Below are 144,179 nucleotides of genomic sequence, written 5' to 3'. Positions count from 1 at the left end.
CGAAAATTGTTACGCAATCTTATATGGTCTGCTTCGCTTGCTACTAATTTAGATGCATTGCAAATGCACAAAATTCTAAGAATTCAAAACAATCATTCAAATCCATATAACATTTTTTTTTTTAAAATTACATCTTTTTATAACTACTAAGTCATTAAAATAAATTTGAATTCAAATAAATGACATGTAATTCGTTAACCCTATTAGAAATGTGCTATAGTATAAAATCTTAAAGCGTAACAGCATGACTGAGACTCATTTTTTAATGAATAACTAATAACAATAACAAAACAAATAAGTTCGTGATATAAATCAAAAATCGCCAAATGAATTCGTAATATATAAATTCGTGAAAAAAAGCGCTTTCGACAAAATACTAAAATAGAGATCTATCGACAAAGACTACTCCCTTCTGCCTAGCTTAATAGTATGAGATCGCTGCAACTGATGCTCTCTCAGGTTATTTCAGTTTCCGTTTTTAAAAGCGCTATATGTTGAGCCACCTCAGCTAGATTCGGCATGTGACATTTTTAGCGGCAATCATTGGTCGATTTTCTAGCGTTGCCATTCGGGGAGTTGTAATGAGTTATTTTCGTCACCGTGTAAGAGAAATATATATATATATATATATATATATATATATATATATATATATATATATATATATATATATATATATATATATATATATATATATATATATATATATATATATATATATATATATATATATATATATATATATATATATGGAAATGCGTAAATATGAAATATAAACATCATTCTAATTAAATAAACTTTTCTCTTAAACAGTTTGTTGCAAAATAATCATTGCCAAAAGTTTAGCTATAGAAAAAATTTGAAAAAAAAACTTCGAGACAAAATCTCAATCTAAGTGCTGATCTTATTGGTTTACGGGATTGATCACGAGCATTTTTTTCTGATGGTTGGCACAGAATTATAATCTTCTATGCCGGAAGTGTTGCTAATTTAACTTAGCCTGGTGGGCAGTTATGATCCTAAGTGACGGAGGCGAGCAACATTACCCAAGCCTCTCCACCACAGACACCCATTCATATGATGGGCTATATTCAAGCATCAGAGGACTAACACAGGAAAAGAGAGATATTTAATATTTTACGACACGAGAGAGATGGCACGAGAGAGACTCGAACCTGTGTCAATTTTGTTCACAGTCAGAATACCCAGCCTACCGTTCCGTCGGCTGACCACAAATATGCAAATCCGTTAGTACAAACTAATATTTAAATTGAGAAATCAGATACTAACACGTACTTCAAATTACTGCATCAACATAATTTCCTTATTGTTTTTCTTCTCCCTTTTTTTTTGGTTCACTCCATAAATTTTACTAAATAAAAATACTTAACGCATTTTTTGTTTTGTTTTCGTGCAAGCAAAAGAAATATATATAAAATACTGAAAAGAATTTTGATTTTGTGCTTTATGAAAGACTGATTTGACAAATCTGGGGGATAAGTAGAAACTCAAATGTGATATTTACTTTCACTTGAACTACTATAAAAATGAGAAAAAAAGTTAGTGATCCAAAATCGCTTGGTTGACAAAAAAAATGCAATTGTTTAACCTGAAAAATACTTGTTTCTGAAGAATTGCTAACAACAGAACTTAAGCTCCTTTAGTTACTTAATTTTACGATTCCAGCTAAGGTAATGCGTTTGCGCGTAGTTAAATTGTTTGGAATGAAATTTTCGACTACTCCTATATACTACACACTATGTACGCATACATATGACACCGGCATGATTAGAAATCTATTACACAATTAATTGCGTAAGTATTGTATACTATGCTAAATGACATACTAGTAAAGTAGGAAATATGATTTGTCCTAGTAAGGTAATAGTTTATTAGTATTAGTTTAAAATAATTTTTTGATGCAACCAAGTATGCTCTCATTTTATACGGCTTTCTTTACACGGAGAAAAAAAATTCCGATAAAATTACCTAACTGCATAGCAATGACATTTCTAACAAAGAATTTTAAAAAAAGCATAATTTTGATAATAGAAACCAAAATATGCGGTATTCAAACTATTCATAATGGGGTTTTGTAGAAATTAGGGTTTTTAAATTTATCGTCTTCATTACCAAAAATTTAGTAAAAAATACAAAACTGAAAATTAAATTTTATAGACTAAATATTTTTTTTTGCCCTACTCAAAGGTACCATGCTATATCATGATCTAAGGTATCATTCTGCTACAATTAACATCATATTTCATGTTTTGATTCAAATTGCTAGGCATTGTATACAATGCAGGCATTTCCCACAATAACGCGCATAAATAAAAAATATAACGAGTGAATGTGTTACAACTCATCGACAACTTTCTATAAGCTGGTATGATCAGCTTCAGCTTGCAAGCTTCGTCTGAAAATGCCAGTAATTGAGTACAGAAGAGGCATTTTTCGCATAACCGGTAACCAATCTACATAAATTTAAAATGTATCCTATAAATAAGTTACAGCTTCTCGACAGCTGACTTCCTGTTAATTAATAATATTAACTACATATTTCATGTTTTGCCTTAAGATTTTCGGCATTGTATACAATACAGTCACTTCCCACATAACCGGAAAGAAACTTAAATATATGGTAACTGCATCCCTTAGATATGTTACAAATAGTCGATAACGGACTTCCTATTAACTAAAACAATTAACTTCATATTTCGTAGTTTGAGGCATTGTATAAAATACAGGCATTACCCATACCACTGGTAACTGAATACATGAACTAAAAATGTACTCTTCAGATTCGCTACAACTCCTCGACAACTGATTTCCTATTAACCGGTACTATTAACTTAAACAACAGATTCTTTTTTTTTCCCTATATACTTTCATTACCAACTTTAGCAAGTGAAAGCTATCGTGTATTCTTACGTGTCTCATATATCAAACTCATTCATTAGTGTCAGGCATATGTCGCTTTCTTGATACTTAGAAAACGCCCACAATAGTTGGCGAGAAGTAAGGAGCAAAATATCTCATACTTTGGCTCTTAACAAATTATCTTTAATGTCAATGGAGGAATAATCCATTACAGGCGTGTAGTTACGGCGTCATTTCTACATGACATCTTGGCACGACAATCTTAGATACAACCTCGTCAGGCTAAGAACGATTTATGTAAGGACGAGAAATTTTTTAAATGTTTCTTTATATAATATAGAAAGATTAGTCTAAAGTAGTTCCTCAGTGTGAACGGTACATTCTTATTGGCCGAAAAAAATAATATGATTGGATCCTTGATTAGAAAAATGATCCAAAAATGGTATATATATATATGTCTTTGGCATTCTCCGTTATATTATTGCAGTTGTCTTAATATTAATTAGCATTCAAAATTAAAGACTGATTATGGTTCTGTCTCAAAAAATTATGTATCATTGCCTTATTACGCAACATTTACTCATTACCCATTTTAAACCTGGTACTCAATGGTGATCGATTTTCTTAAAAAAAAGATTCTAAACCCTTAAAATTTAAAATATTACAATATTAGAAATTTAAGTTATTTTCCGATTATTTCAGGTAATTTTTTAATACTAACTTATGATGTAAATTTTGATGGGTATTTGACAAGTGTTCAAAAAACATGATACAAAGATAAGCAATTCGAATGTCACATATAATTGTTTACTAATAAACTTAATACTTGACAACAAAAACATGGTTTTACATTATTTAGATGGTATTTCAAAATACCAATATGGAAAATATTTACTTAAAATATCAAATAAACTTTGATACAATCTTTATTTAAATTATGCTATATAAACTAAGAGTCTACAATGTGATGCAATTATATTTGCTAAAAATTCGATATTAAACAAAACAACAAAATTTCAAACACAATAACAAATTAACAAAATTTCCAAATCACGCATCAAAATTCAAATAAAATTAGTTTCCTTTCGTAACAAATATAAAGACACTGGAAAAATTATAAGAATCTTTCATGCTAAAATAATGAATTCTAAATCAGGGGTTTCCAACTTACATGAGGCCGGGGGCCACAATTAAACACACAAATCAAACAGCGGGCCGCAACTTCATCAAAATTTTTTGTAGGACTCTTTTATGTTTGAAGAAACATTAAATATTACTGTCAGAGTTTTACCAAGTTGTGCAAAGCAAAAGTATAGAATTACAAATTAAAATAAGAAGTAGATTTTTAAAAATATTTAATTGTTATTAATAATAATTTTCAAGACATAAATAAATAATAAAAATTCGGGTTACAATAACTTTAATGTGCACCTATGTATTAAACAATTAATGTGTAACAGGTATCTAATTGTTAAGGTATTAAAACTTATATAGTAGCACACAAAATATTCAATGAGAAAATTGAGGTTTGTCTGCTGCAACCACCAGAGAATCGATATTTACATTTTAAATTTTAAATTTACAAATGTGTGTGTAAATATTTTCGTCCAAAATGAGTGGTTTCAAAAAGTTAAATCGGAGAATTTCTTCGAGAAAATTTTTGATACAAGCATGCTAAATTATATTCACAAAATACAAAAAAAAATGAAATGAAAAAGAGCAACATACACGATTATTTTTGTATTTGAATAAATATTTTCTTGGATGCAAAACCTGAAAAATAAATTTCTTTGCACCGTTGGTATGTTAAATTTCACAGAAACGAAGAAATTAGGTTTTTATTAACGAGAAAAGTATTTTAAACCCGTATAGAATTTTTACGAAAATTGTCCGCAGAAAATGACAACTAATATATTTTAGTTCGCGGGCCACAAAAAAAGGCTTCGCGGGCCGGATGCGGCCCCCGGGCCGCCAGTTGGAAACCCCTGTTCTAAATGGAATATTAGTTTACCAGGCAAATAACTCGATGATAAAACCCTATACAAAGAATTAGTTTAACAGACAAATAATCAATGACTAATACTAAAAATAAGTTAATTGTGTTTACAGTTATTTTATGATTATTTATTTTTTATACTTGTTTATAATCAAGCTATCATTTTATGATATTTTGAATTTTTTAAACTGCCAATAATACATTACTTGCATTATTTTATTTGTTACCTATAAAAACTGCGCCAATATACTGCAGCTTTAATTACCTATATATATATATATATATATATATATATATATATATATATATATATATATATATATATATATATATATATATATATATATTATTTTGATTAATTCTAACTCAGGTGCGTAACTTTTATTTGTTAAAATGGATGTTATTGGTAAATACGTAAATACTAATTACCATCTATTAATGACAATAAATGACTTGATGCATATTTTTCGTTTGAAATGCAGTTCTTTTTTAAGTATAAGAGATAAATAATAATAATTAATAGGAGTAAATATTAAAAAAAATAATCAATGTTACGTAGATGACATTTAACTAAGGAATTAAATATTTTTTCTTAAAAACAATGCACGTTTAATGAGTTTTTTGTAATCAATGATATTGCAAGAGATAAATCATTACTAGAGGTTTTTTTTCTTTTCAAAATTCTATTTACAAATAAAAAGAGTTTATTAAAAAAGTAATTAAGCCTTTTCAGAATAGTAACCTTTATGAGAAAAGCAATTAATATTTTTGGTGAAAAAATAGCTTAATTATTAAGCAATAGAAACTCTTATTACTAAAGCCTTTGTTCAATTACTCCGAAATGTACACAAGTATAATTAATGAGTATGGAATAATTAATCAAAAAAAAATAATTAATTATTTCAGATTATATTCATATAATAAAATTAAAAACATGAAAGATTATATTTTCTGCTTTCTGAACAAGATAAATCCAATTCCTTTATGGAAATTCTAGAGTATTGGATCACATCTTTATTTCAATCAAATAATTGATTTCTAAATGTTGCGATTAATTCAGAAAATGAAAACTCATGTTTAAAAATGAAGCTATTTAATAAAAGATAATTTGATGATTTAAAATTTTGAAATTTAATTGTTGTATTTAATTTTGTATTTTAATTGTATTACGTTATTGACTAAACGATTGTTTACAAACCTAAAACCTAATATTTAATTCAATAATTGAAACCTTTAACCAATAGTATCCTATTTTATATAAAATACTGAAGTATCTGTGAGTAGTATTTTTCAGTGACTAGAATAAATAGGTTTTTGCACGTAGAGTTACTGCAAAATAAAGAATAAGGCATTTAGTCGTTGGCTGCGTACCAGATAAAGCTTGGGGAAAATAGTTCAGTTTCAAATTTACTGTATCAACAATACGTCGCAAATTCAAGGGTAAAATTGAAACATTTTATGGGTGTTAATTTATATATGCATCATATTTCATTCACATAAATAAAATGAAACATGCAGTAAAAGTATAGAAATAAAAAAATTTAAATGTATATACAGAATATATAAAATTTGCAAATTTCTTTTAAAATTTCTTAAAATAAATTACGATGTTCCTAGCAGGTTCAAAATAATTAACTAAATTCATCTGTTATTATTCTTATTCCTTATCTTATGACCATTTTGATGAAAGTAGACTTTTGTCTGATACACAGCGAACGAATAAAAATTAATATGAAAATGAAAAATATCAAACAAAAGAAATCCCAAATGTCTACAACGTCAATGGTAATAATACAAACACCATTTAAAAGAGAACCAAGATAATAGTACATAAGATATGAAGGGGCTGAGATAGCCTGATCGGTAGGGTGCTGGTCCTATGTCCGAGAGTTCGTGGGTTCGAACCCCGCCTAGTAAAGTGACTGATGCACCTTAAATCTGTCGAGTCGCAAAAGTCCTCCATGTTCCCATAACAAATCAATACCTCTGGGGGTACTGGATTGGAGATCAATCCTTCTCTGATTCAGGTCAAAATTACGATCTGTGGATGAATGAATGGACGTATGAATGGGTCCGCCCTATAAGCGGGTGCGACGCATGGTGTGGAATTCTTGACCATAGATGGCGCCACTGAAAAACAAGAAATACACACTCTGCCTAAAATTTGCTAGGTTTCATCAAGCAGGCTTGCCCGTGTGGCAAGTGGTATTAGAAACAACAACAACATCAACAGATATGAAGATAATAGCACATATTGGTACTTATTGGTTAGTTAGATACTAGATGAAGTTCGGAAAGAATCACCAAGCTTCATCCGCATTGCATCAGCTTTATTCAACGTGTCATACTTTCCTCTTTCATAAGAACCAAAAACAGTATGAAAAGTCCAAACATGCAAGAAGCTGAGATGAAGATTTTTGACGCCCGCACAACGTGATTCGATTCTGAAAGGTAGCGTTGAATTACGGTTACATAACTTTAAATTTCAAGATGCCTGAAATTATATGCATTAAAAGAGGTGACCCAACTGGCCACAGAGTTGGCTTGCAATGCATGGTTTTCGTATACTAAGGTCAAAAAAATATACTCAATTATTTGTCGCAAATTAATATTTAAGAGGGGAAAAAATTAAAACGTTATCTAAATCTTATGATTTTCTATTAAGGATGAAATTATTAAATTATCAAAACCAATTTGATTGACTGGTGCAACTTGACGGTTTATCTAATTACAGCCTTTTATTTAATCTCAGATTATTTCAGCAACTACACACCTTTTGATGTTTTTAATTTCGCCTACTCTGCTGATGATTTTTCAGGTCGAAGTGCCTGCCATCTCTTTTACTAAACTATAAAGTTTTGAATAAATTAATTTTTAACCCCTACGCTTTCAGAAATAAAACTCTCATTTTTGGCTATTCAGCAATCTTTGGGCAGTATTTCGTTAATTTTGAGAATTATTTCGCTACGTAATCATGTGATTTTTGACGAAACGTGAACACTCTACAAGACGATAATGTGTCCTCTACTGAAAACCTCATCGTAGTGCATTGAAGGAGATGTTGAATTCGTACCGGGATGATTCGGCTTCCGAATCCGCTTCAGTCATGGGTGTAATTTATCTCTTTGTTTGATTTGACTTTGTTGTGCAACTTATATGGTGTTCACGATAAAATTATTGGTGGAAAAATTAGATACATTAGGTACGGTACAATACTAGAGGATTTTTAATTTTAAAAAAAAGAATGGCGACATTTTTTTCTTTTTTTTGACTTTGACAAAAATCGTTTCCTCGAAGAAGTGACGATTAAATTTTTTTTTTCGTATGCCTGTTTAAGCAGTGGGGGAAGCGATTGTTCCTGTTTTTCAGTGGCGCCATCTATGGCCAGGAATTCGACTTCTGCCACGCCATTCACACAACCAGTTTATAGGACGGGTCACATTCGCACACATTCATACACAAAGGAGAAAGGACATAGAACACACAGAGATAGAAAGAAACATCCATTCCTTGCCCGGGATTCGAACCCAGGACCTTTCTGATGCAAGGACAGTTCCCTGCCCTCTACACAGGCCTGTCGGCGACGATTTAATTCTTTGGTCAATTTGGCCAAATGCTCGCTCAGTGCATATACCGTTAAACATTTCCATCAAAATTAAAGAAAGTTTCGTGATATTTGAGTATCCATTTCTTAAAGTTTATGTTTTATAATTTTTTTCTCTCTCATACATATACTTTAAGAGGTTCTTAATGTATATATAATAAGTGTAATGGATACAGGGAGTTCTTGAACACAAACTTTGCGTTTTTACAAGTAAAAGTTTACTAATCATTAACCATGTATTTAAATAAAAATATAAAGCATTTAAACTGTAAATAATCTAAGAATAATATCCAGTACATTTACAGAAAACAATATTTCTATTTACCTTTGACATTAAAATGCAATCGCAAAATATGTTTGATGTAGGAAGGAATTAAGGAGAAGGAAATTTGAAAGCATAATCTAAAATTGTATAAGAATTCCAATCTTTTCCAATTATCCTCAAATCCATCTACTATTCCTGTTGTTGAATATTTCATAAGATGTAATAGAGGTATTTCCAGCCATGCGTGTGATTGCACTGGTATTGTAAAGATATCCCTGATAACGTTTTATAGAGAAAAAAATCACAACCGACGTATTTTGCGTCGTAATATGCTCGAACCGCACATCTGATTGAATGCAAGAAAATTGAAAAGAATGTTGTTTCTTCTGAATTCCGAGTAATCCGAGTAACTATAGTACATATTGATCCAAAAATAACATCCAATTTGCGGAGCTTTGTTGTAAACTACTATTATATTAAATGCAATGAAATGGTTTTCCTCGGTTTGTTTGTTTTCATAATTTTATGCGAAATATTTTTCATCATAGTGTATTTAAAAGAACTGTTTTAATTATAACATTTATAATAGAATTTTTAATTATGTATTTTGTTACGAAACTTTGTATGTATGTGAGTTAATAATTTCCATGCAATTAAGTTTTTCTGAATGGAAAATATCAACTGCGTTTAACACACAGTTTTGATCATTTTCAATTTTATTTTTGAACAAAAAGCATATCAATATACATCTAAACAGCATAAATTAAGTCCGATCAACGTCACAAAAATGGCAACTATTGTTTCGGTTCTAGATTAAAGAACCTCCAAGAACTGAAACACAAAATTAGGAAACACATACGTTCAGTTTTTAAAAGTGTCTAAATTTGAATTTTCAGATGCATAGGAAAAAGATGAATATGGTTATTTTAGACACATTTGAAATGTTCGAGGCAATATAATGATAACCACATTTCGAAAATTCCTCAAACATTTAGATAGAAGTCTTTTTTTTTCAAGGAAAAATTCAAAGAAAAAATTTCTTTTATGTAGACAACAAGTACCTATTATATACAACTATCTAGAAACCACAGTAACAAACAGAGTGATATAAAATTTCATATTTGCAAAAAATTTATTTAAAACTATATCGGCTATAAAACTTTTAATTGTATCTCTAAAATACAAGCTCAACCTAATACAAAGAGAATTGATGCTACAATCAGTCAACTTTATAAAATCTCCAGCATAACATTTTATAAAGATTTCATAAATTTTAAGTTTTTTCTTCGTTACAAATTCTATTAATCCATTGAATCAATCAATCAAACTACTAAATTGCGTACATTTTTCTTTGCTAGCATTTTACGTCTTGTTTATAATGACTGAATTTAACAGATAAATTGAACTAAAATATTGCACGAAATCTTGCTATTCCTTAAAAAAGGTATTTCAATACAAAAATCTCGATCTTAAGTACTTTTATTTATGTTTTTCGCTCCCTTTAAAAAATGGCTAGCGATTTTTACGCCATTTCGCTTTGTAGAAACGTTCTGTTCTAAAAAAATAAATTGCCACACGTTATCCATGTTTTACACAAAAATAAAATACTTTGCACCCTACACATCCTTCATTTTTCAATTTCCTTTGAAGATTATAAGATTCTCCATTTTTGGAATTTCTCGAATTTCCTGATCATATTTTTTCTTCTAAAAAATGCCTTGCTTTGTATAGATTTTTAGAGGATGTGGATTAATTTCGCGTTTTTTTCTTCAATTATGTTTACAAATCGTTTTATTATTGTTAAATACACTTTATTTATCTCTTATGTATACTTTTTAATTGAAATCAATTTAAAAACAAAACATTTTACTCCATATGTAGTAAATGCTTCCCATTCTAAGATTAAAAAGTGATTTATTAATAATGTTTAGTGGTTGTTTATAAACAATATTTGAAAACGTGATATAAGCTCACCGGCCAAAAAGTTAGTCACCTCAGTGAGCAAGCACCGATGAGTCTTTAGGTTTCATAAGATGACCCGGTGGTCAAGTGACGTGCTCAACTGCTTGCGCACTGCCTCAACGTGATGAAACGCAAGTAGCCATCAGTGAGATATTTTTGTTTTAAGTGACAATTGTGTGTAAATACGGGTAAGTGTACGGATGTGACAGAGGGGCAAAAAAAGGGAAATGTGTTTGACCGCGGCCTTGGTCATACGGTGAATATAGTTGCTGAAATTGTTGGTGTTTTGATGCGGACTGTTAACGTGTCTACAAGCAGAGGGGTAATACACGTGGCACAAAAAAACAACGGCGGAATTGTGGTTGGAAAAAGATCCGGCATGAAAGGGACCAGAGAAGTGTTTCATGACTTGTCAATCAAAATCGCTTCCGAATCCGACAGGAATTGCTTCATTTAGTAATTAAAGGTCAATCCCAGCCTCTTAGAGTGAGAACATTCGACGGCAGCTGCATGCTATGAACATTTTGAGCCTAGTACCTCGTTAAAGGCCATTGCTCACACAGGCACATAAAACTGTGCCACTTCAGTGGGCTAGAAGTCACCGAGCGTGGACCATTTCTGACTGGTGCAATGTAATATGGTCTAATGAATCGCGTTTTTGCCTTTATTCAAATGATTCACGTCTTCGAGTGCACCGAAGAGAAGATGAAGCATTTCATCTTAACTGTGTGCAAGGTCAGGTTCAAGCCCGAGGGGGAACTGTCATGTTTTTTGGGGGGTTTCTTATTATAGATTGGGCCGCCTCACTGAGATGGCCACAAACATAAACCAACATGTTTATTTGAACATTCTGGATGATCACTGGTTTCACGAATCCTTAGACTATCAATTACATCTCGACTAGAATGAAAATCCCTGACATGCACCCCGTTGAAAATTTTTTGGTACTATGGGTAAAATGCCGAAATCAAAATCCTTGCTTTTTGGTGAATTTGCGAGACCAAATCCTCAGCGAGTGGCTTGGACTTACTTCCTGACCATATCCAGACGGTTATCAAATCCATAGTTGGTATTGCATGTAATTAAATGATGTTTTTCATGATTTCTCTAAGGGTAACTAACTTTTGTCTGGTTTGCTTGCAACTTAATACAAAAGAATTAATTTTCAGTACCAAGCAAAAGCCTAACCACCATACGTTGATTGCAATTTATCTTCGAAGATTAGTTTTTCAGACGCAAGAAAAAAATTTGTTCTTTTAAGGAAATAACATAAACAAACTTAATACTAATAATTTATTTAACTCTTTTATTAAATTTTTGTTCCAATGCTGGTTTATTGAATATTTCTTTGTTGTTTGTTTGCTTGCCTCTTAAAAATTATTATAACATGATACAAAAGAGTCAAAATTCAAATGAACGCGTCACGTATCAAAAATTCACATAAATCAAAATTCAAACTTTTGAAATCACGCGTCAAAATTCAAATAAAAATAGTTTCCTCTCATAACAAATATAAAGACACTGAAAAAATTATAAGAATCTTTTATGTTAAAATAATGCATTCTAATTGGAATATTAGTTTAACTGGCAAATAACTCGAATATGAAACCCTATGCAACGAATTAGCTTAGCAGACAAATAATCAATGATTAATACTAAAAATGAGCTAATTGTGTTTACAGTTATTTTATGATTATTTATTTTTTTATGCATGTTTATAATAAAACTGTCGTTTTATGATATCTTGAATTTTTTAAACAGCCAATAATACATTAACTACATTAGTTTATTTGTTACCAATAAAAACTGCACCAATATACTGCAGTTTAATTATATATATATATATATATATATATATATATATATATATATATATATATATATATATATATATATATATATATATATATATATATATATATATATATATATATATATATATATATATATATATATATATATATATATATATATATATATATATTTATATATATATATATTTATATATATATATATATATATATATATATATATATATATATATATATATATATATATATATATATATATATATATATATATATATATATATATATATATATATATATATATATATATATAAATAAATACAAGAAAACACTAAGAAAGTTAAGAAAAACAATAAGTTTCATTCTGCGGATATGCTCTGTTGCTCTGTTTTGCGGATATAATCGTGTGGGCTGAAGAAAAGATTATATCTTTTTTTTTCCGGCTTTTTTTCCGGTTTTTTAATTAACATTTCATTTTTTTTTTCAATAAAATGTTGTTTGTTATTTTTTTACTTATTATTTCCCACCCCCTTTTTCTCATATGTCTATAATTTTTCTCTGTTTTATTCTTCATTTTGAACTTATATATATATATATATATATATATATATATATATATATATATATATATATATATATATATATATATATATATATATATAGATGAACACGGATAAAATATATTCATTTCAATCATATTGCAGAAAGGACAAAAAGTATACGGGTCTATTTGTCTTTTTTATAAATGTTACATTCGAACAATACATTTTTTTTCTTTGCTTGAATTTAAAATAAATTTCTATTTACAGAAATGTCAATATCTGCAGTTAAATAACCTTCTACTTTTAGTAATAATTTTATGTCTTTGTTCAAATTTTCCTTGTTACTGTTTGAAAAATAATAATCTTCTAAATATAAAGAATAAAATCTTCCGGATTACCATTTATATAAGATAGTAGGACGTTGAACTATACTCAATTTGTTGGAATAAGATCTATAAGGAACACTCATACTTATGATACAAGAATATTTCAATCTTGATTAAGAGACTCCTGACAAAAACCTTAAATTTTTGAAAGAGAACTTTATTATTTAGAAAAAAGCTACTTCTAATTTATTTTCAAATAATAATGATTTAGATTTAAAAAGTAATTTAATCTGTATTAGTACACGAAACAAGACGTTTGGTTTTTCTCGTGTTGAACTTTTTGCTTTAATTATCTACCTTGGCCAAAGAAGAGTTCTTTGTTCGCCAAGTTATCTACGATACATTCTTTCATGTCGTTCGACTTTAAAACGAAATATCTCAAACAATGTAAAATTTACTGCATGAAATGTAAAATGAAGAATGAGAAATTTTATATATTTTTATGTATTTATTTTTTAAGAAATAGAAGACGATAGTGTAATTAAAACGAAGCATTAATTCAGGAAATTAATTTTGTTTAAATATTAATAGCGAAAAATTCTGAAATAAGCAATAAATGTTTTCATGATATCAAAAAGTAAATATTGTAAAAAAAATATTTCATTGCGAAGGCCTTTTATTTTCATCAAAATCATCAAAAATTAAACATTTCTATTTCTTTAGGGTTTTGAAATTTTGAAATTTTTTGAAATGAACCCGTAAAAGAGATTTTTGAACTCTTTTTTTATCTACTTATTAAATTGTATAATAGCGCAAAAAATTCAAAAATACTTTTTACAATCTAAAAATACTTTAAAATTTGAGAACAGATTCAGAAATTCAAGAAAGTCTGAGTGACCAAAAGTATATTTAATTAAAATTATTCACAGCAACCATTAATAATGACTTAACTGAAAATATCAAACTGTAATCACTGTTTTTCTGACTAAAAAAATATAGTGCTACATATTTGTACCTGTTTGTAATGGTGGTTCATATATAATGAGTTTATTCAGAGAAATAAAAAACTTAATCTTATCTAATTTAATTTAAAATTCAGGAAATCATAACAAAAATAATAAATACTAATCGCCTTTGGTGAAATTATCTTTTACAACATATAAACTTTAATGCTAACCAAGCCGGATGCACAGCACAACTGTATTTAAATTTTTTTAATTCTTCAATCCCTGTTCCAATCCTAGCTCCTTAATTTGTTTTAAAAACATATTAAGTAATTTTCCAGCTCTCTTGTTGTTGCCCGCCCGTAAGTATTTTGATTTCAATTTTAATTATTTTCTAGACAAGTAAATGTATTGAATTTCAGCCATAATTTGAAATATTCCCGGCAGACATTAAATCACAAAAACCAATGCATATATCACTTAGGAACATTTCCGAATAGTTAGCTGCAATTGGAAATACTACCATAATTTCCTTCCCTGTCGTAATTTACGGTAAAAAACTCATTCCATTTCTCCATTACGTGCTGTACTACTTCCTCACGCACCTCTTAAAACGTAACTTGAGTATCGTATGACAGAAGTATGTGACACTAGAGCACCATTTATTGTTTAAAATTTTTACACACACATTAAAAAAGGTATAAAAAATAAACATAAATAATTACTTTTTAACTAAGTTTTTAAGTTTTAAGTAAATACATAACCCATAACTAACTATCGAATGCATCTTAAATTATTCCCTAAAACAACCTAAAAAATAATACTTCACGTAATACTATTTTTTCAATTTAATTTAAACTATTGTAAGACAACTAAACAAAGTTTATAATCACTATAGTATTGCCGATCGATTGAGAAATAACCGAGTTTACAGTGCCACATAAGAAAAATATTTTATATGGATTAGGCCAAACAATCGTATTCGCTGGTGGACAGAATAGAACTGTCTCTTTTTAAAAAGAAGTAAAATACCTAAGAGAAGCGTGTTAGCAGTGCCATCTTTAGATTAAAATAAATACTAAAAAATAATACATTCTTATATCAAAATACCCCTCTGGACGTTCGCTTTCTTGGGGTTATTTCGTTTCCTGAGGTCCCAAGGAACCACAATACTCCCCTTTTTTTCAAATTTTATTTTTGCTCCTTACTGAGTTTCTATCACAATTTGATTTTTTAGCTTTTAGTAAATAACACCGTCAGTATTTTGAGCAGTATAATCACGTGCGATTATTAATTCATTAATATCTACGTTCAATCCCATCCGTGACTCGTTAGTTTTTTGTTAATCAATAAAACTGCTTTAATTATACATTATTTTGCAGACGTTAATGAAAAATCATTTAATTTGTAATCAAATAACAAACTAATAACTATAATATTCTTAGCAAATCAACGTTTGAAATTAACTAGAAATAAACTTTGTCCGAAAGTAAACTACTTGAAAAAGAAATTGTATACTAGATATAAATCACCAGATCTAAATTACTAGTGATTGAGGATTCAATGCTGAAAAAACGTTAACTCCAACCTATCCTTTTTTTTCTTCAGAAAAGAGACAGATTGCTTTTATTTTTCAGTCAACATTTTTCGCCAAACACTCAAGAATTTTCTCTTTGCAGACAGGTAATAAGATTTCCCCTACTTGTAATATACCTCTTACAATATACTGGCCATATTTTTTTATTGTCGTTCCTTGAACAATACTGCAAGATAAGAAAAAAAGTTCTGTATACCAATTTTGTAAAAACTAACTTGATTGCAGATGGCTGACCGTTGGCTTATTTGCCCAAAGGAATTTTCTCTAGTTCGTTTCTTTGATTGTTTGCCTTTATCCCAGTTCTTTGTTATTAGAACTTTGATTCTATCCATCAATAAAATCTTTTTTATCTCGAAATTACTTTTAGAAGTACTTATACCTTTACAATCAAATGCCCACTTCCCATAGACTTATAGTTTTATATATATATATTGTATGTTAAACAAATAATTATTGTTTCTTATTACACTTCAGTTAACTTGCACAATAATATATAGTGTTCATTCTGTATTATCAAGTTAATATTATTGCTTATTTTTAAGTTATTCTTTATGATAGTCAAATATATTAATAGAGTTGTTAATTTAACTGTTTTTAAACTTTAGTTGGAGAAACATTCGAAATTGTTGAAAATTAATGTATGTATGTATGTATATATATATATATATATATATATATATATATATATATATATATATATATATATATATATATATATACGAAACAAAATTAATAAAACAAGAAAACACGAAGAAAGTTACGAAAAACAATAAGTTTCATTTATTGCACATAAGCTTTAAGTAAACAGAACTCATTAGATAAGTTCAAAATGAAGATAAAACAAAGGAAAATCACAGACATATGAAAAAAAGGGGAAAATAATAATGAAAAAAATATCAAACAACTGATTTTAAAGAAAAAATTATGAAATTTTTTTAAAAAAGCCGGAAAATAAAAGATATAATCTTTCCATCAGCCCACACGATTATATCCGCAAAAAAGAGTGCTTTCTGATATCGTATCGATATAGCCATAGCAAAATATATTAATACAATAGTGTGAGAGCACACAAAAAAAAAATTTTCACAAAAATTACAACAAATAAAATAGAACACAATAAGTAAAAATAACAAGTAAAAACGGAAAAGAAAAAGAAAAAACAGTATGAAACGAAATCTCCAAAGCGAGTAGCGAATTCAGATGTACTTACATGAACGGGAAATTTTTCAAGAATGATTTAAAAATATTTTCGCAACAAGATTGCCAGATTACAAAATATGAAAACAAAAGCGCAAATTGAGTGTAACTAGAGGAATTTAAAGTGCCGTTCTTACTGCATTGCAGAAGTGATTTGTTATGCTGTGCATTGATTTGTTAGTTACCAAGGATGGGCCCGAAATGGATGTGCGCAAGGTAATATTGTACTGGATAATTTAAAAAGTTGACCATAAATAATTCTAGAAAATAAATAAATATTTATTTAAGAAAAAATATAAAATAGAAAAACGAAACATAAATTGCCTGATTTGCAAACAATTTGGCCACGGATTTGCCCGAAATGGATTTGCACATGGAAAAACGATATAAATTATCAAAGAAAAATAAATTAGTAGATAATTTTAACACGGATTTGCCTGAAATGGATTTACACATGGAAAAATTAATAAAGAAATTTTTAGTAAATAATTTTACCCTCGGATTTGCACACGGAAAAATTATAAAAATTAACAAAGAAAAATTATTTTAGTAGATAATTTTAGCCACTGATTTGTCCGAAATGGATTTGCACATGGAAAATTATATAAATCAGCAGAGGAAATTTTTTAGTAAAGGTATTTTTTAGTAAATAATTTTGACCATGGATTTGCCAAAATGGATTTGCACATGGAAAAATTATGCAAATTAACAAAGAAATTATTTAGTAAATAATTTTGGCAACGGATTTACCCGAAATGGATTTGCACATGGGAAAATTATATAAATTAACAAAGAAAATGTTTTGTAAATATATCCACAAAAATATACGATTAATTCAATGATTTTATACAAAATTTTATTACATTAGTTGGGTATCCATTGTTTTTTATCAAATTTTGAAAGAGTTTATCGATTTGCTTTTTGGATAAATAAATATATATATATATATATATATATATATATATATATATATATATATATATATATATATATATATATATATATATATATATATACATATTTAATGGAGAACTGTAGCTGCTCCTGAGGAGAAGCAATGTTAAATGCAGTCACATATATACGCCAACTCGCTATCGATTGTAAAGAACTGTATGCGAAAACTCTACACGCCCAGAAAGGAGTTTTCGGAAGCAAAAATATTTAACATATGGTGTAAAGCGAGTTATCTTAATGCAAATTCTTTGCATTTTCGGTGTTTATAGTTTTCATACACCCTTTAAATTTTTTTATGAAAGTTCGATTTGGTGATAACTTGAAAAAGTGTCCCTTGACACAACTTTCAAGATTTTTTCAACCCCAAGTTTGGAGAGATATTTCACCTCAGCTTTTACAGGATATGCGGAAAATTCAAAATTCAAAGGCATTTAATTTTCTGTTACTTATATTCAATCTTCTTTTGCTTTAATTTTTATTTGTATTTAATTTTTATTTGATTATAAAGCATAATGTATTTTTAAGAAGAAATCACAGCTCAAAATTTTTCAAAAATGTCAAAGATTTACACTCCGACCGTAGATTTATGTTAAAAGAAATAATAAAAATTCTTCAAAAGTCAGAATAGTGATTTCTTTAACGAGTAAAATATAACGATCTCTTGTGTGTAACTAATTTAAAAACAAAAACATATAATATGACAGATAGCAATGGGAACAAATTTTTTGCTGCATTTATATACATAATTGATCTTTTCTTAGTTCATGTAGGGATATTTCAAATTTAAAACGAGATTTGCTCCTAAAGCCACAAATTTTTTTTTTAAATGGCATTTTCAGACTATTTTTTTTTCAATATATAAAATTTAATAACATTATATAAAACATAGAGTCGGATAAATGTTGCGACAAGCCTCAAGAGGAGTCACATAAAAATTACATAGGAATAGAAACATCGTCATACGTAGCTAGAGGCGCTTTCCTATAATGACCTGTTCGAAAGCACACGAAGAAAAAATTTATAATGGGAAAAGGGCCTCCAGCAGCGTATGACGACATTTGATGATGACGATGCATGGGTTCCTATGCAATTTAAAATCCTGATGATGTGTTCTAACTCCTCTTGAAGTTTGTCGCAAAACTTGTGAGAACCTCTGCCTTATATAACACTTTTAAACTTGTATATTTCAATTAAAAAAACTGTAGCTTGAAGAGAGAAACCGGTTGCAGATTTGAAATCAAGAGAATCCAAGGGCGTAAAACATCCACTAAGGATATTTACGTCAGCACTGTGGTCGGTGTGAGTCGGGAGCAGAATTCATATCGACCAGCCACCACTGGGCTTCGAACCTGGGTCACCTCATTGGGAGATGAACTTTATATCTGAGTCAACTCGGCTCTCACTACTATATTTAAAATTAAATTTCGTTAACGTTTCATAAATTAAAGACAGTAAAATTTGCTTTTAGAAAGCACCTATAAATAACAGCAAGTATAGACTGTATGAAAACTATATTATTTTGAAATTAGATTTTATGAAACAAATTATAGAATGATACGAAGTCAATTATCCCGAAACATCTTGTACCAAAATACGTTAACACATAGAAAAGCATTGGGGAGCTGAGATAACTAAGCAGTATATTAAATAATATTAAGATAAAATCTAAAATTTTGATATAAGGTCTAAAAAATTCTAGAAAATTTTATAGATCTAATATATACCACATACTTTGACAAATATTTTAGAACGGAATCAGATTTTTTAATATTCCAAAAACATCTAAATTAAACACTTTCAAATTTAATAAACTACTCTTGAAAAATCTTTAAAATGACTAATATTTTATTTAAAAACGCTGAATACACAGCCAATTTAAATGAAAAGTGTATATAGCATATTGTATATAACAGTATTTTAAAAATAAAAACAACAAAATGTATTTACTTACCAAAAAGTAAAATAGTATCCTCTTCATAATTAACACTTCTATTAAACTGATCTTTTAATTCTTCTTTTATCAAAAAATATCAAAAATTTATCAATTAAGTCATAATCGAAAGTAAAATTTAAATAGCCACATTATGAAAAAACGTAAAATCGAAGCGAGAACGTCGTCTGTCTCTAAATATGAGTCCATCAGAAAATGTAAGATTCTATGGTTTTCTACTTAATCAAAATAAAAATTCTGACTCTATTTTGTAAAAGAAAACATAACACTTTTATTTACACAAAATGTTCCATCTTATCGTCATGGCAACCTGAAATCCACATCGTTTTCTTTTTAAAATAAAAGGAGACATATTCTAGCTTATAGCTCACACACAATTAAATAATAAATAAATGGAATCTACTTTTAGCAGTCTATATGAACTGGTTTGTTGCCACTCACCAAATCATGTTTGAGCAAATATAACTCAAATATCGCTTAAATATCTGCATCACAAGTTCGATATAAAGCAAAGCAAATATATGACTCAAACAGCTCTAGTTCCAAAAATTTCCCTCTTTTTTGTAGCAGGAAATTATATCATTCATTTTAAGTTATCAATGTGAAAATATCCAAGATTTATTGAAAAATCTCTTTCAAGTTGAAAAAATTGTTACCCAGTGATAAAGTCATGAAATTCTAAAAACTCATAAACATACTAAAACATTTAACATTATAAAATAAAAACGCTTAAAAAAGTTTTCTTTTTACTAAAGCTTTAAAAATACATTACACTTTAAAAAATTCTAAAGTAGTGTTTTTATTTATTTATTTATTTAAATTTTTTCAATATCTTTTACCCCAAGCTATTTAAATTTAAGCTTCTGAAAGGTAAAGAAACAATTTCATTGAACCCACTGATTTATAAGAGGAACAATCGGAAAGTAAGTTGTACTTCTGAAAAAAACAAAATAGATTTGAAGTTTCACAGTAGTTTTTATTTAGTCCCATAAGGAATATACTCTATGGCGTTATCCTCTTCGTTTTTGAAAAATTTCATGTTAAGATTTTAATGACTTTCACAAATAAATTCTCTTCAATATCCGTAAGCATTTGTTGGGTCACAAATTTTTAATTGACCCTCTAGATGATGGGATACCTACAAGTGACGTAGTTTGGGTATCTCGATCTTGATTGGTTGTTAAAACATGACATTTGGCTTACATTAGCAACGGTGCTTTTCACTCTATTTCATGTAAGCCAAGCCCGTCAAGTATCAATTCTCATAAGTTCAATTCTATATTCTTACATAAAGATTATTTAACAAAGATTTCAATTCTTTCACTATATATTTCCTTCTTAACACAAAGACAGGCATGAAGCCATGTACAACATAAACAAACTAATTATCCTTTGAAGTTGCTAAGTACACAAAACACAAATGTATCATGATTACAATAAAATACATAAACAAGTAATAAATAAAGTTACGTAAAAGACATAGACGTGAAAAAATTATATTTCAACAAATTCGATGAGCTACACGGAGCTGCATTTTATTAACTGCATGTTAATTAACATTCTAACTTATGTGGAAAAACTTTGCTCAACTTTCATACGGCATTTTGCTTATAAAGGATCGATTGGCGCTGTCGTCATTGCTCACAAGAATGGGTATCCGTGATATTCTTCTTTTTGAAATGCAAGTACCAAATTCTGGCACTTGGAAAGTTCCTTAGGGGGGGGGGAGTAAGAAATCAAAGAAGAAACGGGCCAGTTTTCAAAAATAAGTTCTTTGCACCAGAAATTTCATTCCACGACGTTGTTTCTCAATTCCGCGTAGCAAGCGTTATTATCAAAATATCGTTATTTTCCAGCAAATGTCGTATCAAAAAGCGTTATTTGCAAACATATTTTAATCACTAACGGTAATTTAATAAAAAAAATTTGCTTTAACGGAATACTTCATCTTTGTAACGCATACTTGTGTTACACGGAGAAAAAAAAACTCTGAAATTCCAAATTGCTAACCGGACGGCACTATTGGTTAACTTTGATCAGACTGGTTGGTTTTCGCTCCTCATTCCACGAAGTTGGTTTTCTATCCCAGGCAACAATGTGTAGCGCTGTTTTAAAACATAATTCAAACACTAACGGTAATTTGCTGAATTTTTTTTTTTTTGTGGAAATACTTTATCTATGCAATTTTACCATCGATGCATGTTTACGTTACACGATAAAAAAGAATCTCTTAAATCTTCCATAGTTAACCCGATGGTACCATGGTTCAACCTATACCAGAATAGTTGATTTTCATTCTTTATTTCGAGAAATTGTTTTCCAATTCTATAGCAGCAAGCTTTATCAAAACGTGTATCACCGATTTAAAACATATTTTAACAACTAACGGAATTTAATGAGATGTTACCTTATTATCATGTGCTTCATACAATTAATCATTAATTTCAGAGCAGATACACATTTTTGCTCAACAGAAGAGAATTTAAAAATAGGACTACAAATTTGAATCCCACATCGTTTCTGTGCTATCACCAAACGTTCTATAACTTTCTCGCTAAAACCTGTTTCGGCAAAGGGGGTGCGATTGTTCTTGTTTTCCAGTGGCGCCATCTATGGCCAAGAATTCGATTTATGCCACACCATACGTTGCACCCGTTTATGGGGCGGACCCATTCATATATCCATTCATTCATCCACAGATCGTAATTTTGACCTGAATCAGAGAATGATCGATCTCCAATCCAGTACCCCCAGAGGTTTTGATTTGTTACGGGAACATGGAGGACTTTTGCAACTCGATAAATTTAACATGCATCAGTCACTTTACTACACGGGGAGTCTTCGGCTGGCGGGGTTCGAACCCACGAACTCTCGGACATGGGCCCAGCGCCCTTTCGACTAGGCTATCCCGGCCTACGTCATAAGTTAATTCAAGATAAATATAATGTATATATCCTTAACAGTGAAACGCTGAAAATTAAAAAGCAAAAATAATAAAAGGAAAAAGAAGAAAAAAATTTCAGAAAACTTATGTAAATGGACATATTTTCTTTTTTCCTGGTGCTGCTGACTTCAGTTTAAAACTATTTCGACAAATGGCACTCCTGATAGTAAACGAGCAAATCAAAAATAAATAATTAAACATCAACCATCAAACAGGATCATAAACAGCGTAAACTGGTATGTTGTTTTTCTCTGTTTTATAAGTTTACTATCAGCAGAGCCATCTGTCGGAAAAAATTAACTAAAAAAGAGAAATTCCAGTGGGAAAAATTTATTCCTATAGAAAAAGTTTGGGGCAAAAATTGTGTTTTTTCTTCCTTAAAAGTTTCACAGTTATAATTTTTTTAGACCGTCAGTTTAATTTAGGATAATCGTAAATCCCTATAATATTGCCATAGAGTTTCAACAAAATATCCTTTTTACAAGAATTTTTTATGATGAGGAACAAAGTACTTTTTTATTAACCCGCATATAATTATTTAGAATTCACTTTTAAACGGAACTATTTTATCGAAACCTGAAAAAATAATTTATATGTTTAACAGAATAGTTAATGGAAGAATTTGACAGCATCATCCATTAAAAATAACTCAATCCTTCAAAAGAAGTAGTTAAAGAAAAAATTTATTTATCATGCATTTATTATCATAATCTTTATAATCATATTTAAAATTTAAATGATAGCGAACATTATCTTATTACCATATTTTTTTATTACCATAATGCTTAGGCTTTTAAAATTTTGTGAAAAAATAATAATTTCCATAAACAATTTCCTAATTACCAAACCATTCCAGTTTTTAAAATTTCACTAATTCCTAAGAAAAAATAAAGTTTTAATTTATCAATTCTTAAAACTGTTAAAAACATTTAATTACTCAAAATACATTAATAACGTTTTTCGGCGCATAGAATTTAATCACAATAAAAAATAACACTTAACTAAAAACATTGAATAAATTACTCGAAATATTATTAAATTTGAAGAATTAATTTAAAGTTTTATGTTTGCATTATTTAATTAAAGCTGTTTTTAGTATGTCCTCATATATTTGAAGTAAAAATGTACTTAAAGATAGAAGCTTAAATTACGCTCATAAAAATTCTCTGAAGAAATATTTTAAATTCATTCATTATTACATTATTAATTCAGTCGAGCGATTATGTTTCATTTATGAAACGCCAAATTTTATTATATACTTTTGTTCCTTTACGAAATCTAATAAATGTAAATGTGAGACATGTTTTTTATTGGAATTTGTATCTTCAATTATAGAAGAATCGAAACTTTATTCGTCAACTTTTACATTAAAAGTGTAGATCGACTTGTCAAATTAATATAACAACAAACGGGATTACTTCTGAAATTTACTTTTGAAGCACTTAGCAAAATATTTATTTCAGAAGTCGAAATATCCTATAGGGTTCTTATTACTCTTTGAAAAGGAAAGTGCCCATGCAGCATAAAACGTTCCGAAATCTTTTCAGAGAAGTTTAAGAATTATCAGATTGTCCCTATAAAGCTCAGAACTATTTCGAAATGGTAACATTGTAAAACATTTAATGGAATGACAATAAAAGAATTTCGGGCACTTCTTTAATTATATAATTCATCATTGAAATGTTTCAGAAACTTTATGAAACGTTTAAGCACTGTAAAAATGGGCACTTAATATTCTCGGAATTTTCATCTTCATTGATATCGCTGATAACAAACAGTTCGTCAAATTGTGTAATCTTCACTCTTTTAAGGATTCAAAACTTCGTACAAGCATTAGGCTTAATTCAACATATCAATTTAGCACAACTGATTAGGATGTATAATATAAAAATAATGAATGAATTTATAACCATTACTAGGATTCAAACCCAGGAAATCTATTTGAGGGAGTGCACTTTGATTACTCCTGGAATGCAGTGGAATAATACATGAGTGAGAAAGCAGTTTCGTCAAATGCTCACATTTCAGTAAAAATAACGTGATTTAGTGAGGAAATGGCTGTAAAATTTAACAAACTACTTCTCAAGGATTCGTCAGAAATGAGTATTATCTTTCAGAAAGTGTGTAAAACAAACGATACGAAAGTTATTGATAGAAAAAACAAAATTACTATTTCAATTAATATGGATACATAAAATTCGGAAAATTTCATCGTCATTGGACATCGCTAAAAGCAAACATCGTCAAAATGAGTTTCACTCGTTTGAGTATAAAAATTTCATCAAAAGCATTAGGCTTAATTCAACATATCGATTTGGCACAACTGATTAGGACGTATTAGATAAAAAGAATGAATAAGTTCATATTCCCCGGATTCGATCTTGAGAAATCTGTACACATGAGTACACGTTGATAACTTCTGAAATGCTGTGAGTAAGCATATGAGTATGAAAGCAGTTTTAACAAATGATTTAAAATCTACATTTTATTAAAAATCACGTTATTTCGTGAGGAAATGATCGAAAAAAAATACTGCTCTAAGATTCGTCAGAAATGACAATTATATTTTTGAAAGTTTGTGCAACAAAACATACAAAAGTTATTTAAGTGAAAAATAATATTGCTATTTTAAAAAAATATACATAGCTTCTTCAAATTTTCTTAAAAATGTATTTCGAATGAAAATGAATGAAATTTAATGAAAATGTGTATTTAAATCACATAATTAAAGCTAAACATGATATCAGGAAAGCGATGTGTAAAATATTTAACATTTATTTACTTAACATTTATATCTTATCTTACTTAACATTTATATCTTAAAACTAGTGAAATTATTTTAAATAATTACGTGCATTTACTTGTATCAAAATTTAAAAGATTAAAATTCCTTCGAACTATAATAACACCTTCTTTTAAAATAACACCTTCTTCAAACATGCAAATCGAAGAAAATAACATTTGTTTTAAAGAAACGCCATTTCTAAGGAGTATACTTGTCACAATTTAAAACTTTATCATTATTTCATTCTCAGTTTTTCCGTAAATAAAAACAAGTTTTCTAAGATAATGATGTGCAAAAAGTAATCATTAAAAGAGTTAATTCTCTGTTAGCTGATCGCTTGTATAAGAAAAAAAAATTCTATGTAAAATAAAATACCTTCCTTCGATTATTATCGGGACCATGTAATTTCACCTTTTCTAAGCTATTTTGCCAATTCCTCCGGGTATTAATAATAAATGAAACAGCATTCGCATTTTCTAATCAGGTAAATGATAACTTTACTCTTAAATATGTAATTAACTTCTTTCATAAAACTCTTGCAGTTTTAACATTGCTAGTTAATTAAAAAAAAAAAGGAAGGAAACAAAGATAGAGAGAACATTTCTGTAGCAAGAAATAAACAACCTTTATTTATATTCTTGTGAACGATAAATTAAAGAAAATATTCTTATTTGAAGTTGCAAAATAAAATTCTAGGAGAAGGAAAAACAAAAAAATCCATCAAAATCTGAAGAATCACAATTCTATTCTGTGAAGCAGAGTCTGGAGTAGAAACTTTCCTGCGCTATACAGGAAATTTCTAAAGATATACAACCGTAATCATGAACGATACGTTTCTGCCATTCTCAGAATTTCGAGCTCATACTTCGGAATAAACTCTATCTGAAATCCCATTTTGATCTGTAGTAGGGATGGGCCCTCTAACGATCGAAAGTTGGCTAAGTATTTTTATAACCACCCTGTACTTTATAACAATTTTCTTTAAGCTGATTTGAATGTGCTATAATAAAAGGATTTGTGCCGCGATAGCTCAGGTGATAGAGCGTTCGCCTTCCAATGAGGTGAACCGGGTTCGAGACCCGGTCGATACGAATTTCGCATCCGGCTTGCACCGACAACAGTGTGACGTGAAATATCCTCAGTAGTAGACGGATCATGAGTTAGAGTCCCCCTGCCGTCAGGCTAACCGAGGAAGGTTCTCGTGGTTTTTCTTTCCATGTAACGCTAAGCGGCTTAGTTCCATCAAAAAGTCCTCCACGAAGGAAAATTTCTCTCAATACCCGATCCAGGAGTTCTCTTGTCTTCTGGATTAGGTTTAAAATTACAAGGCTACGGAGTTAAGCATTAGTAGTCTTAAACCCATAAAATTGAGTCGGCTGTTCAACGACGGTTGCAAATAAAAAATTTAAAAAAAGAATTTCATGGTAAGTTTTTCTTTTAAAACTATTATTACAAGCAATAGCTTGAAAACATTACATCGAAAAAATTTTGCCTTAGAATTCAATTTTCTGCGGGGAAAAAATAAGATTTAATCTGATATTAAAAACATATACTTCCAGAAATTCTCCTTAAGCTGGCATAAAATTCTACAATCAAAAGATTTTACATTAAATTTTTATTTTAAAGCTATTGCTACAAGCATCTGTTTGGAAACAATGCATATCAATAAGGAGTTCCTCCTATTGCTGGGTTAAATAATGGGTTACTTATTGAATTAGTTTTGTCAACCAAGAAGCGGAATAATTCTAAAATGATCCCTCTGCAATTCCAGATGAAAAAAATGAGCCCGTTTAAAACCATTAAGAAACTATTGATTTAAGTTAAGGTATGATTTAAGGGAATGACCTACGAAACTATTTATTTAACTATTATGAAACAATTGAAAAAGAAACCATTGGTTTAAGCGATAAACATGAGGTAATAGAAAAAGTTTTCGCCTAAGATATCCAAGATCGAAAAAGAAGTAGGTGATATTTCTTGATATATTAAGAGTAAAAAGTTCTTTTAGTTTCTAGAGTAATGAATTACTATATATTGAGAATATTCTCAGAAACAAAACTTTCATAAGCATTTTGAGCTGTATATCTTTATTTTCGACAACAATCTCGTCACTCTTGACTTTTAATGAAAAGCTAGTTCTCAAATATTTGACAAAACTACTTCTTGAGTTCACTTATTTCAGCGATAGTCCAACATTTTTCCTATATGGAATTAAAACCATTTGTGAGTAACATCATAAGATACACTAGAAAACATTTCATAGTGTATAATTGCTCCCCTTTTTAAAGTGTAGAGGTAAACTACAAATTTTTGCACTGCATATAGTATTTTTTATTTACATTTTAACTGTGTTAGTTTTGTTTATTAGTTTATTCATTTTTGGGAAAAGTTGGAGAATCGAAGTCGCCTTGCCTTGGCGATAATTTTCGTTCAGTTTTGGTTAACCCCCATTTCTGGTAACTATGATATACCGTCATGTGGGGCTACTTTGTGCAGGATTTCGCAGTTTTTGAACTTCGACATGTAAAAAAACGATGTTAATTCAAACTTTAATAAAATTTATCGATATTATATTCATAACTGAACTCAGAATAGTGAATTTGATCAATATTGGAATTATTTGTATGTAATATTTACAAATAATAAGTCGAAACATACCTTGCACAAAGTAGCCCCCAAGTGGGGCTACTTGGTGCAGCGATGGGAATTCAGTTTAATAATCATGTTTTTAGTAAAATATTGATATAAAATTGTTAAAAAAGTTAATTGTTGACATTTTTAATAACAGAAACATCAAGATATGTAAAGATATTAGTTTGAAAATAATTTTCAGCGTTAAAAAACCATTTTTTATAAAGAATTTTCTCTTAAAAAGAATGTTTATTTCAAAACATTTGAGTTTAAACAAAAGGAAACCATATACATTTTTGAACATTGAAATGGATGAAATTTCAAAAATAATAATTATAACATATTCATTAACATTTATAATATTGATAAATTTGAACATAAGATGCTTGCATGAACACGACAGAACTTGCTCTTCAGTTTCTGACAAAATCACCTGATGCCCTATAAAATATATTTTTATGTGTTAAATCGTTTGATTAATTCATTAGAAAACCTTTGTGGAAGAAAAATAATAGTTACCAGCACGTTTCACGTGTTTCTTGTGAATTTTATTAGAGATAGTATTTCTGTGGATTTTGTACTTCCGAGAAGCTTCTGCAATCAACATACCACCAGCAACTGCTTGCAAACATTGTTGCAGCTTTTCTAAAGTGTAATCACGGTAATTTCTCGTTCGAGGTATTTTTTTTTTATAACGTCTGACAATTTTTCTGTCGAAAAAAAAAACGAATGAAACTTTGCACAAAGTAGCCCCACAGTGCATTTTTTTCATTTTCCGTTTATTTGTTATTAATTGCAAATTTTTTTTAACTCCAACATGATATAATTGTTTATTAATGCATAAATAAAAAATTTTGCACTTACGACAATTGTTTTATCAACGTCTTTGCATTTCACAGCTAAATTTTCCAAGCACACTTTTCAACGTCCGACGATCTCGGAAAATTGTTGACATTGGATAAACAAAACAGACTCTGAGATTGTTTTAAAATTCGAAAAAATGTTTGTAGTAATAGGGGAGACTTCTATCTTCAAATTCCATACATTTTTAATGTGAAAAAAACATAATACTGAATAACAGCACTTGAAAAGTGCCAAATTCGAATTTGCACAAAGTAGCCCAAGCTGCACAAAATAGCACCACATGACGGTATTTATTGCTGTCTTTGCTTTATCTTTGTCCTTCGGGTTACCACAACTTTCGTTTACCTTTGCAAGATTGGTTCTTAGTTAATTTTAATGTGTATTGGATAATTTACCAAATCGCCAAATTTAAGAAGGGCTCCGGATTGTAAACTATTGCCATTTTTTTGTTTGTATGTTTGTTTACTGACAGCACATATTTTCCAGCACATTAAAATAAGTTTAATGAATTAATTGCAAAAACATTTCGCTCAAGAAACAAGCACATTTTTAGTAATATATTAACACTAATTAGTAAGTTTGTGAATTTTATATAATTGTTTGTATAATAACTTTCTATACGTAAAAATGCATTTAGTTTACTACAAGACCAAACATGTGGCAACTATGCACCAATTTCATTTACAGTTTACGATTAACATCAATACCAAGAGATTTTGATAATCGGGTTTGATATTTTTGGTGTCAAAATTTTGATCTCTTGAACATAATTCCTTATATTTTTGGTGTAGATTTTTAACTCTTTGCTCTTAGAATATTTTCCATTAGCAGCAAAAAAAAATTTCTGGGCATTAAAGTTTGGTCTAGACAGGTTTATTACGTCACTTCTAGGCTAGATTAGTACCTAGTTTAAACATTTTATGTTTAACATTTTTAAATATATTTGCATCTTTAGTTTTTTTTATCAAGAATTATCAGATAAGATGTAATGAGATCAGATGAGAAATAAGCAAGCGAGATGTATTAAATTAATGTATTTTATAAATGCAAAGCAATATAAAGATATATAAAAAATAATTAGTAAGGATATTTTTCGTGGCGCTTTATTAATTATACAAAAAAAAAACTGAAATGTCTATAAACTTTTATTAAACAGTATAAACAACATGAGTTTAACATTTTATATCTGCAATATTCTGCAAAAACAGAAGAAGAAGAATTAATCATTTTTTAGATGAAAAATTCATATAATAATACTCACTTTATAATAGAAAAATAACACTCTAAAGCATTTTGCTGCAAAAGGCACTTTCACCCAAGACTGATGTAATAAAATTTTTAATTACGATACGATGTTGAAATACTAATTAAGCAATGACAGTTTTTTATCGAAGCATGTCATTATCAAAGTTTAAAAAAAATATTATAATTAGAAGATAAGAATAAAAAGGACAAAATGTCAAACTATTTGAACTTAAAGAACTCGAAATTAGAAGCTTCATAAACAAGAAAATCAATAAAAAGGTGAAAATTTTTATTTAAGTAATTTCACATATCCTTTGAAATTTCCCTTTGTTTTTCTTACTTTTATTTAAAAAAATGCTTACTTCCTTTCTTTTTCAGAATTATAAATAAAAAATAATTACATTAATTTAATGTATAAAAACATTCTTTAAATGCTTCATGTGTTTTTTCACTTTAAAAAGCTACATAATTTTAACTTAAAAACAGTGTATAATATTTATGTTTTCTTTCTATTTGAAACAAAAAAAAACTTAATTATAATTTTTATTAGCATTTTTCTTTCCATTTTATTGGCTGAAACACTTAACATTCATTTCATAAAATTTTTTTTAAGAAAGCTTTAATCTTTACGAAAATATTTTTCCTAGTAGTTTTAATTATATTTTTAAAAAAATTCCTCTAAAATATTTTTCAATCGAGATTTTTTTTAAATATATTTTACAAAAAATAAATTTGATATTTTTAAGCTAAAAATAAGCTATAATTTAATTGAAGAGCTATTGACACAATGACATTTTTTGTTACATGTTTGAAGAATCATACCATGAGCATGTTTTAAAAAATATTATTTTGATATAATTACAGAAAAACTGTATTTTAATGAAAAAATTTGATCAAATTTAATTTAATTAAATATTTTTAACTCGAAAAATTAAGAGTTATTTAAAATAAAGCATCCCCTTAATATTTAAATTTTATGAAGAACAATTCTTGTCTATTCTGCAATGCATATTAATTGGGGTTTATATGTATCCATTTCTTTTAAAGCTAGTTTCCTAGCTAATATAACTTGCTCAATACGGAAATAAAAGAGGAAATTTTCAAATTGGTTCAGTATGAATGTTTTAAATTTTCCCCTTTCTCCGAAATGATCTTCCTTTAACCACCATCTTGAATTTACTGAGGGGAAGGTGGTAATAAAAAGAAGTAAACTTAATATTTGCTCTCTAGACAAGTGAGGTATTGTTTTCTATGGTTGTTTCACGCTGAACTGAATGAAACCAGAACTGAGTCGATAAAATTGCTTGAAGGAGTAGCGGTTTTAGTATCTATATCATGCATTTTTAATCATTATTATACAAACGTCTGACATTTTATACAAGGCGAGTGAGATATTTTCCTCGGTTTCATTCTCGCTGAATGAAATGAAATCAAAACTCGTTGTCTAAATAATAAAATCGTTTAATGCATAAAAAGTGCGTTTTTTTTTATTGTATTTAAGCATATCTACGCATCAAGCATTGCCTGCTATCTGAACTAAAAAGTTATTGTTTCCAATGCACTTTACCATTTTCAATCTAATGTCACAAAAAGAAAGCCTATGAGGCTGATAGTTTAGAATTCGAAATTATAAAGACATTGCGTATAAAAAGAATCATTGAGTATAAAATCATATTTAACTTTCAGTTTTACACGTGTGAAAATGTTTAATAAAATAAATTTAAGAAATATCAAAAAATAACAAAAATATAGCGAGATATTTATATTTATTTATTTTGTATATAATAAGCACATAGTGTCTACATTTAGTGTATTAGGTGCTTTATACATTTTTAGAATTGTGAGTTTTGAAATGTTTCAGCCTACTCTTAAACAAATTCAGCCATGCATGAGATTGTTGTGGACTGTAAAGCAAACGATTCTATCAAAAACCCAGTTTAGCACGTCTAAAACATTTAGCTTTCATTTATTTTAAGAATTGATTAATATAAAAATTTTTAAAGTAAGTTAATTTTGTTCGTTCTGTTAATTCAATACAAATCCCATAATTCCTACTATATAAATGAATACCTGCGATGCAGTACGTTCAAACACTATTCCGTTATTTAAATATCATTTCATACCCCACCTGTATCAGAGATCTTAGCTAAATATAACCTCACGTTTATTCAAAAGGCATTATGATGATTATGAACTACAAAGGCACCAGATAACTGAATAACTACTGATTGATTGATTAGTGATGCAGTAATATTCCAATATTATCATACATTCCTCATCAAATTTCGTATCATAACCTTCGATGATATTATACAATAGATTTCCAGTTTAATTTATGATGAGATATTGTTCAATGCACGCAGTGACAATAAGGCTTAAGTTATACTGCATCGCATCTACAGTAAATTCCATAATTGAAACCATAACTTGAATGATTTAAAATGATCTTATTCATACCTGTTAATAATTAAAGGCCCAATACTATAATAATAATAATTGTAATTCGTAATTTTCGATTAATATTCCACGCATACACTCCAACTATCGAACTCACAGTGTGACTTTATTATGAACTTATTTAAATTTCATTATTTTTTCCATATCATAAAGATTTTATCATTTAATCATTTGGGTTTCCAACCCCCATGATTGATTCGCGATCATATTTAAATCTTAATAATAAACAGAATGTTACATTGAAATTCCAAATTATTTAATTGCATATCTCAACATTTTTTGTTGCACTAACCCAGATTTTTTTTTTATGGGTTTAGATTAGGATCAAAATTAAACCCAATATATCATGCAACATCATCATGTTTTAAATTCCTAATCTATTTTTGGTCACTAAAAAATCTCGTTAAATATTTTTATCCAAAGAAATCATTTAACAAAAGGGTGAACAATTAATTGTTATAGCTACATTATAATTTTAAATAATTATCTTACATTGATTGTTTTATTTGCATAAGTTGAATGGACGTAAAACATCATATAATAGTATATTATTAAAAAGCAATTATAATTTAGTTATTATTTTGTAACAGGTATAACGATAATCCCTGCATGACTGAACTTATTTAAATTTCATTATTTCTTCCATACTAGGAGGCTTCGCCCCCTGCTCGCTGGCGCTTGCCAACCCCCGGAACTGCTTTCGCAATTCATTTCGGATTGCTTCGCAATCCAATGCTCGCTTTGCTCGATCATTGGATAAATTCTTAACGTCTAGCTTTTGCATACTTTTTTGAATACTGAAGTTCCGAAAACTTTTCACTGTAGAATATTCTAAACCTGTACATTTCAATATTAATTTGAAAATGCAAGCAGTTCACATATTTTTCTTAATCACACTATTCTAAATTTCAGTTTTTGAGAAAAGTAACTGTTGTAAGTTTTGTTCCCACCAAAGGGCTAAAGCCATGTGTTGTAAAACAATATGAAATAGTAGTCTGCCACTGAACGCCGGATGTAAAGCATCGGCTTCGATGAAGATAATTTTGTATTTTTAATTCTCTGAATGGCGCCACCCTAATAATATGGAATTTGTAAAATAAATGTAGATATTTTTGATTGTTGATGAAGCCCATCATTTTGTGTTTTCATCAGTGTTCAGAAGCAGAACAACTATAAGTTTTTTATTTTATCACAAAAATATAAAATGTATAAAAAACAAAGACAAGAGTAAGAAAATGAGTATAGTCATAGAAAAAGTTAAAATTATAATATAGTATTTGTCAGTTAAAATAAAACTTTTTGTTTAAGTAATTTCTAACAATTTAAATTTCTCCGAGGCAATTCTAAAGTATAAATTAAGGTAGTATTGTTAAGTTGAAACACAATATTTTTAGTTTTGATGTCAACAATACAATTTAATTTTTCACAAAAACTATTGCTTCCATTGGTAAATTCAATGTCAACAATTCAAATTTTTCTGAGGCAACTCTTAACCTCTAAATATTACTTTTTTATGTACACATTTCTAAACGTCAGTATTCAACCACAAAACAACTTAAAGTCCTCAAATTTAGCATGAAGTTGTAAAATGTAATGAAAGAGGGTCATAGCAATAATAAAAGTAGAAGTAAAGTTAGTACTGTAAAATTAGAACAATATTTTTAATCAATGAGCCAAGCTCTTCAAGAAGCAGTTGTAGAAGTAGGTTGTTTATTTAAAACTTTTTATAGAATTTCTTTAAAAACACAATTGTTAATTTGGGCATTTGGCGATACAACACTTATAGAATTGAAGGATTTGTTACGTCAAGCGCTCAGGTATCATAATTTTGATCTAGTTGCTCTTCTATGTCATTTTGCTTTGTGTTGCTAATTTAACTTTCAAAAAATTCTATGGCTGGCAACAGCATTTTTATTTTTTAAGTTGATTATTTTTATTTCTTTTAGAATTCGTTATTTTTTTAGCGAAATGTTTTTTAACGTAACAGAATTCTTTGTAAAAATAAAGTAAATATTTAAGTGTTGTGAAAAGAATCTTACTTAGCTGCACAAAGTACTTCAGCCAAAATTTGGGAGTCACGTAAGAGACTTATATATATTAGATCAGAATCACATCATTAAAAGGCAGAATGCTTTGGTGTTTTCAAAACGTAAACAAAACAAAGCAAACGTTGCCACCGGCGGAAAAGAAATACAGCCAAAATTTGGGAGCCACGTAAGAGAATTATATATAATAGATTATAAGGATTTTTTTATTTAATAGAGTTCATTTTGCCCACCAACCCCCATTATTAATTCGCAATCATACTTCTTAATAACAAACAGATTGTTACATTAAAATTAAAAATTATTCAATAGTAGATGCCAACATTTTCTGTTGTATCAACGATGGGTTTAGATTAGGATTAAAGTTAAACCCAATATATTTGCACGATTACTATTGAAACTTTATGAAACTTTATTTACAAATCAGTGTTTTAAATCCTTAATCTATTTTTGGTTACTAAAAAATCTCGATACATGTTTTTAATCAAAGAAATCAATTGTCGAATGTGCAAAAACTTTTGGTTGTGTGTTAGGAGATTTCGACATTGTCAACTTAATCTATCAAAAAGAACCCCCAAGACTAAATTGAGTTAGCATATCTTATATACTAGTGAATTGTTGCTTAATAATCGCAGTGGTAGTTACGACACAACACTCCCGCACCTGAATTTTATGATGAATAGAATTCGATTAACGGATACCACTAGTTACCGTATTGTTGAAAGATGGAGAGAGCTGTATTAAGTTAACCGGAATTTAAGAGCTTGAGGTGAGAGTTGTATTAAGTTCACCGAGTTTTGAGCGTTTGTCGTGAAAGCTGTATTATGTACACGATAGTGTGTGCTCTCTCCTATGTTGCTATAATCAGTCGAGTGTGTGAAGGATCACGTTGTGTGTAAATGAGGCTGAGAAGCAGCAGCACGAGGAGGAAGCCGATGACGCAGTCACAATTAGCAAGTCAACTGATCAATGTGAACCATCCAACGAAAAGGGGTTATTTTTGATGTAGGATAGTTCATATCACGTCCAGGTCACCAATGTAGGGATAGGATCTTTCGACAATGTCAACCTTGTTCTATCAAAAGGTACCTCAAGATTGAATCGAGTTAGCATTTATTATATACTAATGAACTGATGTTTAATAATCGTAGTGATAGTTACGTCACATTGTTTAAATTGCATTAGATATAATTTTAAGTAATTATCTTACATTCATTATTGTTTGATTTTTACACAAGTTCATTAAACAAAAAATTTCGTATAGAAATAAATAAAACTTGTTTTAAAAAGTAATTATAATTTAATTAATATTTAATAATAATATAATAACTAAATATCTTTGTCATAATATATTGCATAATCAGATAATATCATGCACTTAACTTAATTTGTAATAATACAGAAAAATTTGTTGTAAGCTTTTTATTTTGAATAATAAACAAAATCAAAAACGTATTAATATAGTCTCATTTTAATAATTTTAAGTGAGAGTAATTATAAAAAGGATTTCGATGTTTGGAGTCTTATTTTGGGGGAACTAACTGAATGTAAATTTAGTAAGCTAAAAGTTATGCCCAACTGTTTTTTTTTTTTTTTTTAAGATATATTTAATACTAAATTATTTTATTTTGTAAATTATGAAAGAAGATACAATTTTCTTTTTATTGTGATTATAAAAATTTTAGTAATTTATCAAAACTACAACTGTATTTAAACGAAACCAGGTTCAAAAAACCAGCCGCTAATTTGAATATTTCTCCTCGGTAAATTTTAATTAAAAAGAAAAGAAAAAAAACTTTTTGAATTTATTGACAGCAAATAGATTAGATAATAAAAATTGCTTTTTAACATTTTCTTTTTTGGTGTTATTTTTGTATGCACGTATTATTTTGTTTCTATTGTAACAGTTTCTGATTTTTAATATCATTTGATGCACTAGTTTTTAGCATACAGAGTGCCCTAAATTTTGCTGATTGTTTTCAGCATTTTTTAACGGGAAAAAAGTTATGGTTAAAAAAATGAATTAGTACTTTTAAGTTAGCCGGGCGTAAATGTCACCAATTGTGAACCAAACAGCCAAGAGAAGCAAGTGACAAAACAGTCAACAGAATATAAGTCGAAAATGTTCAACTATTAACAAATATTTAATTATAGTAAGCAAAACAAGTTCAACTATAAACAAATATTCCCAAATTTTTCCAATGAAAATTCCAAATTTTCATAATTTTTTAAAACAAAAATTAAGATGAAAGAAAGAAAGGAAAACGTGCTTTGTTTTCAATGAATTCAGAGAATAGAGCACGTGCCCCCAAACTATCATTCCCCTTATGGTTGTAAGAAATTTGTCGGAATTCTACATTATTTGGCAATTTTTCGCTTGTGCCGGGCTAACAGAAAAGTACCAATGATTTTGAAGTTGCAGGCAAAAAGTTCATTCACCACAGAGGTTTTGGTTATATTTTAAAAATTTATTGACAAATGGGATTTCAGAATGCAAACGCATAATTCATACGCTTAGTTTCTTGATTTACGACAAATATGTAAATAAGGGAAGTAACTGAAATCGTGGAAAATGTTTTTGAAATTTTTAATAAATGATAACTATTGCATTACAAAATTAGAATTTTCAATACTAATGTTAAATCTGACTTACTAGATGGATCTAAGACATGGCCCTGCGATAAAAATAACATGGAAAAACTTAGAGCATTTATTAACAACTGTTTAAGAAGAATCTTGCGTATCAAGTGGTTCCATAAAGTTTGTAATGCAGAAATCCTTAGAAAAGCAAAACAGAAACCGAATAGAAATGGATTGGTAATGCTCCACGTAAAACTGAAAAAATTTAAAGTAAAACAGCTTTTTGATTGGAACCCTCAGAGCAAAAGAAGAAGATTAAAAGTGAGAATAATTGGCTCAGGACAATTGTAAACTAATTGAAAACAACAGGAAAGACATGTAGAGAAACAAAATATCTGGCCACAAATAGAGTGAGATGGAAAGCTATGATAGAAGCTCGACTCAGATTCTATGCTCAGACTATACTTTTAAGACAGATGATTTTGAAAGGGAAAAACCGGTTTTACATTATATTGATAGACATTAAAAATCTTTAATGGCAATAAAAATCTTTGTATTATACTTTACTAGATATTCCAATGGCAGGGCAATAATAAATGATCATGTGATACATTGAGATTGGGAGGTTTATTTTTTCCCCCCTCTCAATATACGGTGAAATGCCGGTGAGTGTCCTTTAAATAGTCTTTCGTCGGACGATAATTCGTCCCAGCGCTTGATTCATGAGTTCTCCTGTCTTTTGAATAAGGTTTAAAATTACAAGTTATGTTGTTATAATGCGGAATTACATATTTTCTAGCTTCTAAATTTCCTTTATCTCATAAATTTTTAATTATTTTTTTAATCATTCCTAATCCCGTTCTAATTAAACATAAATCCACTATTTAATTTCTTATCGCATTTCATAAAATCAAATATAAATATAGTCTTTTCTTTAAAAAAATAAATGTTAACGAGTAACTTTTCATTCAAGACAAATGTTAAGTCAAGACAAGACTAATCATAATTAAAAATGCTAAGAAGTTTTCCTTCATTTCTACCAAATAGTGAAATTTCTCTAATATAGCGTAATACGGTAATCAGTAATAATAATTTAAGTATTAAGTAATAATAATTACACGGTAGAAAATGTTTAAAATTGTGGAACACTTTCTAAGAACACTTTTATATCTCTAATGATAAATTTGTTTGAGTATTTATGCGGTAGAAAATGTTTAAAATCGCAGAACAGTCTTCTAGAACAAATATGAGAATTTCCCTCATAAAATGCCCTGATAGGCTTCAAGGAATATAAGTTGTTTTCATAAATATTTAATAAGACAAGATTTGGAAAATAAACTTAGATTTGCTTCAGATAATACACAAAAGAAACCGATTTATTTCATGTTGATGTAGTAAAGAATAATATATACGCGAAATACCTGTACAGAATAATCTCCAGCGTACAAACAATAATCAAATTACGTATGCTTCACTATAAGAGCAAAAACCAAGAAATCAGAAGAAGAAAATTTGCACTTGTTATTTATAAATTTGAGTGTGTATCTTAAAGCTTGAAGAATAAATACATATCGAAAAAAATAATCGTTTTCTCTATCTTATTATTGGCGAAACAGGAGAATATGTTCTTAAAACATCTCTATCTCATTTAGAATATAAATCTTCTTCGTCCCATAACGATTGTATTTTTAACTCCGTCCGAGCATTAATGATTCGAAACGAATAATGGGAAATCGTGAACTGAAGGAAGCTTTTGTTGGATATAAATATCTGAGCAATTGCTACAATTCTTAAAATTAGTTTTCAGAACATTTTTTGCTGAAAAATATATTAAAGAGACGAAACCGTATTGCATTTTGCATTATATTCTAAGAGTTAATGAGGAATTTTATGGAGCAGTTAATTTATTCAGCTTCCGAGTAAATTCAAATCTAAAATATTACATTATTTGAGAGCATTTTTAAGAGAGTATATAATCTGACGTCAAAAGGCTTTAAATAAAAAAAATATCTTAAACACTCTTTCTCGAATGCAGCGAATTTGGATAGAAATAGGTAATTTAAACTCCTCTATTGCTCTTCGTTTCTTTCATTACAAAACTTTGGAGAATTTGATTGCTCTGAATATTGGAATAAGTGCAAGGATTCCTCTTCCCTAACAGGACACGCACATTGCAGTTTACTGTTAATCATACTTCTCTCGGAACGAGTTTACCAAACTTATTCTTAGATAAAATTTGAGAAAAAAAATCATATAACATATTTTATAATTAGAATTCGCATTTTTTTTTTTTTTACTTCGCCATATCTACTAACATGATTTACACTAACAAGAAATACAATGCTTTGCCGTATAACCTTTTTGGCAATATTCCTTATAACAATTATCGTATAAAGAATAATTGTTTTATCAGAAAAATTATTATAACACAACAATAATAATTTTCCTCATAAATTTTTTTTATATTTCAGAAAAATAAAAACGAACAAACTAATTTGAAAATAATGAAAGTGCTCAGCGTTTTTAAACAAAAAACTGTTCATTTAAGTAACATTGCTTTCGCAAGTGCAACTACAGAGATAAATTTTGACATGCAGATAGGACAATTTTAAACTATAAATTTAATGAGATTTCAAAAAATCAAAAATGCGAGATGGCAGAGTATAACATTAAAAGTTGATAAATAGTACAGGTAAATACTGTTATATTAAACTTAATTATAAAATTAGAAATAATCGTTAAATAAATAACTTACAGGTAAATACCTCTATGACTTTTATTCGTTTGATGCTGATTGCGACCAAATATGTAGAGATCTTTTTTGCTTATTAATGATATGCAATTATTCTATCCAATGAAACTGCATGAAATGGTAAAAATAATGTTATTTTTTCATAGAATATTGTGAAATAGGACTCTTTCATAAAAATAATCCTTTTGAGACCAAATATCGGAGATATTTTAGAAGTTAAATAACCACATAAACTTTACCAAAATCAAGTATCAATTTGATTATGGTAAAAGTTGAACATATTTCTAAATCTTTTAATATTTTTAGCAGGCATTGAAAAGAGTTAAGAGAGTATTTATTTCATTTAAAGTATAAGTAAATACAAAATTTTAAAGAGAATTTATTAGGCCTTTCTTTTCCAGTAAAGAGCTCAAACAAAATTTTTTTTAAAAAAAGCACTTTTCTTCCAAAGATTTAGTAAATTAAAACTTACTTTTTTTCTGAAAGTTTGTTTTAAATTAAATGCCTTCAAAAAGTTAACATGCATTTTAAAACCAAGCAAAATTTATATTCCTGTTTTCTCTTAAAATGGACAGAGTAATTACCATTACGATCTTAAAAAATAAAAAAATCTACAAACATTCTATGAAAAAACTAAAGAAAAAATTAAATTACATTTCTAACACACCATGAAACAAAGACTTTTGCAGATGTAGGTGCATTTTCTAAGTATTTCGCCTCCATAAAATATAAGATCAAAATCAACATGATCCAAATTTTACTAACCAGACTAAGCGAATTTAGATTGGCACACTTATAAATTTTTTTAAAATTAAGTAATACAGAGCCGTGGTTGCAAAGCAGAGCGCTTGCCTTGACCCAAGTTTAAATCCCTGCAATGGCTGGTTGATAATAGCCATCGATTTTCCTAGTATAAGCTCATATTGACCACAACACTGATAATATACAGGGTATACAGTGTGATATACAGGGTTAGAATTCTCTTACAGTTAGACTAATGATGTGAGGTTTTCCTCTCCATGCAATTCAAATGCAGGTGAGTTCCATCAAAAAGTTCTTCATGAAGGCTAATTTGTTCCAACGCTTGAACTCCTTGCCTTCTAGGTTGCCACAATAAGCAACCGATATAATTTTCAGTTTCTCAGTTTGAAATATATATAACTTGGTTTGCTAAGCCTAGAAATTCTCATATTTAAAAAAAAAAAAAAAAAAAAAAAAAAAAAAAAGGGAACTCAATTCTACGATTAATTTTGTCTCGAGGCATTAAAAAATATAATTTCTATATCTGCATTTCAATCCATACAATAATATTTCCTTACTTTGTTACCATCTAGTTGCTTGAATTTTTTTCTCCCAGTACGCCAATTTTTAGCATATTATTGTAAGAAGCGTGTTTTTTTGCTGTTGATGTAATTGGTAAACGACTTCTTAGATAAGAAGAATCAGATGCATCAAAACGAATTTATTTTAATGATAAAAAAATATACATTATGCAAGTTTATGAATACACAATCAAAACACTTTTAACTCCCGATAAAATCTTTGTAACAGTACATACAATGGACGATTATTGGTAATTGTGTGATATTATGCACAGTTGAACAATGGAGCATGCCTGAAAAACATGTTAATAAATATTACGTAAAAAGATTCAAGCATTTTATTTTAAGTCATCAAAAGAAATAAATAGAAGGGAAATGGCACAAAGTGAAAGATCTCAAAATGGGAATATTTACAAATGCGAAGAAAAATATGTATACATCAACTGCATATTTACAAGCTTGATAATCATTGAATAATGTGCGGTTTGAGAAATATATAATTGCCTTTAATTATTTTTAATAATTTAATTACTGACACTGCTAATCAGCTTGTGTTATTGCATGGAATGCCTTTTCCACAATAAATTAATTTTTCTCCAGGTTTTTTGTTTAAAAAACACAACACAGTTGAAAACCTCTTACACAAAGTTGCGCAAGGAGCTAAAACAATCGTGTCTAGCCATATGCAGATGCATATCATGGTGCCTAGAGGTTGTTTTACATAAGCTGATTATGTAACGATGAAAAATTTTTAGTTCATTTAAAATACAGATTCAAATTAAAGAAATAAATAGTGCTCATAGTCTAATCAGTATTTTAGAATTTGCTCTTAGCCCATTCTAAGAGTAGGGGTAAATGTAGTGCAAAAGTTTCAAATATGTTTATTATGACTAGAAGAAATGCTTGCATTATTTTCAAAATGCATTATTTTAAAAAACAAATAAAATAATAAATAAAATTTTTGTAGTTAACTAACATAAATATGTAGAAGCTTTTAAATGTTAGTTTACAATAAATTTCCTGAAAACAAGATTAAAAAGTTTGTACCAAAAACTTGTAAAAAAATAAATCAAATAAATATTTATTTTGAAATATTACCATGAAAATTATCATTGTTGTTTTAAATTTATGCAGGAATTTCATATTCAATAGTCAGTCAAATAATCAAAACATTTACTTAATTTTTCACAAAATTTGAATTCTTTTTTAAATAGTGCACTACTTAAAATAAGGTCACAGATAATAAAATACCACAGATAAATGACATTAATGTAATAATACATCAAATTTAACAAACAGTTACATAAAGAAGTACCTTGAAAATAATAAATTTTACTTCAAAACGAACTGTGATTTCATATTCCACTAAAGATGAAATCATATTTCATTGAATATAAAAACATACTTAATTATACAATAGTGATCCAATGAATTATCAAAAAATTTGCTTCGTTTTTCACATAATTCGAAATCATTTATCTACATTGCATTAATTCCCAGCTAAAAATAAACTGCAGTTTTCCTAATTGCAAAAATACTTCAGTAATTTTAGAGATAATGTGAAGCAATTTCTCTGTAATTTATATCAAAATTTTTTTTAGCTATTGTCTACAAAATTACTTTAGTTAATGTGATGTTGCTTTGAAATCATAAATTTAAAAAAATGAAACTTTATATTTGTAGTTATACTGCAGTAAATTTGAAGTAAATATACAGTCACTGTTTCAAAAGTATTTTTTCTGATTAGCCCGTAGAAAAACTGCAGTTATTTTATATTCTGGTATTTTAAATAATTGTAACTATTTTATAATTTAGAAGAGTGGTAAATTATTAAATATGATACACAATGCACATTTAAAATCTGTTTAAAATTAGGTAATTAAATATTTTTGTATTTTAGTAATTTTATTTTCATTAATTTATGACTTATTTATTTATTTTGACTTAAAAAGTAGCTTTTACAGAAAGTTAAGGTGAAAACAATATTAGAGTAAAATTTACATAATTAATATTAGAGTAAAATGTAAGTAGTTAATATTAATTAGTTATTTTTATTCAAATTCACACTAAACTAGAGCTATTTCAGAATCAAAATTATACTTATCATTTGTCTAATCAAAATAAATAATCAGAAAGGAATTTAAGCAAATTTATATTTAAAGAGTTTACGAAATTGAATTTGAAAACAGATATTTAACTTCAGATTTTTTAGCTTCAAACCTCTCCTACAAAAATTTATTAATTTTAGTTTTGTTCTGAAATTTGTAAATTATCTAATAAATTTAGATAATTTAAAACAATATACCTTTCTTGTGAATGAAAAATAAACCTTTTTAAATTAAACAAACAACTTTGTTGGCAAAAATATAGAAACTGAACATAAATAAGTATAAGATTCATGGAACTGTTTTCCTTTTCTTTTTTTTTAAATTCATTCTAAAAATTTGAAAAATAAAAAGAATGACAATTCTGTTGAAAAAAGCAAGTCTATGTTGTAAGGAAGTTCTCATAAAAAATGGTTAAATAATAATTCATTTAATTGTTATCATATTGTTTTCAATCAAAACAATTAAATAACCATAAAAAAGATGGTACTCAAACTATTATTTCAGAGATAAATCTTTTTTTAACTGTTTTAATCTAGTATGATTAAACAAAGAACCATTTTATCTGCGCAAACTGGGCCTACCTCATGAAACCATTTAGTTCGTAGTAGAGTGGTTGTAACCGAGTTGTAGATGAGAGGGCTAATCAGTCAACTTCACGACTGAGAGAATGGGAAACCTAGTAAAGACATCTTAATATTTCTTATATTCTTTCAACATATAAATAGTGCCTCACACTCCTAAATTTATGCTCCTAATTATTTGAATAAGTACAAAAAAAAAGCTTTTTTTCTTTAAAAAAGAAAGTTTAGTATTTCCTATTGCTAACAACAGATGGCACCATCTAATAGCTCAACATATTTACTGTAAAATTTTTGAGGTTGATACTACTACAAAATTACTAGTTTACAAATTGCAGAAATTTTGCAGTATTTCAACCTCAAAAATTCTGTAGCGGAATTGGTTAAATCACCACAGTCTTCAAACTGAAATATTTTTATAAATTTTCTGCAGTTGATTTTTAGCTGGGTTAAAATGTGCATTATTAAAAATAATATAACTGAAGTAAAATAACATAAGTGAATTATCAGTATAATAAATTTGAAACCTGTAAAAAAATAGACTATATCTAAGGGATGCGCAACTAAAATATAGGCTTCTGCACAATGAAGATTCTGATATCACAATCGCTAATACAAATTGTAATAAGAGCACACAACTTTTCTCATAAAATAAACACAATAAAGTTTTTTTAAAAGAAAAAAATATCAACAAAATATGTATTCTATACAAATTAATACATTATTTACAAAAAAAATTACAATTACAAGAAACAATTATAGCGATAATATCAGAAATTTTTCTTTTTTAAGTACCAGTTATATAGGGCCTAAATCCAAAACATTGTTGACAGAGAAGTGCCTATAGCACATGGGTGATTTAAATTTAAATGTAGCAAAATAAAATGTAAGATGGTAAGGTTAAAAGGAATTTTATTTTCTGCAACAAATATATATAAAGAGATCTCTTAATAGTGCTGATTAACTGACAACATTTTACAATAATTATAAATGACAATACATAATTTTGAAAAGTGTAAAACAAAAGTTAAAGGAAGAAATTATATGAAGTTTGAAAACCATCCTTGCCATCCTAACCTTAAATCATACAATACTACTACTAAGAAAAATTGCTCTGAAAAACCATAAAAGTTGGGAGCTATGATATTGTCATTCTATTAAATGAAATGGGATAAAATCAGTTTCTTAACACAGCAAAAAAAAAAAAAAAAAAAAAAAAAATTAGTTTAAAATGTGACAAAAAGCATGGATAAAAACTCAGGAGGCAAAATTATTGTATCATATAATTTTGCCGCTTGAGTACTAATCCCTGCATCCTCAAGGAGAACCATTTTTAATAATTCATTAAGATATCTTGTAAAATTAGTTTTCTTATAATTATTTAAACAGAATTTTTATCATGATATCCTAAAAGTAAATAAGAATAATTTTAGTGATTATAACTATACAGCATAAAATTTTATAAATAATAAATACTCCAATGTAATTACACTTATAAACATTTTTAATGAAAACTCCATCAAAGCAGGCATTATTTTCAGCATAATATTGAAGAGATATAAAACAACATTATTTGAATTCAAGTAATGCATGCTTTTTAATGACTAAGTTACTTAGTTATATTTTTGAAATGCAATAACAGATAACTCTACAACTAACCATATGTGGAGCTTAGAAATGGGTGCAAGAGCTAGACCTTTCTTAAAATAAAAAAAACGTTGATTAAAAATATTATATCAGTTATTTCAAAATAATTGTTGTATAGTTATCAATTTTATTACTATTCCTGCAATATTAAATGACATACTTCAGCATACAAATTCCTAAATAAAACTAAAATATAAATGAAAATTTAAAAACAATACTCTATGGATTCCCCACTTAATTGCGATCTAGTTTTATTTTCAGAAAAAAATATTGTTCGTTTATCGATAAAACTTACATGAGGCTGTTCCTAGTGTATGGTCCAAAAACCTGGCCTCATTTAATAATGGAGAACACAAAATAACAGTTTTGAAAAGAATTAAAAGAAAAAAATGAACAGTTAAATTAAAAGAATGAACAGTGATGCTCATATTGCTAAAATAGATGGAAAAAAACAGTAACAAATTTTGTTTCAGAGCCTACTAGGCAGTAAAGAGAAAGTTCAAAACAACAATGGAACTCAAAAGAACAATGTTAATTAGACTTTAGAGTGGTTAAGTTAAAGAATTGGCAACTTATGTCAAAAAATAAATTGCCCTAAAGGAATCTTCAACAGAAAACCTCAACCTGCAGGAGGCTGTCGAACCATGTTCAGAAAAGTTTCAGCATGACAAACCAAATATGATGACCATGAAAAATGTTCTTGAATAAGAAAAATAATTTTGATTATTTGTACTGGCAGAACAATGAAGAGTGACAAATTCTATGATAAATAACTAAAGGATGTTTTTACGTAAATATCACTTTCACAAACATTTAACATGGGCTATTGATAGAAAATATCATTTTCACAATATTTAACATGGGCTAATCTGGCAATTATTCATTTTCTGTAGACATAACATTTAGTTCAACAGCATTTATTTCTCTATTTTCTGATAATGACCCTGGGCAATTATTTGTATAAAACTGTCTTGACTTTAATTCGTCATCAGTTTCAATAGGCTTAAAAAATGATTGAGTCACTGCATCAGTTTCTTCTACAACCTCAGTTTCATATGAATCCAGAATTTTATTTGCACAATATATAGTTTCAAGGGTATCATCAATGGCATCCTTGGAATATTTACAACTGGAAAATCCACAAGTACATAATATAGTTTGACATTTAGTTATCCAGAATTCTGGTCCATAGTCAAAACTAAAACAAAAAAAGTAAAAATTAGTATACATAATTAAAGTAACTGCTAAAATCACAATTATCCACTTTTTGTTTTGTTTATAAGACAAACAGTAACATGTAAGACTTTTTGTTTAATCTAACTTTAAACCCATGAGAGTACAATGCAGTTTTACTTTAAATGACCCAATTTCTGGTCCATGAAAATTTTTTTTCCTCAAAAAAATAGTGCACAAATTAATATGCATAATTAAAGTAAATGCCAAAAACAGTTTTCTAAGGGACTTTAAAATTGCAACAAAAAAAATTATTTTATTCCTTAAAAGGGTAACATGATTTACCAGATTATTTTCTACAACAGTAAAGTCTTGATTATTTGATTTCTGCTCTGTCTACAATCTGTTTATAGGACTAACAATAGCAAAATAAAGTTTTTGCATTTGTTAGAATATTTCGTTCAGCTGTGAATTTGTCTTATGTGGCTCTGCAATAATTTTTCAGTGTGAGATTTGATCACAAAATTTTTCTTTGTGGAATTTTGATTCGTAATTCACCTGCATGGAATTTAATTTCAAAATAATTTGCTGTCTTGCAATAAATAACAAAATAGTATAGATATAATTTATAAAATGACTTCTTTTATACCCGAGTAAAAGTGCTACATAATTTTTTATGATAAAAATTTCTAATCCAATTCCGTATGTACACTGAAAGTTGCACTTAAATGTCTTCTTTTTTCTCTCAACAAAGCAAAACCAATTTTTTTCCATCATTAACAAGGGAAATTGTGTATAGAGGAGAAACGTTCTCATAGATTTGCAACTATGACAGACAAATATATATTTCAAACTAAGTTTAGTCAAACACAGTTTGGAGGACCTTTGATTTCACAAGATTCCTGGTGCAACAAAGAATTGTTTAAAAAATTTTTGATTTATAATTAAACACGTAGATAATAAAGCTATTACAAGCATGTCAATCATCTGTTACTAGAAGCATAATATGAATTTAACATGAATTTTTTAATAAATTTCTTGACTACTATAAAGTTGAAGCTGTCACAAAAAAGTATATGACTGTTTATAAACTTTTAATTTCTTTTAAAATAGTTTATAAAAACTCTTTTTATTCCAAAATTTGTGCATAGAATTGCGAGGATCTTTATTGGTTCACAGTGACTCACACAAGTTAAAACATGGGACTGTAGCCTAGCAGTAGACAAATAAAAATCATGTAATTCCTTTTCCCTTTTTTTTTAAATATTATCAGCTGATACATTTATTTCTAAATAAAATTATCTGATAAATGCGCTAGCATACATTTAAAAATGGTAAGATAAATTTTTTATTTTTATTTTTTTTATTTAACACTGTTCAAAGTTTCAGCATACTCTTTTTTTTTATTATCAAAGCTGTAAGTTAAAATAATTTCAAATAAAAAAAAAAAAAATAGGTTGGGCAATTGATTTGTAGGTAACTACACCTGGCCCTGTTCTAGTTATAAACTAGTTCTACTGAAAGGTTTCTTACTTTAAAATAGAACAAAAAATAATGCATTGAAAAAGAAAGCATGTGAAAGGAAAAAGAAAATATCTAGTACTCCAATATGATAATTATTTATGTTTATTAAAGAAAAAAATTTATACCATAGTTCTTCAAAAGCAGGGATATCCCGCAAAGCATATAGTCCAATATGAGGGAAGTTTTGATCTTGGTGTTGCATGTAGACAGGCAGAGCTACTAAATTAGGCTCACAGCTGTGATTAAAAAATCTGGCAACATTTCCATAAAATCGACCATCAAGGCAGTAGTCGCCATTCTACAAAAATATAGGCATATTAAAATGAACAGAACTAACAAAATAAACATAATACTTATTACCCTTTAAATCTTACCTTACTGTTTAAATCAAAAATATAAGTATCTTCACGATCATAAACTTCATCCCCTCTAATTAACTCACCAACATATCTAAAAGAAAAAGCAGCAATTCAGTTTATTGAGCTGCTTAAAAATTCCAGAAACATTTTAACACTTTGTCGATTGCCAATTTTACCCATAAACAATATAATGATACAGTCGATTATTTTGCAATTGAATATGGAAGTAAAGCAAAGTATTTTAAATAAACTCCAATAAATTTCATTTATATTGAATGAAATGAAATAAACTTTGGAATATTCTATATTGTTGTGGGTTTCATCAAATTGAAATAAATAATGCAAGGGCAATGATAAATTAAATTGTCACTGGTCAACAATGAGTAAAAAATTATTGAAAAGTTTATTGGCTGTTCGGATCATAAACAGTAACAGATTTGCAAACATTCTCTCATGAAGCGATATCGTATGTTAGTGAAATCAATGATTAGCATTGAACACTTTTATTGAGCAGTGGTGGCTCAGGGGATAAAGCATTTGCCTCCTAATTAGGTGAACTTGGTTAAAAACCTAGTGACGGCTGGCTGATGCGAATCTGCACCAGACCACAGTGCTAATATAAAATATCCTCTGTAATAGATGGACCACAGGTTAGAAATCCCTTGCCATCAAAGTAACTGTAGAAGATTTTCTTTTTCATGTAATGCAAATGTGGGTTAGTTTCATCAAAAAGTGTTCCTCCAAGGCAAATATCTCTTAATACTTGATCCCCAAACATTTCAAATAAACTCCAATAAATTTCATTTATATTGAATGAAATGAAATAAACTTTGGAATATTCTATATTGTTGTGGGTTTCATCAAATTGAAATAAATAATGCAAGGGCAATGATAAATTAAATTGTCACTGGTCAACAATGAGTAAAAAATTATTGAAAAGTTTATTGGCTGTTCGGATCATAAACAGTAACAGATTTGCAAACATTCTCTCATGAAGCGATATCGTATGTTAGTGAAATCAATGATTAGCATTGAATACTTTTATTGAGCAGTGGTGGCTCAGGGGATAAAGCATTTGCCTCCTAATTAGGTGAACTTGGTTAAAAACCTAGTGACGGCTGGCTGATGCGAATCTGCAACAGACCACAGTGCTAATATAAAATATCCTCTGTAATAGATGGATCACAGGTTAGAAATCCCTTGCCATCAAAGTAACTGTAGAAGATTTTCTTTTTCATGTAATGCAAATGTGGGTTAGTTTCATCAAAAAGTGTTCCTCCAAGGCAAATATCTCTTAATACTTGATCCCCAAACATTTAAAATTACATGGCAACGGAGTTGAATATTGGTAATTGTATACTCAAAAATTGTGTCGGCTGTTTAATGACGGTTATAAAATAAAATTATATTATTTATTTTCTAGTTCACACCTGAATTGAGAAATTAAAAGAACAGGCAGTAATCATACTTATACAATTCAGGGGTGATTGTGAGCCCAAGTCAAAATTCCAGAAAATTTCTTGAGTAAAAAAAACACAAAAAACAGTTTAAATTGAAAAAAAATTTAAACAAGTTTTTTTTTCCTATATTTCTTAGTTTACTTAAAATATATTTAAAATTTTACACATACCTATACCATTTACACATAGCTATGATGACCTGGAGAAGTAATTAAAATTTACAAATATGTCTTTCTTTCTTGAGTTTATGATTATAACAACTATTTACTGATAAAAAATGAATATTAATCATGAATATAAGCTTAAAAAGTATCTCTCTGGCTCTCCCTTACAAACAAATAAAATAAACTGTGTTTTTAAGTTCCACCTCTGAAAATTTGATTTCCGGAAACTTCTGTGATAAATGATATTTTGAAACGTCTGGACCTTCGATCTCCGGAAACTTCCAGATCACTGTTAGCGAAAATTCCGGAAATCCGGATTTTTTCCGAAGCACAATCACCCCTGACAATTACAGCTTTAAATCACTTATCTATGCCTCCAACATATTTTCCAGTTTTTTTTTTAACCCTTATGTAAAAAAAATAATTGCTATCCAGAAATTTAGAAACACATCTGACAAGAGAGCATACTATAGTGTTTAGAGGAAATGAGTCTCTTCAGACCGATTGATATTGATTGAGGGGAGAAAAAAAGGAAAAATCCAAAATTCAAATCAATCAATTTTTTTTCCAATATTTAGCAAGAAAGATGAATTTAAAAGAATTTTCCCTGACTTCCTGACTACATTTTTTTAAGCACTGTTGAGTGTTTCCTTATTAATGCAGAAAAGAAAAGATAGCATATAATCAGTTTCTTAAAACTTTTTTAATAGGAAAAAAAATCCAGTTGTTTCACAAGTACACATGGTTCCTAAAAATATTATTAATTGCACAATTCTATTAAAATATTAATAATTCTCAAATTTTAGACAACTAATACTTCCATTTTGAAAAAAAAATTTTGCTTTATAATCATTACTATAAATTTGTGCATCAATTTACTTATATATATATCAATTAGAACATTTTTATGGTTAGTTATGAGAAAAATAAAAGAAAAACTCAAAAAATACTTATCACACATGGATACAATGTTGTAAAATGTATAAAAAAAACTTTAGGAATTCAAATAACATGTAAAGGTTAAAAAATCAAAAAACCAATTAAAAGATTCATTTTAGCTGGAAAGACCACTACTTTTTTTCCTATTAAGGTATCCGTACACGTTGAAAAAGTGAATTTTAGCCTAAAAAGACAATTTTTTTTATTCTATATTACGAATCTCCGTTTATTCTAGTTTTCAAAACAGTTTAAATTTTAACTGTGCGTCAATTAGAACAAAAGTTATGATTAAAACTATATTAGTTGATGACTAAAAAATGAAACAGGAAATAGCATTCCGAAACCGGAAGTGGGACAAAAACAGTTATATTTATCTTTATTTTGGGATAATTATCTTTCTTTGACTTAAATAATTATTATTTTAATGTTGCTAGAAATGAACCTCTCAATTTATCATTTATATTAGTAGCTTTAATGGCATTATTTGGAAATTTGTCCCTAAGGAGGTGTTCGTTGAATTGCAAACATTACAATTTGGTGTGTATTTGGCTGTTATTGAGTTTAATAAAGGTTTTCTGGGACTGAAAAGCATACTCGACATAGTTGGAGTCAGCCGTGGCAATAAAACTTTAAAAGGTTTTTCAGAACTTTATTTTGAGCGTGTGTATGAGTCTCAACGCCATTCATTAACTAATGTAAAAATTATCAGAAAAAAAATAGGGTTGCAAAAAAACAAAAAATTTGTAAAATTGAGAAAAAGAAAGGTATCACATACAAATCGGGAGAATTTTAGAAGTATTGAAGCATTCTTAAAATAATAGAAATGATATAATTTATACTTTAAATGCCTTTTTCTCAGAATGTAATTTCACGCAAAAATAGTAACTTTCAAAATTCATTATTAAAAAAGTTGTTGATATATTTCAATAAAAATTTGTATGTGTATTATGTATAATGTTTTCTAGTGCTTGTGCTACAATTGATTAAAAATACTTAATAGTTTTTTATTATTGGTCTAAAATGTGAAATACGACGTAAAAAATTTGACAAAAATCTCATAAAAAGTTTTCAATTCTCTATAAAAAATTTAATTTTCCAAATATTTTTATGATTGTAGTCAAATCACTAGACAAAATTCAGCTCTTTATTTTGATAATAACACTTTTTTGATACAATAATTTTGGTGAAGTATATCCTTTCACAAGTTTTATGAAAAAAACATCATTGTTTTCTTGTTATTTAGCTTTTAAAAACAAAATATAATATTAATGTCTAATTTCTCTTATTTAATATTAGTTTTTACATATAATAAATATAAAAACATAATTAAAGTGTTCTGAAACTTAATATTTTTAAAAAAATACTCCGAACGTGTTCGGATACCTTAAGGCAGATATCTTAGAAATTAATTTAGAGAAAGCGAGAGATATATGAATTTCTTCATTTTTTTAGAATAGTTTGAACTTTTAATGTAAGTAATAATTATTTTTTTTTATTGTTAAAGTCCTTTCTTGAGAAATGTGACCACTTAACAAAAAATAAGATTAGTAAATTTTAAACAAAAAACTTATTTAATCATTTAAAAGAATATATAGAATTAAAATTTACTAATTTATAAGAAATATCTTTATCTATTAATAAAGAAATATTTATAAAAATTTCTTGTTTTCACTATAAAATCAACTTTGTATAGTATCAAATTTCATTAAAAAAAATAATAATAACAGCCTCCTTACTCTTTTTATTGGTGGATATATTCAAAGAATTTAGGAATAGGAGTACAAGAAAAGCTTAAAAAACATTATTAGTTATACAGATTATTAAACAGTATGTACAACAGAGAAACAAACTTGTTCAAACAGTCTAATTCTAATATATTCCATGTAAAAAAAATTTTTTTTAATGATTAGCAAGGCATTTTAAATGGTAGAAGCAATTATAAACTTTAACAAACCCAGGACATCATAAAAATTGCACTTACTCACAAACAAATGCTCCTTTACTTAAATTCTTCAAAGAACGGACACCCCAACCTTGATTTAAAGTACGAAAAACTTGAAGAGGTGTTCTAAATTATATTAAAAAAACAATGTATTAATCAGCAAAATTTAATAATAAATAATAAAAATGTTTTAAAATTCTAGATAATTTGGTTAGACCAGTATTGAATAAATTACTTATTTTAAAGTCTCAGCATTATAAATAAATACAAAGAGTAGCGATTCAAAAATTCCAATAAAATTAGAAATATTGACTTTTAAAGTAATAATAATAACAACTGGAGAACTAAATGAAAATCAACACATAATATATCACCTGTACAACAAAACTCAGGGAAAATATTTATGCCCTGACTCATTTCTCTAACATGATCTAACCTGAATTGCTTTCATAATAATAATGTCAATATATATTTCATTTTTAATTTAGAGTTATACTTCAGACCAACTTCATTTAATATCAATTCAAGATTTGGTTTCAGAATCTAATATTTTTTTTAAATTAAATTTTGCAATTCAAACAATTTTGGCAGATTAATAGCATTATATTTTATTTATATCATTAGCTGGTTAAAAGGAAAAACTGTACTACACTTAACAAAATTAAAGATACAATAATAAGAAAATAAACATCTCTGGACTTAATAATAAAGCAATAGCTTTATGCAAGTCTCGATTTAGAGATATTTGGTGCTTAAAGACCCACAATTTATGCATTAGTTAAAAGTTCGAAATACAGTGCAAAGGTACACTTTTTGAACTTTCAAAAGAACCTCTATTAATAAGTTTATAATTACTATTCATTACAATATTAATTCGAGAAAACAATATGCTTATTTCACATTATTTTCAATTTATATAATTTTTTACTAACTAGAAACAAAATTTATTAGAATACAAAAATTCCCCTAAGCATTAATTTTTTTTAAATATTAGGAAAAAGTAAATCCGAACATTATTGGAAAAATAAAATCAAATGTACTTAATAACTAGCAGCTATCACGAATAGAACTATACAAATAAAATAAAAAGAATAAGGTTTCACCCTTTGTAAAATTCTCAAAATAAATAATGCAGTAAAATATTTTATCACAGTTATTTTAAAATTCTAACAGAAATAAAGTTTTAACAGACCTCAATCCTTTTTGAGCAACCCTATTGAGACATGAAATTGGGCAATGGCATAACTTATGACATTCAAATATTGTAGGAGGATCAGCTATATTAAAATCTGATACAAGACAACCATTCTGAAAAAAGAAATGTATTGCATTTTTAAATACATTTTATACTTAATTTATAAAAAATAAATTAATAAATGAATACTTACAGAGTCATACCAGCACTTAGGAGCACATGCACAATCACCTGTACCACAGTTGCTTTTACAAGGACACCACTAAAATGTAAAAGTTCAATTTTCTTTTAAATTAAAAGTACTTATGAAAAGTATATTAACAATAGGAATGGCGCAAAAAATATAATTTAACTTTGTTTATTACAGCTTAATTACTTTAATGTGAGATGAAAAGTAGTATTAAGTTGAAACATGATTAAACTAAAGTACTTCACGTATCTCACTATAGGATTTAAACAATAGGGTTTTAAAGTTAGGCCTAAATAAGTTTAAAGCAGAATAATTTTTATCAAAAATTAACAATAAAAACTATAGAATACAGTATTTTCCCATGTATAAGTCAAGTTTTTGAACTTTTAAATTGCATTGAAATTTGGCAGGAGTGACTAACACATTTTTAAAAACAAATTGTTTTTCAAAAATCTGACTCTTACTACAGGGATGAGAGTAGTCAGAAAGTAAAAAAGAGGAAATCCAAAAAACAAAAAAGAAAGAAAAGAAAAAAATATATATACATATATATATATAAACAAAAATTTGACAAAAAAGTGCGATTTTTAAACTTGTAAACCATGTGAATATAAATCCCGATATGAGACTTTTAAATCACGTAAATATGAAACTCCACATCGAATTTAAAATATGCGAAAATACAAATCATGATTTTTTAATTTTTTGATCACGATGCATAATTTTTAAATCGCGCGATATTACAACCACAAAAACGAATCACGATATTGGATTTTAAGCTCACGTGAATACGAATTGCTACATAGGGCTTTAAAAGCTCGTAAATACAAATCGCGATATTGATTTTTTAAATCTCGTAAGTAAGAATCGCACTGTACAATATTTAAATCGCCTGAATAAGAATCGCAACGTTCAACTTTTAAATCAGGTAAATACGAAAATCGAGATTTGATAATAAAATCGAGATTTTAAAAATGCATAAATACAAAACACGATATTGGATTTTTAAATGTCGTAAATAAGAATCATAATATACGATATTTAAATAGCGTAAATAAGAATCGCAATGTGCAACTTTTAAATCAGGTAAATACGAAAATCGATGATTGATATTAATTAAAATCGCGTGAATAAAAATCGAGATCTGAATTACGAAAATACGAGCTATCCAGCCGACGGATAAAAAATACGGAAAATCTTATTTTCTGTGCGTGAAATCGGAGAAAATAGCTAGAATAAGTAAAAATGCGGAAGGGTTAGCAGCTAGGGCGTAGATTGAATTTTCTGTTTATCTTTGAAAATCGTAAATAAACAAAATTATTTTACTTCAATGACTGAATTTAAAAAAAACGGGATATTTATTTAAAAAAACGAAACTTTTAGAGAATCGGAGTTTTTGATAAAAAGGCTGAAATTCGAGAGACAAAAAAAATCTCATCCCTGTATAAAGGTCAACCAGTTTTATCCCAAGGAAATGATTTTTAGAGAAACTTCAGAGGGAGGAAAAGGGACTTCAACAATTTCCCTCCGTGGAAAATTAAATTCCTCATAAAACATTTTAACTTGGGCAAAAAAAAAATTTCAGCGGAAATTAGCGGGAAAAATGGAAAAATCTGAAAAAAAGCGGAAATCCGCGAATCCGCGGAAGAATCTCATCCCTGTTACTACAAAAAATTAAAATGAACTATAAGATAAATACAACCATAATAGAAACATTTTAATACAATAAAAAAATTTATATAACAATAAATATAAATCTTGTATAATTGTGTAATTATTCCTTAGAAACCAACTTAAATTATAAATTGAGCTATGTACTCACAACTTAATAAAATAATGTTCTAAATATAATAAATAAACTTATAAATCCATAAAATATTGAAAAAAAATTTTGAAAGCAAATTTTAATGATAGAAAACTCGCAAACTTTTTTTCAAATATAATAGTATATATTATGAAGAATTAAATATAGTATTTTCAAGAATTTCTTTTAAAACTAACTAGTTTACAACAAATCTAATTTTTTTTTGTTTGTTAATTACAGACAACTCTGTATTGTTTGCTTTTAAGAAACATATGAGAGTAACAAACATTTTAATTTTAAAATTTATAGGAAAATATGAAGCAGTTTACACATTTTAAATCATATTTTTACGTGTTATGTAATTATTTAGTTTTATGATAATAATTAATTTAGACAAAACATACTTTCATGCTATCAATAGTCGTGACAATACTTATATCTGATGACTGGCAGTTTTTAACTACATAGCGGAAGTTCAGCACAAACTCTTCACTGTCAATTTCATTTACAACTTGGATTGCATACTTTTCTAAGCCTAGAGAGATATCTCTGCAAATATATAAGAACAAATAAGCCTTTGCAAAATCTTTGGCAAACCCTAAGTATAAAATGATTAACTCTTCAGTTTAATAAAAAATACATAATATACAAAATAAATAGTCTATTTAATGGACTCAGGTGCCTTAAAAATGAAATTCAGCCAATTTTAATAGCTATGTTAAAAGTGCGTTCTTTAAAGAAAAAAAAGCTAATGCAATTAGTAAGATTAGAATAACAAAGCTGTGCACACAAAAATTTTCAGTTAAGTGTTAATTTTAGATTTACATTTCTGTAAACTGTACAAGACAAAAAAATATATCCTAGATTCTTGATTCAGATTTAAACAAACATTCAATAAAATGTTCTTTTACAAAAGAAATTAAGAATTAACTTTTTTTAATAATAAAATACACACATCTGATGTTCAAAAAGGCTGAAAATAATATTCATAAAATCTAGAAAAAAACAGGAAAATAAAAGTAATAATAACATAATTTAAATTACAAATAAGTTCCCTAAATAATCATTATTAATTGTGAAATAAAAAATCTTACTTTTACAATAATATTATCTATCATGAACAAATTTTACTGATTAATGTTTAGACAAATACTAAATTGCCTACAGCAACGTAAAAAATATTTAATACAAATATTGCTTACACAAATAATATATAAAGTCTGCTAAAAAAAAAAAAAATTGAAAGTACATAACAAACTAAAATAAAACTGTAAACATGAGTTTCAAAAGAGATTAATTAAAAAAATTTAAAACTTACAAGATAAAAAAAACATAAGAATTATTATTATTTTTAAAATACAAAGATTTACATCTGATATTTAAAAAAAGCTGTAAATAATATTTATAAGACTTAGAAACAAATTGAAAATAAAAGTAATAATTACACAATTTCAATAACAATTTACTCAAATAATCATAATTATTTGTGCAATAAAAATAATTCCTTCTTTAAATATAACATTAGCATGAATAAAATTTATTGATTCATGTTTTGCACAAATACCAGATTGCTAAAAGCTATGCAAAAATATATTTAATGTCAATATTGTTGACATAAATAATAAGCAAAGTATGATAAAATAGACAAACTGAAAATACATGATAAACTAAAATAAAAAATGCAAATGAATTTTAAAGAGATTAATTCACACAAATTTAAAACTTACATGACAAATAAACCAATATATTACAAATTCTTTTAATACAATATAAATATACCTGAAGACTACATGTTCTAAAGGAGCTCGTTTTTTCTTAGATACAAGAGATTGATACTTTTTAATAATTCTATAGCTTTTAGTTCCAACATCACAACACTAAAAAAAAAAAAAAAAATTAAGTATCTATTATTACAAGATATCTAAAATAAGATTTAAAAAATGTAAATATGAAACTAACTACTAAAGATATAATTAATAGAATTCCATGGTTCATGGAAAAAAACTTACAATAAAATTAATAAAATTCTAAGTTAACAAATTAATATAAATCATAGAATTTTCTATTAGTCAAAACTTAATCAGTAGGTTTTAACACATTTAAAAAAAATACAGATAGAGCTGAAAAAAATAAAAATTGGCAGGCAGTTATTTAATTTAATCATCAAAGTAAGTGATACAATGAAACAAATTAACCAAAGCAACAGCCAAATAAAAAATAATTAACTACAGTACAGAACCCGTTATCCGGAAATCAGAAAACCGGAAAACCAAAAAACCGGAACGAAATTCGATACATTTTCCCGCCATTTCAAAAAAAAAAAATATTTTTTTCTCATAAGATTTTAGGATTTTTATTTCTTGTTTAAAAGATGTTTACCTTACCATCATTTTGGAAATAATCATTAGTGTATTAGTCCATTGTTTTTTCTTCTTTTAAAGATTATTTCCAAAAAAAATTTTTTTTTAGTTGGGTTTAACAATAAAAAAAACGGCTTTTTGTAGCGATTCAGAAAACCGGAAAAATCAGTTATCCGGAATAGCAATGGTATCGTTCCGGATAATCGGTTCCCTACTGTATCATGTTTACAAATTTATGTCATTTTTTGTGAGCAATTATTAATGAATTTATAAAGTATAATTGAATGAATATTTGTTAATATTAACTAAGTGACTGCTAATAACAAGGTTCAGATAAAATTATCAGACTTTTTTGGTACAGTAATTCAGTAAATAAAAGGCATATAGCAGGTACAGCAACTAAAATTATAATTAAAAATATTTTTAGTTACAATTAATAATCAAAGAATAACTAAAAATAAATATTAAGTATATGATAGTATAATTATGAAAAGCCATGAAGAGCTAAAAGGCAAGAAATAATTTGGTTGATATACAATCTATTGAATTTAATTATAGAATAGAACATAGTATTAGATCACAATGGTCAATAATGAACAATAAATATCATCTGAACAAAACATATAATTAAACAACAATGTATGTAACGATAAAACAATAAGCCCATTTATCATCATTGCATAGCTGCCAACTCTTCCGGTTTTTCCGGAAGATTTTATTTTCATATGTAAAGTGGTAGCGAAACTTGTGTTATTCCTTTTAACTTTTTGAATTATAATAATAATTATAAATGACTATGATCACCACTACACAAAAATAATTACAACAAATTTATAATCGCATAATAATCTTAACAATAGCGAATTTCAAGCTGGTTAAAACATAAAATTAATTTTGAGTAAGATTTTGTTTAGGTAAATTTAGTTTTGAGTAAGATTTTGTTTAGGTAAATTTAGTTTTGAGCAAGATTTTGTTTAGGTGATTGTTTTACCACCACTTGGAGAACCCATTCTCGAAAAGGGTGAAAGTTGGCAGGGATGTCATTGTACAAGAATAAAAAGGTGGAACATTTGTGGTACATTCACACAAACATTAAAATATAAAGAGAAACATAATTCCCTAAAATAAATCAATAATTAATAATCTTTCTAATTTATAATTACTTTCTAATTTAACTTGTGTTATTCCTTTTAACTTTTTGAATTACAATAATAATTATAAATGACTATGATCACCACTACATAAAAATAATTACAACAAATTTATAATAGCATAATAATCTTAACGATAGCGAATTTCAACCTGGTCAAAACATAAAATTAATTTTGAGTAAGATTTTGTTTAGGTAAATTTAGTTTTGAGTAAGATTTTGTTTAGGTAATTGTTTTACTACCACTTGGAAAACCCATTCTCGAAAAGGGTGAAAGTTGGCAGGGATGTCATTGTACAATTTTTTTAAATTCAGATTTTAATTTAGTCTTTAAGGTACTCAAAACACAAGATATAGAATAAAAAAACAATTTTTTGAATAATAGCAGCAGATAAAAGTAGCAGATAATCCAAGAGGACATTCAAAGAGCTTAAATTGAACATACATAAGGCAAAAAATGTTTATAGAAGGAGAATGCATATTAAAATGCAAGAATAACAGCATAAAACTTGATAGAAATAAATTATCCAAATAAAATAAATAAACTAAGTAGTAATCAAATTAAATTTAAACTGATTATTCAAATAAATAATCAAGATTATATGGAATAAATAAATAAAGTGCATAAATCATTTACACACAATTAATTAAAAAAAAACAGCCTAAAGGAATTAGTAATGAAATTAATGCCAATTATTTTAATCTTATTAAAACAGTTACAAAATTAAACTTTTAATAATACAACATAAATGCTGAAATTTAAAATGAAAGAAACATTGCAATGTATAATGCATAGTTGCCAACATGGATAGAAAAAAATCCAGTAGATTTTAGGAAATAATATAAATTTCATATTTGTTGCATGATGTACTAAATATTTTGCAGATAGGGAATTTTAAAAATTTTTATAGCAATATTTTCCAGTTATGATTGACATTAAAGGAACTTTCCTTCGTTACAATACTAACCTATGTTTTACTCGCCCAAAGAGTTATACCGAACATTTTTACACAATATTAGGAACAATAAGTGACTAAAGTTATAAAATATATTAAAATACACTATTTAATTTGATACATAGTTGCCAACTTGGATAGAAAAAAAATCCAGTAGATTTTAGGAAATAATATAAATTTCATGATAATTGATGCATGATGTACTAAATATTTTACACAAAGAGAATCTTAAGGATTATTATAGTCATCAAAATAGCAAAACTGTGATATTTTCCAGTCACGATTGACATTAAATGAGTTTGAAATGTTATGCTTTATATTTAATCATAATTTTGAGCAGTAATAGGCATTTAATTCATCAAAGATAGTTAAAAGATTTGTTAATTAATTGAAAAAGGGAGTTCTGAGTAAAAGTAAACGGAAAATTTTAGAAAAAAAAAGTTTTAAACAAATTTCTATAAATGAGGCTCGCTTCATTATGTATTAGTAATACTTATTTAAATATTCAAGCTAGCGATAATCTATGGAAAACCTCTATTTAAATGGGGATTTTTTTTAAGAAAACTTACTCAATTCTAGAGAATTTTCTAAAATATACAAAAACCAGGAGAATTTTTAATAAACCAGTAGACCAGAAAAAACTGACAAAATCCAGTAGCCTACTAGAAAATTCAGTAGAGTTGGCAGCTATGATAATAGACACAGGAATCAAAAAATACACTTAGGGAGCATACATACAAGGAAAATTATTTACCATTGATGGTGTTTCTCCATCTTCATTTTTTCTATCTGTAGGAGCTCCTCTTTCCAGTAAGAGCCTTTAAAAGAAATATATTTAAACAATAAATAAAAATAGTTCTTTAAAAAGCACATAAAATATTATTTTAAATAACAAAATGTTAATAATATCCAAAACACATAAGTCAGAAAGACTCACATAAGATGCAGAAGATTTATTTCTTTTTTTAGGATATAAGCATATTGGAATTACCTCAATCAATTATTTAAAAAAAAATAATAATAATAGTTGCATCTTTTTAAAGCAGATTTGAAACACATCTTTGTCACCCATTTCTCAAACATCTTATCTTTATATTAACGTAGTACCATATATTTTTGAAACTAAGCCTTCTCGTTTTAGTGGGAAATTTATCTAAAATTCAAAACTTCCATATAAGCCAAAGTAAAAGAAAAGAGATGCTACACCTGGAAATAAAATGTACCCCTTCTCTTGAAGCAATGGTAGACCTAGTAACAATTGCACTGGGTGCAAATGAAGCATGGATTTTCAAAATTCATAATTAGAAGATCAAAAAAATAGTATTTTTTTTCTTCAAATTATCCATTTTATGTGTTTCTTTTTTAACTTTTATATTTAGGGCATACAGTTTTTAACCTTTATTTTAGATTTTTAGGCCTTGTATGTAGGTTTCTCAATATTTACCGATTCTCACTAATGCTCAATAGAAGGAGAAATATTTAGAAGATCAAAAAAATAGTATTTTTTTTTCTTCAAATTATCCATTTTATGTGTTTCTTTTTTAACTTTTATATTTAGGGCATACAGTTTTTAACCTTTATTTTAGATTTTTAGGCCTTGTATGTAGGTTTCTCAATATTTACCGATTCTCACTAATGCTCAATAGAAGGAGAAATATTTAGAAGATCAAAAAAATAGTATTTTTTTTTCTTCAAATTATCCATTTTATGTGTTTCTTTTTTAACTTTTATATTTAGGGCATACAGTTTTTAACCTTTATTTTAGATTTTTAGGCCTTGTATGTAGGATTCTCGATATTTACCAATTCTCACTAATGCTCAATAGAAGGAGAAATATTTTGAGTATTTTTGTTGGCGATGTCGTCCTGGAATTTTCCAAAGTTCGCAGTATAAGCTGACTCCCCATTTTCGCTTTCAAAACTTTTCTACGGATACTTTGCTTATACAAGAAATATACCATAATTATTTTTAAAAAAATAGTATAAGCCTTTTTCCAGAGCAAATTTTGAAAATAATTTAATTTTTATCTGTAATTTACAATATCTATATATAATAATCATTGTATGTTCATCTAATTCCTTATGCCTATGATGAAAATTAACAAAAATTTCATACATACGGAATGTATTGATGCAAGAATTTGAAAATTAAAATAAATATTTACCGCTTATATTTATATATATTACAATCAGCTTATTTATTTTCACTTAAATGAGAAACATATAAGTACAAAGTTTATGGTTAACTGGCAGTTTTTACCTGTAGTTCAAAAACAAAATGGCAATCTTAGCATTTAATTTTTAAATTAAAATTTTTTGGAGATACTAAGTAAGAATATATCTTTCTAAAAAAAAAAAGAATCTAAATCAATAAATTTAAAAATAAGAATCAAAAAAGAAAAAATGCTTTAAAATGGTTAAGGTAAACTTCTAACCCAGATAAAGTTTAATGTATATAAGTCTGAAAAATTATAAATTTATATTAATTATTTACATTTAACATTGAAATACAGAAACATCACCAAAAAGGTAAATAAAAATTATGTATCATTTTAAACATAAAAAATAAATTTTAATTACACATTAAACATAAGTGAAACATCTTACCTGACACATGAATAGTGACCCTTTCGTGCTGCAATGTGACTGAAATTAGAAAAATTATGTAATTAATTTAATAAATATTTGTAGAAAAATTTAAATAATCTATATTCAATAATAAATTCCATTGGAAAAAGTAGTAAATAATGCAAAGCAAGGTGACTTTGGTAAGAAATTAAATTATATCATTGCAAAATCTACTGGAGCGAAAACAAAACAAGTAAATTCCTATTAAAAATTACTTAGCTTTGCTATAGAAACTAACACCATGAGGATCTGGTATCTGGCAACAGTAATTTTGCTATTGTTTATATTTTATGGTAATATACATGGCCCACTAACCAGAGTTAGCTGCTTTAAACCAATGTCGTTTAAACCACGATTTTTGGAAAGTAGCTTTTTTCTTTTCCTATTTTTTTTTTTTTTAAAAAAAGCGTTAAATAACTTAATTTTTATATTAATCAAATAAATACTCTCAGTTTAAATATATCTACATAAAAAAATTTCCTACTTCTATAAGATCTCCTATATAACAAACTTTCCTGTTAAGATGTTTATAATCTTAATTGCTAACATGAGTCTGTGTTACTTAAATAAATATAAGTGATTTATAATTTTTTAATGTTTACGTATTATTGCCCTGCTGCACAAATATATTTATAAAAAAATTTATGTGAGTAAATTTCAAGTTAGTTCAAATCAAGATGTCACTAAAAGTTCTAAAAATAATACAAGCCATCACCAACTTCGTGTTCTGATAGTTTTCAAAATTATTTAAAAAATGCAATCATAGAATAAGTTAACATCAAAAGTTCTCTGTTTCATAATCTTGTTAAATAATGCATTAGGCTTGATTAGATCAAAAGTGTAAATGGAAATGAGGTGCTATTCTGAATTTTATATTTAAGTTACCTTTAGAAATTTTTGTTTTTGGTCATCAGTGTAAATAAATTTTTAATTTATGTATTTAATATGTATATTATTTTACATAATGCTGTATTATTAGAAAACATTGTCTTAGTTAAGGCTTATTCATAAAATTAGTTTATTCATTATTTATGATTAAATTATTAGCATTAAAGCTTATCTTTATTTCATCATATTATAGTATTTATGTATGCATTATATTTTGTTATCATCATTTCATTAATTTCAAACATTTTTATAGGAAAAATATATTATCTCACATTTTTCATGCTGTTCTTGGTTAAAAGTTAAAATTTATATTAACTCAATTGAAAAAAGAAGACAGACATGATTATTTAAGTAAATTATTAATGCAAATGTTATAAATTGAGTAATGTTAATTACTTATATTAATTAATGAGAAGTATGACCTTTTCCTACATACTGGAAACAAAGAGGAACCTATTCCTTTACAAACATAACTAATATACTATTTCAACATTAACTTTCTATTTGTGTGCTAAATATCATTTTAAAGTAATGTTAAAGCATGATTAAAATCACCAGTTATACTTTTTTTTATCAAGTCAGCAGGTTGTTTATTGAAGAAAATTGGATATTTTAAAGGTTTATTAATATTAATTAATAGTTAAAAAAGTTTTCATGATAATACTTTATAATAGCTTAATTACTTTAATTTAAAATGTAAAATATTATTTAATCCTTTGATTTAAATAAACAAAAACAATAATAATAATTATAAAAAAACTGGATTTTGGAAGAGGTTGAGTTTTTTTCCCCAAACCTGCCACTAATTTTTTATTTCATCATTAGGCTGAATGGTACGGTTAATGCCAAGGATTATTTTCATTACATATTTGGTTAAAGAAAATATACTTCGTATTTTCAATCCCTTTAAAATTGACATTTGACATTACATAAATTTGTGTAGCAAATGAGAGAAAAATAACTTTAAAAAATAAAAGCAGTAGCTCAGAAAAATACTCACAGAGCTGTGTCACCTCTTCTGTTGACAAAACTTAAGCTACAGCCATTATCAAGTAAAACATTAAGTATTTCACTTTCTCCAGAACAAGCAGCCCAGTGAGATGCAATATTCAATTCCTAAAATTATATTAACAGAAATATTATTGTTATAAAATAAATAATGTGAAAAATAATCATAAAAAAATTACTTTTAAAAATAATAAGGAAATGGAAGATTCAAGTTTATTAATTACAAAATTTTCACACATAAACAATTAAAAATAAGCTATTTAATAACACCTGAATAATTAAACCTTCGAATTTATATATTTTTTGCCTTCTTTATATCAAAAATCATAATATTTAGTATTCTAACTTCTTCAATATGGAATCAGGGATATCAGATAAATTTAATACCATTAAAATCATAAAGGATTATTCCGAATGTAATTTTTTTTCAGATGCAATTTAAAAATTGAAAAGCTTGAACTGATGACAAGAAAAATTAATGATCCTAGTACCACTGTTTAAGATATGATGAATAATCTAAACCAGTTTTATAGTCTAATAATGGATAAAAACACATTAAAGTTGAAATTGTGTATGATCATTTTATAAAACACTAATATTTTTCAGAGATTAGCGTGATTTTCACTTAGAATTGCTGATTATCTTACAGAATATTTTCAAATTCCCTGATAATTTCAGGTTTTCCCTGTTTCCAGACAGGGTGGTTACCCTGATAAAATGAAAAATGTTGAGTATAAAATAAATAATAAATCATATTTTGATAGTGATAAATGATTTTGATAGTGATAAATGATTTTGATCAGTGATAAATAATTTGTAATAAGCAATGAAATTCTTTCTACTTTCTAGAAACTTTTCTCCTTATTTGCATAATGAAATAATAATAATAATAATAGACCTATAAGGAAATGCAACATATTTACTCCTTATTAATTTTTTTTTTACATTTTATTTTTCCTTAATTCTTTTATAAAATATTTGCTTTTTAAGATATGTTTAAAAAACTACACTAAATAATGTGAAAAATGCATCATACTTTTGAAATCTACCAACTATTAACTGCGGAAAAAATATTTTCATGGTGATGAGTAATATAAACAACAATAATAATAATAATAATTTTACATTAAGTTAATTTGTGAAATTAGAATACAATTACAGTAGAGTGCCGATTATCCGAACTGCTCGGGACCGAACGTGGTTCGGATAATGAAATGTTCGGATAATTGGAAAGTTGTTTAAAATCTAGTTTAAATGATTATTATTTATGCGCCAACCTCCCTTCACACTTTTTCTAGGCTTAGGACTGGCAGTACTATCTAAAATAGCTCTGGCGAGTTTAAAACTTTTTTTTTTCAATTTTTAAATATATTTTTTTAAACTTTTTTTTTCAATTTGAATCATTTTTATCATATTTCGGCTTTTTTATAATTTTTTTTGTCAATTACTGATTTTACCACATTTTTCTTTATTTTCCATTGCAAAAGATATCCAGCAAAGACTTTTGTTTCAAAGAACATGCTCTTTTTTGCGCAGCCATATCCCTTATTCTTTTTTAAAAAAATCAACTGAACTGGATCAACATCATTTTGACGTTCTAGGCAATTCATTGCAATATCTAATGAATTGCATCCTTCTTATGAGAAGGTCCACTATCTTGAACTTGATCACGTACTTCTTCCTCTTAATCTGAGGAGTTCCGATTTTCATTCAAAATTTCAGAAACAATTTCATGATCATTTAAAATTTGAAATCCTGAGTCGTTTTCAGTGTCTCGACACCAGTCTTCTATTTCGCCTGCTGTATAACCTGGCATATTTTCACCCGAAAGATCTACCTATTCACACACTGCAGTTTCATTTGTTTTTCTGATAAGAATTTTATTCCAAGATTTAAGATTCCAAGCACTGTAATCACTAATCATTAACCATGAGTGACAACTACCCATCCCCCAATTGTAGAATTTCAGCACTTATCTATTCATAAACACATTCCGCTTTCCAACAATTGTAGATTGTCAAAATGAAGCTCGCATTCTTTGATGATAATTTTCAGTTGAAGAGAGCTAAAGGGGTATGTAGGTTTAACTGTATAGCAATACATGTATGTATGGCTATTATAAGAAAACTGCTGAAAAAGGTTGTAAATTAAATATGGTCTTCAGATGTAGTGGGTATTATCTATTCCTCTAAATTTAGAAAAATTGTCGATAAGTTAAAAAAAATTCTAAACTTAAAAAAGAGAAGAAAAAAAAAGCGAATTTGGACATAGTTCGGATAATTGGACGTTCGGATAATAAGGGTTTGGATAATCGGCGCTCTACTGTATTTTAATAAATTCATCAAGTCCTGAATTATAAGACACAAAAAATTCCGTTAAGAAAAAATAAACAAAAGTAATCTCATACAAATATATTTAACTGAAAATTGGTTAAAAAAAAGTGAATTAAGACACTTTTACTAATAGAGAGAAAAAGAGCACTTGAAAAATACAATTTAAAGCTGATGGATGCTTTCCATTTTTATTAATAATTTTTCAAGTCTTTTCAAATGGTGAGAAAAACATTTGTAATTTATTTAGATGCAGTATAAATATTTCATTTAAATGGATAACTTATACTTTCAAAATTTATGTATGAAAAAAAAGCTTGAAAAGATTTGTGAGACTTAAGCATATTACAACTAATGGAGGACTGTAAAAAAATTTTCACAAAATATAAACACAAAGAAATTATTCATTAAATTTTAAAAATATCCTGCGTACACTATCTCGAATATTTGGATCAGCACCAAGTTCCAACAGCCATAAGACTGTATTCAAGTATTTGTATTCACAAGCCCATACAAGTGGTGTCCAGCCCCCGTCATCCTAGAAATTATATTTTGACTAAGTTATTCAAATTACAAAAACAAATTAATAATGAAACAAAAACAATAAAAATTAGAATTAATTATAGTAATCTAGATATTAACATATTGTATAAAATGTTGATACATTCAATACAAGAACTGAACTACACATAAAAAACATAAGGCTAAATTAAAACTGAAAAAAAAAAAATACAAAAACCACAATAGTTATAGGCTTTGCTAATGTGGGTATACCAATTGCCTCTGTCAATACCTAAATTGTAATTAGCAGATAGCTTTTTAACACTTTAGTAAATCTTGTTTAGAGAAAAACATTAACTAAGCTAATGCTCTTCAGCAAACAAAGCATTTATATTAAAAATTATTTTCATTAAAAATATAACATTTTAAATGAAGAAAATTTTTAATAAAAATGTCAACCAATGTAACTGTAACAAATGTAATGCAAAAACATAAACAAGGCATTTTTATTGAAAAAGTAAAGTGAACCAAAAGGTTTAATCTTTAAAAAAAAAAAATTTTAATTTTCAGAGAACATTTGCCAAGTGTTATAACAATTAAAGATCGTGCCAACTTCAACAATTGAGGCTACTACCGATAAAGCACTTTATTGGCATATTCAATAATAAAGTATTTTGTAGAATAAGATGCAAGGCATAAATGCAGACAAAATAAGGAACTATACTGCTAAGAAAATTTTAAAAAAACTTAAAAATTAATACAAATAAAATGCATGTAAACTAAGGAGAGTACATGTATACATATTTAATTTCTTCACTCATCAGATAATTAATAAATAAATTTTAAAATAGTTACTAAATTTAATCAGATTTTCTATAATGTGTACTTTAAATAAAGAGAAATATAACACATTTTACAGCATTGAGAAATGAAATTTAAAAAGTGCCAACAGCTGGGATAGAACTAGAACCACTGTTCTTTCAGTTATCAGTAAAATGTTTCAACCATTTAGAGAAGCATGCAACTATTCTACATGCTTTTTTAATTTTAATAATAAATGAACTAAAACTTCAGGGGTCAGATTTTGTCATAGATCCCAATTTTTACCATAACCTATGTGGTAGACCAGGTTCTTCAATTTAAGTTGAGTTTCATCCCAATAGCAATTTTACAGATGAATACTTCTCTTGTCAGTATCAGAAATACTGACCCATCATGGCTCATAATCATTTTTTTTAAATATTTAACATTTATTTTGATACTATATTTTATTGCTTAAGGTTGTGTTTGGGTAATAAAATACCAATAAAAATACAAATAATAAAGTTAAAAATAAATACCTGAATATTAATATCAAAGTTTCCCACATCATACAAAAGCTGAGCGATATCTTTGCAACCACTTTTACAGGACGCATGAAAAGCAGTCAAACCATTTTCAGTCTAAATAGAAACATTAAACAATTTTAGGGTTCTTATTGTTAAATTTTGCGTGTAAAAAGAAAAAGAAAAAAAAATTTTTTTACTAATAAATTAGTTTTATCATAAAATCAGGTTGATTTGACAAAAAAATTATTAAAAGATATCCAAAAAGCTTTCTATAAAATTAGTTTCGATCTTATTTTCAGCTATACTCAAAATTTGGCCACATCACTAAACAAAATTTATGGATTAAGCATGCATGTGCAGACTAAAATATGTAAGATACAAAATATATTATGAAGTTTGCCTTTTAAAAAAATGTATGTATGAATTCTTACTTATGCAAAATAAAGTATAACTAAAAAACAAAGAACTTAATATCAAAATAACTAAGATTAAAAGAGTAAGTTATAAAATACAAAAATAAAATAATTACCTTTGCATTTATATCAGCACCAGCCCATATCATGTAGCGAACTACAGCTATATGCTTTCTTTCAACAGCCAAAATAAGTGGAGTTTCTAAATCATCATTTACAGCATTTATCACACCACCATACTACATAAAAAATTAAAAAAAACACTGTTAATAAAATTAAAATGCTCTTACAAAATTAATGTACCTATAAAGAAATGGATTTATTTCAAATTAAAAAATAAGTTTTATTTTTTTTATTTGAATCATCAAATATATTGTCACTGCTTCTAAGAAGTAAATTTTTAAATAATTAAGAGGCAGTTGAGACACAAAGTAAAAACCCTGAAATTTTTATGTCAAAAAAATTGGTATCAAGATATCAAATTATATACCATACATGTTTCATATTTAACATAAAGTTTTGAACTAACATATATAATTAAATTAGTTACTAATGAAGAAAATCCCACCTTTATAGTAACTTATCCAAGAAAAAAACAACAATTCTTCTTACAAGAATTTCAATATTAGATTTTAAAATCATGTGAATATGAATTGCTATATTGGATTTTAAAATCGCTAGAATGTTATTAGCAATAAAGGATTTTAAAAATCCGGAATTCCGAGATACACCCCTACTACAATCACTCCTAAAAAGTGTATCTGTTAAAAGTTGACTAACACATGGGATCAAATTATTTCTTAATGTATGCATATTCTATCAAAGAAAACAAATAAATGAAAGCATTCTTATCTTAAACAACATTTAATTTTACTCAGCACCTAAATATGTGAGAGAATGTGAAGTGTTATAAACATATTTTTCAGCATAATTAATAAGTAAATTAATTTGTTTATTCAAGTATTGCAACTCCCTTCTAAGTAGCAATAATAATCAGAATAGAAAAAATTTATAAATTAATCTAGACATTACATTAAAAAGATTTAAAGCTGGTTTAGTAGAAACAAATATTTAAGAGGGACAACATAATATATCTCAAATCTGAAAAAGAATAAAGTTTCTACGGCCAATAAGTTCAATTACTTCGAATATGATAAAAAACATTCTACTGAGATATGGAATAATATGTTTGAAACTGCAATGCACATTTAATTCGCTTTAATAAAATGACTAGTCCTTTTTAGGGGCAACTCAAAAGTTTTGTCTACATTGCTCAATATCAGAAGCTCACAGGTTATTTTTTCAGCATGGCTCTAAATTTGAATTATGAGGTCACAGAGCATATTTTTTTAAAATAAATAATTTAATTATTCTTTTTTACAAAATGTTATCATTGATAATACATTATAAGACCAATAAATTTTTTTAATTGCAAATGATAAAATCTGACAACTTACAATAAAATTTTAATTGCATTCAGTAAATGTTTCAGTCAAGGCAATTAAAATAAATATTTATTAGACTATTTTTTTAAAAAAAAAATGATTAGTATTATTTAATACAAAATAATTATAAATTTTTCAATCAAATCAAAAATTTTTGAATAGGAGATGATTTTTTATTGTTGCTTTCACAGCAATTATATCAATATACAAAATATTGAAACAAAATATTGAGTCATATCTACTGTATGTTGACTTCTTTCATTACTATTTTTTAGTCTTTGATTTTCAGCATATTTAAACAAGACAAACTTAAATTACAATTGTCATAAATAAAAGTTTAGTGGGTGGATGTTAGCCTTTGCTAACTATAAAACACATTTTAAATGCCAATTAAAGTGAATCACTATAATGTATCCTGAATACTTAAACTGCAATCAGCATAGTTAATCATAGAAAATTATCAATAATTTCAATTTTCAAAAGGAATATTAAAGAAGTTGTTAGATTACAAATCAAAAAATTCTAAAAACACATTGATTTGTAATCACTCTAAAATCTATCATTGATTTCTACAATTTTGCATTTACAAAAAAATATTTTTTTAAATCTTTTTAATATATATAATATATACATTTTATGAGTATCAAAACTAACTTAAAAAATAAAGATACGAAATAACTTGCACATTCTGCTTAAAGTATGTCAATTGAAATTTGCATTTAAGCTAAATGAAAAAGTAGCTAAATAAACCAAAGTTAATGTTACCTTTTGTATCACATTTTTAAAGTAAAGTAAACATCATACATTTTTATTTTTATAGAAGAAAATATCAAAAAGAATTATAAATTGTTAAAGTATTAATATGATGAAAAAATAAACAATGGCTGAAAAGAAAAACAATTGAATCTTTTTAATGATAATACTTTATCAGAGAGCATAACTTAATAATAATTAAATGCATAAATAAAGTAATTCTAACTTTAACTGCACAAATAATGTCAATAATTTACAGGAAAGATTACCTGAAGTAAAACATGAACAATACCAATAAAGCCAAAATATGCAGCTATATGAAGAGGAGTATTATTCTTGTGCGTTTTAAATTTATGGTTCGGATTGACCCCATTCACTGTAAAGAAATATAAACTAAATGAGTGAAATAATGAAACAGATATACAGATAAATACTATTTATTTTATCATATTAATTATGTTATACTGCTGAAACAATAAACAAAAATTAAATTAAAAAAATTAGCTTCAGTAATTAAACAGATTATTATATATAGTTCTTACAAACTTATTTAAAATTATGAAAGAAAATTATTCTACTTAAATAAAGCTATTACCTACTTAAATGTGACTGTGATATTCATCAAATTATTCTTATGTGACAAAAAGAAACAAAACCTTTGCAACCAGACTATCGTTTTTGCATATTACACTTGCATATATATAAAGTCATTGACCAATAATCAATATGATGCTGGTGGCAACAGAATATCAGTCTTAGATATTTTTTTTAAAAAAAATAATAATAATTGAAACTATTTGAAAAGCAATACATTTAAAATTCGTCATTTCTCAATAAATATCAAATTAACTTTCCAATGTTGCAGTGCTCAAAACTCACACCACACTTTGACAAAAAGTATTTTGTTAAGTACCACCAAAAAAGATAAGGCACCAAGGTATTTTGACAAACATAAAAGTTCAAATAATCAAGGTTATACTGCAAAAACAATTTAACTCCCTTTCTGTTGATGCTTTAAAAACAGTAAAATGTACATTTATTTACAAACAAGAACCTAACTGGAAAGTTTCTTACAGTTAAATGCATTCTACCAATAAGGTTCTCATTTGCAAATGAAATTTTTTTATGTACATTGTAAATAGTCCCTTACAGTTTTGTGACTGACGAAAGTAAGATTGGTAATTTGCGATATTTGTCACCCAGGAAGTAATTTCGGCAAATTATCTGCACTAATGATTTTTGTGTTTTTTCTACATGTAATCTGTGGGCCAGATGCAAGAAATTACAATAACAAATAAAATTCATATATTAAATATTACAATTAAAATTCGCACCTAATAGTTGTAAAACTTTTTTCACATCTCCTACTTTTATAGGATTGTAGAGACATTTTCCAGTAGGTCTTAAGTGTAGGCACTTATCACTAATGGCCATCAGCATTGATTTAAGCTCCTCCTTTTCTGGAATATTATATTTCAAGGCTAAAAAATTAAATATTTTAAAATGATTTTCAACAAATAATTGTTTTAAAATTAATACACTACTTAGATTAAATAAATATAACTAAAGTCCTTCACTGCATGCACACATTACACATTCAGGAACTTATATGAAAATGTGATTTATTGGAAAAAATAGATTATAAAAACAAAAATATTTACTTTCTAATGGTTTTTCATTTTCTACATTCACAATTTTCATAGAGATACAGTAATCCTTCAAATGGCCAGTCAAGTTTCGAACAGTAGAATCTCTAAAATGAAATATAAATATTGAGTTCTATTATAATATATTCTCCGAATAATGAGTTGATTTGCAGAGTTCTATATTATCCCTTAAAGAATATTTGTTTAGTAATAAACAAGAAAAGAAACTGATATTTTATTTAAAGAAAATAGACTTTAAAATTCAGAGAAAAAAACAATAATAGGCACTAAAAGTCCAAAAATAGATGCAAATTTGAGAATTCAATTAAAGAAAAAGGGGAGGAGAAGGAAATGTACACTTAATAGCATTCAGTATAGGAAACCAGTTTATTTAGTTTCAAAGTTTGTAAAATATTTCATCCACAAATGTCACTGCTAACTATCATAAGCTATAGAAAAAAAAATGCTTTTAAAATAACAAACATTTGCAACTAAGTGGCAAAGCTGAATACAACATTAACAGATGCCCAGGATATAATTTTAGTTAGAATGATCAGACATGAAGTGAAAAACATTATTTTATAGTACTTCTAATCAACAATACTATATGTTGATGAAACTGGTAACTAATTTTTAAGCTTCTTAAATATATGATAGTTTCTTAAGCTTTTCACTCCATCTATTGCTCTAGATTTGATTATTCAATCAAGAAAACTGAGTAATTACTCAAATTGTCACATTAAAAAGGACATTTAATGTCTCATTAAAATCTCAAATACTTGGCACCAGTTCAAAAATTTTTTGTTAAAAAAAAAGGCTAAAATAAAAAGGTTTTCCTAATTTACTATTGAAAGCTTTTCAAATAAACAAATAGACTCATTGCAAGCTATGTCTGTATAATAAAAATAATCTGCATAAGATCATTTAAACTTATAAATTCATTTGCTTTTGAGTAATAGGTAACTGCCATCTTGTACAGTAAATCATGAAAATTGGCAAATCCCTACATTAGCATGAAAACTTTTCTTGCAGTTTTATGGAGAGTATTTTGAAAAGCTAAGATGCTAAATATTTTAACAATTTAAAAACATAATTTTATGTTTAAAGATTACAAGAATAAAGAATAAACAAAACATTAATCTCATGAGAATTCAATGCACATATATTTTAACTTTTGCAGCTGGAAATATTTTAATCAGTTTAATTTTTGCAAGTAAATAAACTGTTTAAGAAAATAAACGGCAATTCTGAGTCAATAATTACATAATTTGGGATAGCTAAATGTTTAGCACTAAGTTTGGCTAATTGATAAATAATTGATAGCATCTTTACATATTTCAATTCATAATAGCACAGAAAAAAGAAAAAAATGCACACATTTTACTAATTTCTTCGGGTAACGTTTTCAATGCTAATTGTACTTCATCAAAATTTGTAAATCTACAACAATGTGGACATCCAGGTGGCAATCCAGCACGAGGTACAAGATAACAATCAGTGTGGAATAAATGAATCTCTTCATTATGCTTTTCTACATTTTCACACTGGCACATCAGAAATTTACCCTAAAAAGAAAAAAACTTAATTATGGATTGCGTAAAAAATTTCAAATAAATATTATCAATTTGTTAATATATAAGTAAAAGCACATAATATAAGTAGGAAAATTACTAAAAAATACTAAATAATTAAGGAAACTGAAACAAATTTAGTAAAAAGACATGAAAGGAGAAAAAAAAAATATATAATAGAAATATAGTATAAAAATATATTGTGGATTGGAAAAACAATGTATTAAATTAATTTAGGTGAAGCTTTATACAATCAAGAAAAATAGATATGGCACCTAAGGAGTGCAGCAGGGTCATTAAATTTTAAAATGAAACTGATTGTCAAAATTATCATATCACGACAAAAAAAAAAAAATTAGGGGAGAAGAATGTCTAGATAACTTGTATTTTAAAATAGTTTATGACTTAAATTTTAAAGGCAAATTAATTATTTTCAAAAATTTCATTCCAGTGTCATTTAAAAAAACAAAATAAAAAAACAATAAAATATTGTTTGATTTCTACATTGTGATAAAAATGCTCAGAAATATTTAAATAAAACAATAATTTTAACATACCATACTTTTTTTTTTAAAATTATCAGACATAAGAGAATAAATAATTTTTTAGGTCAGTTCAGCAGAAAAACTTGGTATTCGAATTATAGTTTTTTCATTAAAACAATGTTTCTTTCATTTTCATTTTTTCAACTTATATTTTAATATTTTCAAAACCTTCAATTCTCTTTAAACCATACATAAAAAGAAAATAAAGTGTATCTGCTGAAGTAATAATCATATAAAACTTTTGTGAAACACACAACAAATTTCTCATTTTACAAAACCATTATTTGTATCCTTCTATCCTTTTTTTTTTTTCACACTCATTTAAGGAAATATTCATATAATAAAACAATCGAATAACAACACATTTACAATAAAAAAATCAATGCTTCTAAAATGTACAACATGCAATATAAGCTAAAAATTTTTTTCGATTTTTTAAATTTCTTTAGGGCTAAAACTTGTAGGAAACAAAATCACATTGTGGACAAAGAAATTGAAAAATAAAAAGCATCTCTTAGATTAAAAATATATAATTATTTGTATTTTCATAAGAAAAAAAAGTGCTTTGATTCAAAAATGTCTAAAACATTTACAACTATTCAAGTGCTTGAATAATTTATGCAACACGCAACTCAAGGCAATTTCAATTATCAAGTTTCCACTGTTTAGCGTTAATAGAAGTAGAGAAGTCTTATGCACAAGGTAAAAAACAGTGAATTAAGAAAAACTATTTCAAGACAAAACTTTAAATAAATAACTTTAAACAAAACGCTTGAATTTGTAGACGATTCTAATTTAGAGGATAGGTCTATAATTTTTTGTTTCCAGTGAATGGGTTTCAGCATTTTTGCTTTCTTTCTTTCTTTTTTCAAAAGACTCAAAAATTTTGTTAGGAAAACCCATATAGACCCCTTAATAATTTTTATACATGTTTCTTGATAAAAAAAAAAGTTTTATGCACAAAAATAAATATTATCTATTGTTAGCTACTTTACACAATTATAATTAACTATTATTACTTCTTCTAAAAAAATAACACGAAGATAAAGGGAAGTTTAACATCATTATGAATTCTTATGAACAGTTTAAATTTTGATTAATTTACAGCCATGTGTTAAGAAAACTGTTGGTGAAGCAATGAAGTTCAATATTTATTATTTCAACTTGCCTCTCACTTCTGATGCAGTTTATTAAAAAAAAAAAAAAGATGAGGTTGATCAAATGTTGCAATTATTATAACAAATCAAATGTATAAACAGTTAAAACATTATTTTCTTAAAATTACTATAGTTTCTTCAAGTAGTTAGGTTATGAATAAGTTCAATAAGATAATGTTACCTGAGTGCAGAAAATTCCACAACATGGGCAACAGTGGTGGTGTTTAAGTCTCCAAAGATGAATATCACAGAATATACGAAATTTAACCTTTTGTGAAGGTGAAAGCAAGGAGTGTGTATAAATTTGGCGAGAACATGGAACAATCTAAGACAAATTAATAACATAAAATTAGCCCTTATGAGCGAAAATCACAAAATGAAAAGGTTACCTCTTAAATAACTTTGGATTTATAAATCAGACTTTCTACATTTAGACACAATCATAATGGTTCAGGGGCTGACCTACTGTTTGTCTACGATAGGTACTCTGTCCGCCATTCGTCTGGAGGGGTGGCGGGGACTATGGTAACGAGGTATGATTATTTCAAGTCGGGGTGCGGGGACGCTCTTTAAGACTGGTTTCGGTGGGAGAAAAGGAGACTTCTTTCTTCGATCTATTGTATTAGCCCTAGAGTTAAGAGAAATTAGCATTCACGCCTGAAACATCGTTTAGAGCGTGTGATTCCTTTTTTTTAATCTTTTCTCTTTTTCAAAAGCTTCTGTTTTAGAAAAAAAATTTATATGTATGTATGGAATATGTATGGAAATTGTATAAAATTGTTTAAAGCAGCTCAATGTTTTATTAATAAATAACTCATCTATAAATTTATCATACATAGTAAATTGGTTATTAAGAAAAAAATAAATTTGCTAATAAAAACTGTTTTTAATAAATAGTGAAAAAAAACTGTACAGGTTACAATAAAATATGAATAAGAAAACGTAATTTAAGCAAAAAAAACTCAATTAATAATTTCAGATGGTTTGATGGGTGCTGATAAAAATCATCGTTGATAGTTTTAGATTTCATCCTAGTTGCGGTCACTTGCTTTCAGTTTCAAAAAAAAAATAAATAAATAAATAAAATATTTAAAAATTAATAATCAAAACAAAGATATTTATTATTTCTCCGGCACAGATAACGTGAACTATTTTTATTTTCAGCAAAAGTTTTATCTCCTTTTAAAATCAGAGTTATTAAGTTTAAGCTCTTCACTTTTTCCAGAAAATCCAAGTAATAAAAGAAATTAACTGCTTTAAAAAATGTGCAAGTTTAGAAATTAAACCATCTAACAATCAATGAACATTCATAATAAATATCGTAAAATTAAAAAGTAATATTAAAAAAACCTGTACTACCCTTAATGTCAGAATTTGTTCACTTTTTTTCCTTTGTATTTAAAAAATAACAACTGATTGAATCGAGAGAATTATTTTAAGTAAGAAAGAAATATTCATGCGAATCTTAAAAAAGTTCTTGAATCAGATTAAATAAGTCTCCTACTGGTGGCTGAGTCAGCCAATCTGGTATACTCCCCATACAAGCTATCATCGAAGGCGAAAGAAAAGGAGACCACTTCATCGAAGCCACCCTCCCTAAAATGCTCTCTTCTTGTTTCCATAGCACCAGACTGCCGCAGACTTTGTGGCGGACAGAGTACCTATCGTAGACAAACAGTATATGATATTTTAAATTACAAAACAAGGCACAAAGTGGAATTTTCTATGTATAAGCATTTACATTAAAATAAAATAAGAAAAAAAAACTTTATTAATGAGCCCTTTAAACCAATAAGATTTTATCTTAGAACATGAAAATCTATTTATTAGATTAAAAGTATTAAGGTAGTCTATTTCTTATTTTATGCACTGTGCATTAAAAGAGTAAATAATTTTTTTTCATATAAATAAGAAATTTAAAACAAACATTTCCATCTACTGTATCTTCTCCCTCACACGTTTGCTGCAAGGATTCTCCGTCAAACAGACAAGGTACGTCGTCTTTAATACATGTACAAAATGACTTTGAATGAATTAATTCCTGTAAACAAAAAAGAATAAATATTTTAATTAAGAGGGAATTTTTTGAGAAATGTTAATAAATTAAACACAAGCAAAGTCATTAAATTTGAATTAAAATCTGTCTCCAAAAAGTATGGGTGGATAGAAAGGAAAAAATTACTAATGCCACAAAAATAATAACAAGCTATGCGAGCAAATACATATATTATAATTGGTAGAAAATATTATGCTGTGAATATTGCTGATGAACATGAAGAGAACTTTCTAACAAGCACAGAACACTACTCTTAAATCCACCGATTAAATAAACTTAATAGCTAATTGAATAAGCGTAAATCAATGATTATACTAAGCTTTGAATAAATAAGCAGAATTCCTAACAAATTATTTATATTTATATTTTAAGCTATAAATTAGAAATTTGATATGTAGTAATTTACACGTTCTGTAAATTTTTTTAATCATAATACAAAGGAACCTCAATTTCATGTTTTTTTGTCAAACCAGTGGTAAAAAACACAGAAAGCTGGAAAAGGTTATTAAAAAGTAAAAAGTTTAAATTGAAGTAAAAAATATCTAAGAGAATTTTACAACTAGATGAACTTTTTTAAAAAAATGTGTAATTTTTTTTCTTAAATAACTGAACCAATAACAAGTTCAACACTAAAATTGTTTTGAAAATTTGCATCATGGTTTGCATTTCAATAAAGAATTGTTTCAAAGATTTTATGCTTTGGATCACTTGATTAGCTGCAGATAGCATCTTCTATCATCAGAGGAATTCGTGAAGTGATGAGATGCATGTCACAGTCGACTTCCCGAAAATCTTCAGCCACGTTATCCTCTTTTTCCGAAGGGCAAATATTATTGTTGAATACCTATTTCATTAAACCCATTGGTAATACATTTTTTATCAACACTGTCTCACACAGCAGAAATAAAATTCAGAACTTCTAGAACATTTATCTTTTCTTAAGAAGCATCTTGCGGGTCAACAGAATCAAGAAAAAGTGATTTTTGAATCAATTGTTTCCTTTAATTTTCTTAAAAGGTTGAAGTTCGCTGAAAAAAATTCACTCACACATATTCAACTTCAGCTCTATATAATCAAGAAACAAAATGATTTTTTGGTTATGTATATTTTATATCACATTTTTTTCATCTAGTTTTCAAAGAAAAATGTTCAAACAGGGATTGAAATAAAGGTGTTAAGTGGGATTTTCTATAAAAAGGATAGCATAATATCTGTGATATTTTTAATAAAAACTATATTGAGACATTATCGGTAAAGGTACTTTTCTCAAATCAGTAGAAAATGATGTAAGAAGCAAGATTAACATACAAAAAGAACAATGTGAAATCAAGTTTCTACTACTGTATCAATCTGGAAAAAAACTTTTCCATTAAGCTAATGATAAAAATTACAACAAATATAATAAACAGCATTCATTATTTATTATTGTTATACAGTAAGAAATCTCTACTTTCATATGTAATTACTCAAATAACAAATCATGTTTAAATACTATATTTGAGAGAAAGAAATAACAATATTACCTGTGAAGACCATTCACCAGGAACTTTTGTGTCATCATCAGATATTTCCTCACACGATGACCCTAAGTAAAATGGTCATTTAATATAAGGGCAAAATAATATGAAAAAGTAACAAATTTGTCTTAATCAGTCATTTTATTCATAACATTAGAGATTAGTCACTATATAAATTATTATTACAGTCTGATTTTCATATTGGCAATTGAAAAGTTCAAGTTTTATGCTCTGTACCTACACCCCAAGCTATTCCCATTTCTTTTTTTTTCCTTTTTCTCAGGACAAAACTATAAGAAAAAGAAATGCCTTCATTTCCCCCTCTATCTCTGTCAATTTTGGCTCTTGCCACCCCTACATATCTAACAATATTTTCTGTTTCGAGGAACAAGAGAACATCTGTCAATCGGGCAGCACTAGCAATGTGATTTTGGCTGAGGTTGTTTAGAACTGATAGCAAGTTAACATTTGTATGAAACTGCAGAAAGGATCCTTAATTAAATTGCCTGTTTCATATGTCAATATGCTATGAAAATAAAATTTGTCAAAATGCTTGTTTCTTATTTTAAATTGATCATCAATAATGTCAAAAATCAATGTCTTTTATTATTATAATAAAAATTAATAAAAAAATAAACATCAAAATCTAATTTTCTTGTTGAAAAGCTGGCAATTTTTCTAGTTTTTATGTATTTTATTTTTTTCTATCATCTTGAGTGTCTTTGTGAAAAGGATATAAGTCCCTACCTTGCCAACTAATTATTTGATGATGTTTAAATCTTAGAATAATCTTTTAATAATAAAAAGATGCTCAACTATTGTTACTTTTTTTAAGAACAGATTAAAAATAAAAAACAATTTTCTAATAATTAATTACAAACCAATTTTCACTTAAACAGCAATTTATTTTCGGATTTAGTGCGTATAAATTGTAAATATCTTCACAATTTAATAATTCTTATACTGTTTTGAATGATTAATTTTCAATAAAGTGAATTGCAATATAGCATGTTTGTTTTTTAAAATCAGGAAAGGTTACTTCCTGCTATATTAAAAACAGACATTATGATCATGTACAAATAACATGAAAGAGCAGGAAGATTTAATTTTTTAATGACTAAAATCTAATTAATTTTCATAAAATAATTAGTGATGCAACGAATAGTGATGGGGCCGAATAGCCGAATACCGAATATTCGGCCAAATTTTAGGCCGAATACTTACTTTTTAAAAAAAAATTTCTCTTTTGATTGTAATTAAAGTAATTTTGAAATTTTAAATTAAAAATGAAATAAATATTAACAAAATTGCTTTTTTAATCTTTGTATATTTAAAAAAATTTTGAAAACTTGATTTATTTTTTGTAATAATTAAAATATCTTGATGCCAATAACAAGGCAATATGGCTTTTATAAATCTAAATAATTAATAAAAGCATATTTTAGTTATAGTTATACTTGTAATTTATATGCCACTTTATTTAAGACTAGCCGCCTAAGGCGGCCAGCTGTCCGCCACGCTGAAGGTTTTCACAAATAAAGTTTTTTAAAACATAGCAGGAAATCTGAAGATTAGTGGACAATTAAAGTGTTCCTGTCCAGCAATTTTGTCTTCATATCAAGTTCTGCTGCAAATGTATTATAGCTCTTGAGGATGTTTGAAATTATATAGCTACAACGCTTAAGAAAAAAAAAAACTAAAATGCTAAATACATGAAAGAACACGAAAACGAATAAATTTTTTATGGTATCAATTTCTATTTCTATATAATTTTTTATGGTATCAAATTCTATTTCTATATCTGTTACGTCAAGCACTCAGGTATTATAATTTGATCTAGTTGTGCTTGTATAATTTTGATCTAGTTGCGCTTTCTACGTCATTTTGTTAACATAGTTTGGTTTGTTATTTAACATCGTTTGGTTTGTTATTTCTAAGTTAACTTTCAAAAAATTGGCTGGTATCAGCATTTTTATTCTTTAAGTTGTTTATTTTTTCTTTTGGAATTCCTTCCTTTTTAGCGAAATGTTTTTCAACCTAATCGAATTCTTTGCCGACTGTTCTCTGTATATATAAAGAAAATAAAGTAAATATTTTTAAAGTGTTGTGAAAAGAATTTTTAGTTGTACAAAGTACTACAATATCGCTATAAAAATTATCGTCTTCGCTTCAGAAAAAAAAAATAGAGCGTGGAAAGAAGAAGAAAAACTTATTATAACAATTGGGTATAATATGAAAAAAACACAACTACTTCGATTTAGTAGGAACAACATATGACGCAATGCTAAACGAATGGAATTTAGTTGTTGTTTATTTAGTTATTGTTATTAGTAGTTGTTGTTATTTGTTTTAGTTGTTGTTGTTTATTTAGTTGTATTTAGTTTCAATAACTTTTCTTTATAATGCAATAAAATCTGGCGAGCAGCTATTTAAACGATCGAACACTTCGTTTGTTTATTTGTGGCTTGAAGTTAGGCTCGCAGAAAATGCCGTTCATGGGTTAAATTTAGTAGGAACAACACAACCTGTGACGTAGGCTACATTATACCCAATTATGAACAGCGACAAATATATCAAAGCGAAGCGTTCTATTTACGTATCGAATATGTTGCCACATTTTTAATACGAAAGTTAAACTTTTCTCCACTTTAATAAATGTAAACTAATGCGAACTTTACAATTAAATTATTAATTCCTTCGTATATTATTGGTTTTAGTTGTCGAAAATTAATATTTCAATTGTGAGGTTCGCATTAGCATACATTTATAAGAGTGGGGAAAAGTATATGCATTTTTTAATAATTTATTGAATATGGCTCTTTGAAGACGAAAAAGCAGACGAAAAGCATAGACTTACAAAATGACTGATAACTAAATAACTAATCAAAATTTTTGAAAAAGAAAAAAAATACTTCTTCATTATGTGAAAACACAATTATGGGCCGAGTTTCGTGCCCGGGCGAGGCTTCTGGGGCGATATATTGTGATTACAGACACACACACACAGCCGCGTTTATTATTATGTATAGATAAGAACTCATTACTTACTACTGTTAAATGTATTCTTAACATTCTTTTTTGTCAGAAAAATTATTAAAACTCAGAAAATTAAGAACTTTTTAAAAAGTTTCACTTTTGAAATTTTAATTTTGTAATTAAATAATTTTCAAATTTTAAATTAAAAATGAAATAAATATTAACAAATTTTCTTTTTTAAACTTTCTATATTTAAAAAAAAATTTAACAACTTGATGTATTTTTTGTAATATTTTAATTATCTTGATGCCAACAATAAGGCTTTCACAAATCTAAATAATTAATAATAGCAGCATAATTAATAATAACATATACTTCATTATTCGGCTAGGCCGAATATTCGGCAAAAGGGCTGAATAGGCCGAATACCGAATAGTGGCCGAATATTCGTTACATCCCTAAAAATAATCCTACAAACAAAAAATATCTATTAAAAACATGAAATCATTGACATTATTAAAAATATTAATTTAAAGTAAGTAAACAATTAACAGCATAATAAATAATAGCACACATTCTTTCAATTTATTAAAGTATTTCGGTTAGTAAGTTCAGCAACTTGAGAAAAGACATCCTCAGAAATAAATATTTAGACAACCACCATATTAGAGATAAAACCAGTTAAACCACCCTCCACAGAAAGAAAGTAAAAAAATATTATTTGATGTTTTCCCACATTTTATTAAGAAAATAATAGGATACAATAAGAATTAAGAATACAATAAGAAAATAAGGATACAATAAGAAGTAAAAATTATAAACTAAATTTTAAAAAAATCTCTTTTGTACACATAATGTTTATTTGTCTGTGTTATTTTCTTAATTTCATTCTTATGTGATATTTAAATTACACAGATAAAATTAAATATTGTTGAAGTATACCTAAACTTTTTACAATTAAATTCCAATAAGTACAGTAGCTGAAATAGTCACTTAACAATTGAGTAGAGATTTTTAACATACAAATGACATAAATTTAAAAAAATAATAAAAATAAATAATATTCAATTATGAATTGAAAAGGTATTTAAAAATTTTTAAACCAAACTTACCATTTGCACTTGCATTTTTCATGATGTAAATTGCAGAGCCATCTTTGATAATATCTAACAGAATAGAAGTTGTTTCAAAATTTAAACAAATCAAAAGGAAATATATATATAAAAAGAAGAAGAAGAAGAGGGTAAGCATTTATTGATGACAAAACTTGCCAAAACAAACAATTTTCACAAGATGGCACCTCAAAGCAAAATTCAAACCTCAACAAAGGGCAGGTTTAGCAAAACTTAGAAATACAATAAAAGCCAATAATAAGGGATGAAAGTTTTCATTACCAAAATGTTTAGAACAAATGCTCAAATAAGCAAACACCAGTTACAGAACAGGGTTCACATCAACAATGAAGTAAATCATGCAAAAATGCAAGATTTCTGTCACTTCACTATCACCTTCAGTTGTGGTGCTAATATGGAAAAAAATATCCTCTTGGCATTTCATAACCGTTGTTGAACAGTGGACAGAATGCTCAGTTTATGACTATCAATGTTCAACTCTGTATCCTTGTAATTTTGATCCAAATCCAGAAGACAAGGAACTCCTGGATCAAGTATTGGGAGAAATTTGCCTTCATGGAAGACTTCTTGATGGTACTAACTCGCATTTTAGATACATGGAGAGGAAAACCACAAAAACCTTCCACAGTTAGCCTGACGGCAAAGGGACTCTAACCCATGATCCGTCTATCACTGAAGATATTTTATATTAGCACTGTGTGGTTGGTGCAAGTTTTTTGATGTCCCCAGAGAGAGAGAAAAGAAAATTAAAGAAGTCAGATCATGAGATATGGCAGGCCAAAAGATAGGATCGATAGGCCAAAAGATAGGATCAGTCACTCCCTTTTCTTGAAAAGGCAATGCCCAGGCATGGTACTTTCACATGACTATTTTTTTTTCTTCTCAGACTCAAATAATTTCCACACTATATGGTGAAAATTGCTTGTTTTGGCAAGTTATTTAACCTTTACAATTCTGACCACTAGTGTTGTTACATCCTATATAAACATTAACCCCAGAAGCAGAAAGTGCCTAAGACTGTGACGTACGTCGCAGAACAAACGAAGTCCTGCAGAACAATTTGTATCTTGAATAAGTGACAGTGTTTTCCTGCGAAAATAATTTATCAATAATTCATCGTCATCAACAAAATTTTACACTTCAAAAGTGATTGAAAAAGTAGCAAATCAAGAATGTTTGCCTTAGTTTAAAAAATAATGTAGAATATCTGTGTATGATCCTGTATTTTAATAAATGAAAATATAGTATTTTAACGTAAAGCTGACTTTTTTTCGCTGTGAAATGCTTGCAGAACATTTGTATAAATTAATAAGTCCTGTTGCAGAACATTTGAAAATATTCTGCTTCTAGGACATTAACTTAGACTTCACTAAAAATATAATACTCACATACAGGTAAAATATACATACCACTTGGGCTTGCATCATAGAGCCTTCGATTTAAATGTTTATTAGCAAATGTTTTTAGTGCAGTTTTCCCAGTACTTGATGAGTTCAGTAGCTTCTGACCACTAATAGATTTCATAGCAGCTGTGAATGGTTTTAAATAAGTTTTTTTTGCCGCATGGAGATTTGGAGTAGATTCCATTTCAGAGGGAAGTATTAAATTTGAATCAGTTACAGCTGTTGCAGTCTCCTCCTGACTAGTTGTACTATTTTCTTCTTCATGAAAAGAATTTTTACTATTCTCATTTGTGCTTAAATCACAATTTATATTGTCCTCAATCTGTAATTCTTGCTCACTTTGGCATGAATTATTCAACTCTAAATCTAACTGGATATCTTTACTAACTTTGTGGTTCTGAACCATATCAAATGATGTAGTAACATATTCATTCAAGATGTTTGGTACAGCTTGGGGTGAATGAATATCAGACGCATTCAAAGTCTCTAACAATGGTATTTTACTGAACTCTGTGTTTTTTATTTCATTATTAACTAAAGACCTATCAGATGCTTCATTTTTTAGGAGGACTTCGGAAACATTTACTTGAGAAACACTTTCAGTCATATTTAAGTCTAAATTGCAATCAATTGGATTAACAGCTGTTTCATTTTCGAGGACTGATATTGGTTCTTCACCTATTTTAAAATCTGTGTCCTCTGCAAATATTAAATTACATAACATCTGTAATTTATCATTAACTACTTCAGTTGGGTTATTCCCAATATCTATGTTGCCTTCTTGATTTTGTTCAGAAGTTACAGCAGGTGCATTTTCAGTGCTTTCCTTAGATAACCCGTCCTTGTCTTCCCTGCTTGTCTCATTAGAATGTAAAAGTACCATATTAATGTCTGGCATGTCAAGTTTATATTCCATAGACAACTCGTCTTTGTTATCCCCGTCCATCTGATTACAAAGTGGATGTACAATATTAATGTCCAGCATGTCACTGTTACCTTCCATAAACAAACTGCTTTTGTTAACACTAGACATCTCATTCGAATGTATATGTACCATATTAGAGTCTGGCATATCAATTTCACCTTCCATAGATAAATTCTCATTGTTATTCCTATTTGTCTGATTAGAATTCAAATGTACCACATTAATATCTGGCATGTCATGTTTTTCAGTTTGTTTAGAGCTCTCAGACTCTTCTTTTTTCAGTATTTTACTACTTTTTCTTGAAGACTGTGAACTATTTTCATCTGACGATAAAATGGAAAAAGTAGATTTCCGTTTCTTATTGATTAGAGGAAGATTGCGGGTGTTAGAAATTAAATCAGCTGCTGTAAATATACAAGATGAAGGAAAACTCTTCTTTGCTTTTGCCTTACCAACTGGAGGAAATGACTTTCTAGATTTTTGAGGTTTTGACACAGAACTTAAATTGTTAAAACTGTCACTTTCTTGAGATTTCAATTTAATGTCACTACTTTCAGAAGGAAACTGCTCATGTTTTTCAACACCACTTAAGTTAGAACAGCAAGATAAAACATTTTGAGAATTGTCTAAATCAGAAAGTATTTCATCAACTGCACTGTTATGATTGTCATTATTGTGATTAAGTGCGGAGGTATCTGAATCAGTTTTTTTTAATGAACCTGACAATTCCTTATCAACAGAATTGAAAAAAGAATGAAAATTAATGGAAGTACTAGGACTGCATTTTCTATCAAAATATTCACATGATGATTTGGTATTGATGTTTTTCGTAGTCCCAGACGGTTTCAGGTTAGCTCTACAATTTGCTTTCTGTAAATCATCAGTCACTTTCGTTATTTTGATCTGTTTTGAAACAGCAAGACTATTTTCAGGACTAAGAGAAGATATACTTAAAGATTTATGATTGGTATTTACAGATATACTCTTATTTGATACATTATCAATGAATTTAACATCATCACTTAAAATTTCTTCTTCTGCTTTAAAACTTGAAGTTTCACTAAATAAAGGAATATTCTGACTAACATTACTGTCATTAGCAAGACTGTCAATCTTGTTATCACTTAAAAAGCTATTACTCACAATGTCTTTGGACATAGTAGCATTAGAAACTTCAGAGACGTTTAGAGCTGAAGCAACATCAGTACATTTTAACTTCCTGATTTCCTTTGAAAAAGATAAAATTTTCTCAGCTTCAGTTTCATTAGGTTTAATGATATTTGTTTCCTCTAATATGGAACTGGAATCAGAAAAAGAACAATGAATATTATTTATCTCAAAGTTATTAAAATTAGTATGATGTGAAGTTAAATTTTCAAAAATAGTCAATTTTTTATCTGAATTAGCATTTACAAGAGTCAGGTTCGGTAACTCAACTTGCGACATAGAGTTTGAAGCAGTTACTTTATTGGAATTTAAAATATCAGAAACAATCGAAAAATTTAGCTGTTTTACATTAGGACTAACTGCTTTAATATCAGAGTCCAAACACACTTTATTTTCTTCAATGTGATGAGATTTTCCACCATTAAAAATAACAGAAGATTTTGAATCAGAATCAAAACTATGTTTCGATTCCGTAACAGGATAATGTGATGCTTTTGAGCATTCATCATCAGCTGATTCTTTTAAAATAGCATTATTAAACGAATTTGATTCAGATACATCAATAGACTGAAAACTAGAGTCATAATTAGTTTCAACAACATGAGCTGAAGATACTGAGTTGGAGAATTCTGCTGAGCAGGAAGTACTTATAACATTTGTTACTGAAGATTTAGAGTTAGCATTTATTTCATTATGTGTTTCAAATTCATCCAAAGATCTCAGTTTATTACTAATGAAAGAAGTGTTAATTGATGATAAATCTGCAGAGTCATTTAAATGATTAATAATGAGACTAATTTCTTTATTAGCTTTTAAAATTTCACCTGAAGCTATCTCACTTGGTATTACAGATAGCTGATTATTTAAACTATTTTTAGATGCTATTTCCTCAGATAAAGAATTTGAGACAAATTCAATTTCAGAATTAGCAAGAGTAAATTGATTAGCAATAACTGCTCCAGGATTATCATCGGAAATAAATTTTATTTCCCCAGAATCAGATATCCTTAAAGATTCATTTGAAACCATGTCTTCAGAGACATTTGCAACTTCTAAATTTGTTTTGAAATTACTGTTGTTAGAAGATGAGGATACAGAAACATAAGATTCCACATTAGATGGTGCAGATTTCAAATGACTTGAACATTTTTCACTAGAATTCACATTAGTGGGGACGATAGTATCAAGTACGGAAGAAGAAACTGGAAAACTAAAATTTTCAGCTGTTGAATTCATAACATTGGAACAATTAAAGTCTGGATTTAAGTTAATAGTAGCTGTGTTAGTTGTATCAACTGAGGAAGTACATACAGGGTAACTTAAACAAACACTATGAGTAAGTAAATTTACTTCTACATCAGTTGCCACATTGTTTTTATCATTTTTAAAGTTGGTGTTTGAATTCACATTTAATTTGTCTGATTCTTCAATAGTTACAATAGGTAATTCCACTTCTATAGCTGCAATAGGGGTCATCACACTCAAATGATTACCATCTAAATTTGTTCCATGAACAGTGGGTGCAGTTAAATCGGCAGAAGCGGTAGAAACTGGGAAACTTAATGATTGAGGAGATTTTTTTTCATGAGTAGGATGGACTAGTAATGAAGATAAATCAATATTGCAAAGTAAATCAGTAACTGAAACAGGTGCAGTATTAGATGAAATGACAGATGAAGCTCCAGAAATATCTTTAGTATAAGATTTTTCTTTTGAGTTTTTTGAAGTGATTAATTCTTCACTATTAATAAATAATGAAGTTCTTTCAGTTCTGTGTTTTTCCTCTTCTTTGAGCAAGTCATTATTTTTATAGTCAGTATCCTGAAATGCCCAAGCCTTATCAGTTTCACACTTATTGTCCACTAGAGAGTTTGGAGAGTAAGTCTCAGGGCAAAAAGTATCAGAATCGACTTTTTTTTGTTTGCTAGGCTTTAACTTTTGAGACTCTTTTTCAAATCTTCTTTTCCTTTTGGCAGCAATATATTCTACCCGCTCTTCATCAGTAACAAAAAATTTGTTAACAAAACCACCCGCTGTATAACTGAATTCAGATGATGATGTAGATGGTGGTCGCTTTGTAATTCTGGAAGGATAATAAAAATCCAAAGTTGAATTAGTTTCCTCCAAAAAGCCATCTTTGTTAGAAAGCAATTCCAGGGAACTTTTTGTAAGAGGTAAATCCTTAACATGTAAACCATTGAACTGAGAGGATTCAGGTGAATTTGGAGTTTTAGAAATGCTTTGCATGTTAAAAATATCACAAGTGCTTGCATTTTTATTCTTAGAAAACATTACCAGATTTCCTTCATGCATATTATCTTCAATTGATTTATTACACAATGCAACATCTTTCAGTTCAGTAACATTATGGTCCCCATCGTCTAATATATTATCACACTTTTCTTGCTGAGAATATTTAGAGGGGTTTATGTTTTGATTCATTGATGGAACACATATGTTTATATCCAAAAAGAAATGGTATTTTCTTTTAGAAAATCAAGCAATAAGTTCTCTTTTAACAAGAAGTGATAAAATAATTGATGGAACAAAAAGCATTTACAATTAACCAAGTGTTCACTTCAGCAATTGAGAGCGAACAACAAAAGGAAGGAGACACAAGTTTAACCTATAATAAAATGAAAAAGTAATAAATTAGTTTATTTATTGACAAAATATTATTAAAAAGTACATGCAAACTAAAAGATGACAGCAATTTGTGGAACAATACACTAATCCCATGATTCTTTTACCACATTTATCATCCCCATTTTTTCACAACTGCAGTTTTTAAAATAAATTTTCGGATAAAAATATAATTATTCTAAAAAGTATAATGAATTTATTAAAGACTATCTTCTACTATTGTAAACTACTTTTATATTACCTTTAAACTAGTCACATGACTTATGACACTATTAAAATGTTATTACTGGCAAAAAGTTTATCACTGTGACATAAAAAATTAACAAATTGTTCATGTTTTAAAAAACAAATTTTAAATGGACTTAGACTTGTCTTCTATATATATACACATTAATATTTTCATGACACTTAATGAAAAAAAAACATAATTTTTGTTTCATTTTTTTTAAAATAAAACAAATTACATAGTTTGAAATTTAAACCACTGGCAGTTCAGCAAATGGCATAATTTGAAGAATGTTTCCCCCCTACACACTATTTCTTTACCTAATAAAATAGAAAAACTGGTTTTGCTATGCGGAGAAAACTGCAGGTTAAAATGTGACTTTTTAACAAGCAGTACTGTCAGTGGGTTAAGGAAAAATGCAAATGAAATTTTTATCTGTTTCAAAGATGCTCAGATAGACATGAAACTTTTTTGTCTCTATGTCACAAATATTTGTCATAAGTTTTGTTTTTTAGATGAAGCTTTGTTTAGTTGAACTTTTAAGTTGAAACGTGTTTCAAAAAAAAAAAAAAAAAAAAAACATATCTATATTTATATACTATATTTAAAAAAAAAAAAATTTGATGTGCAAATTATTCAAAATTTTGCAAGCTTAAATCAGAGTTTAAAATCTTTTGTAAGAAAGATATAAAAATTTACACTTCTTACAAATCTTTCAAAAATCCGAATTTGTCAGCGAATCAGTCTGACGGAAATTATTATTATAAAAATTCCGCTTAATCTAACATACGTGCTACAAAATTTGCAAACATAAGGTCCTTCAATATTATACATAAAAACTTTATGTTGTTTAAAGTTTAACTGAATTTTATGCAATGATACCAAAAAAATTGAAAAAATCCTCACACAGTAAAGCTTGCATTTAAGTAACAGATTATTATTATTTACTATTGTTCGTTGCAACGTTCTATTAATTCAGCGTTTTTAATTTTTATCGGGAACAAGTGTAGAAAGTTTGAAAAAGGAGTCTCAGCAATTTCCAACATTCATCATGTTTTTTTCTTAAAATTAAAAAGGAAATTTAAATTAAAAATAATCAACAAATGCTGTAATAATCTGCAGCACATGCCGCCTTGTTGAAGGCTTCTGCTACAGGGTAAATAGATAAAAGCAAGGTGTTTCCAAGAAAAAGAAGATGACTTTTGCATTTAATATCTAATGCAACCATAAATGGGAAACCTTTTTCATAAAGTTTGTTCACCTTGAACCCCTGTAATGAATCCTTCTGTGACAAAATCCTTGTATTTAAGTAAGCCAAAACTAGCGTAAAGCACAAAATGCAAATTCTAGCTGTGGTGTTTTAACAGCAGAGATTTGATTGTCGCTATCAAACTCAGAGTTAATAATTTAGGATTTCACATTATGTAATTCTAATAAAATATTCATTCAAATAGACATGTGTCACATACAATTTAAATAGTGATAATTAATCAGAAATCACCCCTCAAATGGATTATGTCAGAATAGACTCTAATTACTAGTTACTTCTGGGGGTAAAGCTAGTTCTATTTCTATAGGCTATTTCTGCTAATTATTATGTTATTACAATTTATGAAATCAATTAGACTGTAACAATTCAGCAACCTCGATTCATGGATACATTTTTCTGGATTGCTGTGCTAATGCGAACTTAGCATAGCATTTGCTTATAAGTAGTTTACAAATTGTTTTAGCAAATTAACATGTTTTTTATTAATAATTTTGCGTAAACTATTAAAATAGAAAGAAAGCTTATATATTGCAAGGTAATGTAGGTTAAAACTGTAAGTAATATTCCTGATGTCTCTTATATGAACATGAACAATTCTTTCACAACAATAAACAACAGTCAACAAATGATCACATGCTAGCCATATAACAAGAGAGTAGACATGATACAATACATCCAAAGCTTTGCTGAAGGAAAGATTGCAATGCCCTTGACTTTAAAAATCACTATCCACTAAAATTAATCAGTTTTACAAAAACTGCACACAGTAACTTTTTGCATTAAATTTGCACACAGCTCTACTTTTGTATGATTTTCTCCTTAGCTACTTAAATTGTTAAGTTCCAAACTTTGCATTAAATCTGCGCATAGCTCTACTTTTGTATGATTTTCTCCTTAGCTACTTAAATTGTTAAGCTCCAAACTTTGCATTAAATTAGCACATAGCTCTACTTTTGTATGATTTCCTCCTTAGCTACTTACATTGTTAAGCTCCAAACTTTAAACTCATTTAATGCTGACCAGTTATTTACTTTTCCCAATTTTTTCATAAAATGTCAGAGGTGCATTTACAAAAGAAAATTCCAGATTGTACACTTTACCATGCATAAATAGTAAGATAATAAAACCTAAAGAAAACTAAAAATACACCAGAAGATATCTGATAATTTAAACTTTTGAAGTTCTAGTGGTTGTTCGATTATTAAATAAGATTTAGAATTAAAATATTCATAACATAGATATTGCGATTCTATTTATCGGTCCCAGCTGGTTCGAGATACAAAAATTGCTTAGTTGAACAAAATTGTTTGATATATGTTACAAACATTACGATGAGCAAATGAAATAATATCTTCCTATGTAAATAGAGCTAGCACCCAAAAATGGATACATAATCAGAATATAACGTCATGATTAAGAAGAAAAACGAATGATATTATTTTTATAGTATACCATGTACCTACTACATATTTAGATGATCCCAAATATGTTAGAAAATAACATGAAGTTACAAGATGCGAATTCTGTCAATATTTCAATACAGTAAAACATTAAATTTCAGCTATACTAGTAGATTTCACAAAGTATATGATTTCTCTTGACATTAAACTGTAAATATATAATGTCTGATCAAAAGGAAAGAAATGGATAAGCGTTTTTATGATGTAAACAAAGTCTAGTTGACTTTATATTTTGTTTTTAAATAAGTCGCCATTAGCCTTGAAAACTGATAATCGATGAAGATTAAATTATCATCATTCAAGTAATAATATTTAGATATTCTTCATCTTTACTTGTAGCTTTGTTTGCGTTAAATTAGAATGCTTAAAGCACTGTTTTCACTGAGAAGAATTTGCACACTTCCGATTACGGTCGAGAAGAAAAAATGAGAACCTGATTGGTGAAAAATATTTTCCCACAAATTCCATCAATCAGGTACAATTGATCCGAAGACATGCCTGTGGCATCAGCCAGATTAACTGTAACTGTGTACTAACTGTTTAGTTTTAGTTTCAGTTTGCATTTATGTTTAGTTTCTGTTTGTGTTTGTGTATCTCGTTAAGTTGTTATTAAATGTGTTTGCGAGATGCTAGATCCTGCTCATTTATTTAATATGTACTGAAATAATACATAACAACACATGGTGGCAGCGGTAAAAGAAAACAAATTAACGCAGTAAGTTTTGACTCTCCTTCGATATTCCAAAATTGCATCATGACATCAGCTCCTGCTTACCACATAACGCCGCCAGAATCATTTCCTTTTTCGATTCCCTCGGAATGGCCTAAATGGAAACAAAGATTTTTACGTTTCCGAACTGCTTCTGGACTAATAACAAAAACAGATGAGGAACAAGTGGATGCTCTCATATACGTCATGGGTGATAAAGCCGAGGACATATTTCTTTCGCTCAGTATATCGGAAGAGGATAAAAAGAAATTCCAGGAGGTTTTGAATAGTTTCGACACTCACTTTGTTGTTAAACGAAACATAATATTCGAACGAGCTCAGTTCAATCGGCGAATTCAAAAAGAAGGTGAGTCTGTCAACGATTTTATTACTGCTTTATATGCTCTTGCTGACAAGTGTGAATATGGTAATTTACATGACGAATTGCTTCGTGACCGTATAGTTGTTGGTATTAAAGATCAAACTTTAAGCGAAAAATTACAACTTGATTCTGAAGTTACCCTGCAAACTGCAATGGACAAAGTACGTCTTTCGGAATCCGTTAAGAAACAACAATCACTACTAGTTGAAAATTCTACAGTTAATGCTATTAGTCAAAAGAAGAAATATAATAAAACAACTAATGCAGACAAAAGTAATTTTCAAGATTCGAAAAGTAAATATCAAGATTCGAAAACTAATTATCAGCGAAAAAATTGCAAATGGTGCGGTAAACAGCCACATGAAAAAAGAAACTGCCCAGCAAAGGACTCAAATTGCAGAAAATGCAAGAAAAGAGGACATTGGGATAATGTTTGTTTATCTACTATTAAAAGAGTCAATGAACTTTGTGATGCTGGTTTTGTAGGACTAGTGGGAAGTACACAAAACACAGATGAGTGGGTTGTTCCTGTTAAAATACTAGGAAAATGCATCCAATTTAAAATTGATAGTGGTGCAGATCACTCTGTTATTCCAAGCAGTATTGCCTCCACAGTACTCAAACATGCAGAACTAAAAAGTGCAGATAAAGTGATTTTTGGCCCCGATAAAACACCCTTGAAGTTAATGGGAAAACTGCTTGAAAATGTTGAATATAATGGAAAAAAGTGCTTAGAAGAAATTTATGTTATAGAAGGACTCCAAACATGTTTATTAGGAAAACCTGCCATAAAATTTTTTGGTCTTGGTCCCAATATCCAATCTCAATCTGTGCTCAACATTACAAGTTTTGATCCTTTTCATGAATTTCCTTCGTTATTTCAAGGACTTGGCTTACTGAAAGGAAGTTACCATGTTGAACTTAATAGTGATGTTAAACCATATGCCCTAACTTCTCCACGTCGAATTCCAATACCTCTTCTGGAGAAAACTAAACTAGAAATACAGAGAATGCAAGAATTAAATGTTATTCAGAAGGTAGAAAAACCTACTGATTGGTGTTCTCCTGCAGTGGTAGTACGAAAAAAAGATGGAAGTGTGCGAATATGTGTTGACTTAACGACACTCAACAGAAGCATCAAAAGAGAATGGCACCCATTGCCAATAACAGAATACAATTTATCACTTTTGGCTGGGGCGAAAATCTTTTCGAAATTAGATGCAAACTCTGGGTTTTGGCAAATTCCTCTCGATGAAGAATCTTCATATCTCACAACATTCATCACACCCTTTGGCAGATTTCGTTTCTTACGTCTACCATTCGGAATATCATCTGCTCCAGAACATTTTCAACGTAGAATGTCACAAACTTTAGAAGGTCTTCCTGGTATTATATGTCACATGGATGATATACTCGTCTGGGGTTCAAATCAAAAAGAGCATGATGAACGTCTAACATCTACTTTAATCCGTCTGAAAGAAACAGGAATCACTCTTAATAAACAAAAATGCTGTTTCTCTGTTAAGTCTATAAAATATCTTGGTCATGTCATTGATGACTCAGGAATACACCCAGACCAGGACAAAGTAAAAGCCATACAAAATTTCAGAAGCCCAACAAACAAAACTGAACTGAAACAGCTACTTGGAATGGCAAATTATTTAGCAAGATTTATTCCACGATTTTCAGATATTATGGCGCCTTTGATTTCTATGTTATCCACAAAGAATAAATTTGTTTGGAACTCTCCTCAGGAAACCGCACTAAAAAAGTTAAAAGACATTTTGTTATCTGAACCTATACTTACCATCTATGACCCAAACAAACAATCAATTGTTACAGCCGATGCTTCTTCTTATGGATTAGGAGCCACACTGTGTCAGAAGCATGATTCTACAATCAAGGTGGTAGCTTATGCATCCAGAACTCTAACTCCTACTGAACAACGTTATGCTCAGATAGAAAAAGAAGCCCTTGCACTTACATGGGGATGCGAAAAATTTTCCAATTATCTAATGGGTACCAAGTTTCTTTTGGAGACAGATCATAAACCTCTTGTCCCAATACTTACTAGAAAACCTTTGGATGATTTAACACCTCGCCTACAACGTCTCAAAATGAGGCTCATGAGATATTCTTTTGATGTTTTCCACACTCCTGGGAAAAATCTTTGCGTAGCAGATGCACTATCTAGAGCACCACATCAACAAGAAACTCCAAATCTGGAATTGGAAGAGGAAGTTGAAGCTTTTATCAATCAAGCTTTAGAATCTGTTCCGATGTCTTCAGAGAGACTTTCCCAGATAAAACTAGAACAAGAGACTGACTCAGCATGCAATATGTTGATCAATTACGCTTCTCAAGGTTGGCCGGAGAAAAACCAGATAGTACCATCCTGTTTACCCTTTTGGCCTCTAAGATATGAAATCTCCATACAGAATGGCTTGTTAATGAGAGGAAACCGAATAATCGTGCCAAATAGGCTACGACAAGAAATATTGGGCAAAATCCATGAAGGACACATGGGAATTAATAAATGTCGAGCTTTAGCGAATTCAGCAGTATACTGGCCTGGCATCAGTAAACAAATAGAGGAATTAGTTCGGGACTGTCCTTCATGTATACAGGAAGCTCAAAACTGTTCTGAACCTTTGAAACCAACTAGTTTTCCTCAGAGACCATGGGAAATTGTAGCTTTGGACTTATTTAAACTCCATGCAGAATGGTATTTATTAGTTACAGATTTTTACTCACGTTATCCAGAAGTGGCAAAACTGGATAGTTTAACATCAAAAGAAGTAATTTTACACTGCAAATCAATTTTTGCCAGACATGGAATTCCAAATGTTGTAAGATCAGATAATGGACTACAGTTTGAAAATACTAGAACAGCAGAGTTTCAAAACTTTGCAAAAGTATACGGTTTTAAGCACATTACTTCAAGTCCAAGATATCCTCAAAGCAACGGTTTTGTTGAAGCAGCAGTGAAGATAATTAAATTAAGATTCAAAAAGTCTAAAGATCCTTACTTGGCTTTATTGAGTTATCGGACAACACCTTTAAAGAACGGCTACAGTCCTGCTGAATTGTTGATGGGGTGTCGACTACAATCAACCTTACCTTTAGCAATTTCACTACTTCAACCAAAGCTAATAGAGAAGGAGATATTGGAAGAAAAAGAAGAGAAAAGAATAGAAAGACAAAAAAAGGATTATGATCGGAGGCACAATGCTCATGAATTGAAACCAATACATCCGGGTGACAAGATATGGATAACTGATAGGAAGGCTGTTGGAACTGTACAGAGAAAAGCTGAATCACCAAGGTCATACTTTGTTAAAGAAGGCAAACAAGTGCTTCGACGGAATAGGAAACATTTGATTCCAGGATCTAAACTACAGATTCCACCGCTAAGCGATGATTTAGAGGAAGCTCTTTCAGAAAGAGATAACAGAAGGAGCTTACCAGAAATAACGGATCCAGATCCTACAGTGTTAACTCAGAAGAAGGATGTATCTCCAAAAACTGTTGTGACTCGCTCTGGAAGAATTGTGAAAGCTCCCAATAGACTAAATCTTTAAAGGGGGGAGATGTGGCATCAGCCAGATTAACTGTAACTGTGTACTAACTGTTTAGTTTTAGTTTCAGTTTGCATTTATGTTTAGTTTCTGTTTGTGTTTGTGTATCTCGTTAAGTTGTTATTAAATGTGTTTGCGAGATGCTAGATCCTGCTCATTTATTTAATATGTACTGAAATAATACATAACAACACAATGCCCTCACAATTTTGATCCTCTCTCTGTATACAGAGAGGATGATGTCGGGCTCGTTCTGGCAGCTCAACGGCCAAAGGCAGGGTTGTCAAACTCAAAAGCTAACTTGGGCCAACTAAACAATGCTTAACTTTAGGTGGGCCGCAAAAAAAATCAATGTTCATAGAAACAAAGATTTTTATTTTGAATAATACATTGTAATAAACATATATAAAGTTAAATTATTGTTTACGTCCTGATACTTGACATCTCTTCTCTGCTACTATCTTTACTATTTTGGGAAGGAATTTTATTGGCCGAGACTACTTTCAAAATTGACCCAACGTGAACGTTATTAATACAGTTTCGGACAGGAGATTTATTTCTATTCTTAACAGAAAATAATTGTTCTCACTGATAAGTACTTAATTAAAATAATTCTATAATACTAAATAATTTCATATGCGAATTTTCGAGTATTTTCAAACTTTGCGGTAAATATTCGTAAAACTCAAGCCCACCCACTTTAATGAATTTTGCCTTCAAATTTGAGTCGAACTGATTCTCAATCACTTCCATTTGCATATAACTGGGTACTGAGTCTATATTTATTGAAAAAAATCGAAGAAAACAAACAAAATTTGTCTTCCAAAGAATTAATGTCTTTAAACCTTGTTTCAAAATCTGTTCTAAGATTTTCTGCTTACTTTTGTTACAATGCAGTATCATCTAAACTAGATTTGTTCTTGTTGCACGTTGGGAAGTGCGTTAAATCTTCATTTTTCAGTTGCCTTTCCCAAAGAAATAGTTTATATTTGAGTACTTTAATTATGTCAAACATGTTTGTAATGATCTGATCCTTGTCTTGTAACAATAAATTTAAATCGGATAAGAGTTGGGTTATACCAACCGTAAAAGATAAGTCTTACAACCAATCGGAGAACAAGCTCGTATCTTGAAATTTAGTATGTAAAAACTTACATATTTCTTCTTTCGAATCCCAGAATTGTTTGAGAACCTTGGGGCAAGATAACCAACTTACCTCGCTGTAGTAGGATAAACTTGAATATGCACTGTCCCGCAGTGGACTGATCGTTAAGACACGGTTCCCAGAAGATCACCGAAGTCAAGCATCACTGGTTACGGTCAGTGTGCGGGTGGGTGACCACTTAGATCAGTCTGCGTAGGGACCGAGGGTGTGCGGTATTGGTCCTCGTTAAACTGTGCTACCGTAAAGTGCTGGACTTCACGCGCAGGTCGTCGGGCTACCGAAGCGGGGTGCCATCCCCTCCGCAGAGGACCAAAATTGCGATGGCAAGTCTTCGGATCATCCTCCAGGATGTTTCCCAGACCAATAGCCCATTGTGCAGCTCTAGTGCGACGCAAATTAACAACAGCAACAACAACAACAACGATATGTACTATCTAGTTGATAGCTTAATGTGAAACGGTCTCCATTTCAGCCAATTAGAATTTTACATTTTCGCTCGTACAATTTAAAATAATCCGTATAGTTTATAAATAAAGTATATTATAATTTTATATGCTGGTTTCACTTCTAATTCACATTTCCAAATTATTTTTACTTTGCCTCGGATATATTGACTGGGCCACAAAAGTATTCACCTCGTGCCACATGTGTCCCGCGGGCCGCGAGTTTGACACCCCTGGCCTAAGGCAACACCTTCTAGAAAAGAGAAGGCCTCGACGCGTGGAGCCCTTCTCAACGTAACGACATAATTTGGGCAGTGGGTGAAAATTAGAAAGATATCACTTTGGGCTACTTAGCTGCGCAGAGAGGGAAAATACGAAAGATATTAATACGTTTGGACTAATAAAGATTCAAATTTGGACTCGTTTAGACGTTTGGACTAATAAAGAATGAATAGTATAGACGTATGATTAAATAAAGAATCAATAAGTAGAAAAAATGAATCTACACTATTATAAGCAAAATATCCGTTATTTGCAGATGAGATACTCAAAAATGTTTCCTAGGAATCGTGAGATGTAGAGTACATTGATTTCTTTCATGAACGATGAACAATTAATGCGAATAGAAAGTCAAAACAGCCTATCAATTCAAGACATGGTAAAGTGATTAGCAAAATGATCTTGCTATAGAGCAATGCGACGCCTCCTCATAAAGCCACAGTAACACAACAAAAGTTACAGGTATTACACTGAAAGACAGTTGAACGTCCTCCATATAGCTTGGATTTGACACGTTCAGAATACTATTTGTTAAGGCCCCTTATAGATGCCTTAAAGGGAGAAAGATTTTCTTGCAATGATGAGATGGAAGATTTTGTGCGCAATTGGTTCACTAAGCGGTCTACACGAGGTAACACACGTAACAAAAAGTTACGCATGTTACTGCTACGTGTGTTAGAGGTACTTATGCACTTTATTTATTTATTATTTTTTTAAAATGAAAAAGTGAAATTATGTCCGCACATTTTTCAGAACCGCCACTCAACTTCAACGCCAAAATCACAAATAAAGAATTATAAGATTTAGGCTTTTTTGTAAAATTAGGTCCGTATAAGCATTAATCAGAATAATAAGAGGATAATTTTGAAACTTCTGGTTGTTGTTTTCCTAGATTTCTATTTGTCATATGTTCATGTTTAAGTAAAATATTTCAACTGCATATGTCAAATTATTCTAATATGCATAAGTCCAAAATAGTGTCATTATCTGGAGCTAAAAGAATAAAAAGTCGGCAGAAAAAGAAAAATGCATCGGATCCTGCATTTCAAAGGCAAGAAAATAAAAGAATTGAATTCTTACAGAAAAACAATTAAATAAAACGTGTGTTTTTTAGAAGAAGCAGCATAGGGTCAAAGCAGCAAAAAAGGTGCGAAAATGCAAACGCAGGATAAAAGAATAGAAGAGGAACATAAGTTGAATAATGATAACAGCATATTGAATTTTAAAACACTAATAAATAAGCTCTATTCAAGACCTCAATCATTAAGAAAAGTAGTTCGCAAATCGTTTAAAAGTTATCCTATTTTGCCGAGAAAGAAAATTGCTTTAGTATTTGTGTTAGCAAAAAGAGTTAGACTTGAACTTTCAAATCAGATTGATAATGATGCAAAACATTCATCACTAAGTATTTCATAGGAACTTAAATTACTAATAAATGAGCTTTTCTTCAGAATTGTGATTGTTCATACTATACTTCGATTGAAACAAGAGTTGGTTGTGTGGATCAGGAGAAAAAAAACTTTCAACAAAGCGAAAGAACTATCTAACAATGTTTCTAAGAGAAACTTATGCTGCCGAGAGGCTCGACCGAAAAATGCATTGCTACTGTAGGATACCACTTAGAATCAATGCAAATATCATGAAAATTTTATTCGTTTACTGAAAGGATAAAATCAAGTCTGTGACAATACATGGTGATGGTAAAAATATTTATGTAAATCAAATGAAAGAAATCTTGGATCTAATTGATGGAAGGGTGCATGTGATGTTTACAAAAATGCCTCATTGTTTGTTATAGGTTTCTAGCTGTCTTCTTTTGTATTTTGGTAATGTTGGGAACACGACGGCAATTGTATCATACAAAATATGATGGTAAATGTGCTGGAGGAACTTTTTGAAATTACTCTTGAAAATTGGACTAACACATTCAATAACACAGAAGAGTTAAAAGAATCCAAGCTGATGCTTTCCGAACGGACATATCTAGCAGTAAAATCCGGGTAGTTCAAGTTGACATTGCAATGGCATATTTGAGGGGAATTATAAATCGACTATGTCAACCTTCATCTATCAAAAGGTACCTCGTGATAGAATCAAGTTAACATGTCTTATATACTAGCGAATTGGTATTTAATAATTATAGTGGTAGTTACGCCACATTGCTCCCCTTCCAGAATTTTATCTATGATAGAATTCGATGAACAGATACCACTAGTTGATTCATGCTGTTTATTTAATTATATTAATTTCGTTCATTATATTTTTTCTTCATTTTTTTGTTTACAGCATTTTGCTCATTTTTTTCATTTTCGTTTTTTAACCGGGGGACTTTATTTACTTCACCTGATTTATTATTTTGTTTTTTTTTAAATAGCTTTTCGCTTATTATTTCTCTCTTTTTTTCCCTTAATTTTTTGTTTATTGACCGGGAGACTTTATTTACGTCACCGGATTTTTTTAACAGTATATTTTTAAGCAAATCAACCGTTTAATGTGGATTATCCATGAATGTTGGCAAGTTCATATCACGTCCGGCTGACCAATGAGGGGAATTATAAATCTACTATGTCAACCTTCATCTATCAAAAGGTACAGAATAGGTACAAAAGGTACAAAAGGTACGTGATAGAATCAAGTTAACATGTCTTAGATACTAGTGAATTGGTATTTAATATTTATAGTGGTAGTTACGCCACATATTCTTGAGTAAATATCAGAGCAAATTTCAATCAGCATTATATTATCGAGTCTCTGTTTAATTATTTACAGCAGCCGTTTCCTTATACGATACTTCTCCTTCATTCACAATATTCTCTGATACAAAGGACGAAAGCAAAAATTGTGTCTGTTCTTTTATTTCAAGATTAATTGAGAAGCTGTTTCAAAATGATTTTACTTCAGAAGATGAACTAACAGAAATCCTCTTTAGTGATGAGCGAAGCTCAAGATTTGAAAATAAATATATGGTTGGATTCTTAATGGATTAAAAAAGTAGGGGGGATTAAAAAAGGATTAAAAAAGTAGGGGGTTGGATTAAAAAAGTAGGGGAGACAGTGAAACGGGTTTTCAATTTGACAGCTTTGAATTATTACCCTCGCGGAGGGAGACTGGAGGTGCACTATATTTTTGTTTCCACACTTACTGTAGGCTAGAACGGAAAAGAGCGGGCCTCTATATTTTGGTGGTCAAGGTTGGATTATTTCGTCTTTCGTCAATCAAACTATAAAAAAGAAATTTATTTTTAAATACATTACTATATTACTTGACAAAAATGTTTTGTATGGGAGACGTGTGCAGTGCAAAATCCTAAGTGCGCAGCAAAAGGCAAAACCAATTTAACAACAGTGTTGTTATACAAAAAAAGTTAAGTTGTTATTCAGTGTTGTTTGCATAACTAACCAATCAACTCATGCCTGCTTAATACAATAGTATTACATATTGCCAAAATGAAATAAAGATATTAATTGAAAATATCAATCCATGGCAACGGTAATACGAAGCATAAAATCTATGCACAAGTATCACTAGATACTTGTATAACATGCAAAGTCAGTCCGTTTATGTCCCCTCCTGATGTATTGTAGTCAGTTGAACAGCTATAACTGAAATTAGAACGAGATGTGCTCGATCTCGGACACATTATTGACGCAAATGTACATACTTGTAAACTTGAACTACAATATTTGCAGAAAATAATTGGAAAAGATGCCTATTTTATGTTACCTGACAGAAATGATTTTGAAGAAATAGATGAGCCAACAATTTGCTATGTTTTGCTCACTAAACCAGTATAAAAAAGGGGAAAAATTTTCCTTCCAAACCATTAACTATATCATTTGTTAAAATAAAATTACTTTTTTTCTGTTAATTTAAAATAAATAAATGTCTTAGTGCAACATTTATGACTTTTTAGTCGAAATACTCACTTAGAGTTACTCACGTAACATACAGTTAACACACGTAACGCTTCAATTTCGCCTAATTAAGAAGTTTTTACTGCTGGACAAAACTTTTAAAAAATCAAAAAACTCTCCTTCGATATTGTATCTCTCTATAAAGGAAAATATCTTGATTTTACAAATTTATGCATCAGTATTAAATGAATATATTCAAACTTTCAAATATCTAACATTATAAAGAGTAACACACGTAGCAAATTTTCAGAATTATTTTTTTCAACATCAAATTAAATTTGTACCTTCAATCTTCTTTTTGCAAACTTAAAACACATGTAGATTTAACAACAAATTAAGAAACATATAAAAAACATCTAACAAGTTTCTTATAATGAGTATTAAAGTTGAAATATGTTGTGTAAAAATAACACACTTAACAAAAAATTATTTAAGTACAATATTGCTCTATCTTTAACGCTCATAGTGTCAGAAAGAAAGATTTTAAATATAAGCGTACCCCTTGTTCAAATTACTAAATAATATTTAAATTATTCTATTTTAATATTATCTATATTTGAAGAAATAATTTGAACGATTTTTTTCATTCAGTTTGTAAAATAGATGTAGTATTTAGTGACATTTATTTAAGATTCATGCTAAAATAATACAAAGTAAACAATGGAAGGGCCGGGATAGCCTGGTTGGTTGGGCGTTATATTCATGCTTGTGAGAACTGGAGTTCGAATCCAGCCGGCCGAAGAATCCCCGTGCATTAAATAGTGACTGGTGCACGTTAAATCCGCCGGGATCACAAAGTCCTCCAAGTTATCGTAACAAATTAATACCTCTAGGGGTACTGATCCAGAAGTTTTCTTGTCTTCTTTATTGGGTTCAAAATTACAAGGCAACGGAGGTGAACATAAGAAGTCGTAAACTCAAAATAATAAAAGTAAACAATGGGAGCTGTGGTGGCTCAATCATTCAGCCGCTTGCCTTCCAATGAGGGAAACCGGGTTCGAATCTAAGCAATGGCTGGTCGATATGAATTCCGCACTCGGCTAGCATCGACAACAGTACTGACGTAAAAATATCTTCAGTGGTAGACGGATCACGGGTTAGAGTCCCCTTGCCGTCAGGCTAACCGTGGAAGGGTCTCATGGTTTTCCTCTCTATGTAACGCAAATGCGGGTTAGTTCCATCAAAAAGTACTCCACGAAGCAAAGTTCTCCCAATATTTGACCCAGTAGCTCCCTTGTGCTCTACAATTAAGTTCGAAATTGCAAGGCTACGGAGCTGAGCATTAGTTGTAAACCCAAAAATTGGGTCGGCCGTTCATTGACTGTTTTAAAATAAAATAAAAGTAAACAATGGAAAGCGTTTTCAAATTTTTATGCATCAAACTTATAAAATAAGAAACTAAATATATTGTCCTTAGACAAGCAACAAAAAATCGGGATTAATAATGTATTGAAAGAAAGATCAATGTGTTTTCAAAGATCAGAAATGAAAGAGATTAACTGAGAACATAGTAAGGTCACAGTTTGTAACCGTCTTGATAAGATTTATTTTTATTCAAAAACATTATTGCAGAGTTAAAATATTATGAAGTTTTTGAATGAATAATCCTATAAACAAAGCATTGGAAAAACATAATCGACTCAGTGGAAGCATGTTGAATTTGAAGAAGAGCCTCAGAGCTCGTATAAATCTTGATAGGCTAAATTAAGCCTTACCTATTGAAACGCAGTGCTATAAGCGAAAGCAGAGAGCACGCCGCACTTTACTGTACTCAATACTCAATAAACAAAGCATTTTCGTAATCTTTAATTTTAAATTTAATGCTTTATTACGTGTACAATTTGACTAAAACTGATTATGTTTGCTCAAGAAAATTTTGTTTTTCAGAAAAAAGTGTTCAATCAAATTTTCAATAGAATTCGAAGCTCTTTGCATTGAAGTATGTATTGTGTTCAGACACTTTCACAGATTTCATTAATAATCCGTAATTTAAAATGCAAATAATAATTAGTGTAAGGTTTTAAATTTAATTTTACAACTTATAAAAAGGTAAAAGGAGATATTGCTGGTAGATGAAAATCGTTTAAAAGAATAAACATCTAATTGGTATTTGTTAGCAAATAGCAAACGATTTTAAAGGAAACCCAGCTGCCGTCATTTTTTTTAATCGTCAGCACATTTTTTTTCTTCCACGAGTGGTTCAAATTCAGAAAAACGTTGCTTCGTGGCTACTGTTTCCACTTAAAACTGAAATGACAGTCGTCCCTAAAAGATATGTTACAAGATTAAAATTCATTGATTTATGTTGAAAACGAATATTCTCGCTTGTGCTATATAAAAGTTTTGTTCTAATTCCATTATATGTTATTTGTTAAAAAATGGTGTTTTTTAAATATTGTTTTAAAAATTGGCGTTTGTTAAAGCCTGAGATTTTAAGAAGTTTTGTGCTTTCGTGGTATTTATTTCAAAAGCAGATAGAGATTTCTCAACATCCGCTTTGTTCGGAGAAGGAAAAAAAAAAGTATAAAATTAAAAGGGTAAGTCCTACTTATTTTGTTTTCCTGCAGATAAGCTCTTGAATTAGAGAATAAATTAGTATTCGTGATTTAAGGTTAATTAGAATGTGTTCGTAATTTAAGATTGATGATTAAAGAAAATCGATATGTTTTAAGTTCACTTTCGATTGTTTAAGTCTTTAATTTCCTTGCTAAGTCAATGGTATTTGATTGTGCTCATATTTATTTTCTCTTCATTTTTTTAATAATGGTCCCCAATCAACACTAATTTTATATGGTTCTTGATTTCTAATGTAGATTAATTGATAATGTAAAATAATGATTTTTTTGTACAATTTATTTAATACCTTATGCTTTTCTTTTCTTACTAAATAGGTAACTTTTTGAACTAATGAATGCTAGGTCTTTTGAAAATTATTTTAATGGTTTAATTTACAAATTTTGCTATACAAAATTACTTATTTAAAATTATTAAAAATAAATAAATTTTTAGCATTTATCATTCCTGATTTTTCAAAATGAACTATGCTTATTAGTAAGGTTTAGTTATTGAAATCTATATTTTATAGACATTTAAAAGGATTAAATATTATAATCCTCTCTTACGCGGTGAATACAAATAATTGTTCGAAATTTGCATCTTTTAACAAGCAGTTTTGAGAAATTAAATATGATAGTATGCTATAATACAAATTTCTTGTTAAAATTGATTAGTATTTGTGTTATTTCTAATTTGAATCATACGGTTTAATAATGCTCTGATAAACTACACAACAGTAAATATGTGTTGCAAGAATTAAAATATTAAATTCTAGAGTGAATTAAAAATAAAACTATATATTATTTCTTAAATGCTTTACAAAGTTAAATTTAAAAATTAGGCATGCAACAAATATTCAGTATGAAACTCAGATTCCGAATCTTTGGTTTGGTCTAGTAATAAAGTAAGACCGAATAGTTCAGCCGAAGATTATGAACATTATTTACATTTACAATAATTTCAATTGATATATTTTAAAATACTAGAGTTATAAATTACATGTGTGAATAACTTATTAAGAAAATTTAAATAATATTTAAATTTATGATTAAATATTATTTTCAATATTAAATATATTTTAATTTTTGATTTAAATAAATGATATTAGTTTTATAAAGTAACATAAATTAAAGACCTTTTGATTTTAATTAAGAAGCATACATGAAAAATATAAGAAATAGTGATATTTAAAATATGAAAAAATGTATAGCAAAATGTGATATAAGGGAAAGAGTAAACTTTTAAGTTGAATATTTGTTGAGATGAAAGATAATTTGACATATAATACTATAAATATACTTTGATTTTAATATTAAAATTAAAACAGCAATTATACTCTTTAATAAAAATTATGAGCACTATGTTCTAATTAACTAATAGAATAATAAAGCTAGTTTTAAAAATACAGTTTTTAAAACCAGTTTTAATAACTGAAGTATATTATAACCGAGAATCGTAAGTTTCTTTTAAAGTGGAAAAAATACTTGCAAAAAACCGACCCAGAAGAATTGGGGTTTCTTACTACCCAGGTATAAGTAATAGAAGAAACTCTTTTTTTTTTGAAAAAAAGGAAATTTAAACATCAAATGATAATTTTAAACATTTTTAATTACAATCTAGTTTAAATAATAGTATTATAATTCCCAAGTCTATCGAAATCAAGTCTATCTAATTAAATGAAAATAAGAAAGAGAAAATTAAAAAGAAAATAAATGTAATGGTTACTTTAAGAAATTAAAACAAATACTTTTTTTTTATAATTTTTTATATTACATGGAGGCTCGATTTTGATATTCAATCACATTAAAATTACTGTAAGATAAGATACATTTTAAAAGTAAAGTTAATTTTACAATGCTATGTAAAGTAAGAATCATTAATTTAAAATGCTTCTGTATCTGCACACTGATTCTGCACACTGAAAAATTTGTTTCTAAATCAAGCATCCGCGTAACACAGAGATAATCATGACGAATTTAAATTAGGTCTGATATGGAAGCGGATAAAAATTAGAGATTATAAAATTAGAGTTCTCAGAGATTTAAAAATTAAAATATAATTATACTTATTACACAATTAAAAACACACATACATATTTAAAGGCGAAATTTTGTTTCTGTTGATAAATATCATCGTTGGAAATGACAAAAAATTCTCGACAACTCATTCTAGATTGTAAACAAATTACTCACGATATTCTACTTGGCATTTCTAGATATTCAAAGAGATTTAACTAAGATAGTTCAATTTTAAGCGTTAATTTAAAACGCTAAATCGTATATGAACGCAAGATTTGATGTGTTAACCGGGAAAAAAGAGTTCACGCGAATTCTTGAGTTGTTCAACATCTTTATTTGGAGAGATATTACGTTAGAGTTTTTACAGTGCAACAGTGTTCATGATAGAAATATTACAAAAAACTACACGTATCTCTTGAAGAGTGAGAGATGAGAAGTCAGAGATGGGCAAACTTTTTTGATCGAGGGCAAAAAATCGAGAAAAAAAAGTTTGGTGGGCCGAGTAAAAACTTCTAAAATAAAAAAAAACCAATATACAAGTTTTCATTTAAAAATTTTATGAGATGAATGAAGTTGCGATTTCATTTTTAAAAGTTCCTTAGAATGAGGTTCGAAGTGAGATAAATGCTTGTCTGTTAGTCTATTTGAAAAAGGATTTTTTCTAAGGTTCATCGTTGAAAACATTTGTTCACATATATAAGATGAAGCAAACATAGCACTGATTTTCTGAGCATAAGACATTAAATTTTGGAAACTAGCTTTTGGTAATGATTTGCGAAACTCAAACTTTGGCATGTTTAGAAACAACAATAGTGTGCAATCTTTCCATACGCAATAAATGATGTTAGAACTCGCACCGGCAGAAAAACCTGCTCGTTGTAGCTAAAAATGCGCTGTCTGCCTCATGTGAAGCACGATTCATCTTATGTTAGATTCCATATGTCTGCTCCTCGAGAAAGACAAACGCTCGTTGGAGCTAATCTGCGGCTATTCTATAAAGTACTTCTGCTTTCAACATTTTACCAATTGAAGCTGTCTGTGTTAACTATTTCCATCAATTCCATCAATAGAGAAAGTAAGAAGGTCATCAGTACTTTGTTAAAAAAAAAAGCATAAAATTGCTTTAAACAAAGTACGCAAAATAATTGATGTATAATGTATCTTGTTTATATTCGCCCCGGATTGGAAAGTCAGAATTCTAACCGCGGGCCGGATAAAACCTTCCGGCGGGCCGTAGTTTGCCCATCCCTGGTATAAAGTATACGAAATCATTCATCACAAGTCTTTCGTCAGCACTTCACGCAAATATCTAAGCATCAATACAACGATTAAAATGGAAATAGAAATTTTAACTTCCATATCACAATGGTGAATCTCAAAAATAGACCAGTAATCACTAATTAATAACTTTATAATTTTGAGCTACTTATATGAAAAAATTCAAATTTCTTCTAACTGTATCTATTAGAGAGAAGCAATGTATCAATTTTATTCATAGCATGGAAAATTCTTATTTCCAATTAAGCACTAAACTTTGATTAATTAAGCTTTTGATTAAGTAATTGCGTTCGGAAAAAATATAGGCTTAAACTAAGATTTATGGGGAAAATGTCAAATGACTTCCTCATATCCCTGTTACTACTCAGAATATTCTGAATTACCAATTTATCAAGAAAGCATTCCATATTCTTGACAGTTCACAATTCGTAATTCGAACATTTAGAGCAAAGCCACATAAAAAGCATTACAGAACATTAAAAAGAGATTTATATTCAAATTCTTTTTGCATTACAAAAGCAGACTTTTTTTTCTAGAAAAATCTGCATCCCTTAAAAAAAACTGGCAATCCATAATTAATGTGAAGAAAAAGGCTCAAGCAACATTTTTATTCCTTTTATGGTGGTTATAGAACAACTTTTGCCGCCGTTTATATTCAAGTGGATAATTTCAAGGCTTTCTAAATACCTTTCGAAGAAGTAATTTAGAATGGGGTTTACTTGCATCTAAACACTATTTATCAAGATACGGGAATATGCATTCGGTATTTCTTTCTTCGTTGCTTGAAGATGTGGGTTTTTTAAAAATATTTTTATTATTCATAAAATAAATATCTAGGCAAAGAAGACTTAAAGTTATAAAACGCTTCGTGCTCAAGAATTTATTTGAAATAAATATGAAATACAACTGGCTTTTATTAAATAACACTTGCCTTACACGTTTTGCAAAAGCGATTAAAGGTATTTATATTTAGATAAAGTTTTTATCTAAGGGTGTACAGTAAAATGTACGACACTTATGAATAATTTATTCTTCTTATTGCATCTGATGTTCTATTTGTGTGGAATGTAAGAAATGTAATTTCAGTTTCTTTTCGAAATTATTGGTTACAAAAATAAATTTATACATCATACAAGCGGAATCTTAAGTTGATATACGATATGTTGTTCGCGTACAAACACTGCAAAAATTAAGTTAATTAAAAAAAAATAAATTATAATAATTATGCGTGTATCATTACTTTTTGCTAATTTTGCTGAAGATGATTTATGTAGTCTTGCATTTTCATTATTTCTATGTAGGTATTTTAAGTTCCACTGCTATTCTCTGAAGCCTTATTCATCAAGAAAAAAAGGAGTGTCATAGTTCGAGTGCTTTAACTTCGAAGCAAAGCTTTAATTTTAATATACTTATACTCTGAGTATCTCACTAAAAATGAATTGTTTTGGAAAAAAACAGGATATTTTTGGCAAATAAGATTAAATTGTCTTGGAAAAGGACAAATAGCTTGAATATTAAAAATATCATGAAACTTCTGGTTTAATGATATGGCGAGTGATAGTAATAATTTGGTTTAATAATTCTGTCGAGAATTTTCCACCCAGATGAACGTTCTTAAAAATAAGAATAATTCTAATTTATTTGCATATTTTTAGTAGCCCAAAATATGCAGCTTTTGGGTAACTTTACAATATAATAATAATATTCATAATAATATTAATATTATAAATAATAATAATATTAAGAATAATAATTATAATAGATCACAGAAGTTTTTTATTTTCTCAAAACTGTGCTTTTCTTCATATTAACCTTTTGCGCCATTTTTAATCCAAAAATGAGGGCTCTGGAAATAGAAGAAAGATGAATTAAGATCTAAAACCTGAATTTAACCTAATAATCATGAATAACTATTGCAAACTTAATAAGTTATTGAATTTGTTATGAAAATAGCACCTTCTAGTAATTTTATTTGACATCAGCGCACTCAATATAAAAATAATTCATTTATTCATTATTTTTTTTAACGTAAGATTGACCCTTATATAACCATTTGCTATATCTACATAAATTCTCCCTATTTGTAAGAACATCTAGCATTATCTTTGCTATTTCTACAAAAGTTCTCTCAAAATGTGTAAATACTGAAGATGTACCGAAGTTCCGGGTTAGACTTAGCCTGATGTGGTTACCCAGCACCCATTGAAAAGTAAATCTTATACTAGTTGTATATTATTTTTTGCTGGAAAGTATATCTTTTAACCGGTTGGTTCCGAGTACTTGGCGAACATTTTGTTATACAGGCGGCCTCGGTTACTCGGTAAAATTTTAATTCCTAACCAGTATTATACATTTTGTACCAGTATTATACACCGGATATTATACATTTTGTGCTATTTTATATAAAAATCGTATAATTTTATACCGAACAAATAATTAACAAAATATAGTTCTAATTGAATCTTATGCGAATCTGTATTTTTAAAGACACAAATGTTTATTTTAATATTTCATTAAACTAAATTTTAAAAAAAAAAGATTCTAAATACAATGATTCTATAACTGCGATGATCATTCTGAAGTAATGTAAAATTTTTCCATCTGTTCATAGTAAATTTTATAATTAATTATCATTAGATTTATTTACTTTTTTATTAATGTAGTTTAAATTAAATGCAAGATATTTTAAAAAAAAAACAGTTAAAAAAATGACAGTATATTTAATGAAAAATGCTTTAACTATCAGGGTTTAATTTTTAATCATATATTAACAACAAACATAATATACGTGTTACCTTAGTATTTCGTAAACTTTTCTGTACTTGGTGAGAATTTTTTCTTATAATCGATCTTTAACAATGTTAACAATGTAATCAATTATAATCAATGTCTTATAATGAGTCAGACAGCAGTTTCATTGTATTTAATGCTAAAATTTTTTCGTCTTACCATTGTAATTTTGAAATCCAGGAGAGATAAGTAACTCCTACATCAAGCAGCAAACAAGGAGTTAATATAATTCCATGAATTTTTTTTTCTGTGTAACTAACGCATGTTTGTGGAGAAAACTGTATTGCGTAACACGTATTTATGGAGCTATAATGCGTATTCATGGCGAAAAAACGCACAAAAACATTTCCTAATTAGTCCGAATGCAAAAGAACTTTTACCAGACTGGTTAAAAATGTAAATTGTTGAGCTAAAGAGTAAGACATATGTTCTTTAGTAAATGTTTAGTTCAAAGTTACCAATGTTTAATTTTATTCTTACATGCTTCATTTCGCAAAAAAAAAAAAAAACGTAAAATGTGAAAAAAATGTTTCCAAATGAGTTTTCAGTTACGCAAAAATAAAATGCTTTGTTTTTCAAATAAAATCCACCGACAAAAAAACTTTTTAATATTTTTTATTATAACAAATGTCTTTGGTTTTGACTTGTGTTTTTATTTACTAGGAAATATAATCATACTCATTTGTGAGAAAATATTTAATATGTTCTGCTTGCAACTATTGTGCGCATTGTTTTACAAATTGCTCTTCTTACGAATCTAAATTATGAAAACATGTTGTTACTTTTATTCATTTGCTGAAAATAAATTCAGTATGATAGTAAAACAAATATGTCGTATTTTTCAACAGTTTGTCTTTGAATTTTATTCATTGTGATTTTATTTACTTTAAATAAATATTAATGTAATTCTTTATTTCTAATTTTGAATATATTTCCGAAGGTGACCACTTTTCTATGGTTTTCCTGAAGTGAAATTCTGATCAAAAGTAAAATATGTCGACCTTAAACCAATTATTTTAGCTTTATTATTACGAAACTGATGGAATATGTGATTAAGCGTGGTAATTAGATACTGATGGAATGTTTCCAAAACTACATTGTTTTTAATATCCAAAACTACACATTAGACATTGATGGAATGTTTCCAAAACTACATTGTTTTTAATTTCCAAAACTACATTTTTATTAGATATTGATGGAATGTTTCCAAAACTAAATTGTTTTTAATTTCCAAAACTACATTTTTATTAGATATTGATGGAATGTTTCCAAAACTAAATTTTTTTTAATGAATAAGGTTGATTCTGAACTAGATTGATTCTGAACAAGATTGTTGCGAACATAAATGACAGTTACCCGGCCCTACGATACCTGGTAAAATTAGCAGGGTCCGAAAAAACTCGGTAACTGGACTTGGAGATTTAAAACCGTATCTGGTACCGGTTAGTGAAGTTTATTTTACAGGGTCCGGGTGATTACCGGTTAAGGAAAATCTGCCCGAGTTGGTCGGGTATCGGGTAAATGTCGGGTACTCGCTACATCTCTAGTAAATATCCATTATACAGACATTTGGAATCTATACATAAGTTGCACAGAGCTGCTGTGGTTCAGGAGATAGCACGCTTGCCTCTCCTCTCAACGGTGGTTGCTTGATACGAATTCTGCTTCCTGTTCGAAACGACCACAAAAAAAAAAAGAAGAAAAAAATTGCAACGACATCAAAAATCCTTCACGAAAGCTAGTTTGCCCCAATGCCTGATCCATGAGGTTTCTCGCTTTCTGGATTGAGTTCAAAGTTACAAGGATACGGAATTGCACATTGATAGTCGAAAACTCAGTATTTGGTCGAACTCCGGTTTGCCCTAAAGTGTAAACTCTTCATATAATTCATTGATATATTTATGAAAATCTCATATAGTCCTTTGCTATCTTTTTGTAAGTTTTCCTAAAAGTGCCAATGCCTCTCATACAGTCATTTGCTATCTTTGCTTAAGTTCATCTAATTAAAAAGAACATCCCATATTATCATATAATAAATTTTCTTTAAGTATGAATTCTTTCATATAATAATTTATAATATCTGCATGAATTCTAATACATCTGTCACTCAATATTTTCTTTTTAATGGCGGGCACTTGGGGGTTGTCTTATTGGCCACAGAAATGCCAGAACTGCTACTCTCTTTTCGTTACCCAGTGGGCACCTGTGGCGAAGTCACGGCGGTGGAGCAGCGTCGCCCACGTCATACAACCACAAACCCGTTTATAGGTCTGGTCTCATTCACACAATCACACACAAAGGAGAAAAGACATCCATGCCCTGAGCAGGATTCGAACCCGTGACCAGTGGCTCCGCATTCAGGCACGCTAATCACTCGGCCACCAGGTCGCTGGACTCACTCAATAATTCTGTAAGACTTTAGAACACATTATTATGAACATAAGACAAGTGTTTGAAGAATATAAATTAAAAAAAAAATAAAATTATTAATTTAATTAAAAATATTTTATATATGATAGCTAATATAATTTAAACAGTTATACATTATTTAAATGAATAACAACTCAAAGCAGATAAGATAAGACAAGAAACTTATTTGCAGAAGAGGATTTTCTTTGGTTCAAGTACTTTAACGCAAATCTGTTTGTGAATTAATAATAACAATTCACAGAGATATTTAATTCGAATTTCATTTTGCGAAACGGAGAAATGTTATTTTGCAACAGCTGCTGAATAATTTAAGATTTCTATCTCTCTTTCAATACCACTCTTTTCTGACTGATAAAAATAAAGGGAAAAAAAGGAGAGAAACTGAAGTAATATATTACTCGAACATTTTTAGAAGTTTTAGTTTAATTTGTTTCATTTCTTGGCAAAGAAATTTATTTATGAAAAGATTTTTTTCCCTTAAAATACATTTACCTGAATTAAAGAAATCACGAAGTGAACAAATCAAATTCTTCACCATAAAAAATTACTTCTTTGAGAATATTTATTAAAATTCCGTAAAATCTATTATTGTTTGAAAAGAAATAATTTTAAATAATTAATTCAAAGTTCTTGCATATAAATAAGTGTTAAGTTGTCAAACTTGTTATAGCCTAATTTTTTTTTTAAAAAAAAAAGAACACGAGTGATAAAGAATATATTTCCAATACTTTTTCGAAATTGTAATTTAAATGTTAATTAAGATTTTAATCTTGGTTTGTTTTTAATAAACTGCTTTTGTTTAATGAAAAATATTTGTCTCGGTCAACAGATTCGATTTCTAACAATTTGTTAAAAAAGTCTGAAATGAAAACTTTGCATAAATAGTTTGCCCCTATTATAATTTAGATTTATATTTTATGTAAGCAATTTTGACACGTAGTGATCAGTATCGATACGTTAAAAAATAAGATAGCTGATTTATGTTGCTAAAGCATATTATATCTGTAAGGACTTTTTCAAGCGTTATTTAATTTGCTTTTACATTTTCATGTGTTACGTTTTGTTTCATGGTTTTTCTTGCTTGTGGCTTGTTTATCATTCAGGGGTCTGTTTAGAAGAAATTTGGGTTCGTTACACACACCCTTCACAAAATATCTTCTCATAAAAACGGACCCTTCACAAAATATTTTAAGTTAAAAATGGACCCTTCACAAAATAATTTATCTTTTAATCGGACCCTTCACAAATTTGTTTATTTTCATTATTGTTTTGTTAATCAATAAACCCTTCCTAGGAAAGGGGGAGGGGAGAAACACAGATGTAAACGAACTAAATTTTGTCTTCCGCAGACGCTTCTACCTGAATATTCTGCATTCAGCAGTATAGGCTAAATACCAAACATCTGTATGTTGCATCGCTAATTTAGTAGCAGCAATTGCTGTTTATTTTTAAAAATTTAATTTTTTAAATTATGATTTTACAGTGTTTAGCATAATTTTGTATGTCTTTACAATTTAAAAACTCCTTGAAAAAGTTTTTTTGCAATAACGGACCCTATTTGCACAAACTCACAAAAGCGGACCCTGGTTGAAAGAATGTGGCTTAATATTTTATATTCACAAATTACGAGTAATTTTTTCACAATTTTACAAAAACGGACCTTTCACAAAATGTCTGGACAGATCCCTGTCATTTTTAGTTATTTCCTTTTATAACCAGCATTGAACAGTTGACCCAATTCTGGGTTTACGACTATCAATGTCCAACTCCGTACCCTTGCAATTTTGAATCCTACCCCCAAGACAAGGAAACTTTTGGATCAAGCATTGGAACAAATTAGCCTCCATGGAGGACTTTTTGATGGAACTAGCCCGCATTTGCGTTACCTAGAGAGAAAAATTACGAGAACCTCCCGACGGCAAGAGAATTCTGACCCATGGTCAACCACTGAGGATATTTTACGTCAGTACTGTGGTCTATGCTGGCCGGGAGCATAAATTGTAACAACCAGCCACTTCTTGTATTCAAAACTGGGTCATCTCATTAGGAGCCGAACTAGATATCCGTGATTCACCTCGATTTACCATTGTTTGTTACATGCAGTTGATATTTGTAGTCACAAGTAATACTTGCAATAGTGCTGGCCTAATAAATATTTTGTATTATCGGTTGCGTACAGGGATCTTAAACTGGTTAAAAAACAGTGAAAGGTTCCACTGGTTCACAGTAGTTTTAGTTAACCAACAAATCAGAGATGTAGTAAGCGTAGGCATCTGAATCGGAGGAATCACATGTTGAATCCGATGATTTGATTTATCCGATCTCTTTTTTTTTTTTTTAAAGGTAAAAAGCTGAATTGATAGTGCGGAATTGGGTAATGAATAATAGCTACTACCGGAATAAAAATAATTTGTCCTATTTCACACAATTTTAGTAATATAATGTTTAAATATCAGACTTAATTTTCTTACATAAATTAAATGATTGAAAAATTTTTTTAAAAAAATTTCGAATGCCCACCTGTGTGACCATTCCGTCAATTCAGGCATTTACAGGGTAGATTTGTTGGCCATTCTTTCAGGATCGCCAACCATATTAGGTGGGCAGCATTGCTCTCACAGAAAGGACAGATAGTATAGAGAATGAAGAACATCCATGCCCTGCTCGGGATTCGAACCCGGAACCTTTCTGATGCAAGGCCAGTTCCCCGACTCCTACACAGTACGGTCGACCATGATTGAAATATTCATTACTAAGGTTGACGTGCTGAGCTCCTGAAAGTAGTGTAGCTAAGTTATTTAGTTCGTACCTCATACTACAACTTGCACAAAGTCTTATTCTTACAGTTAGAAGCAAAACATAAAAATTAAAAGTTAGATAAATAAAATAACCCGCAACCATTCCAAACTACGAAAAACATGCACAAAAATACACGACAATGTTAATATAAATGAAGTAAAATCTGAAAAAAAATTCTTACAAATATATTAAGCAACATAATTTAGCTATCTCATTTTTTTACGTGTTACTGCGTGTCAAAGCTGGGTACAAAAATTCTCTATAAAACTGCAATACTCATTATACATTCAATAAACTCACTATACGTTCACTCTACTGTAAACAGGACTCTTAATAACAACAAAAAAAAATATTTGAGCTGACAATGAAAATAATAAAATATACTTAAAACAAAATCTGCTTACTTTGTCAAAATGTCATTTACATTCTTTTGAAACTATTACAAAAATAACACTTTTTTAAAAATACATCTGAGTTTGTCGAGTTGTAATTGTTTCAACCAAAGTTCTTACTTTTGACTTTCCCCGTCTAAAAGAGACAAATTGAAACGTTTTTTCTTTCTATTTCTTCCACATTTGTTTCAATATTTCCAAGATTCGGAGGACAAGTAATTAGTTACGGGAAATTTTAATTTTCCTCAGCGAGACAATTCATTAATATTAATTTATTTGCGTTGAAGTTTGAATTAATTTTTTCGGTCAATGTTTCAAGAGTAATTTTTGTAACACGGAATAAAATGAAAAAACTCGAGAAATGTTACAGAATTGCAAATTATTTAATAATATCTCTCTTTTAATTATTTTTTTTCTCTTTGAAACATGGTGGATATTAATCAAAGAGGTATTGCGATTGTTTTTGTGTATTCTTTTTCTAAAAATAAAAAAAAAAATCTTCCTACAGAAAATTAGTTTTGTAAACAGGCAAAGCAAAATTACTTTTAAAGAAGTGCAACAGTTTAATTATTATTATTTTTTTTAGTTATGGAAAAATATATTAATCTTATTTACATGAAATGTTTTTATGCTAAAGTAATAATACATATGAGTTTTTTTGTTTTCCTTTTTGGAGCAGTATTAAATAGCTTTAGATGGCAATTAGCGTGCGTATGTAATTTTCAATATAAACCGCAAAAATGAATATGAGAAACATATGACGTATGACGTTTTGACGTATGACGTATAACATATGACGTTTTGGCCAATAAGTTCAAATAAATTGTTTCTGGTGGATTTCCATGGTAATTTAAAAATGAACACGATATTTAATTTTACGTACTATCTCCAAAAATACCAAATAATTATGATGTAGGATTGATTTTTTCTAAAAACTCATTTTTTCTCAGATGGAAATTAAGGCTTAAAATGACTTTTGGTTCGCAGTGGATTTGATGTCATTTATTTTCATAGAAAAGCTCATTTAAATTTGCATTTTCAAATTGAAAGAAAATGAAGCGTTCTTGAAAGAACGTTAGAAAATATAGATGGCAGAAGATTATTTTACAGTTGATTACTTTTCTGCAGTTTATGATATTTTCGCAAAAATGAAAAAATTCTCATTATACAAATAAAAAAATATTTTAATCAACATAGTTGGAGAAATATATAAGTCAATTTGCACAGTAAGATTTAAAGTTAATTTACATAAATTTACTTGCCTTTCTCTTTTCTGATATAAAATTTTGAAATATTGAGAATTTTATGCATCTTTTGAGACAGTTGAAAATATGTTATGGCTATTGGAGACATATTTTGCTAAATCCCTCCTTTTTATCTAATTAAGTTAAATTTTCCAGTTTTTGTAATTTGTAGGCTTAATTTAACTTGCTCGTACGACAATGTGTTCCCAAAATTTTAGATATATTTTTGTAGAATATTATCTTAAGTTGCGTGTCAGCAGTTTTCAAATTATTGATTTTTAAGCACTCCATAGATTTGGTGTTTGTAGAATAATTGTACTTTTGCATTATGCTATTATTATATTTATTCATTTTTTATCCACTTATAACAAGTTAAGCACGAACTTATAAAATTAAGATCTCGAAGAAAATTTATCTATAACAACGTAAAAAATTATTTATAGAAAAAGGGGACATATATTCGAAAAAAAATATTTAAAATTGCGAATAACTATCGAACTAGTGTTAACTTCAGAATCAGGTGTCGAATCCAGTGTTAATCTCAAAAATAAAAACTACCCTTTCAATGCGTCAAATATTAACTTTAATTTTATTTCAGTGAACTTCACAGTAGTTCAATTGCTATTTTTTTTACCAGAAATTTGCCAAAATGGTCCGCAATTATCATTAAGTCGCCACAATGGTCCTCAAGTCTGCAAAAATGTCGCCAAACTGAGTCTTCTATAAGAAATGCAATAGATACAGATTTCTCTTTAAATTACGTTAGAATTACGAGACTTAGATTTTGCAATTAAACTGCTTATTTAGGGTCCGTCTGAGATATTTAGCCTTATAACAAAAGAATATTTACAACATTAAATATATACAAATTCGTAACTTTTCCAATGAGAAAGCTGACGTAAGACACCGCAATAAGTAATGTTGCATTTAAAGATCCCTTTTAAATTTTGTTTTATTGAACAAACCTTGCTTCCCAGTTCAGAAAATATTTCAATAATTATTCTTGTGCAGGGCCCCAAAGAACCTTCATAAGCGATGCGTAGGTAATTATACGATTGAAATAGAAAATTAAGTTTCCTAATTTTCAATGTGTGAAATGCTTTAAATGATTTTTATAAATGTCTTATAGCGCTAGCACATAGAACCCCATATTTCAGACTCAAAGGCTGAGTGAATATTTATAGAAATTGAAATCTAAGGAAACAAAAATTTTCTATAATTAGCCATTTTTCTATAATTGCCAGCTCATTAAAACATGATTGAGTAACTGGAAGCGATTAGGGGATAAGAGCTCATCTATCCTTAATATTTGTCCTTTCTGAATCAAGTGGTTCAACCTATTCTAAATCTTCTAAAAAGAAAACTTAGTTTTTTAATTTCTTGCTTAATGATAACTCAAGCAAAATCAAGCTTCGTCTGACTAAAAAATATCAATGCAAATAACCACTCAAGAGTCTAGTTTCCACGGAAATTATATTTACAAGAAATATATACTCCTCGGGAGATTTACGGAGTGGAAAGACCTTAGAATAAACTCTTTGCAGCCACTGATTTCTACTAAGTATCTACAAAATAAGACCGAAAAAAAAGTCTTTCATGTACTATTTCAAAGATAGTAAACTTAGTTCCAGAACACGACAAACTTATTTTCTGAAAGTCTTCGAGTATTTGAAAATTTGTGATTTCCCAAGTCATGACCAGCTGGTGTAGAGAAAAAGTTAATTTGCTTATTAAAGTTCTTGCCCAGGACCACACGTTCAAAGTTTATATTTACTTATAATAAAGAATCGTGCTGAGAAATAGTCCGCGTTGTCTTTGCTCGCTAGTCAGAAATGCTCGTAAAGTTGGCATTGACGGGTGAATCACGAGTGTGATCATAGTTCGTAAGAGCGGTTAAATTAGGCTTTAACAGAAAGGAGAAAATGTTTTTGGTTCAATGGAATTCATCGAAAAATCAGTTTAAATAATCTGAAGTTCGCTATGCACTTTGATAGGATAGATGTCATTGGAAGCAGTCTCACTTCCCGTGATTTCACTTTGATAGGATAGATGTCATTGGAAGCATTTTCACTTCCTGTGATTTCACTTTGATGGGATAGCTGTATTAGAAGCATTTTCACTTCCCGTAATTTCACTTTGATAGGATAGATGTCATTGGAAGCATTCTCACTTGCCGTGATTTTTTTAGTTTGTGAAGAAAGCAAAATGCTCCATAGGGTTTAAAAATAGGCTTCTATATAACAAGGATATAACAGACTTCTATATATTCTATATTATAACTTAGTTTCATTTAACATAATAGGTAGTGAGAAATTGTAAGATTAGTCACTTTTTACACTCAGTTACCATGATTGAGACTAATCTTGCGTGAACTTTTATAGACCTAATTTTAAGAATGCAAATTATTAAAAACTCAGTACTCTGAATATAGGTTTTCATATGGCAAATGCAATTTCACATTGAATAAAGCTCTAAAATAGACATCAGTTTTTAGAGTTTCTGATTTTGAGATTAAGTTTTAAAGTATTAAACATTTATAAACACAAGTTAGTTCACTAATTGAAGAATTATTAAATGAAAAAAAAACAGTTTAACACCAGATAATGTAATAATTGTTTCACAAGTGATGATATTTTATTACGAAACAAACATTTCACATAAATTACACATTTATTCTAAGTTCAACTTAACGCAAAAACATTTTACATCAGTTGCACAGTGGGCGGGGGTGCCCGCTGGACGGGGGTACCCGACACTTCCCTACATGATGCAAACATTAGTGGAACAGCAGTAATAGACTTAGTAAATGCTCCAGTTACCCAGATATGGAACAGATTGGACAAAAATTTGTATAATTTTACCACTCAATATTTAGTTATTTTGCTGTTTGTATACAGACACAAAGCAGTAATTTACGTAAAAAAATTAAATTTACTATTGCTGTTCGGTATATAATTGCAATGAAATATTTAGATAAAAAGGTATATATTCGATATAAGTAACCTTGGATGAGTTTTAAGGCATATAAATTTGAGTCTCGTGGATTGTTTAGTAGCCAAATGGAAGAAATATTAAAATTTTCGATAATATGTAAGAAAGGTAAATAAAATGTTAATTTTTTCAGTTTAATTTTTTTTAAAAATCATATTTTATAAGTTCTTTTTCTAAAATGCATATTTATAAATCATAAATAGCATTTTTGCCGGTGTTTAATGTTTATGGAAAAGTTATATGTACAATGTAAAATGACGTTTTAGAGTTTTCATATTTTTAATTTAAAAATAAATTTCAGAGTGAGAATGCTTCGATTCTTACATAAAGTTCATTTAACGACTTAAAATTTAGAATTTAAAATTTAGTACATTCAATATTATTTAATTCTATTCATTTACAAAATATTTACAAAAAGAAACCAACCAAAAGTTAGGTGCAATATTTTGGCAATTAAAGTATTTTTATTCTGAAAGTTAGTTTGGAACTAGCAGGTAAAACTAAACATATTTACAAATATTCAGGTTTGATTTGACACTAGTTTCTTACTTACAGTTCAAGTTACTTGTGCTAGAGGAATCGACAATATATAAATTTGTATTTTTAAACGTTGCGGGGAATTGTAAAGTTAAAATCTACGTTTATTTCACACGTCGTTGCGCTTTGATGAGACTCTTGCTTTTTAAAAAGTGCATTATGCGAATTAATTTAGCTATTGCTACTGTTTGTTATTTAACTGAAAGAAACTGAACTTTCATTTTTATTTGCCTTGAACACGTAAGTGAATATAAACTTTCTGAAACAATTTAAGAAATCTCTGGCACTGCATATTAAATTGTGATAGCGAATTATTCTATTTTAGTATGAATGAGTGCATATTAAAAAGAAATGAACAGTGGCATATTCTTTAAAGCGAATTGTATTGCAGGCATGCATAGATTTTTTCGCTGTAAGAGGACACTAATCCACTGAAAAAGCACTCCTGAGCAAATCGAGAAGTTTCAAAACGGCTAGACAACCGCAATATTATACCATTCTAAGAACTTAGCAATGCTGGCCGTCATCTTTTGCCTATCAATTTGAACTTATGCTACCAAGAACAAATTTAAATTTTGCTGACTGCACTACCAAAATCTGAACCAATTGATCTCGTTTTAGAGACTGATTGAGATACTAAGACGGCAGTTTAAGCAGTAGGAGACCAGCTCTTCTAAAACATTTATTCGATGATAAAAAGGTCAGAATTTTAAATAGATTACTATTTTATTTTTAAACTAAAATATAAAATTTATTAGAGTTTGTTTTATGGGGTATATATAATTTTGTAACAACTTTATGTATTTTTAGGTCATTAAAATTTAATGATTAATATTTTAGAATTTCACGGAGCATTTATTTTACAATGAAACAACATTTATACAAAAATAACTCATTCAGTGAGAAATAGACTAGCTCTTCTAAACTCAAATTTTTCTGTTTTATTTGTTAAATATAAATTTTATATTTAAAGTTATTGTAAATTTTAAACTTAGACATATTTTGTATAAGCCGTTTTGTTCTAACCACTACTTTTTGTAGAAAAACTTTACCATATAAAGATCTAATTTGTTTTAATTTATATTGTGTCTACAATTAGTCGACATTTAGAGAAGCCATTTGAAATCTCTTGAAAGTTTTTCCGATAAAAGAACTCCCGATCGATGGCAATGATGCATCGGTTACAAGAGCCGATTGGTAGAGCATTTTATTAGTTTGCCAATAAAATCATTTTTTAATGAACCATGGAGATTTCGAATTTATCTAAATAAAAGAGACTTTCTAAGCGAAAAAACGTTCCTTGTTTAAAATTGTTATTACACTTAATAACGATTTCGCTGCCTAGTTAAAAAGTTTCTCTACGTAACGGCACCTTCAATTAAACGATACTCTGTTAACTTCTTATTTAACTTCTGCTTCTTTCAAAGAGATTTGTAAATAGAACTTATTTAACCGCCAAAACAATAATTTAGTGTTACATTATTTGTGAAGTGATTAGTTTTAGGTTAATTATTAGAAAGATTTGCACAACGAAATTTAAATAAGCTAAAATTTTGCACCTGCTGATATTTTCTCAATAACATAGGGAATCTAAATAACTGTTTTACACATTTCTTACTATATTAAATGTGCCGATTTTCCTCAATTTTGATATTTTCAGTAAAACTTTTTTCAAAGCTTCAAAACTAAGCATCTTAAATGTATTTCATAACTTCATTATTCAGTGCACGTTTAACAGTACTTAACCTAATAGCATTTCAATGCTATCAGTGCGAAAATTTTGAGTTCCAACTCATGAACATGCACCATTAAATATTTCAAGGGGATACCGCACTCAAAGCTAAAAACAAGCTTATGAAACATAGTTATGCAGAATTATTGATTTGGCAGAAAAATACGATTAAAATTCAGACAAATTTGTAATAAAACTAAGATTATAAGAATGCCATGCTAAGTTTCATTCGAAACAAAATTTCAGCATAGCAAAAATAATAATTCATTGATATGGTGGTTAATTTAAAAATGATTTATAAGCAAACCAATTAACAGTTCTATTGACAATCAACTCATGTAACATAAGTCATAGGTACTAACCAGGACTTTATATAAAAATATTCGGTTGATTCCCTTTAATTTCTTAACTACAAACTTTATTGGTAAAAATGCCACTGTTTCATTGCCAAACTTCCATCATTATTCTCTTTAAATAGTGTCAACTATCAGGATAAACAATTTAATAAAACTAGAACCAGATTTTTCGGTACTTTGTTGTAATGAGCGTACACACCTGCATATGTGTATAACAATGAAATACAAATAGGAGGTAACAGTTTGACGGAAAATAAGCTTCTTATTCTGTTGCTTCAAGACACAAACCTGCAATCTATTTTTACTTTAGTTTGAAATTTTTGTCTCTGAACCACCCCAGTCTTTTATATATTCACGTACGTAAGTAAACTTGTTCGCTTATTTTTTATTTATTTGTTGTTTCTAATAAGTATACATTTCATAGCCATTTTTAGTAACAAGCTAGTTATTTTCATAAACAGTAGTCGGTTTAGAATACTGAAAAAACTAGGAAGCTTTGGTCACGAACCAATGCTTCTCACTCATCATTCTTTTTCTTTTCTTATGAGTCGATATTTTCCACAATAGATATTAGTCTGTAATAGATAATAGTGGATATTTTCCACACGTTTTAGAATAAAAAATACCCAGAAAGCTTAGCTCACCAATCCATGCAATTTATTCTCATTCGTGATTCTTTTTCCTTCCTTATGAGTCGAAATTTAGTCACTTGGTTGTGAATGCTTGGTTGTTGGCATTAAATACCAACAGTAAATAATTTTTTAAGTGAAATAAAAATTTTGACATTTTGAAGAAAGTTTAATAACAAAAAAATGTAACTCACATCTTATATGAGGCTTCAATCTTTTTTTCTTTTTTAAACTCTGTCACTTTCATTCAGTTTTATTCAAAAAGAGATAGATAATGACTTATATAACAAGGATGCTGTAAAGAAAAGAAATTGAATTAATCTTGATATGGATAAAGTTTATCAATATTTCTATTATAAATGAAAAATTACTCTTGAGATTACTTAAAGAAGCCTTTTCACGTCAAAAGATTTTGTGAAAGGACCTCTTTGAGAATTATTTTCTCTCTTTTTAAAAAAAAAAAAAATATCGGGAAATTCATCGGAAATTCAATACTCTTTCAGTTTGCTTTTAAAAGGGTTGAAAGGCTAATATACATTTTCTTCAGGTCGAAGGGCTGTTATTATCTACCGTCTATTGAATAAAACATGAAAATTATACATTTTTTTGCTACATTTAGATTGTCATTTGCGCATCAGGATAAGCATCGATCGCAATTCAAGTTTACTTTTCACCACTTTAATGTTAATAAATGACAGATTTTATACTTGTTTTTGAAATCATTGTTGACCGCTTCTGTGAAAGTTTAATTAAATTTTGATGGAAATCTTTAAGTTTGTATAGTGCTTTGTTCATTGTTTTTAATTCTCCGAGGTAAAATACTATATTTCAGGTAAAAGATAATTAGTATTTTAATGAAAGCTTAATTATAAAGGGCATTTTTATTGTTCGAAACTTTCGAGAAATAATTTTTTTTTCTGAAAAAGCTGCACTAATGAAAAGTTATATTCCTCTGTTCACTATCAATATTAAGAGGGCTTGAAACTTCATTAACGCTATTTAATTTAAGAAGCACATAATTAATACAATCTTGTTTTTAACATCTTAATGTTAACTCTGTGAAAAAAAAAATTAAACTACTTTAGCAGAAACTATTAGCTAATTTTGAAGCTAAATTTTATACGTTTCTTCTAGTAAATAAAACATGGTACTATATGCAAATTCTGCATTTTTATAAACTTTATGTTGTTATTTACTCATCATGATTAGCTCAAATCATTTGTTTTTAAAATCATTGACACATATTTTGTTTGTTTTATTAAATTTTGATGGAACTATGTAAGTCTATATTTTGCTTTAAATCATGCATGGTAAAATCCTATATTTTAGGGAGAAGATGATTCTTATTTTTATGGAAGCTTAATTATTAAGTACTGACTTAATAACTCCAAATATAAACAATTGGACATACATTTAGAAATTTTACACTTCTTTGAAATTGGAAATTGGAACTTTATTGGAAAAATTAAAGCAATCGGCTATATTACCTTGTTCGAAATGTTTACTTAATAGAACCTTTTCTTTCATAGCATTAAAGCACTGATCATAATGTAAAAAAAAGTATATTGCAGACAATTTCTGGCAGCAAAGTTGCCAGATATTGTCCGTATCCCTTTCGTTGACATAAATTTTTTGTTACAAAACATTACAGAAAATACCTGTTCACACCAAATATTTTCCGTAGGTCAGAGTCCAACAGAGAAATTCGGCATAAAGGTAGCTGCACATCCTCTGGTTTGCATAGTGAAACTGATTTCTAAAATTTTGACTAGCTTTTTATTTATTCCATTTTTTGCGTGATTTTCCGCACTTTTTGAGTTATTGAAAATCATCACGCTTGAAAGAATCGTTGTAGAATATTATTTTTTTTTCATCTTTAAGTTCAGACGTTCCGTAGCGGGATTCAAATCCGGTACCTTCATGGTATGAAGCTAACTTTTTGACCACCATACATGCCAGTTGGCTTTTATTTCAACATATAAAATTATTGTTGCCGCTTTGATACCAAAGATTTTCAGATTCAAAACTCGTGAAATCTGTATCCAATTGATACAATATTTTTCAATTTTTACAGATTTTATTTGTTAATAGAAAAAATATCTCTTTTGAAACAGATAACGATGTAGTTTAACAGTAAATTTTTGCAATTTTAGAAAGCAGAAAATTTCTGTCCAAAAATTTCAGAATCATGTTTTTAAATAGTAAATTTTTACAGTGAAATTCGGACTTTAGCTAGACATTTTATAGTTTCTTTGCATTAAAAAAACATAATGCATGAAATTGTTTTCAAGGATTTGTACTACAAAAGTTTCTATCATAGTGCTGTTTGATTTGTACAGTTTCATTAATTTTTTAAATTAACATAAAGAGCGAAAGTCTTCCAACAAAATGAAATAAGTGTGTTTGGACCAAAAGCTGAGACTAAATGTTTGTAGGAATGCAATAAAGGCAGAAAGTAAAAGTAATACTTTTTTTGTTCTTTTGCGTTATGATAACTGGAAAAATGGGCATCAGAACAGAAGGCAGTTACAATGTATTTACTAAAATTATTTTTATTAAGTATTATTCTGTTTTTAAAATATTTTTCCTTTGAGAATTTTGATCCTGCTAATTTACATGTTCCAGGGTGCGTAGCGCTTTTAAAAAAGCGCTTAAAGGTGCTGTTTTTATTCAGAGTTATTAAAAAGTGCTTAAATATCTGTCTTTTAAAAGGACATTTTCTCTTTACCGTATTAATTGTCTTTCTAAATTACAAAAAATGCATGATTTTCACCATTTTCTCTGCAATATTTATCAGAATCTAGTTATTTCATCATGTTTTTGAAAAAAAGTTTCTAAATTTTATTGATTTTATGTTTATAAATTAAGAATTTTAAGCGATAGAAAAAAAAATAATTTTTATTCCTGCACAGATCCTAGTTATGATTTTTTTTGGAAAGTGATCAAAAATATTTTTTGATTGCTTAAGTACTTAAAAGATGCTTATTTTTTGTTCAAAATTCTGGCTGCGCACCCTGTGTTCCTAATATCGTGGAAAAGACATTTTACCCATTGAAATGGTATATATGGATGTTTGTTGCCTGTATTATATCCATAATTTATCTTTTAATAAATTTTCTGGACTTAACGTTAAAGAAGTTGTGAGGTCAACTTTGAAACCGTTTTTAGGCATTTAATTAATATTTTGAGAGTATTACTCGAAGAGTTGTTTAAAAGTACTAAATTTATAAATACGTCTTGCTATTCAATATAGATTTAACTGTTTATTTTTGCTGTTAGTGTTATTTCCATATAAAATAATAGTACATTTTTAGCACTTTATTAATAATAAAGTGTGAACAAGTGTTGATAGGAATATTTGTACAAGATATTTCTAACGAATCTTATAATTTATTTAAATTATAAAGCATTTCATTCATGTAACCACCTAACAGAAGTTTAAATACCAAAAAAAAACAATGTTTAATTGGTACAATTGAAACTATTAAACCACTCAGTACAAGATTTTAATCCGTGATATTATGCAATAATAACAATCATAAAATACTGCAATGTTGGATCCCAGTTTTTCATATTTTAATTTTCCGGTTTTCACTATTCTAGAAATTTTCCTGAATTTATTTACAAAAAAATAAAGTTTTTAAAAGCTGAATAAAAATAATTAGTATCTCCAAGGACTACTTATCAAAACTTTTACGGAATAATTCATAGATGGCGCTGTAAGAATAGACATTGCACTGGAATGATATTTAAACACCAGTAAAAACATTCTCGCTTTACTTTCGCAGAAAATCCTACGAAAGGAACCAAATTAAATTTCCTTTTATACATGATTAAAGAAAAAAATGCTGTTTTTTTCTGTATAAACATTTTAAAATTTCTTAAATAAATTTTGGAATTACTCAGTAGAGAATTTTCTTATCTAATTTAGTTTCCTTGCACTTTATATTAAATGTAAATAGTTGAAAAGGACATTGGATCTTTCTTAAATAAAAATAATAAATCACCTTTTGAATCTCATTTAAAAGTTAAAAAACTTTTTTTTAATATACAAGATAAGTAAAAAATAAAATTATAAATAAAAATAAAATAAAATGAAAAATAAAAAATAAATGCTGTAAAATAAAAAATTTTACGCTGAAGAATGTCTGACAACTTGCCGCAAAATTTAAATTGTTCAGGATGTATTAAGAAAATTATAGAAAGTCAAACTCAATTAAGTTCAAAACCAATTTTTGAAATTTATAATTATATTTAAAATGGTTTGTTTTCAATGTAAATAAACATTTACAACTTTTGTTATCTAGATAACAACAGTTGTAATTGTTTATTAATGTGTGATAATTAAGATCAAAATGTTTTTCAAGACATGCTAAGGAAAAGTGTTTCTCAAAATTGAGCAAAAATGTGTCAAAATAACTACAAAAGCAAATAATCGAATTTGAAAACCCCATGTATTTAAAATTGCAACAGCGTATACTCATTTTTAAGTAAAACGTTTTCAGATGGAGAATTTCACGAGAAAGGTGCTCGTTGGCTTCCAGCAGGATTTGAACCAAGGATCTGCGATATCGTAGCAGGATACTCTAACCACCATTGTTGTACTGTGCGCCAACAAAAGGACAGCTCTGAATATCTTTTGATCTAATGATCGGTTTTTCACGTTCTAGGACTCATTCTTAATGATTCGAGAGGGCGACATCAAATGTGCTAATTGAGTAGTGCAGACGATATTTGACGAATCACAGTTACGAAATCTAACACAAAAACATACTTTCTCTGAACAAACATGCCTTTTTTTTCAACGTATTCGAATTTCTGACTTCCAAAATGTAAGGAGTAGCAGCAAAATGGGAAGTATGGTCCCCATAGTTTGGTCATTAGAGCGATTCAAAGTTTGGACAGCTTAATGTTAATTTTCATTTTTGCGTATTTCGTCATATCTTGACTTCTCAAGAGAACGAAAAAGTTTTTCACAATTATAAAGTTCGTTTATCACAAAATAATTCCATGCAAAAAATTAATTTTTGTAAATATTTATTATTTTTTTATTATTTGATTAAATAATAGTCTAAAAATTTTTGAATTGCAAGATATACAATTTTTACAATATTTTAAAATATGTAATTTTACATATTTTTAAAAAAAAAACGAAATTTGAGCGAAGTTAGTTAAAATAGTTTGTGAGAAATTGCAGTTAAAAAAAGTAGTATATTAAATATACTACTTTAGTATATTTAATATACTACTATAGTAGCATATAGTAGCATATTAAATGTAAAAAGTAGTATATTACTCGATTTCTCAGGAACTATTCGAGCAATTTCACTCAAATTTTGTATTTGCAATGTAAAATTACATACTTTAAAATGATGCAAAAAATTGTAGATCTTACTATTCAAAATTTTTTCGACTTATTTTATAAAATAATAACAATTAGTGAACACTTACTAAAATAAATTCTTTTTAAGGAATTACTTTTCGATAGACGACTTTTATAATTGTGTGCAAAAATGTTTCATTTCGCTTTAAAAGTTCTCGAGATATGGTGAAGTACGTACAAAAGTAAAATTAACGTTAAGGAGTCCAAATTTTGGATTGCTATCCTGATCAAACTATTGGAACCGCATTTACCAGATTGCAGCTTGCTTATTCCTGTATTTTGGGAGTCATAAATTTGAATCCGTTGAAAAAAGGTATGTTTATTCAAAGGAAATAAATTTTTGTGTCTGGTTTCGTTAATTAAAATGTCGTCTGCATTAATTAACTATTTGACGTCACCTCATCGAACGAATTAAAATGAGTCTTGAATTAGAATGAGAAACATGAAGACTCGATCATTAGAGCAAAAATTATTCAAAGTGGTTCGCTTTTTTTTTTTTTTTTTTTTTTTTTTTTGGTGTGTTGTTCAGAGGGAGTTGTTAGGAAGCATTGTATAGTAGCCGTCGCAATGACACATTATGACATATATTCTATTCGTGTAAAGATGTTCTGAAATAAGTAAATGGTGAAATTAAAATTATTGATCTCAATACTAGGCTATTGGGACTATATTGTATATATCAAAACATTTTATACCTTTGAAATTGGAAATTATCATATCACGATATAAAGTTTCCTGACTCTCTGTATACTCTGGTGTACAACTATATTGATTAGAGCATCCTGCTATGATCTTGGTGGTCTTTGATTCAAATTCTGCCTGGCAGCAAACGAACATTATAACTCATTCACATTTCTCCCTTCGCATGCATTTTGTTCAAGTATAAGTGTATGCTGTTTTTAATACATGGGGTTTACAAATTCGACTATAATATGTTTTAGAAATGTTTTGCACGCTTTTGCCTTATTTTAAGAAACTCTTTTTTATAGTGTAAGCCACTGTAGAATTTAATTTAATTGAATTAACTGTAGAATTTAATTTAATAAGTTAATTGAAATTAATTTATTATAAAAATTAAAATTCCACTAAGGAAAAACTGCTTGTAAAATTAATTATGAATTTTTAATTAATAGTTTGTTTTCAACTCAAAAGAATTGTAATTGTTTATAAGAGTGTTATACTAAAGTTCTAAATTTTCTATGTAAGATAGAGTTAATATTGCTTTTCAAAGTAAGATTCTGTTGCTCTATTTGAGCTTCAATGAAAAAAGAGATGAAATTCAAATGAAGGCATAACTGATTGTTAAATTAATAATGATTTTCAAATTAGAAGTTTGTTTTCTATACCTAAGTAACTAAAATTGTACTTCTTTAGTGAATGATAGCAAATTTTAAATATTCCTTAATGTAGGATACTTTTGTTATAATTGTCCTTTACGATGGAATTCGTTTTAATTTAGTATTAACATTTTAATTTATGTGCTTAAAACTCTTCTGTTGAAACATAAACTGTTAATAAAAAACACGAAACAAAGTTAATTTTATTTATGAAGTTGTTTGAATTACTATTTGATTTTCATGTAAACTTTAAAGTCACTTTGTATTCAAACATTCCTAAAAATACATATTGTAACAATATAAATCTAAACGTGTCTACATATAATTTATCCCTCTCTTTAGAATGGAACGTGCGTAAAAAAATTAGTAATGAACATACCTAATTAAGAACCATCGTACTGTTATGGTAAATATATTTTATCTCAAAGATTCTTCATAATTTAACATTAAAATGAGAGAATTAATGCATTCAGAAACAAGTAATTTTCTTTTATCTATTTCAATAATAACATTATTAGTTTGCTCGAATAATAGCAGTTAGAAACAGAAACACTGCACGTGTAAACTATCAGAAACACATTTAGTTTTAAGATCAAACAAAGCATTTATTACACAAAGGAGCAAACAATATTATGTATGTTGGAAATGTTTGTTAGATTAGATTGAGCAAATAGTTTCTCCAGTTTATGTTTCTAAATTAACGTTATTAATGCGTAAATGTATACAACTATGCGAGATATCGTTGCTTTCTTCTGCACCGGAGTTTTGAATTAGAATTTATAAATTATTAAACAACATATTTTTAATTTATGATTTAAAATGATAAATTTAAAACGAAAATAACTAATTAATTTAAATATCAAAACAAAAATTTGTTATCATATATATTTTTTTTATTTATGTTAACATTATATTTTCTCACGAAAAACATCCCTAATTTATTTTGATAAGATTATAAAAACGTTTTTGATTGTTTGTGTTTATCAAAGCTTATTCTCTAGTTTTATTATTCTAAAGGTGTAAATGCTTAGTTTATTTTAGCTTAAATCAGAGACAGAAGATAAGTTCAAGACATTATCCAGACTCCAATTGATTTGTTGACTCGCGTGCTGTTTCTCCCTAAAGGGAAAAAATAAAGAAAATAAGAATACCTCTGGGGAAAAGGGCATTGAGGCTCTTTTTCTGATAACGCAGGAATTAATCTGAGGGTGTCAGCCTCAGCAATTAATGTGGGAAAAAGGAAAATGTAGTATAGATGCTTCTTGAACTATCAATAACCTTTCTTAGTAGTAGCATTAATACTATATCTTTCTGTTGGTCAGTTGTTGACCATTAGATAATTTATGTTTATATCTAATACAGCTGATGAAATAAAACTTAGTAATTATTATAAACTACTTTTTCTTAAATTAAAAAGAAATGTCTGGATTGAATTTAGAATATTTAATTGTTATGTTTCTTATTATCATAATTGTGTTTTCTTAAAAAATTATTAAGAAACTTTATCAGAATTAATTTATCAATAATTTACCATAATATCAATAAATAATTTATGTTTATATCTAATATAGCTGATGAAATAAAACTTAGTAATTATTATAAAACTACTTTTCCTTAAATTAAAAAGAAATGTCTGGATATAATTTAGAATTTTTATTTGTTATGTTTCTTATTATCATAATTGTGTTTTCTTAAAAAAATTATTATGAAACTTTATCAGAATTATTTTATCAATAATTTACCATAATAACAATAATTTTATCAATTATTTATCAAGACAAAACGGGATGTGACAAAGCGATGTTAAATAACCTGGAGAGAAAATGATTGGTTTGTTTATGCTGTTTAAGAAACTGAATGATTTATCGACACTACTCAAATTCTGAAATGACACTGATTGGTCGGATTAAAAACCTGCGCATGCGCATTGTTCATATTCAAAATTATTAAAATCTTACTTATATGAAAGCAAAATTATAAAATAAATCCAAATAAAATCATAATAATACAAATGCATCATAACATATGAAATTATTTAGATTTGAGTCAATGAAAACGGACAACAAAATTAAATGATCATATGCCCGCTTGCTGACGTCATGAAAGTTTAGAAGCTGACTGGTTATGGGAAGAAGAACTTGGATGGAAAGAAGAACATGTTCTACTATTTTTCAAATTCTTGGACCAAGAACTTGGATGATCGTTCACACGGTCCAAGCTCCGAGTAAATGAATTTCCATCAATCTCGATCCAACAACTTGGACCTTATAAACTGCCCTTAATTGCTAAAAAGATAAATTTGTAAATGACAAATAATTCAGCCAAATTGATTAAAAAGAAAGAAAAAGAAAAAATATAATTGAATGGTTTGTAGGCTGAAAACAGGAACATTTATGCATATGGAACATTTATGCATTTAAATCCCTTAAAGAACTTTCGCAAATTTAGATAAACATATCACACATTAATGAGGCAATAATTAGCTAGATGATTATTGTTCTAGATAAGCAGTTTAAAGTCTTATACATTCTTCTGATTCATTCAGCAAATTACATCAATAGTTGGTTGATATTTATATTGCTTCCGATTCGTATTAATCAGCATTGCTGGGATGAAATGCGTCCACCAATAATAGATGGGGTATGATATGAAACTCCTTTTTTGTTGGGCTGTTTGTGTTAAGTTATTTTCTTCGTGTATTGTAAAAGTTGGTTATTTTCAATCGGAAATTCATCCGAAAAGACGAGTTGAATACTGGAGTTTTCAAAAATTGGAATTACAATGATGCTGTAAAGGTTTTTAAAGATCAGTGTAAAATTACTGATAAAGGCTCTAAAGAAATGTTAATGACAGTAAGAGATAAATAAACCAAATAATGTTATAATGGAGACGAGAATAGCTATGATGAACGGATTAGGCCCATGATTGGATGCTAAAGACATGGTGGTGCGGTTAGTCTGGAGAAGATGGACGAATATAATTAAAAAAACAAGAAAAAAAAACAGATTTAGCTTCTTAAAAACAAGCAGTTTTAACTGTAGTAGTTTGATTTTAGTTAATGAATTACTTTATTTTGCTACCAGAGTTGAATTAGTTCCTTTAAAAGCAATTACTAAATGTCAATTTAGAAAGTCTCATTTCAAGATTGCCATAAAAAGTTTGCCAGGCTATTTCTCAAAACTGCGGAGTAAACATTTTATTTCATTTTATGACCATTGTTGAACAGCCGACCCAATTTTGAGTTCACGACTACCAATATTTAACTCAGTATCCTTGTAATTCCAATCCAGAAGACAAGGGAACTCCTGGCTCGAATATTAGAAAAAATCTGCCTTCGTGAAGGAGTTTTGGATGAAACTAAATCGCAATTCAGTTACATGGAGAGGAAAAGCACGAAAACCTCACAAAGTTTGCCTGACGGCAAGAGAACTTTAACCACTGATCCGTCTACCACTGAGGATATTTTTGTCAGCACTGTGGTCGGTGTGAGCCGGGTGCGTAATTCCTATCGACAGATTCCGTTCAGAAGACAAGGGAACTCCTGGATCAGTACCCACAGAGATATTGATTTGTTGTGGGAACTTGGAGGACTTTGTGACGTCGACGGATTTAACTTGCACCAGTGACCATTTTATACACGTGAACTCTTTTGTCCTCTGGATTCAAACTCCCGTTCTCACAAGCACGAGACCAGCTCCCTACCAACCAGGCTCTCTCGGCGCTCTGAATAAACTTTATCACTAATGGATGCTTGACACCAAAAGGTAGTTTAAACAACTGAGCCGCAGACTGATGTCTATTACTAAAACCCATCCTTCTGGCTAGTTTAATTTCCGATGGATAAGTTATTCTTTGGCGCTGATAAAACAGAGCATTCATTCACCGTTACAAATATAGTTCTAAATTTATAGAAGACATTATTTTTTTAAAAAAAATTCCTTAAAAATTCCTTACATAAGTTATTAATATAAGTGATGCTTATTGTAGCAGAGAATTTTATTTTAGCGTTGATAAAACAATACTTTTACACGCTCTTTCAAAGATGGTATTAAATAGCTAGAAAGAAATTTTTTTACTTTAAATTTTTCTTTTCAATATGCTATTAATTTATACAGTACTTCTTTTGGCTCATAATTTTGTTTTGACCTTGATAAAACAATACTTTTCTATTTAGTTACATATACGGTTTTAAATATTTCCTGATCTACAGCGTGTGTTTGTTGAAGTTCTCTTTATAATTAAAGAAAATATCTCGCTTGGAAGAAATAATTTTTAAACAGTTTATCCTAATTTATTAATGCTGTAGTTATTTAGGCATATCATTTATTTTCATTGTTTGAGGTGGCAATATTTAACAATAATTAACATTTTGCATATACTGAAATATTAATTGCGCAGTAGTAGTTGACTAAAGCTAAAGTGGAATTGATTTTGAATTCAAATAATATATGAATAATCACTTTTGTAATTTAACCAATTAATTTCCCAAACATTTATGACTGCTTTTCCCATTGATAATATTACGCATTCCGTAAGCATCCTTGAAATTGAAATGATAAAGCTCGAAATATTATGGAAATTAACTCCATTGTTTATAAGTTCATACGTTCGAGGTTAGTAATTATTGATTTGTGAAAATATTTTTGGAATATTTAATTCCAAAGAATCGTCAATTATTCTAAAATTTTTTGGTAGCATTTTAGTATTTTTTTTTATGCAACAACAAATAGAAATTTTAAAAATTTATGATTTTGTAACAACTCAAGAATCTAATTACATTTTTAAAATTAAATAAAATTTTTCAATTAATTATATTTTACTTAAAAGTTTTTCATGTATTGAAAATGCCATACTTGTTAAATTGAAATTAAATTGACTAATATTGAAAGTTATTTAAAATTGGAAATAATACTTGAATTTTAAAGGAGGATATGCTCTATTTTGTGCAACGAAAACTAAAGCAAAACACAACAGAAGTATAGTACATAAATGATCCTACTATAGTCCTGGTTCTTTAAACATGAACTTTCCTCAAGGTATAAACACCAAACGACGATTGAAAAGATTAAAGATAAGCACGTGTGAAGTGGTTTAACCAATATGGACAAAGGAACAAGTTTGAACTAGATAATAAAACGATGGGTGCTAAGAAATATGTGTGAGGGGTTCTGATGAGAGCCCCAGGGTTCAAAACACTAAACTGGAATCTATTTCCAAACGTTAGGGAAGGATAGTATACTAGAAAGATCATTAACTAAATTCTTAGAATTTTTCAAAATAGGGAACGATTCCCCGAAGTCAAGCTCAGTAGATAAAGAGCAGTGTTGAGACATTTTGGTGGAAGAAAACTCAAACCTGACATTAGAATTCCAACTGAGGAGTGATTGAAAATTATTTGATTATTTAATATCCTGATTTGGAATATATCTTTCGTGTTCTTTAGGTGAAAATTTAAAAGTAGTATTAGTTTGTTCAATCAACACAAGATCTCACTGAAAAGAAATTCAATAAATAACGAATTTAAACTCACATTGAATTTCATTAATTAAATTTGAGTTTAAAGTCATTTTCTTCCCTGTAAGCAAATTAAATTTCATCAACCTTAAAGACCCTATTGCTGACATTAATATCTGGGGTATTAATTAAATTTCTTCCTAATATTGTCTTACGTATAATGAATTAACAAAACACATCCTTAAATTTTGACTTAAAATGAAGGTTATGTTGCAAATCAGGATATCAAATTAACTTCCATCTCTCTGCATAATAGATATCTAATCATAGGTTAGAATTTTCATTTGCTAAAATATTTGCATTGCATTGAATTTACTAAAGATTTATGGTAAAAAATTATAACAAATTCGTAAAAAAACAAGAGAACCAATAAATTAAATAATGATACTATGTAAAGCTCAACTTTAAAAGCAATTTCAATATTTGCCATCGTTAATACTATTGCTTTATATTTGATTTAATTTATATAATTGCTCGATAATTTGCGTTTAAAATATCTCTATGTATTTTATGCAGACTGTGAACTGTAAAAAGCGACGCACCTCAAATAGATATTTTTTTAAATGTTATAAATGTTTCGAATGATAATAAATTATGAATGTTTCAGTGATCGCATTTTCTTTCCAATTTTTAATCATATAATTCGCTAACTTAAAAGAGTTCTTCAACGCTTAAGGAAAGTAAAAAATGAAAAGCTTTGGTCTTATTGCCTTAATTCCAAAGCAAAACTTTAATTTAAAACTATTTATACCTCCTCGTGAAGAGAAAAGCCGAAATTTTAAAATGGGCAAATATCATGTACATTCAAATAAACGTATTAAAAAATTCGCCAATTAGAGAGATTAGACATCATGGAAGAAAATGCGTAAAAATAACTACTGATTTTTTTTAAATATAGCAGCTAATTATAAATATAGCAACAAATAATTCACCAAACAATGATTTGTCTCCATATTGCGTTCTGTACAGGTTTTCATAACTGTCACTTCCGGTGACATCGTGGCGACAAGGCGACACTGACTCAGAACATTATAGAGTTCTCCCACAAAGAATTTTTTATTTGGGAAGCAAAGAAGTAGTTTTTTTTAATCTAACATTAAGGGGTTCAAATTTTACAAAAGCAAAATTAACAGTAAAGGGACCAAACTTTGGACCGCCTATCTGATCAAACTATCGGGACCATATTTTTCCCAGATTGCTGCTTTCCTCTATATTTTGGGGGTTAGAAATTCGAATTCGCCGAAAAAACGGTATGTTTATTCACAGAAAGTACGTTTTTGTGTCTGATTTCTTAACTTGAAATATTATCTGCACTGATTAATTAGCGTATTTGGTAAAAAAATAGTTTTTCGAAATATTTTTTTCTGCAGTTCTGCAGAGTTATATTTAAGAAATGCTTTTCCACTTTCATTTCGAATAAAAAAATTCCGCAATGAATGACTCTTAACTAGAGATTCAGATTGGTGTTTTGAAATACATTTTATTATATCAAAGATTTAAAAAAGGTTTACAATACAAATATCATTTTAAACAGGAGAATATCGCCAATAATATTAGAATATGTATTCTTTTATATGTAGAATTATTAGATTTACAATTAAAAGAAAATTACATACTGCTCTATTCTATACACGAAGACTTTTTTTTTGTAAACAGAAAGCGCTTTCGTGACTTTAAATTAGTAACATATATATTTGTTACTATTAAAAATGTCTCTCAGAAAGGTATTAGTACTCGAGAGAATTGTCGCAGAAAGCTCGAAAAAATTCTGCCACGTTGACTGTCACAATAGAGGGTGCTAGTTAAATGAGGCCAAAACAGAACACTAATGAATAACGGTTACTATCTCAGAGCAGTTATGAAAGCTGTATATTATTCGTTTAAAATTGATATTGAATAAGAAAATAGAACATTTGATAAATTCAATGCATAATTCTACTCCTTTGTGTACAGCTGAGTAGCTGTTTGAACCTTGAAAAGTTATATATTTTTCTTTTTCATAAAATGAATTAAACTAAATTATTATTTCAAGTAAACCATACGTTTTCAACTAAACCGAGAGTTACGGATATTCAAATGATGAAAAATATTTTTCATGTATCAAAACTAATCATATTAAATTTAGATTCTAAATTAATTTGTAACAATTGAAATTTAAATATACTACGGCTGGGCTAAACAATAATACACAGTGGGGAAATAATCCTACTTAAATTTGTTTGCAAATTTATATTTTGAAGTGTTTGAACTTTCATGGTTTCCACTTGGTTTATTTGAGCTAACTTCTTCCCATATTGTAAATTTTGAAATGCAAGTAAAGATGAAACAGAATTTTCCATGTAGGGTTTCTCCCTTGGTATAGGCTTCAAAGGAATCACTTTAAAAGTATGAAGGAATGAACATAAACTGTGCAGTGGAGAAAATAAGAAATATGCCTCAACCTTTGGACTAGTTCACTGCACAGTAGGGGAAAGATAAGAAAAATAATGAAGCGTGTGGGGCACTCAGGATCTGATTTCTTGTTAATCAGATCCTGATATACCAAGGCATTTACACCCATGTAAATGCCTTGGAGTTGTGACACTGTGGAGTAACTGAGTATATTCAGGGGTCTGTTTAGAAGAAATTTGGGTCCGTTAACGGACCCTTCACAAAATATTTTAACTTAAAAACGGACCCTTCACAAAATATTTTAACTTAAAAACGGACCCTTCACAAATTGATTTTTCTTTTAATCGGACCCTTCACAAATTTGTTTATCTTCATTATTATTTTGTTAATCGAATAAACCCTTTCCAGGGCAGAAAACAAGAAAGATGGATGTAAACGAATTAAGTTTTGTCTTTGGCAGACGATTCTTCCATTATTCGTCTGAAATTAATATTCTGCGTTCAGCCGTACAGGCTAAATACCAAATATTTGTATGTTGCATCTCTAATTTAGAAGCAGCAATTGTTGTTTATTTTTTAAAATTTAATTTTTTTAACTATAATTTTACAGTGTTGAGCATAATCTTGTATGTCTTAACAATTTAAAAACTCCTTGAAAAAGTTTTTTTTTTGCAATAACGGACCCTATTTGCACAAATTCATAAAAGCGGACCCTGGTTGAAAGAATGTGAGTAATTTTTTCACAATTTCACGAAAAACGGACCTTTCACAAAATGTCTGGACAGACCCCTGATCTTATTTACTATGAGAGCAGTACCAAGAAATACTATAGAGTGCCATGGATGTTACCGAGATATCGTCTATATGCTCTGATTAGTGACTTTTTTGTGCATATTTCTGAGAAGGTCAGATTGAGACCTGAGGTTAACCGATAAGAAACACCATCCTTAGGAGAAATATCAATGGTCTCATTTCTATGCTGACCTTTAAAGCTGTATCGGTACCAGAAAAATTAAAGAATCCAAGTTTCCTATTAATTTTCTAATAGCACTTACAGTTTCTTTTATTCTGTCTAAATACTTTTTTATATTTTTGAAAATTTATAATTCACTTCATATACATTTTAATGAATCGCTAAGGAACAACTGATTTATGCAAAGTAGCGTACTCGACAGCCCACTAAAAACCTTAAAACTAAGCGTAGAGGGCGTGGTAGAGCAGGACCCGTTATCTGTGTAAATGATTGTGTATACAGGCTCTTCATTTATTCTAAAACTCCAGTTGTTAGGTGTTTAACCAATAAAGTGACGTAGATTGCTGCACTTATCTGCGAAATTCAAGGTATAGAGGCAATAATTAAGTGCAAAATATCAGCTAAATATCATATGAGTGCTTGCGATCGTGGACAAGCAGTTGGACAACTGGAAGTAGGATAAAGTGTTACCAATGTGGCCCCGCTATGGTTGAAAATGCTATATGCTATGGAAAAGCATGCCGGTGGTCATGATAGGAAGAGTACTTAGCAGGAAGATCGATATGTATCACCAATGACATATAGAAGCAGAAATGTCACCCCTAGTAAGATTGATGCGGATCTTGCAACCACTACTGTTACGTAGGTTTCTGTCAGAAAAAAATCATGGCGATTAAATCAAGTTAGGTTGCATGCACAAGAGCCTGTTCGATGCATGTCGCTCAAATCACGTCATCGTCGAGAAGGATTACGCTGGTGTTACGAAGGTATTTGTTGGGGTCACCAACAGTGGTCAAGAATGGTGTTCTACGATGAATCCTGTTTCACTGTGACAAGTTATTCTTGGCCACCAGTTAGTGTGGAGAGAGAGAACGCGATATGCATAGCGGTATGTTCATGAACGTGATCAGAGTGGCCCAGGTGTGCTGATGTGGATAGGCTTCATGGACGAAGGTAGCATACCGCTTCACGTCTTTGAGCGAGGTAGTGTAACACCCCAGCGGTATTGAAACAGAGATTATTCTGAATCATGTCAATCATTTTATGAATGTGGTAAGTCCGGAATTTCTGTTTATAGACAATAATGCGCGGACACATAAGAGCTCTGAGGTATCAAACGCACTAGAAAGTGAAGATGTTGTCCATATGCAGTGGCCTGCGTATTGCCCGTTCCTGAATCTTATAGAGCCATTTTGGGATGATCTTGGCAGGAGTGTTTCGCAAAGAACATGCCTTCCTCGAACTGTGTAATAGTTGCTAACTGACACGTGAGAGGTGAAGGACAATATTCCATAGGGACACCCTGATAGTTTAGAGACGGCATAAATAATCGATCCAGACATGCATTGATGTCCAAGGTCTTACTCCAGATACTCATATCCGTTCCTTTCTGGCATGAAAACCCATTTTTCGTAACTGTTTAGAAATTGTCTAAGCATCATATTTTTATATCTAATTTCCTTATTTTTCGATGTGACAATATTTGCACCATTTTGCATTATAATGAATTCACATTGTCATCACTAAATATATACTTAGTTTCATTTTTTTAATCAATGTCTATTATTAATTTTTTCGAAAAAAGGTACTGTTCCTAGTTTTAATTGTTAGCAGTTGTCAAACAGTGTACTTATTAATTTATAAGTGCATAGACGACATTCTTAATTTTGGATGTAAAAGACTTTGAAGCATCATGTACTTTTACAAGGAAACTAAAACTTTATTCATATAATTTCATATTTTTTTAAAAGAAATTTAAAAATAATTTGTCATTTGATAAAAAATTTAAGTGAAATTATCAAAAATAAAAATAGCGTTATATTTTTTAAAATAAAATTAATTGAAATGTAGTTTAAAAATGATAGAATCATTTACGTACTCTTTTCATGTAAAAAAAAATTCTGTTGAATTTTCTACTGCAAACAACTTAACATTTTAAATATATCAATCTTATAAACTCGACGAGGCATCTTACATATTTAATGTTTAAATTTGCATGTACTTAATGGGTTATTTTATAAAACGAGTCCAAAAATATTTTGAAATTTGAAGATTACATAGAGGTAGGGTGTCAATTTGTAGCGAAGCAAAGTACTATATCGAATTCATTTCTGGTGATATTTAAATTTTTTTTAATCGGTTAGAAGTTATGGTTGTAAATCTTATCTTTCA

General features: G+C 28.5%; 1 protein-coding gene across 2 annotated transcripts; it reads right to left on the bottom strand.

Annotated features, from left to right (window-relative positions):
• Positions 1-45,657: 45,657 nt before the first annotated feature.
• LOC107438038 (uncharacterized) lies at positions 45,658-94,567 on the bottom strand. Of its 2 annotated transcripts, none has more exons than XM_016050196.4 (24): positions 94,192-94,567; positions 86,504-91,215; positions 85,074-85,127; positions 80,992-81,053; positions 79,340-79,453; positions 77,594-77,737; positions 75,517-75,704; positions 74,155-74,246; positions 73,828-73,974; positions 72,763-72,869; positions 70,412-70,534; positions 69,895-69,996; positions 68,487-68,591; positions 65,716-65,831; positions 63,807-63,845; positions 61,955-62,018; positions 58,514-58,611; positions 57,139-57,283; positions 54,934-55,002; positions 54,738-54,853; positions 53,585-53,671; positions 49,056-49,131; positions 48,807-48,979; positions 45,658-47,182 (listed from the first exon to the last, which is right to left on the bottom strand). In XM_016050196.4, exons 2-24 carry the CDS (start codon positions 91,029-91,031, stop codon positions 46,861-46,863), a joined length of 7,071 nt encoding a protein of 2,356 aa, XP_015905682.3. In that variant the 5' UTR covers positions 91,032-91,215; positions 94,192-94,567; the 3' UTR covers positions 45,658-46,860. The 2 variants fall into 2 exon arrangements, with proteins under 2 accessions (XP_015905682.3, XP_015905683.3); XM_016050197.4 differs by having other exon boundaries at positions 94,188-94,473.
• Between the last annotated feature and the right edge of the window lie 49,612 nt (positions 94,568-144,179).

The sequence above is a fragment of the Parasteatoda tepidariorum genome, chromosome 10 (assembly GCF_982258835.1).
Source record: "Parasteatoda tepidariorum strain Cologne lab strain chromosome 10, Ptep-v5.0, whole genome shotgun sequence".
Lineage (NCBI taxonomy): Eukaryota > Metazoa > Arthropoda > Arachnida > Araneae > Theridiidae > Parasteatoda > Parasteatoda tepidariorum.
This window is presented reverse-complemented; position numbering and strand designations above follow the sequence as displayed.

What these genes read in the sequence shown, in the direction of transcription:
- LOC107438038 (XM_016050196.4), bottom strand. Translation starts at nt 91,031, where the DNA reads ATGAATCAAAACATAAACCCCTCTAAATATTCTCAGCAAGAAAAGTGT. An exon ending in CTGGTGAATGGTCTTCACAG is followed by an intron (nt 79,454 to 80,991) that starts GTAATATTGTTA and finishes TTTTGTTTACAG; the next exon opens with GAATTAATTCATTCAAAGTC. An exon ending in CTAAGTGCTGGTATGACTCT is followed by an intron (nt 54,854 to 54,933) that starts GTAAGTATTCAT and finishes TTCTTTTTTCAG; the next exon opens with AATGGTTGTCTTGTATCAGA.